The sequence below is a fragment of the Camelina sativa genome, chromosome 10 (genome assembly GCF_030686135.1).
Source record: "Camelina sativa cultivar CO46 ecotype springtype chromosome 10, ASM3068613v1".
NCBI lineage: Eukaryota > Viridiplantae > Streptophyta > Magnoliopsida > Brassicales > Brassicaceae > Camelina > Camelina sativa.
Genome location: NC_141889.1, coordinates 10,847,984 through 10,982,883, shown reverse-complemented (window position 1 = coordinate 10,982,883; position 134,900 = coordinate 10,847,984). Strand labels below are relative to the sequence as shown.

The following is a 134,900-nucleotide window of genomic DNA, read 5'->3' as shown; positions in this document are numbered from 1 at the left end:
GCCGGCGAGCCGTTCTCTTGGGTGGTGAGTGTTTCTTTTTTTTTTTTTTTTTTTAATTCGAATTTTGTGGTTTAATTTGATTTCTGGATTCGGAATTCTCGATGTTCCTACATTGATCTTCTTGTTTCGATTTTTATTTTCTTTCAATTATATGTATTTCTGTGTTATGGATCCTAAGAAGTTTTTATTTTCTTTCATATTGATACAACTTTTCTAGGGTTTACACTTTTATTCTTGTATGTTTTCTTTACCCAGAAAATTTAAGCAATTTGTTGATTTTTTTTTTTTTCAATTCTTTTTGTTACTGGTCTCAATTTTACGTATCACAAGGCATTGTTCGTCTCTCTCTCTCTCTGTTTTTTTTAATATCAGAATCTTTCGTGTTCTGTTTCAATGGAATATGTGTAGATTCTAATAAGATGCTTGTGATGATATGCAGTAACAGTAGCAAATCAAGCTATATAGCATCTCAGAAGAAAAAGCTGAATTAGCTGTTGGATTCAATCCGTCTTCTTCGTATTAATCTGCGGTTTTCCATAGCCTTATTTCATCTGTAAATGGGCTGCTTCCATTCCAAGGCAGCAAGAGAATTCCGAGGACACGAAGACCCTGTTAAGCTTGCCTCTGAGACAGCTTGTAAGCATTACACTCATGTTCAATTAGTTTAAACCTCCTCCTGCATACACATCATGATAATAGACTATATCATTATTATCCATCCGTTTTCTCTTTTCACTTACATATGGGTTTGAAGTTTATTAGCTTTCTGTTCTGAGGTCTTTACCTATCTGAATAAAGTGGATTCGTTTCGTTGTTTGTTTTCTGGTACTTCTTTGTTTTTGATCTAGCAGTGTCTTTTTCTATTTTCCAGTTAGTGTGAGTGAGGTTGAAGCATTGTTTGAGCTGTTCAAGAGCATAAGCAGTTCCGTTGTTGATGATGATTTGATAAACAAGGTACAAAGATTTGTTAAAGTTTGTTTCTTTTGACCCAAAATCTGGATCCTTCATGACCCCATCGTAGTATCTTTTTGTTCTTTACGCTATTCATCTACAGTATTTTTCAACTTTGTTGACTTTATTTCAGCTATTATTACTATTATTCTTCCATGCTGATCTGTCTGTTCCATATTGCATCAATTCAATGTATCGTAGCCCTTAATGTTTGACTTGAATTAAGTAATTTATTGATTGCTTTGATTTTGAAAATTTGAAGCTTTCATGGCCCACTTTATCTCTCTTGGTTTTTAAATTATAGCTTCATGTGTATGCAGGAGGAGTTTCAACTTGCCTTGTTCAAGAGCAGGAAGAGGGAGAACATATTTGCTAATAGGGTAAAAATCTGAGTTCCTTATACTTTTACAAACTTTGGTCTTCTTGAAGAGTGATTTGAACCAAGACCTTCTTGGTTAATAGATAATGAGATCATGTCAACTAAACTAAACAATTATGGCTTCCTTGCAGATATTTGATATGTTTGATGTTAAACGGAAAGGAGTCATCGATTTTGGGGACTTTGTAAGATCACTCAATGTTTTCCACCCCAATGCTTCTCTAGAGGACAAAATAGATTGTAAGTTGTTGACATGAGAGAGAGTTTCATCATATCTATTGTTTCTAGAAGCCTTTTGTGAATAGTTTATACTGATTCTGGTCTATGATGTCTTCTCAGTTACGTTTAGGCTTTACGACATGGACTGCACGGGTTACATTGAACGCCAAGAGGTAATAATAACATGCTGAATACTAGTCATGAAAGATCTTTGCCATGTTCTTGACTATGCAATGTTTTACTTAATAACTTTGCATGAAGTCAGGTTATTGAATGTGATGTTCTTTTGCAGGTCAAGCAAATGTTGATCGCCCTTCTCTACGAATCCGAAATGAAATTGGCTGATGAAACCATAGAGATTATACTCGATAAGGTTTGTTGTTGTCATTGATTTTGGTGTTTTTCTAGAATTTAAACATTCAGACTTCAGAGGTTATAATATTCTAAATGTCTTTCTTTATTTCTTCTCTCATTCATGAACAGACATTTGAAGATGCAGACGTGAACCAAGATGGAAAGATTGATAAACTGGAGTGGAGTGATTTCGTAATTAAAAACCCATCATTGCTTAAGATCATGACACTTCCATATCTCAGGTATGGAAACCAAAAAGACAAACAAATAATTGAAAAAATAACAAATGAGAAATGTCAAATTCTTAACGTGTATACATAAAAAACACTGTGCAGGGATATAACGACAACGTTTCCGAGTTTTGTCTTCAATTCAGAAGTCGATGAGATTGCCACTTGAAAGGAACAATCTTGGTTTAAACCGAAGCGTTACAATTGTTGGAAGCACAAATTCTTGAGCTGATGGGTCTGTGTCATCAACATGTGTTTGTAGACAGTAGTAGTAATAGAGCATATTTTCTTGAATTTGTTACTTGTACCTGGAATTTTATTATTCTGGGTTCCTTTTTTATTCTTCTCAGATACAGTTTTGAAATCCTTGGTTTTTAGCTTTTAAAGAAAAGAAAATGAGCGTTAGTTACCATTCCTTTTTACTTCATACAGTTAGGAAAATGTTGATGAGTCTGTACATAACACATTTATACATTTGTTGTTTCTTACTCTATTGATTTTTGTAAAGTAAAAGATTAAAGAGATTTGTGTTACATTGGTACTTTTGGGGGACTGATTGTTCAAATCGAATCTTCAAAGTATAAAAATTGTGAATATAAACTTTTTGTTTGGCCCTTTACCGCAAAGCTAAAAGTACAAAATTTACGGTCTTGCCACTCTCGTCTTGCTGCCTCTTCTTCGTCTCCCTCGACTTCGAGTTTACAGCAATTTAGATTTTAGGGCTCTTTCTTGATTCATTCTCGAACTAGAGAATTCGTGTGTAGTTATTATGTTATCTTCACTGTTACATTTCAATTTGGATTCAGCTTCTCTCCATCCCTTCTTGTGGTTGTGTTACTAAATTTTGTAGACTGATGTTTAGGAAACGGAACTTAGTTCTAGAATCGTTGCGTCGACTCGATGTAAGCAACGTAGAAACCCTAATTTCAAGGGTCTTGTGTAGCCGCACCTCAAATTCGGTTCTGTTCTGCACTAGTGGTGTTGAACCTGGTAGATTAAGCTGGGAAGTTTCTTCTCAAGTGATACTCAAGAAGAAGCTCGAAACAGCTCTTAAGGATCACCGTGTAGATGAAGCTTGGGACGTGTTTAAAGATTTCAAACGGCTTTATGGGTTTCCCGATAGTGTAATTATGAATAGGTTTGTTACTGTGTTGTCTTACTCGTCTGATTCTGGTTGGCTTTGTAAGGCTAGTGATCTGACTCGTTTGGCTTTGAAGCAAAATCCAGGTATGTTAAGTGGAGATGTTTTAACTAAGTTGTCGTTGTCTCTAGCGAGAGCTCAGATGGTTGAATCTGCTTGTAGTATTCTTAGAATAATGCTTGAGAAGGGTTATGTGCTAACCTTAGATGTGTTGAGGCTTGTTGTGATGCATATGGTGAAAACTGAGGTGGGGACTTGCTTAGCTTCGAATTATTTGGTTCAGGTTTGTGATCGTTTTGTGGGATTAAATGTGTCGAAACGAAATAGCAGTCCCGGGAATGTTGTGAAGCCTGATACGGTCTTGTTTAATCTTGTACTTGGTTCTTGTGTGAGATTTGGTTTATCTCTCAAAGGTCAAGAACTTATTGAGCTGATGGCTAAAGTTGATGTCGTTGCGGATGCGTACTCGATTGTGATCATGTCTTGCGTGTATGAAATGAATGGTATGCGGGATGAGTTGAGGAAGTTCAAGGAGCATATTGTTCAGTTACCGCCTCAGGTTCTTTGTCACTATCAGCATTTTTTTGATAATTTGTTAAGCCTTGAGTTCAAATTTGATGATATCGGTTCTGCGGGTCGGCTTGTCTTAGATATATGCAAGAGTAAAGACTTGGTTTCAGTTCATGATCTTGGATTTGATTCTGAAAAGCCTCGGGTTTTGTCTGTTGGGTCTCACCATATCAGATCCGGGTTAAAGATCCAAATTTCACCCAAGGTTTTGCAGAGAGATTCATCACTAGGAGTTGACACTGAAGCAACATTTGTCAATTATGCCAATTCCAAGCTTGTTGTCACAAACAAGACTCTTGCCAAGTTAGTTTATGGGTACAAGAGACATGATGATCTCCCTGAGTTATCAAAGCTTTTGTTTTCGCTGGGTGGATCCGGTTTATGTGCTGATGTGGTTGATGCTTGTGTTACTATTGGTTGGTTAGAAGCTGCTCATGATATTCTTGACGACATGGTTTCTGCTGGTCATCCCATGGAATTGGCCACTTATAAAAAAGTCCTGTCCGGTTATTACAAGAGCAAGATGTTGAGAAATGCAGAAGTTCTTCTGAAACAAATGACCAAAGCCGGTCTAATTACAGATCCATCAAATGAGATTGTGGGTTTACCAGAAGCAGAAGAGGAAGACAGTAAGACCACAGAGCTCACGGACCTCTTGGTTCAGGAAATCAATGCAGGAAAACAAGTGAAAGTTCCAAGTATGCTCTACGAGCTAAACTCGTCCCTCTACTATTTCTGCAAAGCCAAAATGCAAGGAGATGCCTTAATAACCTACAGGAAAATCCCCAAGATGAAAATCCCACCAACTGTCCAAAGTTTTTGGATCTTGATCGACATGTACTCATCTCTAGGCATGTACAGGGAGATCACGATCGTCTGGGGAGATATTAAAAGGAACATTGCGAGCAGAAGCTTAACGGTAACACAAGATCTGTTAGAGAAGCTTGTGGTGAACTTTCTCAGAGGAGGGTATTTCGAGAGAGTAATGGAGGTTATCAGTTATATGAAGGAGAACGATATGTATAACGATCTAACCATGTATAAGAATGAGTATCTTAAGCTTCATAAGAATCTATACAGAGCCTTGAAAGCAGTAGACGCTGTAACAGAAGCTCAAGCCCAGAGATTTGAGCATGTCAAAACCTTCAGGAAACTAGTTGGCATAGTATGATTGTATGATTTTAATTCTTATCCCCTGTAGTGTATAACTTCAACCAATTTTGGTTTAAATGTGAAATCAAAAGGTTTAATTCTTATAAATCTTGGGCCTTACATATATAAAAAGCTAAATGGGCCTGATTTATATCGAAAGCCGCTGGGTGAACTCGTAAACTCGCTCGGGTCGGACATTAAACTATCGGATCCGAGCCATTTTGGGGTTTGGTAGTTATTCCTATTTCCGTATAATTCGATCGGAAGCGGAAGCTCTCTGCAACGGAAGGAGGAAATAAATAGTTAAATACCTAAAATTTGGTGATGGATTCACCGCCGAAGAAGAACCCTATGGATGATTTGTTCGGCGAAGATTCCGACAACGACTCACCATCTTCGCGTTCGAAATCGTCATCTTCCGGTAATGCTTCTTCGTCTTCGTCTTCATCCTCATCTTCTTCATCTTCGTCTTCTGCGGCTGGAGGAGATGGAGATGGGGATGGGGATGGTGGTGGTGCGGATTCTGGTAGCGCAAGCGATAGCGGAAGTGGAAGTAGCGGCGGGAAAGAGGAGCATGGAGATGATAGAGTAGAGAGTTATAGGAGCAATGATAATGGAGAAAGTGGTGGGATTTACCCTTATGAAGAAGAGGAAGAAGAGGAAGATGAGAAGGATCTTTTTGGGTCTGATAATGAAGAGTATACTAAGACACCTGCAATTAGCACTTACTCAATCCCTGGTGAGTTCGTCTTTGTTTGTGATTTCATACTTCTACGAAACAAATATGTACATAAGAAGTCTTTAAGAACTCATATGTTGGAAACAAGATCCTACTAAAAATTAGCATGATGCTGCATTTTGGAAAACTCTCTATGTAACTGTGTTCTTGCTCTGCATATATAAGATCGTTTTCCTGAAGCTTTTGTTCTCTCTTGATTGTGATTGATGTGGTGTTTCATGATCACTATCATGTTGGAACCTTTTTTTGTCTCACTATTGTCTCGTGTAAATAGTTCTGACTTTCGAGACTGAATTGTTTTTTTGGCTTTTGGGTTTTCTATGGCTACTAAGTTTTTGCTGATATGAAATATGATAGTTTTGCCTGCGGGATGGAGCAATGATAACCATGGTGGGAGAGGAGCGATGGGGCGTGGTCGTTGGCCAAATGGGAGAGGAGGACCTGGGCTTCTTCCTCGGCCTGGACCTTACCCTGGACGTGGTAATCGTGGTGGTTTTGGCGGGAGATACCAGAATTATCAGCGTGATGAACGTTTTGTTTCTGAGCTTAAGCTTTCCAAGAGCAAAGAAACCTTGGCTAGAAAACAAACCAACTTTCAGGAGGTAATAGTTATCGTTGAACACTGTTTTAACTTCCAACTTATTTTAAGCAGAGTTTGACGTTGCGCCCTGTTTAATCTATGTCTATATTTATGGATATGGTAACACGTTTCAAAATGCTTGTAATTAACAGCCATGTGAGCTTACTAGCTACAGTCGAGTAGAAGGTGGAGAAGTATTCTATGATGAGCGAGGATTGGTGAGCGCTTTTGGTATTATTGTTCCTTTAGATTGTCTCTTTTCTTTCTTTGAGTAGGTATATATATAGATATTTATTTAGACATATATATGCAGACATGTAAATATACCAAATATCCCAGAGCTTATATGTATCCACTTTGTTGACTCCCAGAGGCTTTTCAAACGTCATGTTGCTGAAGAGATTGGAGCGGATTTAAATCAAGGTTATGATACTTTTATCGAGAAAAAAGGTAGGAGTGGCCCCAGTGTATCGTATGTGAACTATTAGCATGTGTAAAATGAAGAAGTGTGGTATATTCAGCTGATTAATTTTTCTTTTGAGGCAGACCTGGGCTCTGAGGGCTTTGGTGACCTTCTTGGCAGTATTAGAGCAAAGAACATTTCGCTGGAGAACATTCATTTTGTGGTATGAAGTGCTGGTGTAAATCAGTTCATTTCACTGTCAATTCATTACTTTGAAGAGGTTATCTTAACGGTGTCTTTTATTTTTGGTTTTTTTGGACAGACATTTCGTAATAATCTAAACAAGGTAAGTGAGATCGTCCAACAATTATTTGACCTTTATGATTCCAAATGAATCACTCGGTGCACTTTGATTTATTCTTTAAGATATTGGGGGCTGCTTACAATCGGCATGAACCGTGGGAAATGGGCGTGCATAAGAGAAATGGTACCATATATCTAGATGTGCATAAACTGCCTGAAAGACCGCAGAGTGACTTAGATCGCCGCAGGTAGTGTTCATTTTAAATGTATAGGAGAAAGAAAGTGATTCCACTAGTTTTATTATAAATTGGGCGAAAGAATGTTTGTGTAGAACAGAAAAAAGGTAGCAATGTTTTTTAAACACTGGGTCATAAGAGTTTATATATATATATTGATTGCTATTACAACTTGTTGTTATATTTCCATCAGATGTTATTGGGGTTATTGTTTCGAAAGCCTTGCGACTGAAGATCCTGGAAGAGCTTATGGAGAAGAAGTCCATCATGTGGATGCAAATGTTGAATTTTGTTCTGTTGTGAAGACTAAACTTGGAGCTCACCGGGTTCTGATGGGTGCTGAAATGGACTGCTGTGATGAAACTGACGAGGGAAGAAGGATTTACATAGAGTTGAAAACATCTCGTGAGGTATGCCTCTTCCTGCTATAGTTTTCCTAAAAGCTCGTTTGATATTCCAGCTTCTCTTTTTCATTTCACACATGTACACATTAGTCAGTAATGTGTCCCTACTATTTGCTCTGCAGTTGGATGATCGTACCGTAGACAGATATGAAAGAGAGAAACTGCTTAAATTCTGGGTAAGTATGATGTATCACGGGTTGCATGTAAAATCTTTGTTTCTCCATTCTTGTCCAGTGTTAAATGGTTTAATATGCTGCAGATACAATCATTCGTAGCAGGAGTTCCATACATTCTCGTTGGGTATAGGTATGAATTTGCCAACCATTCTAAGGATAAACTCAAAAGGTTTAAACCTTTCGTAATCAAGCAATAAAATTCAAGTAAACGTTTCCATTTCCGTTTTTAAATTGGTTGTAGGGATGATGGAGGAAGACTAGTACGCACAGAGAGACTAAGAACAAAGGATATTGCGCACAGAGCCAGATTGAAAAACTTTTGGCAGGTAAGTGTTATCAGTTCTCATTACAGACATGAATGATAATTGTGTATAATTAAAAGTTTCGGTAAGATTGAACACAATGAGTTTTGGGAAATAGGGAGGAGTGTGCTTGGCTTTTGCTGATGAAGTTCTTTGCTGGCTATACGGCACTGTTAAAGAGAGTAAGTTTATTTTTTGTTGCGTCTCTGCATAGGACATGGGAGATGGTCTTTTTAAAAATTTATATTTTCTAACAATGTGTTTTTTTGCAGATGAAGATTACATGCTTCAGTTCCAGCATCCTTTCATGAGGCTAGAGCTTCTTCAAGCTCAGTCTTGCCCTGACGCCATCACTAACCATGTTCACCTTCTACAACATCCTGCATCACCAGAAGGTCGCGAACCACCTCAGTAACTTTGTGCTTCTTCAATGGAGTCTTTTAGTACTTAGGGTCCAAAGTCAAAGTTTTAAATGAAAGGTTATGATTTTGGATCTTCTTTTGTAACATTTCATTAACCAAAAAAACCAAAACATTGAAAAAAATTGCGCTTCCAATATTTTTACTTTTTTACTTTGACGCTGTTATTATCTGCGTGAAACCAAAAGCGAATCAAACAACCTGGGCCGGGCCAGTTTAACTCAGTCCAAACCTTATATAGTCGAACCACGTGAGCGTCACGTGTCCCTCTCTCTCTCTATTTTGTTGGTTGACGAATCACCGGAGAAGCTAATTTGTTTCATTCCGTTCCCGTTTTGCCCTTCCCTGTTCTTTTATTCTTTTCTTATCTTCAAAAAAAAAAAAAAATCTCCGAGCAAGAACAAAAAAAAAAAAACTGTCTATGTACCAACAAGAGACTAGTTGTCAGATAAAATATACGCGAGACGAGAAGCTCCATTTCAAAACCCTAGAGCTCATCATCATCATCTCTCTCTCTCCAGGTACACCTTTTTTTTCCTTGTTTTGGTTTCACCGGCGTGGATCTCCGGTGACGGGAGATTCCGAAATTTTTTGAAGAGATTTAGATCATGTATAGAGAGAGGGGTATGGTTGGATCGAAGTCTGAGGTGGTGGTCGATCGAAAACGTATAAACGAGAATCACGATAACCGACCCTCGCATTCGATGCCTCAGCCCGTCAATGGAAAAGGCAAGGTAACAGCCTCCTCCCTCTTGATTGGGAAGCAGCAATTGCATGAGAGAGATTCACGTTCTGCTCATGGTAAGATTCGATTTTTGCCCCCTTTCAATTATTCGATTCGATTTTGGGATTCAACTTTCTTAAAAAATTGATTAGAAATTTCTTATTTTGAACCTCTCATCTTGACCTAATTGTTGAAAAAGTTTACGAACCTTTTTAACTTTCTCTAGCAATGATGTTATTCATTTTTTTTTTGCCGTATAGCAGTTACAAACGCATCAAAAGCTAGAAACTTTAATCTTAGACACAATCCAGCTTTTGTTTCTATGTGTTTTTATATGTTTGAGATAAAGATGCTGATGAAATGATTTCTTGTGGTTACTGCAGCTGTGGTTATATCAGACACAGACAGCGAAGAATCAGAGGTTAGTGGTTCTGAGGGAGAAGACACCTCATGGATATCCTGGTTCTGCAACCTACGAGGGAACGAGTTCTTCTGTGAAGTTGATGATGATTACATCCAGGATGACTTTAACTTGTGTGGACTCAGCCATCAAGTTCCTTACTTCGACTATGCCCTTGATTTGATTTTGGATGTAGAGTCTTCCCATGGTAAGTCTTATTATCCCCGTGAAAATTAGTATGTGATTGCGTAAGGGATATTAGTATAGCGGAAAACTTGTTTGGCTTTCGGTTTTTGTGTCGTTCAATGTTTTGATTTGGATTGACGGGTTAACAGGTGAGATGTTTACAGAGGAACAGAATGAATTGATCGAGTCAGCAGCAGAGATGCTTTATGGGATGATTCATGCTCGTTACATATTGACAAGCAAAGGGCTGGCTTCTATGGTAAGGAAGTTTTTACTCAAGTTGCATACTTAACAAATCCTATATAGAACATACACCAATTATTGTTTTCTTTACCATGGTTTTGCAGTTAGACAAATACAAAAACTATGACTTTGGAAGATGCCCAAGAGTTTATTGTTGTGGGCAACCTTGTTTACCAGTTGGTCAATCCGATATTCCTCGAGCGAGCACCGTAAAGATATATTGCCCCAAATGTGAAGACGTGTATTACCCACGATCAAAGTACCAAGGAAGTATCCTTTTTTTTTAATTCTCAGTCTTCACTTATATATATTTGCATATGCATAAAGCAGTTCTATACGGCTATGCACACTTAGTTTTGCTTTGATTAGCATTTGATATTCCTATATATTATGTTGCGTTGCTGCTATGTGTGGTTTGTTTGTTCTTTAACACGGGGAAAAAAAACAGACATAGATGGAGCATACTTTGGGACAACGTTTCCACATCTGTTCTTGATGACGTACGGACATCTGAAGCCACAAAAGGCATCACAAAGCTACACTCCAAGAGTGTTTGGGTTCAAGTTACACAAGCCGTGAAGGAAACAAGGAAGAAGGATATACTCTTGGGTGTGGAGATACAACAAGGAAGAAGATGATATGTACCCCCTTGGGTGTTGGAAAACAAGAAATGTGTGTAAACCAAAACAAAACTTCAAAAAAAAAAAAAAAAAAAAGCGCTGTTTGTATCACACAAGGTGAAACTAGTTCTCTCTTTTTCTATCTCTCTCTGTTTTGTATTGTGTCCTTAGGTTTTAGATAAACATTAGCAGCATGGACTGGTGAAAGTAAGATCCCATATTTATATCCCATTGTAATACTTAACCTTATTGTTCTTTTTTTGATTTCTTCTTTCCAACTACATTCCATTAAGTTAACACAATTCTCAAAAATTGCTTGTACCAGTGTCAGATTTGTGTCTCTTTGATGTGTCAGCTCAGCTCCAATCAATCACCAACACTGGTTCAATAAAGCCCATTGGGCCAACTCTACGAAACACAACGATCCACCTAATAAATTTCGAATATTTTTAAAAAGGAAAAAAATAGAGGCCTGTCGCTTTCTATCTCTGACCAAGAAAATAAAACTTTCTAATATATTTTTTAATCATGTATAGGTGTCTCTCTGTGTAATGTGTGTGTTCCTGCGAGACTTTAGCTCTCTGTTAGATTACGTAAACACCTCTCTCTCTCTCTCTCTCTCTCTCTCTTGCTTGCCTTGGTGAAGAAGAGGGCCTTGTGATTGTTTTTTCTACTTGTTCTAATTCGAATTTGTATCGAATCCGAAAGTGGTCGTCTTTCGTCGTTCCTCTGTTTCCTGCTGGCAACCCTAAATCGCCGGAGTTGATTTCTCTGTTTCGTTTCGGATCTCTACTACCAAATCGGGCTTTGTTTTGTTTGTAATAATGCCACCGTTTATGTCTGGCTCCAGAGCCATAGTTTCTTTAATTTCATGTCGAAACGCCATCAGGAACTCGATCAGCCGCCCCGGGATCCCTCGGCGGATTTGTGTATCTAATCAAATTAGGAGATTTGGTTCTCTTTCAGGAGTTGAGAGATGCTCTCCTTATGGGTCAATAATGTCCAATTATAATGAGGATGGTAGAGTCTCTTTTGGCACGGGAAGTTTATTAATTCAGAGACGGCATTTTCTGGGTTGTGGAGATGGGGAAGAAGGTGGTGGTGAGTTATCTAAGATCTACGAAGAGCGTCGTGTCTTGGGGTAACCTCATTAAAACCTTTGATCCTTTTTTGAGATTTTTCTACTAAGATTCTATCATACTTGTTTCGATCTTACAAGCGCTTCTTAGATATATGAAATGGGACATCTTTGAGAAATGTTTCAATGCTTTGTGGCCCCTTATGTTGGGCTTTATTTCCTGTTTTGTGGATCAAACAGTGAAAGAAGGGTTTCAATGATCTAATAAGCATCTTTTGAGGCTTTTAAGTGTTGTAGGATTGGGATTTTTGCCTTTGTGTTTGTCTTGTTTTGGTCTGATATACTATGAACTAAGTTTCCAAAAATATGATAATCGGTTGGTTTAGATACAACTTCTGTGATTCCTGTGAATTTGCTGATGATTATGCTTGTGGCAACAAGGTCTTCTGAATCTGAGGAGTCCTTAGTACATTGAGAATCTCGCGTTGGCAATACGTTCATGATTTGAAGTTCATATTCTCAGCAAATGAAGATTGAATTACTCATTTGTGTTTGTTTTTATTACAGGTATTCTCCCGAGCAAATGTTTAACGTAGTTGCAGCTGTAGACTTGTACCACGGGTTTGTTCCTTGGTGTCAACGCTCTGAGGTTCTTAAAGAATATCCAGATGGATCATTCGATGCAGAACTGGAGATTGGTTTTAAGTTTCTTGTTGAGAGTTATATTTCCCATGTCGAATCCGAAAGGCCGAAATTAATAAAGGTAAGGAAGGACTTGTTTTTTTTTGCTTTTGTTTTCAGTTTTTTTTTTGTTTGTTGGTTTTTGAGTGACTGATGGATTTTACAACATGATATGAATCTGTGCTTTTCAGACAACTGCGAGGGACACGGGACTATTTGACCATTTGATAAACGTCTGGCAATTTAAGCCAGGACCTATTCCAGGAACCTGCGACCTTCATTTCCATGTGGATTTCAAATTCAACTCGCCTCTCTATCGCCAGGTAAAAAAAAATACTTCACAAAACCTCTTAACTTGTTAGTGTCCAATTGTAATTGTTAGTAATGGTGCTTGGGAGTTGTTATCGAAGAAATCTGCTAGGAAAGTATGAGTTCTCTGTTCCTTGGAAAAAGTTAAGAAATCCACAAAAGATTGAAAGTTGGAAGCTTGTTGATAAGAAATGTTCAAGAAAATAATGATGTCCTCTTTGTTACTCAAGGTGAATCTTGGTTAATATTAAAACCTTGCAAGTAGTTTGAAATTGTTTTTTCGCTTATTTCAGGTAGCTTCAATGTTCTTAAAGGAGGTAGCAACAAGACTTGTAGGAGCATTTAGTGACCGATGCCGACTAGTGTATGGTCCAGGAGTTCCAGTAGATGAAAACGCATATGAACAAAGAGCTTGAGACATATCTATTATATACATATAATGGAAGTAACACATCAGTTTAGATTTCATTTTGATTGCTGGAGAGCGATTACGGCATAGCATGTTTTGTCTTTCTTTTCATATATATGAATGCTTTTGCATATGAAGATCAACACATGACATGAGATATTTGTTTAATGTAAAAGCAGGAAAATAAAACACATCCATTGGAGTCTTTTCTTTGTTCAACTATTTCTTTCTTAATCTAATAATATTGATTATGATGACATATGTGGTGACGCAACAGTCATATTAAGTTGTTTTATAAGGTTAGAGAATGATTCAATAAAATGGAAAAGTCTATAAAGGTTTGGAAGATGAACATTAGTGGGGAACAGGCCCGGCCCATAGGGCAATCAGCTCAATTATGGGCCGGGCTCAAGCAATTGATTAGGACATCAAAAAATTTAAGGGCATATTTTTGTAAGTTTTTTATAAAACTTTTATATATATCTAAAGGTTTTTACAACTATGTAGGCTTCAATTAAGTGAAAAAAACATAGATTTTGAGGTTAATTGTTAGTTTTGGTTTTGATTTTAATTTTTTTTCCCCTTTTGAGGTTAATTGATTACTTTGTTAAACTATAAGATAAACTCTTTCATCAAATCTAATGCTTTGGTTTTGGTTTAAGTTAATAAAATTTCAAAACATTAAACATAAAGTCTTATATACAATTGTATAAGACTTTACTGGTGGGGAACCAAGAGTCTTGGGCACCTGTCATAAACTAGTCATATTACTGGTCATAACCATTGAACTCAAAAGGAAAAATATGTTTTCTTAGTGACCGTGTGTGTATCTTGACTCTAGTCTTAGAGATGTTTTGGCATTAAACCAATGTTTGATTCGGTTCTCTGAAAATACGTGGTTTAACTTCTCGTTTTAATCAGGTGGAGTTTACAAAAAACATTTGATATGACAGTACATTATTCGATAAAATAACATAAATATGAGTCAATATGAAATGTACATTTATCAAGCCATGCAAACATATGGTCCTGCCATTCACTTAGAGAAAAAATTAGCTAACAAAAATAAAATAAACATATGAAATGAGAAATAAATTTTAGTTTAACCTATACAAGGTATCATATAATGCTTTTTGATTTGTAATGGGATTAGTTTTTTAAGTTGATGGGAGTTGAGAGTTAGGTTGAGGTATTTTGTCGGAAGGTGAGGAGGAAAACTTATGAACGGAAGCGGAGACGCGGTTTTGCCTTTTTCTGCTTCATCATTTTCCTACCAAATGGACCAAAATAAGAGCATCTTTTTTTTTTCGTCAAACTTTAGTGGAATTTGTCCCACTTTATTTTTATTTTATTTTTAACTAATCCTATAAATAACTTTTTAAAAAAAATAGTGAAAAGAAAAGAGAAACGAGTCGGTGAAAGAATCAAATATAAACATTATATTATGTACCTACTAAATTCTGAATTTACAAGGTCCAAATTTCAAGATGATATACAATTGAGTCATTGACTTGCGTTGCAACAACTATGCAATAACTATTGAGTATTATCAATACTAGTATGACCCAAAGCCAATCCAATAAATACATAAGCCTAGAGTATTGACTTAGACTAAATCTCACGCTTCTATTTTAGTTTCATGAACGCCCTATTACCACATCTACTTTTCCGGTATTTTAATTGGAATTATAGTTTCAATTTCCATTCCCTAAAAATCCATTGTACAACTCCCACACACACACACACACAAAAAGAACCATTTAAAATATGTAAATGCAAAATGACTTACTTTTTTTTTGGTAAGGATGCAAAATGACTTACTTATTGTACCGTTTGTTTCAATAATGCAATGAATAAATAGAGTATATAGACAGAAAAAAATGGGTTTGGTCTTTGTCTCTGTTAAGTCAAAATATGAAATAACTTTGGTCTTCTCTTTACTTTTTTCTACGTCAGTTTCCCATTGTTAGCCGTTCCCTTTCATTTTTCCTCTTCTCGATCAAAACTCTTCATAAGCAAGATATATACTTGTGTATTCGTAGATAGAAAAGTTTCTGTCTTTTACGTATACGGTATACCTATCTCTTTCATCTCTTTTGTGTTCATACGACTCATCTAATCTTCCACTGATTTTGATATCTCATCTGCTCCAAAACCCAATTTAGGGTTTCTTCACACAATCTACTCTCTTGCCTTTTTCTGCAAACAAAAGAAAAAGTCTTCACTCTTTTCATTCATAGCATCTAACTTTTCTTAATTTTACCTTTAGAATTTTCTTGTGCCTGTTTTGTGTATAAGAGTGGTTACACAGTTAAGATACACCCAAAATCCTCAAACTAACCAAAGAGAAAAGCAAAACAGAGGAGACATGAATTGTATGTTTTTGTTCAAGTCCAAGAAACCTAAATCTAGAAGTAATCTTGAGAAGGATAACAAAAACGCAAGATTCCAAAAGTCAGCTCCAGAATTAACTACGAGAAGATCATCGTCGTCGTCGTTCAATCTCCCAACACCAAGATCTCTGCCAACTCCAGCGAGTGTTAAAGACTTATACAAAGAAAGAGAACAAAATCAAAATCTGAGGGTTTTCTCTTACAAGGAACTAACTGACGCCACGTGTGGGTTTAGCAGGACTCTAAAGATCGGACAAGGTGGCTTTGGTAGTGTTTATCAAGCCACCATTGACAATCCCACCGGAGCAGATTCTCATCCTTCTCCACTTGTCGTCGCCGTTAAGAAACTCAATCGACAAAGTCTACAGGTATGCAAAAACTCATGAGATAGAATTGCAAAAAGATTAGAAATTTGACCAAGAACAAGTATCACACATTTTTATCTCCATCAATCAAGATTATGACAAATCATGTGATGTTTTGGAATTAGTGAATATATTCGAACTTTTAAACAAGAAAAAAAGTTTCACTGATGGTATATATATAATGCAAAAAGGTTTTTTTTGGGATTGCAAAAAGATTAGAGAACTTTTAACCAATAACAAGTTTGATTCATTTCTTATTAATGTGAGGTTCGATCTTATATAGTATTATAGTTGAGTCTCTGTTTTGTAATGAAAGGGTCATAAGCAATGGCTAGCAGAGGTTCAGTTGTTGGGCGTAGTGAATCACCCAAACGTAGTGAGGCTCTTAGGGTATTGCGCGGAGGACAGAGAGAGGCTTTTGGTTTACGAGTTGATGTCTAATCGCAGCTTAGAGGAGCATCTCTTCACTCGAAAAACCTTAACGTTGTCATGGAAACAAAGACTTGAAATCATGCTTGGTGCAGCTCAAGGATTGGCTTATTTGCACGAAATCCAGGTTATTTTTGAATCCTAAACACATCATAACGACAACAACAAAAAATGATAAAAACCCTTTTGATTGTTTATGCGTAGTTAGGCCCGAACCAAAAGTTATATACATGTCTAGTACTTTAACTAGATGCATTGTCTAGTTTAACTAGAAACTTGTCTCTATTTTTTTATTTGGGCAGGTAATATATAGAGACTTCAAATCATCAAATGTGCTTTTAAGCGATGACTTTCATCCGAAGTTATCGGACTTTGGTCTCGCTAGAGAAGGTCCAGAAGGAGACAACACTCACGTTACAACCGCGGTAAGTAACATTTTCCGTTTCTCCCTTACAAATTCTATATTGCATGACAGTTTTTTCTTTGTCCACAAGTAACAACTTCATCTCTTCTTCTTTCATGATTCTCTTGAAAGAGAGTTGGAACAGACGGCTATGCAGCCCCCGAGTATGTAGTAACCGGTCATCTCAAGACACATTGTGATGTTTATAGCTTTGGAGTTGTCCTTTATGAGATCATCACTGGTCGTCGAACAATGGAACGAATGAAGCCTTTGCCTGAGCAAAAGCTTCTAGAATGGGTCAAAAAGTATCCTGCTGATAGCAAAAGTTTCAAAATGATCATTGACTCGAAGCTATGCAACAAGTATCCAATTAAGATGGTGAGGAGGGTGGCTAAATTGGCTGATCACTGTCTGAAAAAGAACGATAAAGAGAGACCCACCATGGCCTTTGTAGTTGAGAGTCTTAGGAAGATCATTGAGGACTCAGTTTCTGTAGGTACGAGAAGTTCAGTTGGAAAATCGACGAGAGAGGGAGGGGTTAGTGTTAGAGCCTAGAGGTTTAACTTTTTAGAAAAGGGTAGAGATTTACTTATGTTCCCAAACAATGCCGTTTAACGTGCAAAATACATATGAGATCTGTGAGAAAAGGCCAGGTATAATAGTATATATTAAGCCCATTAACGATTCTGAAAATAAAATTGTGATCACAACTAAGGAAGAGATGGATGAATCTAAAAATTTGTAATACAACCAAAGTTCAAACACCTTTAAATCTTTGAAGTTTATAGAGGTTATGGAAAAAGAAAATTGTACTACTCCTTAAAGTTGAAATGATTAAAGAAAAAGAGTTGTACTACACCAAATGATCTCACAGAACATGCGCAGAAAAAGATTTGTCTGTTAATTTCTCCCATTATATAATGTTTATGAATCATGACATATCAGACCTACTCCAATAAGAATTGATATTATTACTTACACAAAATTTATTTCGCTATCATAAATGTTATATAACCAACACAAATATATTTGAATATCATTATATTATATATATTGAACTTTTTACATTACAAACCCATCATTCCAAAACAAGAGAACAGCCAGTCTGATGCTTACAAATATTTTTTTCTTCCCATTAAAAAACAAAAGATTTACCTTTTTTTTTTTTTTTGACATCAAGATTTACCAAATTCACACATAGGCGTTTTGGCCATAGTTTTTTTGTACTCCCAAAATTGCATGTTGATTTCTTCTTAAAAGAAAAAGAAAAAAAACTAATAAAAAGAAAAAAGAAACAAATAAAGAAAAAATAACAAAGAAAAGGACAAAACCCTTGAAAAAGAGAGGTTTCTTTACTTTTTTATTTTATTTTTTTCCCTAACCATTTTCTTCTTTTTTTTCTTCTGAGCTTTTCAAATTCAAACTAAGATTTTTCTTTAGATGAAGAAAGAAACCCAAAAAAACCCATTACCAAGCTGTTAAAGCAATGAGCGTTAATGGGATTCTCTATCACTTTTTTACTTTATAACTTTGAAATTAGGCAGCAGCAACGGTTCCAGTGTGGAAAGCATAGTCACGAGATCTAGTAGGAGAAGAAGAAGAGCTTCGCTTTTCATTTCTTCTCATAGCTTTCACGGAAGAAGACAGACTCTGTTTCTTCTCTTTAGCTTCGTCTCTTTCTATCTGTTCTTCTCTACACTCTTCGCTACAGAACGGTGTGTCTCCTCTGTTAAAATGAAACAAAATTTAATATCAGACACAAATCATAATACATCTTTTTTTTCCAGGATGCCTTAATTCACAAGGCAAATCAGAATTAGGGTATAAGGCTTAAACTTTATCAAGCAAATCAAAACGTAACCTCAAAGTAATCGATTTTTTTCTCTAATTAATCTAGAAAAGTAGAATCTAAGTTTCGTTTCATTTTCTTGTACTCTTAACGAGATGATGAATCAAAGATCTAAGATGTATGTAAAAGTACCTGTACATGAAGATGTCTCTGTTATCACCAAGACGTTTCTTGCAGAGGAAACAAGAGTCCAAGAAATGAGGAAGTGGCTGCTGTCCGTAGCAGCTATTGTCGAATCTAAAATCATGGAATTTTCCAGATCTGGGAGATGAAACAGAGTAGTGATGATGATGGTAATAATAATAACTCTGAGGATTCATCTTGAGACTGTTGTCGTAACAAGAAGGACTCGAAACTCCAGCTTCTAGAGAAGCCAAACCATCGTCTTCTTCTTCTATGAAATAAGGCTTTCTCGTTGAAACCTCCATTTTTTTTTAATGGCTATTCTTTGTCTTGTGTTCTTCTTTAAGTTCTTATGAGGAGAAGGGAGAGAGATAGAAGGTTTGGTGTGGAGAGGGGAGAGTTGAGGGGAAGATGGAGTTTGGTTTTTATAGGAATAGAAAGACAGGTTTGATTCTGGTTAAGAGAGAAGAAACCCAAAGGAAGAAGCAACAAGTTTGAGGAACAAAACTCAAAACTCAAAACTCAAGAGAGAGAGAATCTAATGGCCTCTTTGTTTATGCAATACCGCTTATTTCTATATTTATTTACTACTTTTTTGTGTTTCTTTAATATTTTTAACTACCTAACCATTAACCATTATATGATGAATAATTGAGGCACTAGTATGATTATTGTTTTTTAGTCTTCTTCAAACTTACAACCATTTTCTTATGAAATTAATCAAATAGTTAAGTTGTGGAATAGTGGAATTGCTACTGTTTTAAATTAGAAAGATTGTTTAAAATAATTTCGATTGACCTATGTAAATTTACATTAACCAGCTAACCGATTTAACTAATTTGACAAAATAATTATTAGTTTTGCGAAGAATGATCAAAATTAGAAGGAAAACAATCTAAAACCCTTCCATACGTTTTTTATTTTTAAAATTATAAATATATGTAAGAGAATTTCTCAATTCTTGATTTTTTTTTTGTCCAATTACCTTTGATTGAGTCTAACAGATAAATGGCGATAAAAAAACTAAAATACCACTACTAGACTAGTGTTTTAAAAAATATCATTAACCTAGACGCTATTATTTATTATATAAATCCTGATTAATCTCCCATGTTATTAAAAAAATTGCAACTAATAAATTCTAAGGAAAATGGCAACATCCCTTGTTAATGACGCTAAAGGAGACTGAAGGACATATACGTAAATTACACATTTAAAATAAAACAAATAAAAAAACCAGTTCTTTTGCTGTCCTGTAATAAGAAAATCTTCGGAAAACGGTTCCACTAAACATGGGTCCCACCTTGCACTTGGACGTTAAGAAAGTCATTGGATGGTAGGGACCACATCGCGCGTGAGATTTGCGCGTTACGTAAATACTCTCTTTCTCTACTCACACGCACCAGCACCACTTGTGTCTTCTCTTTATTGGTAAGGACACTTTTAATTGTATTTTTTATAGAACATACACGATGTCGTTTTCTTCCTTTTTTTAGTTTCCTCTTTTTTTTTTTTAGTTTCCTCTTTTTTTTTTTTTTTCTCGTGATCAATGACGTTAATATATACATCCACCATTTCAAAATATAACATATTTTAGTTATCCATCGTTTCAAAATATAACATGTTTTAGTTATAGCATGTAGATTAATAAGTTTTTACTTTTAACAAGTTCAACCAATCAGAAATAATACTGCATAATATAAAATACTAAATTAATATAAAGGTTGCATAGAAACTTGAAACATCATATATTAATAAAACAAAAAACTTCTCTAAAACATTTTATATTTTGAAACGAGAGAGTATATTTTTTTTTGGGAACCTTTGGAAAAGCCTATGACGACTCCACCACACTCGACAAAATTATTACCTATTATATATTTATAAAAAATTTAATTATTTTCAGCTTGTTTAATTGTTTTAGTCAAAAACTTAACTTTGGTTTTAAATATAACAAATTTTATCCTATTGTACACTCATATTAAGAATCATATGTTCTGGAAAAAGAAGATTTTTTTGTTACAAGACAATTTTTTACATGACATTTTTTCTCTATTAGTTAAGATTCATGTTTTAAAAATTGCTAGGCGCTAATCGGATGGTTAAAGATGGCCTAACGATTAATTAATTGATCGGAAACTAGTTTTAAGATATTTTTAATATTTTTATAATTAATATTAAATATTAAAACTTTTGGTGGTTATATACTTTATTTGTGTGAATTAGTAGAATTCAGCATATCAGAATTCAGCATCACAAGTTCCACGCTTAGGGGGAGATATTGGTTTAGGATTTAGAAAGAATTTTAATGACTTTAAAAGTTAGGTAAAATATGTTGTTATTCAATCAAGACTTTTAAAAACTCTTTAAAAATTTGGTGTTATTGGTTGTGGATTTGTAAAAAGTTGTCTAAAATCTTGATAAATCTAGTGTTATTGGATTAAGAGTTTTATAAAGTCATTAAAAGTTTTATGTTATTCAAGTAAAACAAAAGAATCTTGGATTGTTAATAAATTCAAATTTTATGTTATTGGTTTAGAATTTTATATCATTTTCTTCATAACAAAAGTCATAAAAACTCTTTCATTAAATAGAAAGATTTTACAAGATTAGAAAAAACAAATCATCAAGATTTTAAAAAACTTCCTAAACAATCTCTTAGAATCCTTCATTTTTAACTTTCAATTTTCTATGATTCTAACAATCAGCAAGAACATAAAGTCATTAAAATTCTTTCTAAATCCTAAACCAATACCTCCTCCTTAATAACTATATTTTGTGTATTTTTCGTCATTTTGTTAATAAATGACAAAATAGTCTTTTCTAAGTCATCTTCTCTATCCTATTTTTTTTGAACCTGTAAACCTAGTTATGGCGGCCAATCATTTAAATACTTGTTTTTCATTGATTTCTTCTTCAGTTCAACTATTTTTAATAACTAAATATTAGATTAGATCTAACATCTATCATTTTATTTTGAGCAAAAAAAAAATCAAATTTTTCGTTTTTTCGATTTTAAAATCGATTTGGGTAAAATCTCGGCAGTGGTGCTCTGCCGAGCGATTTACTGGCGTCTCGGCGACGGCATTTTTAAATAGAGGGTTATGATAAATAACAACTATAATAAGTATAATATTATTAGCTCAGCTATTTTATTTTTAAGTTTTTTTAAAAAAATGTGAGAAATATATAAAAAAAAGAAACGTAAGAGTCTTGTTTGTCGGGTTATAAAGTTCTTGGTTCTTGTTTTGAGAGATTGGCTCTCATATTGATAGAAGGTGGTAGTTATTATTATTGGATTGGTCTTGGGTATCCTTAGTAAAACTCTTCTACAATAGCTTCAGAAGAAGAAACCATGCATTTGGAGACTAGTTTATTTCATAAAGATTCAACCTAGTTTGCTTTTGTTTTTAGCTCTTGGGTTCATCCTCTTTCCAAAGTTAAAATGTTTTGTTTTGTTGTTTGTTTTCTTTGTTGGTTTCTCTTATGCGTCTGGGGATTGATACTCGTCCACCGGCTTTGTTTCTCTTTTTTGGGTTTTAGATTTCGGGGAAATTTTGTTTTCCGCCGGCTTAAGTTGTATTTCACAATGTATTCTACCTAGTTTATCAATAATACCAGATGACAAAAAAAATATAAAAAAAGAAACATGTAACATAATGAAATTGATGGAGAGGGATTAAATGTGAAAACATGGATTGCTTTTGAAAACACATTTATTGTGTTGTTGGACTTCCATGGAAACAATAACCAACTACTCCTTCAAGTGTGAAACACGCGCCAAAAGGAAGCGTGTAAGCAATTTTACTGAGTACTAATAAAAAAAACGTCGTACACTTGCGAAAGGCTCGGAAGTTCGCAAACACTCCATTAAACCCCACCTGTCCCTTTAAAGTCTTCTTTTTTTCATTTTTTTTTTCTTGTATCAAATGCGAAAACTTTCAACTCCATACCTCTTTAATTATGAACTCGTAAATAGCAATTGTATATTTTTCTCATAAGATTTGTGGTGGCAATGCTATATGTGAGAGAGTATGTATAAATTATTAGGCGCCTGCAAAATGCAAATATACTTTTAATACTGTGTTGATGTGTCTAGTGAATTATTTTTAGGGATCCGTACAATAACAATTCTGGTGCCGAATATAATATTTTTCTGGTCAGAATATTTTGTTTCATTTTTAAAAAATAATAACGTCAAAATATCTGTGGAACCACGTCACTCTCCGTCATTTTAAAATTATTAGAATTTTTTTTTGTATTTCTCTGCGATTCTCCTCTCTTCTCTCTCTCTCTCATGTCTTATTGTATTTTTTTAAAGTAAAAAATGTCATAATTTTCTCAACTGCATAAATCCTGTGGGTCCATCTTTTCCTAGCCCATAGGATTGGAAAAGGTCCCAATTCATACTTTTCTTTAAGCTATGCTTTTTTTTTTTACGTGACTTTGCCAAATGCCAATGTTGCCATTGCCTCTATTGGACCGTTGTTTACGTTCGTTCTTTATCTCTAAACACCTATGTCTATGTCTATATGTGTACGATTAATCGTCGATAGTTTTGCTTTTGCATAAGGTTCACAGCCATGATTCTAATTACATAAATGATAATAAAGGAGTACGTGAACAGAAGGCGGTGATGTCACAACCCATTCTCAAACCCTTTGAGTCTACACTAGTTTCTTTAGCGAAAGTTTATTTTAAAACATTTCTATATAATAAAAATACTAAATTACTCATATTTCCGGAAAAAAACATTCTTTAAATAAAAACCTTAATGTATCATCTCAATAATCTTGTCAAAAGAAAATAGAAAAATTTCTTAGATAAAAACAAATCCGAACATAAAAGAAAGTTAGGAATTAACCGGTAAACTTATTAAACCCAATGTTCCCAAAATCACACCACAAAGCGAGACGAACTTGTGCAACTACTCGAGGTTCTCACCAAAACCTGAGGAGAAAAGAATAGGGAGTGAGTAATTAATTACTAAGTGAGGTGGTCAACACTGCCCACCGAAACATAACCTCACAAATACACATTCACACAACTTCCAAACACTAGCATAAAATCAGACAACAAGTATATAGCTTTCACTTGCGTGAAAGACTAAGACATTCCACAATAATTATCTTTCAATATATATTTAAGTATTTTACTTTGATTATAGGTTTGGCCATCAACAATTTTTCCGGCTCCCAAATCCCCTTTCTTAGAAGACCACAACCAATAACTCGATTCTTCCCCTGCTCGTCAGCAGTTTATGACCTATAATGAACCCGTCGGTTCATTACAGTCCAACAATCTCAATTCCGTTATAATTATTTCCTTTATAATTTTCTCACCATCAAAACTAAAGTACGACGTAAAACCTTAACAAGCATCATGCATCTCACATCATCATATTACCATGCAATAAGCATTACGACTTAAGGCATTAACAATCGACATGCATATCACGTATCAAATAACCATGCAGCAAGCATTATTAACGCATGTAAATATTATTACTCTAACACCTAGAAACCAACAATAAATAATGTCTAACTCTATACTAATGCTTATCTGATGCACAAAAGCGTAAATGAGGTGTATGAATCCGCAAATCCCTCCCCCACCTGACTCTTGATTGAAAACGACACTAGGAACAGAGAGGTTGAAAGCGGTTAACCTGAAACTTGCACAAGAAGAAGACTATTCAGAACCCTAATATGGAACTTGCGGATCAAGAGGACTAGAGCAGTGGAACCAGAGACTTACTGCCCAAGGAACCAGACGACCTAGCTTGCGGAGCAACCAGAAACAACAGCAACGAACTAACTTGCAGATGAAGAAGCCAACGACCTGACTTACAACAGAAGCAACATATTAAAGAGACTAAATACTGATGTGTCTCCCCCCCCCCCCTCAATAGAAATTGTCGCCAAATATGCTTCAGGCCCATTCCTCTGTAACTCCTCTGTGTGAATCATCAAAATAATAGGTATCCCGTTATTTGTTACAACTCCCTGGAATACCAAATTCCCTTCACTTCGGTTAATGGTAACCTGTGCTCCCCGACAGTCCAAGTTGGCATCATGTCGCTTTAACCAATCTATGCCAACAATTACTTCATAGCGTCTCAACTCCATCTCAATAAAATTACCAAGTAGCTCTACTCCTTCTATTACCACAGGAACATCCCGATAAGTCCTTGATGATCCTACCACTTGAGTTCCCGCAGTTTCAATTCTCCTCTGCTTTTCTGTAAAATCAATTCTGGAATCCCAATTCCTCGCCAAATTGGGGCTCATAAAATAATACGTAGCTCCAGTGTCAAACATAGTATAGGCTGCAACTCCTCCAATAAAAACCGATCCTACATAGCTTTTATTTTTCTTTTAATTTTAACTAAGCGACACACATACTCAAAAGACCACATGCAATTACTAATATCCAAAAAGAAATCACAAGAAGCTTTAGATGAGACTTACCGACGATCGGTTCCGCACCATCCTCGTCTGTTATAGCATATGCTCGAGGTCCAATTGCCTGCCTTTTAGGAGGTGGCGGCAGGATTCCTGGGTTTTGATTGCCTTGCTGCCATCCTAATATATTCCCTCTGCATTCCCGTGCAAAATGACCTGGTTTCCCGCACCTCCTGCAATTATTGTCTCTTTCTGAACAATTCGCTCGTGTATTCCAAAAATACTCCGGCACACTCCTCCATGCCTTTTTCCACATTTGTTACACTGCTGGTTATTCTGGCTCGATCCTGCACCACGGTTATCTCCTGCTCGCTTAAGTGATTCTGCTCCCTTGGTTGATTTCTGCTGAGAACTCCTAAGGTTATGAGCTTCCTCCTCAAGTCCCCTCTCGACCATAGCGGCCTGCTCAACTAGCTCAACCATGCTAGTACATCCACGAATAGAGCAACGATTACGGATATTAGCCCTCAGTCCTCTTATAAATTTGCGAATCAGTTCTTGTTCTCCATACTCCCTCCCAATAAATCTCCTCAGACGGGTGAACTCAACATCTTACTCTCTAACCGTCATTGTGCCCTGTCGAAGCTCCAAAAACTCACATTCTAGCTGATCCATAGCTTCCTGAGGAAAATACTTCTTATTGAACTCCTCTAGAAAATCCTCCCATGTGGGCTCATAATCAACTGGAAAGCTCCTCTCAACATTTCTCCACCAATTATCTGCATCCCCGCGCAGGTAGTGCACAGCGAGATCCCTTCTAAACTCTATAGGGCATCTTGTTGACCTAAAGTTTTTCTCCAACATCCGCCTCCAATCATCAGCTCCTGCTTGATCATTTCCACCACTAAAGTACTCTGTCCCCATGGTGCCCATGAGCTTCATCGTCTCAAAATAAGAAAACTCTACCGGTGCAGCAACTGTAGGTGCTGGCGGTGATGGCTAACGCTGTCGAGGTGCGGCAACCGGGGGTGCTGGCAGTGGCTGACGGGGTGCCGCTTCTCTAGGTGGTGGTGGGGGTGCATACACAGGTCGGTTCAAAATCTCCCGCATCATGTTACAGAGCTCCTGCATTTCAGCACGATTTGCAGCAATCTCAGCCGCGTTGGCTGCAACCGGAATCTCTTCTCCTTGTGGCTGAACTCGCTCATTAGCTGGAGCGGCATCAACTGGGTTTACTCTAGGGTTTGCAGCACGCCTTCCTCTTGGTGCCAATCTCTGTTCACGCAAGGCCAAACATAAGAAGCACTGCTAAAACAAAACTTTACAAACACACTAACACAAGTCTCACTTTGAGTGTTTTTTTTTTTTTGTTTAAATCGAGTTTTCCCTTTTTAATAAAATGCTGAAAACTTTCCTCCAAAAAAATACCTTTCAAGAAATTCATTTTTTTTAACCTTTTAAAAAATATATGTATATAAATATGTAACTTAGTCTTCCGGGTCAACACCGGCTTGACTTTAACCTCCGCTCTGATACCAAAATTGTCACAACCCATTCCCAAACGCTTTGAGTCTACACTAGTTTCCTTAGTGAAAGTTTATTTTAAAATATTTCTATATAATAAAAATACTAAGTTACTCATATTTCTAGAAAAAAACATTCTTTAAATAAAAACCTTAATGTATCATCTCAATAATCTTGTCAAAAGAAAATAGAAGAATTTCTTAGATAAAAACAAATCCGAACATAAAAGAAAGTTAGGAATTAACCGGTAAACTTATTAAACCCAATGTTCCCAAAATCACACCACAAAGCGAGATGAACTTGTGCAACTACTCGAGGTTCTCACCAAGACCTGAGGAGAAAAGAATAGGGAGTGAGTAATTAATTACTCAGTGAGGTGGTCAACACTGCCCACCGAAACATAACCTCACAAATACACATTCACACAACTTCCAAACACTAGCATAAAATCAGACAACAAGCATATAGCTTTCACTTGCGTGAAAGACTAAGACATTCCACAATAATTATCTTTCAATATATATTTAAGTATTTTACTTTGATTATAGGTTTGGCCATCAACACTTTTTCCGGCTCCCAAACCCCCTTTCTTAGAAAACCACGGCCAATAGCTCGATTATTCCCCTGCTCGTCAGCGGTTTATGACCATAATGAACCCGTCGGTTCATTACAGTCCAACAATCTCAATTCCGTTATAATTATTTCCTTCATAATTTTCTCACCATCAAAACTAAAGTACGACGTAAAACCTTGACAAGCAGCATGCATCTCACGTCATCATATTACCATGCAGTAAGCATTACGACTTAAGGCATTAACAATCGACATGCATATCACGTATCAAATAACCATGCAGCAAGCATTATTAACGCATGTAAATATTATTACTCTAACACCTAGCAACCAATAATAAATAATGTCTAACTCTATACTAATGCTTATCTGATGCACAAAAGCGTAAATGAGGTGTATGAATCCGCAAATCCCTCCCCCACCTGACTCTTGATTGAAAACGACACTAGGAACGGAGAGGTTGAAAGCGGTTAACCTGAAACTTGCACAAGAAGAAGACTATTCAGCACCCTAATATGGAACTTGCGGATCAAGAGGACCAGAGCAGTGGAACCAGAGACTTACTGCCCAAGGAACCAGACGACCTAGCTTGCGGAGCAACCAGAAACAACAACAACGAACTAACTTGCAGATGAAGAAGCCAACAACCTGACTTACGACAGAAGCAACAGATTAAAGAGACTAAAACAGTGACGTGAAGGAGATGGAAAACAGGTTAATGTTTGGATTTCCTTACCCAAACGAACCACCGGTGATGGATCTTGACTCCGGCGAGAGAAGTGAACGATGGAGACAAACGGTGACTCAAGCGGTGGTGACTATGGCTCGACGTAATGTGGCGAACAACTCGTTCCCACTTTCTCACAAACAAGGACACAACTTGATCTCAATGAGGATGGTGATGGTGACTTGAAATCCGGATTTACGAAAATAAGGGAGTGATCGAAGTTGGAACGAAAACTTTGAAAGCAGCTATGACGAAGAAGACAATACGTACACCCATATATACACACTCGCTTAGGGTTTTTGTTTAACAAAGAAGCTGGGCTTTTAATGGGCCTAAACGGGTCTCACAGGTGATGTATTTATTCATGGTACCATTAGTTGAGAGTTGAGAGAGTATTGTGTATGAATGTATGTGTATATGCTTAGCAAGAAAAACAAATGTTGAATTTTCTTACGATTATTAAAGGGAATCAGACTGTATTACATATATATTTGAACTGTATATTCGTACAAAACAAGTGGTTGAACGGCTAAATATTAAGAAAATAATAAATTGTAGATGACTTGACTAATTCGTTGTTTATGTATCCAAGCTTTGTAGTCTTTTTTTTTTTTTTTTTGAACAACCCAAGCTTTGTAGTCAAGTTCAAGAAAACTTGGGATTTTCGGTGTAATATTACAAATGTTTATTTCGACGGATGCGTGATTTATTCTAGAGTCAGACGAAAGGACACGGGTGCCCCCAGTACGTGGCATAAGCCTTCAATAGAGCAGTACTTGACTACTAATAACCAGGTCAAATCTAATGCCGTCCTTCGTTTCTAAGATGGACGGTTCACAATGTTTTTTATTTATTTATTATTTACAGAATCCTTAGTTTTTCTCCATGGTACGTTATTCATTATTGATTGTTCTTGGGTCCATTTACCGAATATGCTCAGTCAAGTCTCCCCCTGATTACAGTGTACTTTTTTTCAGAGAAAGTTCTTGTCAAGATGAAGGGAAAACGCTTATTATATGTGTACATCAACTTTAAAATATGTATTTTCAGTCCGGCGGTCTAATAACAATACTACACCAGGTTTAATTGAATAGTATAATCTATGAAACGAAGTCTAATAGTTATATTATCTAACAGAATACATCACGTCAAGTGATTTATGTATCAGCAGAATACATCACGTCAAGTTATTAATGAATCAAAGCCTCAATCAACTATATGAATTAATTATCAAAACCATTTTATGAAAATTCTATAAAATTATTAAATTCCAACTTAATTATTCCATATCAAGAGGGAAATTGTGAATATCTTCAATAAATCAAATGATATGATTGGTTATCATTTTTGTTATTGAAAGCTGTATCATCATCGCCTTATTTGGCTTTAAATTCAGTAGCCAGCAAGCAATATACTACGATCTTGTAGGGAGAGGAAAAAAAACAATACTACTCCAATCGAGTAATTTACATGTGTCCGTACGGTAATTTGCAGACAGTTCTTACAACAATAATTATAATTGGATAATTTTTTGGGTTTACGGAGTAAATCTCTCTTATTAGCCATCTTTAAATTAAGAAAATAAATCTTAATTAAGGAAACAAATTCAGTAGATTAATCAATTTTAAAATTGTTAATTCTAATATTATATTATAATTTTTAATTATTACATCTAAACCTTAACCATTTTTTATAAATTCAAACCGACATATAATTTTGTTTAATTGTAAAATCTAAACCCTAACCACTATTTTATAAATCCAAACCGACATATAATTTTGTTTAATTGTAAACTCTAAACCTTAAACACTCTTTTATAAATCCAAAACGACATATAATTTTGTTTAATTGTAAAATCTAAACTCTAACCACTATTTTGTAAATCCAAACCGATATATAATTTCGTTTCATTCTAAAATCTAAACTCTAACCACTCTTTTGTAAACCCTAACCATTCTTTTGTAAACTCAAACAAACATATAATTTTGTTTAATTATAAAATCTAGATCCTAACAATTTTTTTATAAACCTAAACCAATATATAATTTTTCAAGTTATAAATTTAAAGCTTAATTCTCTTTTATAATTTCGTTAAGAGGGGTGGATGAAATTTGTTTATCCCTACCCAAAAATTTTCCATCATAATTTTAATACTCTATTAATCGTCGAGTTTGTCACATGGGATGAGTTCTAAAAGGGAACAACATTTGTGGCGCACCAGGCCATTCATTACTTATTTGTATAATTAAAACATTGGAAACCAAAATAAAATAAAAAGTCCATAGAATTAGCAACTTGATTATAATATTAATTATTTTAAGTTTGATTAAATAACCCTGAGAACAGGCTTGCTCTTCAAGTTTGATGGAGTTTCTCAGATCATTAGGTTCATTGTTTACAATAAGAGATCTAGAACCTGCCACAAGGCAGCAATATGTCTCCTATGTCGAAACACATCGGTTCTCGTATTAGATTCTCCCCCACTTACTTTGATAAAACTAATAGAATAACTAACATAAAGCAAATTCCACTAATTACTCATTACTTTATACTTTTCTTTTCTTAATCCCACACCTAATATTCAATTCCTAATTGTTTATTTACTAAATAATTGTGTATCGGTAGGAGCCAGGAGTGCAGCCTAAAATACTTATTTTGTCGTTTATGAATCATATTCTTATAGTATAAATTAGCTTATATTAATTCTGTTGTCTACTTCTTTTTGTTCATCCTGAATGATAACACTTGAACCAAAAAATAAAGTATTCATTAGTAGTTTATACACTCCAGTTGTTGAGTATGAATATTTCATCGAAGGGCCTGGGCTTGAAAAACATACGGCCTATCATCAATCCCAAGCAATCCAATCATAGTACTGGTTGAGCCATTTGACAGTAATCATTTTGGGTCACCAAACTTGTCACTTGTCTCGGTCAACTTTGTTGTTACCTTTCCCACCATCTACACCCACATTAAAACAAAACAAAAAAACGATTTGCAAGATTTTTTATATCACGTCGGAGTTTGGATAATTCAACTAAACCGGGGATGAGCAACTCTCTTTTGCTATACAAACCTAGAACGTCAGATCACTCATGTCGAAGCCGCACCACACGCAGCTGTTTGCAAGAGAAATCGAACTCGAGCGTTTGTAATTTTATGTAGAAATCGTTTTGGACAAAAATATTTGAATTAGAATATTAAAATTTTCAAGGGATGTTTTTTTTGGTAACACCACATTATCTCTTTTTTTTTAACAGCAAATTATCATAGATATCAGAACGAGTTTACAAAGCATAGAAGCAAATCAAATACAACCAATTATCATAAATACAGGAAATTGAACACAATTTCAATGAAAAAGTGGATTAACCCTGCTTTCCAATCGGAAGCCTACGGACTAACAGATAATATCTATTAAGTTCCCCTATATTAATATTTTTGAAATACATTTTGTGTTATGTCCTTTTAGTTTTGTTTATTTAAAAAGTTATTTTCAGATTAACCCCTAAAAAGTTTTCAAAACTAACATTAGTTCAGATTTTGTTTCCTAAATATTTTAAATTTCATTCCAACTAAAAAATAATAGCAATCAATATGAATATAAAAACTATCAAATATTTAACCACACATTTGTGTTTTGAATCTGAATCCTTCGCAAACAAAGAAAACAACAATTTGATTCCCATTTCGTTTTCCAAAACCTGTGAGCTTTGATTCTTAATGTAAGAAAAACTTCGATTGATATTTATTTTAATATTATAATTAACATATATATAAACTTAATAAATAATTAATTATTACGAATATGTAAAATTAAAAAAAAACTATATAATGTGGTTATATAGTAGATGAGTTATAAAGAGGACATATTGAAATTAATAAAATATTATTAAATTTGTGTTAACACAGATTAAATCCTCATTTAATTATTTATCAACACTTAGGATATTAGAATATTTGACATAAAATCAAGTTGATTTAACTAAGATTGTGTTAAATAATTAAATCATTAGGAAAAATATGACTTAATCACAGCGTATAAATTACTTGTTATGTATTTAGATCACTTATTTTTCTGTTATAATAATTAAAAATCAAAATAGAATCTTAAACACTAAAATATATATATATATATATATACATATATATAACAAACAAATGGTCATGAAGTGTATTGCGGATTAAAAAAATAATATAAACATTTAGCCGCACAACAACCGGAAAATTTAATTATTATTCTATTTACAAAACTTCTAATATTTAACAAAATAAATACTACATAATATATAAATTATAATAAAAATTATATGTCCGCCGTGTACCGCGAATTAAAATCTAGTTGTAATTAAAAGCATAACCGTTGAAGGATTCACCAAATTAATTTGGAGAAAGAGTTGGAGTCTTACGATGACAACATCATTCATACATAAACCATTGTAAACGTTTTGAATCATAGGAATACACAGTTTTTTACATACCTCGAAGAATAGATTAGTCTGGGTTTTGCCGTTTTGGTAAGAGCTTTTCTAATTAAAAATAATGACATCGCATAGCACAACAGTTATATGATTTCCGATTATATATATGATTGATACATTATGCATAATTGATGATTCCTAACACGGACTGCCAACCAAAGTGAACGTGTTCATACAAGTGATTGTGTTCGCTTGGCTATTTGTCTACACATATAATTGAAAAAGTGGATGAATGATTAAGGATGTGGATCCAAACGCCTTGATTATATCGTTTATTGAGGGACAAAGGAGTCACATGAATAGTTGGATCGCATTATTGTCACGTGGAACTATCAACTATGGAATGACAAGTCCATTGATTCAACTCATTAGGAAATGTGTCTCACCAAATTTATTTTTCAATGGGAGGATCAATCCCTTTAGAATATAGTACTACGTTATTATATCTATTTTTAAAAATATGGTAACGGTAATGGTAATGGCAGTCTGTATAATTACGAACGCCAAAAGCAAAAGTGTACATACTACTTATGAAAAAGATTGGACAATTTCTGCGTGTCTTTCCATCACTTTCTGCCGCAACGCATCATCATATATATATATATAGTCACGGACTCATACTCACAAAATTATAAGCTAAACTGAAGCAACATTTTCAAAACTCCATTTCTTAATTAGTGCATCTTCTTCATGTTTTCAAGCTATTAGTTCAATACTAAGGATCTGTGCTAGTAAATGGATAGTTGGAAATAGCATGCATGAGCTATCAGGATTAGTATTGAACCATTGGTAAAACTAACACTACGTGAAGTCGCGGACCACGAGTTTTCTTACTGTTCTAACGTTTTAATTTCTTTCCTTACAATGTATTTTTCCAATATCGAAATTATTCATTTTTCTAAAGTAACGAATTCAAAATTTAGACGTTGTTAATAATTCTTAACATTTTTGATTTTCCAAACAAAAAAAAAAAAAAAACAATTTCCAAAAGAAAGAAGGTAAACGAAAATGTCAAAACGAAAAAAAATGCCACTACATGTGGCTAATGTCCTATGCTATGTACATAAAACTAATGTATATATATTTCAAATTTATTTTCCCCATTAGAAAAAGTCCTTTGTCTGTACTGTTGTCTTTGTTTTGTTGCTAGATCTAGATGGACCCATGGGCCTTAACGGGCCTATCAATAAATCCCTCTATTCAAGAAAATAAAACCTCGACACCGGCTATTTTCACGGCGAGGCAAATCGGACAGACTCGCACTGCCCCGCCGTCGCAACCGTTACAAAGAACTAAATGTCGACACGGCAATGCCATCACCGTCGCATATTCCCGCCGGCAAATCCTACAACTAGGTCCGATCATTTCTGTCCGCTCCGGATCCACGTACACCGATTCGGCGTCTTCGGCGGCTTCCTCCGCGTCGCCGTCGCCGCCTCCGTTCGTACTCTGTTTCGCCGTAATATCTCTGCGGCTCGCTATGGCTTGTTGGAGATGAGCCTGTAACGTGGACACCTCGGCTTCCCGCGTCGCGACTCTTAACTGCCAGTTTCGCGCCACTTCTGCGAGATGAGCTGCACGCGCCTGTAGCTCAGCGTGACGGCGCGTGGCTCTCTCCAACACCGCTTCTTTTTCTCTCACCTTACGTCCCACTAACTCCTCCGTCACGCACAACAGCTCTACGTAGCGCCTCTCTCTGTTATCCGCTAACGTACGCCGCAGCTCCTCACCCTGCAAAAACAACCAAACAAACACAAACAAAAACTTAGAAACATACGACACAAAACTGAACTATGCTTTAGATCGAGTTAAAGATACCTGTGTCTGGATGAATCTGTCTAGTTCATATCTTTGTCGTTTCATTTCTCCGGCGAGTTCTCCGGGAAGCATAGAAAAAGAAGAAAGAAACTGATCTTGATGACTCTGTGACTGCTCATGAGATAATCGAAGACCAGTGGAAACCACATTAGGTGCTGTCTGGAACAACTCACTCAAATCAATAACTTGCGGCGGTTTTGACGGTGGAAGGTTCATCGGAGCCGCCACCGCCGACGAATAAACTTCTCTCGATCGCTTTCTCGAATCAACCGCTTCTTGTCCGTTACTGCACATAAGAAATCGAAACATCACATAAACATATACAATACACCCATACGTTACATGAAGATTATATAGTTTACCTATTGAGGAAGAAAGAGTGTGAAGGATGATGATGAGCTTGAAGCGCCATTGATTAAAGATATAGATCAATCTATGGAAGCATATACCATCATATAATAAGGGCATGCATGTGTTTGATGAGTATGGGGAGATGATGATGAAAATGAAAATATGCTTCGGGATTTTAAGTAAATAGAAAAAGGAGAAAGAATGGGAGAAATAAATGGGAGGAAGATGAGGTTTTAGAGGGGAAGCGACGAAAGAGTACAGACTTTGTGTGGGTCTTTTAAAGCTTTCCACATTGTATGCATGATTCTCATTAATGGCACCCAACTTTTTTATTTTTTATTTTTTTTTGTTTATTTGCATCTTCTTCTATGTTTTTTCTTCACCCCAAATACTTACTGTGTGTTTTTTGTTTGCTGTCACAAATTGAAAGGTGTAGATTCATGTAGTTTGATATTCTTATTTAAAGAATAAATGACGTCCAATGCTTAAAAAAACAAAAGAAGATTATCCCCTTCTATATATGTCCACTTCACGTTTCCTCGATCCTTTAATATATGCTTCACACACTTTGCAGTTGCATATTATTTGATGTTTGAGTCCTCTTCAAAATGCTATAGGTAGAGATAGCTAGGTTGTGGTCATCATTACAACTTGTGTCATATTTTATATGGGTTAGAAAAAATTGAAATCATATATACGTACAAAGAAAATCAAGTTTATATCAAATGTTAGGAGGAATATATATGTATGTTGTGGCGGATCCAGGAGAGTTTTGAACCTGGGCACATATTATTAATATATCTAAAATTTAATACACAAGTATACTATATGCAGGAAGAAGGTAAAAAAAACGGTAAATGATGGCATCGAACATGACACCTGCGATTTAAACAAACAATATTTACTACCAACTGATCCAACAAATAATCATTGTACATGTTTACTAAATAATATATAATAATCAGTGTGGGGCACGTGCCCCACCTACTTACACTGTAGATCCGCCACTCAGTATGTACCATTATATACGCACGGTTATACTACTTTATAAGCAAATAACACGTAAGCTAAAATTAATATCTAACTAATTTGGTTATTTAATTTTGTGGCATGTGTTGTTGGTTAGAAAGAATGGTAGGAATTTACTAATAAATAGAGGTGTCAACAAGATGACATAAAAATGGAGACATGTGGTGGCAAGGTAAGCAACAAATTGATGTAAGGGGGATGGCATGCCAAGCAATTTCATGATTTTATTAGCCATAACTCAGAAGTCAACAATGGTCTTAATTATTTTTTGTTTTATTTATTAATTTTCAAATCAAGAGCAGCAACATTAGACGAGTTGTCAAAAAAAAAGAAAAAAAAAAAAAAAGAGCAACATTAGACGAGATCAAAGTTAACTATCCTAACATAAACTTTCATTATCTCTGACCAGCAATAATGTTTTCTTGTAAATGCTTTAGTTAATTAATCACCATCCCAATTTTCTTTCAAAAAGATGAGTACTAATTAAGTCTTTGTTTATTCTTTCCACAATGTAATTAAGGCGTCTGCTTTGGGTCATATTCCTCATGGGTTATATTACCAAACCAGATCAGTAATCACTCGATCATCCCTTATACCCATCAGCTTGTTGCTAAAGAATATGTGATTTAATTTGTAGATGGTGTTTTAATCATGGAAAAATATTCGTTTAATCAGCGGAGGAAAATGGTGATATATCAATGATACAGTATATATCATCCATGCGGAGTTTGTAGCTTATAACGTACGGAAGTATATCACACGACCCTATGACCCAAATATATAATCCCAACGTGGTTTACATATTCCAACGTAACGCTTTCACTCTTCACAAGTTCACATTTTCACACTTCCCCAATTAGCATTCCATGTTTGTGGTTTAATTAACCTAGAAACCAATCGATTTCATAATTAATTTGTGTTAGAAAACGTTTCTAGTGGAAAATGAAGCTAAAGCAAAAACTAAATATAGACAATCACAGAAATTGAAAGAATATACAAAAAGCCAAACTCTAACCACACGTACATGCTTCTATTTTTCACCGACAATAATCCAATAAAAAGAAGTCTACCTCTTAGACATCTACATTTCAATTCCATTTCCATATTTTACAAACAATATTTCTTTTGTAAAACTCGATATAATTGTCACGTAAAATCCAAGATGTCTTTGTATATTCGTGTTCTCTTCCTCGTCCTAGTCTTCGTCCCGTTTATAAGTTCGGCACCACCTCCAAATTTAACGAAAGATTATTACCAAAAAACATGTCCCGATTTTAGTAAAATCGTACGTGAAACCGTGACACCAAAGCAAGGTCAGCAGCCGACGACAGCTGGTGGAACGCTCCGTCTCTTTTTCCATGATTGTTTCTTGGAAGGATGCGATGCTTCTGTCCTAATCGCTACAAATTCTTTCAACAAAGCCGAACGCGACGATGACCTCAACGAGTCACTCCCGGGAGATGCGTTCGACATTGTCACACGCATCAAAACCGCTCTTGAATTGTCTTGTCCCGGTGTGGTGTCTTGCGCAGACATCCTGGCTCAGGCCACACGTGACCTTGTCACAATGGTTGGTGGGCCTTTCTATGAAGTCAAATTGGGCCGTAAAGATGGTCGTGAGTCGAAAGCCCATAAAGTCAAAGGAAATCTACCTCTAGCGAGCCAGTCCGTCCCCGACATGTTATCGATATTCAAGAAGAATGGTTTCACTCTAAAGGAGCTGGTTGCGTTAAGCGGAGGGCATACGATCGGAGTCTCACACTGCAAAGAATTCAGCAACCGGATATTCCCCAATACTGATCCAGGACTCGACGCGCGATTCGCAGGCGTTCTTAAAAATCTATGCAAGAACTACACGACCAACAAGACGATGGCAGCGTTTCTCGATCCGGTGACGCCGGGAAATTCGATAACATGTATTTCAAAAACTTGAAACGAGGGCTTGGATTGCTAGCTTCCGACCAAATCTTGTTTAAAGACACTAGCACGAGACCGTTTGTGGAACTATATGCGAATAATCAGACGGCTTTCTTCGAAGATTTTGCACGTGCCATGGAGAAACTAGGCACGGTTGGTGTTAAAGGCGAAGGAGATGGAGAGGTGAGACGCAGATGCGATCACTTCAACAATCTTAACGTATAAGTAACATAAACAGAAGAACTTAAATGAGTTCAGTTTTCTTTGTATTAACTTCTGGAATAAGATGTAGGTATAGTGGTTGCACAAAAAAAATTAAAAAATGTAGGTATAGTCAGTTAATATAACAATTTACATAGCATGAAATTTACACTAATGTATGTCGTCATATAAATTGTATTAGGTGTTATTTTGCAGTAGAGAATAAAACTTAAAATTCTTGATTTTCCTCTCCATCATCTTCTTCTTTATGTTTCCTCTTATTGCGGCACCTTCCGAGAACACGAGTGTCTCCTTTAAGGCTTTTAACTTTAACTCTGGGCCAAGCTTCGACGAATAAAATCGGAATTAATTCTACCCCTTTGAAGGAGAAAAAAAACCGCAACTTGTGACTTTACAAGGCCTTTTCACTGGTAATTACATATATTGCTCCCTCCATTTGGCATAAGATTATGATATCTTCTGTTATAGAAATAGTCTCTGACTTTGCATATGTTTTTTATTCGACTAATCTAAAATATTAGTAAAATTATATTTAACTAAGAGTATGTATTATTACGCTTTATTATCATATGCTTCATGTAGCAAAAGATCTTTAAGTTAGCTAATAAAAACAAGGTTTTTATGAGATAAGTTTCTTAGCATTTAGATTTTGGATGGACTATACTAATTTTACTTCGTTTTATTCTCTTTTTTTGTCTATAGAATAATATTTGACATATTTGTAAAGAAAAATTAAGTCTTTGGCGGGTCAACGTCGTAAGGGTCCAACACGTGTCAGACAACCATGTGTTCAGTAATAAAGCATTCCGATTTGGACACACGTGGATCAGTCGAAGCAATTCATCGCTGTAATGATGACCAAATAATTTTATTCCATTCGTACCCAAAAGAAAAAAAAGATATTATTATTCCATTCGCGACAAGAAGTCTGTATATATAAAGCATCTCAAATTAAAGACCCAAAAAGAAAAAGAAAAAGAAAAAGGGTTTTAACAGACAAAACTACAAATAAATATTTGAAGAAATAAACGCTATTTTCATATACTTTTTTTTTCATACCGTAAGCATATATATTGTAAAAACAAAAAAGCATATATATTGTCTTTTTTTTTTTCATAGACAATTTTTAGTATAAATATATAGAAATTTAAGGAGCTGAAAGATTCGGTGTAGCTAAAGTGAAATCCAGATTGGGAGTTTCAGTATCTGGTCTTGTCCCTGTGAGGCTTGACGAATCCGACGACAGTCGTTCGTTGCTTGAACATCTTCCATCCATATTCTTCCATTTATTCTACATATATTTAAAGAGTATATAAATTAGAATGATATTCTCATATAACATTTTCTATAGACTGAATATTTTCGTTTAGTTCTAAACTGAAATGTCGAAGTAAATTATTTTGAATTTTTTGGACGAAATTTTATTTTGAAAATGTTAAGACTAAAAAACTATTGGAATGGGTTATGTAAAGAAAGTATGATAGACAAAAAAAGTCATTATTTTCTCTGCTTTTGAGACAAACATAAAAGAAGAAAAACACTTTTTTTTTTTTTTTACCCAAATGGAAGAGGAAAAGTAAATTATACAAACTTTATAAAAACTTTTTCTTTTGTCACCCTCGAATTTTGCAGTTTTTCGTTTTATTCTAGTGCCTTTTGGTTTGAAATCTGATACCTCATTGGATGAAATGTCCACACCTGATGATGCCTTTGCCTTTAAATGGAACCGAGCTTCACTGTTTACACATAGACATCCAATTTATACCACAGTAAACTCTTGAAGAGAAGCGAAAAAAAATAAAATAATGTAAATGATTCTAGACTCAACTAACAAAAGAATACAAATGTGTTAAGTTTATCATACTGTATGATGCAAATATAGAAAGTTGCCTTATAAGTATATAGCTATATGTCCGACAAACTAAACACCAAAAAATTAATAAAACAAATACTAAATTAATACTTGTAATATTAAAAACATAACATACCTTGAGGAGTTATTCCATAGACCTTGGAGATCCGTTGCTTCTCTCTCACTGTTTACTTGTGTTCCATTCTCACAAGTATCTGACTGCCCTATATACACACATACACATTTATCAGGTATACTGTATTTGATAGATATCATAACTGAATTAAATCAACAGATTAATCAGTCATATAACCTGATGACGTTGTAGGTTTTTCAGTAGATTTGATGGTCCGATACATCTGAAACATTATAAAATTAGATTACAAAAAATATATTAACCATAAGTTAATATATCTATCAGTTAATACTTAATACATATACATATATATTGTGTGTGAGAGACTTGTTCTACTCACGTGTGTGAGCACCTATATATATATACTATTAGATATGCACGCACATAGAGACAGAGATGGATAAAGTAAGAAAAAAAGAGAGGGCAGAGTAAAACAGAAAGCATTTACGATTCATGAAAATGTTCAGCCATACACAGAGAGATGGGGTGTGTGCATGGGTCTACATGTCTTATTCTAAGTTTCTAACCATAGTCAAATTATATAAAAAGTAACTTATAGTGTATGTTATCATTGAAGAATCATGCATATACATATATGTGTGCACATATCAATCTACATATATCATCATTGAGGAATGATGCCTCCTTTGTACTTTACTTTTCTACTGCATCTCTCTCTAGTTATGAAAGGACTTTTTTTCTTACCCTTTGGCTATATCTAGCTTTTGATTCCTTCGCTTCTGATTTTTTCTTTTCTTTTCTTTTCTTCACATGGTATATATATGTCTTTCGATATATGGTGGCGACCAAAAGTATACTCAATTAACTATGCCAAATTAATCACAGAAAATATTCGGTCATCTCATAAACGAAAGTGCAGTGGGTTCGGTTCATAAACTTATTCATATATTTAAGACAATAAGTTTAAAGGGTCTAAATTGATTTTATATTCACGTATACATTATATAAGCAACTTAATGAGATTACCTGTAGATGGGATTTAACATGAGCCAATGTGAGATCTTGCACATCCATCAGTTCAAGTACTGATTTTGGGGTTGCTCCTGAATATTATGCATACTCGCAATATCAATCAATAAGATAGAATAATCTATCAAAGTATTCATTTTTTTAAAAAGGAAAAAACAAAAAGAGAGAGATAAAATAATTATAAAAAGGGGTAATAGTGAAAAAGGACAATACTTTCATGACCACCCAATAATTGAACAGCGTGTACAAAATGGGCATGAAGGGTCGCCGTCCACCGCATCCTTGGAGCCCTTACCCCTCGTTTGGCCGTGAATCTAGGCGACTGCGGCTGAGTTTGACGCCGATTACGGTGGTGAAGATTATAACTACAATTAGGGTTTGTGATTATGCGACGACTAGCGTGTTGGCCATTGACTTCACTGAAGAAGAAAGGAGAGGGAGAGGTAGATGAGTAGTAGTAGTGGTCACGAACTTGATTCTTGTATAGAGGAATTCCTCTTATTGGTCTCATCATCAACATAGATCTCAAGTCTTGATCGAGAGATTCATTGTTTTCTTGATTATTATCAGTCTTGATGGGTTCACTCTTTGAAGATGTGAACTGGAGGGCGTGGATGAGGTTGCCAGAAGACTCTCTGTCTGAATCTGAGGCTTTACTCCGAAACCCTAATAATCTCCTTTCAACTTCTTGTTCTTGTTCTTGATTTTCTTTTTCTCCTTCTTCTTCTTCTCTTCTTCTGCTGATTTTCAAGTACAAGTCAGGTTGTGAAGGAAACAGCTCCATAACAAACAGATAATTGTGAGTGATTTTGGGATAATCTTGATGAACTTTGGGGGTATAATGTTATTTATTTCAAAAAGGGTGTTTTTTTCTTCTTCTTAACTAAATGAATTTTGGTTCTTGGTGGGAGGAGAAAAGCAGTTGTAAAGAATTAGAGAGGGAGAGAGAGAGAGAGAAAAAAAGAAATAGGGATGGCAAAAGGTATGAGGGAAATGAGAAGTCTCTTTCTTCTCTGTTCCCTTTGAGAAAATGACACTTTAAGAGTCTAATAAAGGGGTTGGGTGAAACATGAATTTCCATTTAATTTTTTTTTCCCTTTTCTTCATTTGTGATGGAAAAATCAATTTCTATGGCATATTTTGTTACAATGTAGATATCATCTATCACATATCAGTATTTAATGATGGTATAATAAAACAATAATGTATGGAATTATTCGATTTTTTGTGTTCAGATTTACATGTGAAAATGACACTTGGGTTGAAACTGAAAGATGCGTGTGTGTGTGTGTATTTTTATAATAATCATTCATGAAAATTTATAATTAAATCAAATGATTTTTTTTTTTTTTGCTATAGCTACTTGTTTAGTTGATAAACTGATACGATATATCGAAATATAAACATGCATGAAATTTAAGAGATGGGGGAGACATTAATTAAAAAAAAAAAAAAAACTTAAGTCTCGTCGTCACTTGTTGTTTGTCTTGTTTATTGGTTTAATTCTTTGTCTTCTTTGAAGTTGGAGTTTGGAATTATACCGAACATTTCTTTGCTTTACGATCTTGGGTGGCTGGTTGCCTAAGAATAAATTGAATATGCTATTGCGTTTTATTAATACCTGAAAATGTTTTGTTTTGGTTCTTTTCTTTCTTGTGGAGCAGATGATTTTGTTTACGTGATAAGATGAAATTTAAAGAAAATGGTCCAAAATATACATGATTTCGATTATTATGTGTATTGTTTATTAGATTATTTTCAAAACAAGTTTTTTTATTTATTTATCCAGCCAAGCATTAACTCCATTTCATCAAATACTATACGACATTAATTTAATTTTGGCCCTATTGCCACCGATGGCCAGTCCAAGATATGATTCCCAAAATGCCCTTTGATAATTCATGTCCCCTAAGCCCATACATCGACAGATAATGTTGGGGACGATTCTTAGATTCATTTGATTTTTTAATTTTTATTTTACACATATTTGATTAAACTAACAAAATCTGAATCCAAAAATAGGTTTCCGTAAAAGTTGATCATTCCAGTTTAGTTCCAGCATGCACGAGGAACGACATAAGACAAAAGGAAACGAATTTTAATAGAGGAAAAAACTAAAAAGAAAAAAAGATTAAATTACTTCATTGGAGGCACTACCAACCGACGATGCATAAGACTAAGTTAGAAGAGTATAATGAGTTTTAAAACGTATTACTAGGTATATATATATTATGTAAATTTTGATTCGTTTTTAACAGGATCATTACGACAATAATATTGATTGAATCTTTTTTTGTTATTCAGCAATTTGCGACTGAACTATCATCACTAGTACTTGAGTTTTGTAGTAAGCAAGCCTTCTCGTCATATACGAACAAGACACTATATAATCATGATAAGTTCTGAGTGGTCGGATTAAGTGATAGATAAATATTGGAGATAAATCAGAGAAACTATATATTGAAAATATATGCTAGGGGATCAAATAGAGAAGAAAGGTTCCCATCAATTTGAGTAAGTTACTCCGACACGGGGACGTAAGAGCTAGTGAAAAAGCATGCTGTCCACTTCAACTTAGTGTCTAAATTTCACATCAATAAGAGTATTCCCACTCCTATCATATCTAAATCACAGCACCCACACTTAAACACAAAACGAAAATCCTTCAAAATGTGAAAAGAAGAAGTACAAATAGGAAAAAGATTGATTGAATTGAAAAAAAAGTAGGAAGCACACTGAATCTTTTATAAAGTAGTAGGAAAAAGATTTGGAGCTTGTTAGAATAATTGCCCCCACGAATCTTTTTGGGAGATTTTTAAGCAAATCTAAACTTTGTTGATTTTGATAAGAACCCACATTTAAATTCGGACAAAAGAGTTGCTTACAAACTTTAACTCCAAAAATTAATTATCTTTTTCAAAGAGGGAGGGGGGGGAACGTTATTAAAAACAATCGTACCTGGTTATACGTGTGTCGTTTAATAAAGGGAAACTACATTTGACTAAATTTACTTATTGTATTGTAGGTTTGTAAGACCATCATTAACGGGTTGCTTTAAAAAAAAAATTATTATTTTAATTAAACATATATATTTATGATTTTGTATTAATATTAACCAGTAATTAAATGACACTTGTGAGAAAATTCTGAAAATTGTTTTTTCCGGAAGCAATCTGAGCATCGATCCCTTCCTTTCTTATTCTCTCTCCTTTCTATATTAATTTTTTATTGATGAGTATTTTGATGAGAATTCATGTTATTGCTACATGAATTCTTATATTTTTGTAATAGACTCATGCATGTGTTATTTCGTTTGATAGTTTTATCATCATTAATTTTGTAATTCTATCAAAATATATTGTTGTTAGGATTGCAAACCTTCGAACCTTCGAACCTTCGGAGAATTACTCTCTCTCTCTCACTCGTTCGTTTGATCTTGCATTGCATGCAAAAGAATATAAAAACAACAATAACGATTTTTACGAATATGGATCTCGAGGTGGAATCTTATATCTCGCTAGAGATATTTCTAGAAATCTACTAGAAACACCAAGTTCGATATTGAGTTTTCATTCTCTTCAAACGTTTTTATTTTTCTCTCCTTAAAACAAAAAAAAAAAAAAAATTCTTTTGAAACTCTTCAAAATTCAAATTAACCAATTCTAGTTAAATGCAATTACCGCTCTTGTATACCGATTTGGTAGCTTTAATATAGACGCAAGATACAAAGCCCTTTTAAGTTTTTATTTTTTTTTCATATTTTATTTGTGTCATTGCCATTTGAATCCTTGAATTTCTTTAGTTGTAAGAATATGACAAAAATACGCATTTTAATGCTGTGGAGAGGTATATGATTTTTTTTTTTAATACTTATTTCACAGTAATAGTATTCACTTACTGTTCCATCAAGTACTATAAAATGACCTACCCACTTTCATTGTTGCCAGTATTAAATTTGTGTTATCTTTAATAGTAAAGTAATTGAAAATCAGTACAGAGACAAAGTTTAAGGAAATGCATTAAGAGTTTTTTGGATAATTTTGGGAATTGAGCAACCCATTAAGCAATGCTACGTGGCGTGTTTTGGTACGTTGATACATAAATATAAAACATTTTTGTTTTCTATTTTCTTCCTTTTTCTTTCCCGATCTTCTCTCTATTTGCTCTCTCGATCTAAAAAGGCGAATCGATGGTCTAGAAAAATCAATCGATTCGACTGGAGGATTGATGGTCACCGGAGAATAAGATTCTCATCAAAACCGAACCAAAGCCCTCGTCTTCGTCTTCACCGCATCAACCCACGACGGAGACGAAACAAGTCGACGAAGATGATTCTTACGGATTCGAGACTGCCAGCGAACGTGAAATCAGCTATGAAGAAGGAGATGAAAATGGTACTAAAAACGACGCCGTCACTAGTCAGGAGGAGAAACCACAACACTAGGAGAACAAAAAAGAACAGGTTGAATCGATTAATTTTTATCTATCCCTCTCTCTTTTATCTCTTCGCGACATCTCTCTCTTTTATCTCTTGACGGAATCCATAGAAATCAATCGATCACCTTGAGTCGATTAATTTTTCCAGTTTAAGATTAGAGGGTTTGTTCCTACTTGTGAAATATTCTCTAGGATTTGTTGCTCTCTTTCAATTGCATCTCTAGTTGTTGTAGTTCTCCCTCGGTTATTCTTATTCTTTAGTCTCTGATTATTGTAGTTTGCTTTGTTCGTCGTGCTGGTTTTTTTTTGAAGCGAATCCTATGATGCTATGATCGATCTATATATTTGCTGAGGCACTTCGTTCTTGCTTCTTAATTTTCAACTTTGGGTTTTCTAAATTGCATCAAATTAACTTGTCGTTTGTTTTGTTTTGTTGATTTAGATTTTGTGGAGGAGGATGCACTACGATTGATCTGTGATGGCTTTGATTGATCCTTGTCAAGCGGGTCTGAAGATGCAGGTCTAGTTCTTTGGATATTTTTCCCTTTTCCCCTGTCAAGAAACATTCGTTGAGTTGGTTTTCTAGACAGCTAATAGGTTGTTATTGATTGATCATTCATTAATTTCTTGATTTTGCAGGAGCAGGGAGATTCAGATCACCAGGATCAGGAGTAGGATTAGTTGCTCCTTCTCCTCAGTAGCAATCAAGCACAAGCTCAAGCTTAAGCTCAACATCTCAAGACATCGAACAGAGTGTTAAGCTCAACATCTCGTTTTTGACTAGGCTCCTCATACAACTACTGACCAAGGTAATTTTACAGTTTCTTCTACAAATCGTTTCTAACTTTGATAAATATAGTAGACATAGACTGAGATAGTTGATTTTTTGCTGAATATCTTTTATGTAACGTGTCTGAAGCATTTGCACTGCCGATCTCTTTTTATAATTGAATATGGTTTTGGAGTAGATGTTTTTTTCTCCTTCATTGTTGATGACTCTGTTACGTTTGTATTGTATAGGACTCTCTTGCTCTTTCTGATATCTTTAGTTTATAGTACTTGTTTTGTGGTCTGTAATTGGTTGCATCTCCTGTTTTATGCTGATGGTTTTTATTCTGCCAGAGCTTCAACACTTAAGGAACATTCTACCAGGTTCCTTTTTTCATGGTTCTTATTAATATGTTGGTGTGATACAGAACATACAACAAGCTATTTTGGATTCAGTGGAATCCCATGAAGAAAAAAAACATCAACGGTCTTGTATAAGAGTTGTAGATTCTGTGTTATGGCATGCTGCTTCAAGTACTCTTTGTAAATTCAAAATTCAATGTTACAACAATGTTTAAGTGAATCATTGTTAATCTTTTCATATCCACAATTGTGAATCATTTTGAATCATTGAAACATTGTTTAAGGATGAGTGTGGACAACTTCTTGAAACATTGTTTAAGTGAGCTTTTGTTGTTCTGCAATATAGGTTCCTTGTAGATATTTCACCATTTTGAGTTTTCTTCTATATCAATTGAATTTTTATTGTAGATGTTCCTTGTAAATGTTTTATCATTTTAGATTAGAAAATTACACAAATTAAAAAATTATTATTTTAAAAAAATTGAGCAACCTTCTTTGGGTTCTCTAGTAAAATAATGATTTTGCAAAAATACTCTTAGGGTTGTTTTACTTAAATTAATATTAATTATATAATTAATTAATTTGTGAGTAACTTAGGAGAGGTACTCCACTAGTGATGCTCTGAGAATTAGACTGTTTACTTTTGCAAATTTTTAAGCGAATAAGACATAATCAATCATTTTTTGGGGATCCAAAAAACAATTCTTTTTTTTTTGTGCCATGTAAAGAGAAAAAAGAACAACCTTTTTAAGTATATGTGTAAATCAAATTCTTCTTTTTTTTTTAAATTACATTTAATCAACCCTAAGAAAAGAGATCTGGGAATGGTTGTTCCACGACGGCGACGGCCAAATAGTGAGAAAGACAAAGCAAAAATACAATGAAATTATGAAATGGACATATAAATAATAATTATTGTTAAGAAATCATTACAATTTTGTGTGCGAACGAACATATGTATAACTCAAAACATGGAAAAATATATATTATTTGTTGCAGCCGAAATCTATCGCAATTGATGATTCTTAAGGTAGCGGTAGAAACCAAGGAAAACATGGAGCCACCAAGTGAAAGACTCAAGACAAGAAATGCATTTTTCTACATTAAGTACAAGTACCAACCGAGTAAAGGACGGAATCGTAAGGCTCGTGATCGCATGGATATAGTAAGAACTAAGAAGAACCAGGAGGAACTAAGATCATCATTAGAGCATGATTACTCCGGTAACTTGGTGTGTTACTCTCTCTTTTGGGGCCCAAAAGTATATTAAAAAACCAATATTTGAGTCCAATACGCCGAATATCGGTTCTGTGGGAAGGTGTGGGAGAAACCCCTTGAGCAACAATATGTATCATAGGTTGATTGGTAACATGATAAATATAAAACGTAAATTTTTTTTTCATTCTTTCTCGATGTATCTCTTCTTTCTCTTCTCTCTCGTTCGTGGGAGATAAATCGATTCTTCTCCATCGGAACAATCCACCGATTAACATCAAATCAGTTGATTAATCCGGTTAAATCTTGATGGTTTTTGGGATAAACGGAGGGTGATTGGAGACTGTATTGGCGTAACCCATTCATTAGGGTTTGTCACTTCGGTTCTCACGATTTGGCGACGGCGAAGGTTCCACAGTGGTGGGACAACGACGGCGGAGGAGTGGTGGGACAACTGCGGATCTCCGGCGAGGTCCACCGTCTAACGATTTGGAGAGATACGGTTCGTCTTCTGATTTATGTTTTTATGTGTTTCAAATTCATCTCCGGTGGTCTTTAATTGTTAGGGTTTCGTATTAATTCGATTGCTGGTTAGAATTGTTAATCTTTGCAGTACTTGATTTGACTTATTAGGCATCGATTGTGAAATTAATTTGATGTTAATCTTGGTTTTGCAATTTCTGATTGATTGCATGTTTTTGTTAGGGTTTCGAATTAATCTGATTGATTGTTAGAGAGAGAGAGAGAGAGAGAGAGAGAGAGAGAGAGAGAGAGAGAGAGAGAGAGAGAGAGAGAGAGAGAGAGAGAGAGAGAGAGAGAGAGAGAGAGAGAGAGAGATCCAAACCATTACAGAGGTATCGATTTACAAGTACTCTTGTGTTTGTCTATTAAATCAATTGGTTTGTTGTTTCTTTTGATGTGTTGAAACAAAACAGGTTGTGTTAATGTGTTCCAATCCTGACAACCCTGATCTAACTTACTTTTATATCAATTGGTTTGTTGTTTTGTTTACAATTACAGTTTAGTGTTCAATTGTTTGTTTAACAATGTTGCTTCTTGTTTGTTATATTGTGCAGCAGGTGTAGCTCCGAGATGGTTTCAACGAATGAACCACTGGAGAAGGTGATCTTGTTTGTGCATTGCCAAACAGATATAGGTGCCTTATCTGATTTGATATCCATTACTCATCCTCCTACAGAATCAACCAAGAGGTTAAGAATTACAGTTTTGTTGTGTTTATTATAATTACAGTCACAATTTTTTTTTACTTTCATATGATGTGATATGTTGGTGGCTAACTGAGGGTGGAATTTGTTTTGCAGGTTTTTCAAGGACACGTTTTGGGAGACCTCGATTTACAAGCACACCAAACAGCCTCCGTATCTTTCTAATCCTGCCTTTTAGCTCAGGTTCTTTCTTAATTTTTACTTGTTCAGATTTATTTGCAACAATTACTAGTTTCAAACGATTAGGATGCGGGGATGATATATATTGTTTGCGGTTGATAGATATTGTTTGTGGTTGGTCTTAAAGCTTGCATTGATGATTGCTTTTTGTTTGTTGGTTGTTTTAAATACGATTAGTATTTGATTAGGGAGATACTTGTCAAGTCAATCATTGATGAATGCTTCAACATGAAACTTATTGTTTGATGTTGTAGGGTTGGTAGGTTGTTTTAATTTGATAAATGTGTGGTTGTTGTAGTGTAGGTAAAAAATTAAATTTGAAAACCTAAATCCACTTGGTTTAAAAGTAAACTTCACCTTACCAACTAACCTTCTCAACAAACCCTTTTCATTTTACATCAGCTTTCACTAACACAATCTATGGATCCTAGAAACCTTAATCGTTTTCCACAAACATGTTTTGTTGATCTAATGAATTCTCAAAAAGACAACAACGGTTCAGATTATCCGATTCTACCAAATACATCTTCTTCTCAATCTATACACTTTAACTCTACATCCTCTTTTCAACCCATACACTTTAACTCTACCTTCTCTTCTCAGCCTATACACTTTAGTCCTGAATTCCCTTCTCAGCCACTAAACCTTCACCCAGAGAATGAATCTGAAGACTGTGTAGAGTTAACTGCTGATGAGAATGAAGAAGACGGAGAAAGAGGAATTAGAAAGCGGTGGAGTGCAGAGGAGGATATCAACCTCATAAGCGCTTGGTTAAACACAAGAAAGGATCCGATTGTAAGTAATGAGCAGCGGCTTCAAAGTTTCTGGAAGAGGGTTGCTGGCTACTACAAAGCAAACGATGGCTCATCTGGTTCAATAGCAAGAGGGCCTTCACAATGTAAGGCTAAGTGGAACAAGATAAACCACCAAGTCAATAAGTTTGTGGGGTGTTACGCACAAGTTAGTTCAAGGAGAAAGAGTGGAGAATCAGAAGATGATGTATTGAGCATGGCGCATGAGCTTTTCAAGAATGACATAGACAAGCCATTTTTACTAGGACATTGCTGGAGGGAATTGAAGCATGATCAGAAATGGATCACAGAGGAGTGTAGCCATAAGCGGACTAAACTCGCTGAAGAAGGGTTGCCAGAAGCGAGCAATGATGGAGCTGATATGAGGCCTCCGGGGGTTAAAGCTGCCAAGAAAAGAGGCAAGAAACCGGCTGTTAGTCCAACTGTGGAAGATGGTTCTGTAGGTAATGATACACAGAGTTTTAAACCCTATTTTCCTACTGCAAGTGCACAGCAAAGAAGTAGTACTTAGGGGTCGAATCCCACGAAGACCAAGTTTTACTCTATGGTTCTATTGGTTCAATTTCAAGCTAAGAAAATTCAAAGTTGGGTTTGTTTGGTAACAATAACGCGATTAAAACGGTATAAAAAGGCAATAAGCAAAACACTAGATCAGGGATAATTCTCGGGAATTTCAGAGATAGCAACTAAACAACTATTCAGGGCATAGATTAAGTACCAGTCTAGAACTCAAACATAAATATAAACTGATCCACTGTCGTGGTATCAATAACTCTATCTGATCGATTCTGTGCGGAAACGCGGAGCACATGCTCAGACATCCGGAGCACATGCTCGGCGGTCCATAAACTCTAAACTGTCGTTTGAGCCCAGAATCGCAGACAAGCATTAAAGAACAGGAATGATAAGTTCACAAATCACCTACACATCAACTTTCGCAGGTCTAGGATAATTTGCCCACTAATGTCTTTTCTAGCAACCTATTACACTTTTGATGAATAGATAAACCTAGAATCATAGATTGGGTGATCAAATCAACCTAAGCATTAAGTCTAACAATAGTGAAGACAATCGATTATATAAAGCCCTATTTGTGTTCTGTTGCTAACCCATGAAACCCCTTTTGAAACCCCTAATCTAGCAAAGAAAACTACTCAGACATAGAGAAATGAATCATAGCAAAAGATGAGAAACTCAATGACATAAAAATAAAAAGGGTTCAGAGAATGCTTCCCAAGGTAGCCGCTCTTCTCCCTCTCACAAAAACGTCGCCCCAAAACCCCAAAAGAAAAAAGTATATTCTGTCCCCTCAAAACCCTAGGTTAAATAGCATACAAGTAGAGAAAAATAAGGAAAGAATCCAAATACAAATCTTCCTATTAAAAAGCGATCTCAACCCTCTTTCTCTCACAAAGGATCGCCTAAACTAAGGGGAATTAGGCAGGGAATCGCGCCTAGATGCTTGCCACGTGTCGTCATGAAACCGTAGAGTTGGGAGCATGTGCTCGGAAATCAGGAGCATGTGCTCCTGGGTCTAAAATCAGCTTTTCTGCTCCAATTCAACTCCTTTCTGCTCTGATTGCTCCTGCTGTTCCAATCCTTACTTTTAGCTTCCTAGCCTCGTATTATAACCTAAAAAGGACTCAAACAACTATAAAACTATCAAATAAACGGGGTCAAAGTGAGTCAAAACCGTAACATATCAACTTCCCCGGAATTAGATCTTTGTTTGTCCTCAAACAAACTCAAACCAAGCGCCAAGAGAGCCAAGGTGGGAACTCGCAAAAATCTCAGAAACCGTGAGTAGACCATGACCTGCAGACCACATGTGTTAGAACAAGCTATACCAAAAACTTCTCCAGCAAACATCTCCAAAACCAATACCATAATTGGCAATCAAACCCAGAAAAAGATCACTTTCCAGACAAAGACTCTTTACATTCAATTAAAATTGGCGTGAGCTTCTCATTAAGGGCATTAAGCTAGTGAAATCGAGGCTTGGTAGATAAAAGACTGTTTTAATGGTGGAGCTATAGAGTGTTTAGGGGTTACCATTACTTCGAAAGAGATGCAGGATATCGCACAAAATGGTAAGGGAGAGTGGACTCATTGATGTCCACAACCTCTAATCACTCTCCTCTTCTTATCTTCTCAAACTCAGCCTCTATTTTCTCCTCAGGGTACAACGCATGCTCGGGGGTGTGTAACACTAGCTCTGGTCCCTTTCCATCATCCTTAAACGTTTTTTTTTTTTTTTTTTTGAGACATATGAAGGATGATGGGGGATCTTCTTCTGATATTGCCCCTAGAGCATGCGGACCGTATCCTAGGCTCTCTCTCTGCTCAAAACAATTCGCGGACTCGGATGTATATAATTTCGGAGCAGGTGCTCGCTGGGTTGGAGCACGTGCTCTGTCCGTCCGGCTCTTTCCTCTTTGGTTCTCCAGCAAGAGCGAGTTAGAGATTATGTCAGTCCTGCTCTCCCCGACCGTTTTGCACATAGCTGCACAGAATGAGAAAACAAAAATACAAGTGCAAGTGGTTTGAAAGGAGGTTAGGCTCGGGGTGGGTACTAACTTAAAATGAGCTAGCTATTCAGGATCAGCAAGATTGGCAAAATGAATAAGAAGTCTTGAATATGTGACACGTTCCCTATCCTAATGCCCAAAACGAGAAGAATTTAAATCCGGTTAGGTTCCAATAAAGTAGAGTCTAAGTCTTTCCGGTGAAACCTTCATGGGATGAACCTTTTCTGGCCAGGAGAAGGGTCCGAATGTGAAGAGGTATTAGCTCGTCTCTGTACTCTTAGTTCTGCAACAATGGTCACTAGGAAAAACGGTCAAACTCACAAATGGTTAAAAACATCACAGATTTCGGTCCTAATTCCCACAAGTTTTGGTTCGACTCACATGACAAACTGACTCAATAAAAAGAAAAATAAAGAAAACAAATGTCATAGGTGACCCTCTCCCGGACTTACTTCACACCGTCTCCGGTGTGAAAATAAGCCAAAGAAAGACCTAGACAAGAAGAAAAATAAAGATAACAACAAAAATGAAAAGAAAATAAGGCGGATAGGACAATGATGGTATGTGTAACCGCGATCACGCGTCGGAATCGTCTGGGCTTGGGTCGGCGGCGGTGGTGGTGTGGTGGAGAGCGACGACGAGGAGAAGAAGAGAAGAAAGAAGGAAGAAGAAAAGAGAGAAGGGTTTGCGATTTGGTGGGTTACCTGGGCTTGGGCCTGAAATTCATTAAACTTACCTTGCCCAATCGCTCTTCTCTTTTTCTTCTTTTGTTCTCAGTTCGCCGAGCATGTGCATCGGGTTGCTCGCGTCCTGCGAGCATGTGCTCCACATCTTTTTTCTTTTTTTCTCAGTTCGCCGAGCATGTGCATCGGGTTGCTCGCGTCCCCCGAGCATGTGCTCCACATCTTTTTTCTTTTTTTCTCAGTTCGCCGAGCATGTGCATCGGGTTGCTCGCGTTCTGCGAGCATGTGCTCCGCATCTTCTTCCAACATTCCTGAAACCGAAAAGAGAAGAAACAAATCCTAAAAAGAAAAAGAAAAACTCAGCAATATATATACCTAGTGGGTTGCCTCCCACCCAGCGCTTGTTTTAAGTCGTTAGCTTGACTCGAAAGCTCCTTAGGCAGTAGGAGGGTCGCCTAGGGCGAAGGTTTCACCCCTTGCGTGCTCAGAGGAGGCAAGATATAGTTTCAGCCTCTGTCCATTCACCACAAATTCTCCTCCGTTTGTGTCCAGCAACACAACAGCCCCATATGGTCTAATCTCCTTGATGGTGAAGGGTCCGGACCATCGTGATCTTAGCTTTCCGGGAAACAGTTTCAGCCTAGAGTTGAACAACAAGACTTGATCATTAGGTGCAAAGGTCCTAGTGAGGATCCGCTTGTCATGGTAGGCTTTGGTACGCTCCTTGTAGAGTTTTGAGTTTTCATAGGCGCTCCTTGTCATGGTAGGCTTTGGTACGCTCCACGTGCTCTGTCCGTCCGGCTCTTTCCTCTAGCTCATGCAGTTGCATCTTCCTCCTTTCATGGGCGCTCTTAGTGTCAAAGTTCAGCATTTTCACTGCCCAAGCAGCCTTGTACTCTAGCTCAACAGGAAGGTGACACGCCTTACCATACACCAAGTGAAACGGTGTAGTCCCCAGGGGTGTTTTGTAGGCGGTTCTATAAGCCCATAGAGCCTCATCTAGCTTCTGAGACCAATCCTTCCTTGTTGTGTTCACTGTTTTTTGCAAAATGCTCTTAATCTCCCGGTTAGAGATCTCAACTTGGCCGCTTGTTTGTGGGTGGTAGGGGTTGGCGACCTTGTGGCTCACTCCATTCTTCTTGAGAAGGCTCTCAAAGACCTTATTAATGAAATGCGATCCACCATCGCTAATGACTACCCGTGGGACACCAAACCGTGGGAAAATAACCGACTTGAACATCTTGAGCACGGTCTTTGCATCATTTTTTTGGCTGGCTAAAGCTTCTACCCACTTGGACATGTAATCTACAGCCACCAATATGTACTCATTGCCGAATGAGTTCGGGAAAGGTCCCATGAAGTCAATTCCCAAAACATCAAATACCTCAACCTCCAAGATGAAATTCTGAGGCATCTCATTCCTCCTGCTGATGTTCCCTTGTCTCTGACATGTGTCGCAAATAGACACGAACCGCTGCGCATCTCTGAACATGGTAGGCCACCAATAACCCGCTTGAAGAGCTTTGGACACGGTTTTGAAAGTAGCAAAGTGTCCAGCATAGGGTGAGCTATGGCAATGAAACAAGACTCCAGAAACCTCTTCCTCAGTCACACACCTCCTGAAAACACCATCCGAGCAATGCCTATAGAGGTAAGGTTCATCCCAAAAATACCGCCTTATGTCTTTTAGGAACTTCTTCTTCTTGTTTCCCACAAACTCAGTAGGTTCTTTCTCTGCTGCTAGGTAGTTTGCATACTCTCCAAACCAGGGAAAACTCGGCTGTTTGTTGGTATCGATTGCCTTGCACGGGGTTTTTGGAGCATGTGCTCCCAGGCGGAGCATGTGCTCGGCGGGATCAAAGATGCCAATCGAGTAAACATGTTCTTCAGGAAGGCTATCATCCAAGGGTAGCTCTTCTTCTATCCTCATTCTTGATAAGTGATCTGCAACTCCGTTCTCAATACCCTTCTTGTCTTTAATCTCCAAGTCAAACTCTTGAAGCAACAAAATCCAACGGAGTAGCCTTGGTTTTGCATCGTTCTTGGTTAGTAGATACCTCAATGCTGCATGATCAGTGTGAACAACCACTTTGGAACCAACAAGGTATGATCGGAACTTCTCAAAAGCAAACACAACCGCTAAAAGTTCTTTCTCGGTTGTAGCGTACTTGCACTGAGCCTCATCCAAGGTGCGGCTGGCATAGTATATCACGTGCAGCTTCTTGTCTTTTCTCTGTCCCAGAACTGCTCCCACGGCATAATCACTCGCATCAGTCATGACCTCAAAGGGAAGGTCCCAATCTGGCGGTTGTACAATCGGAGCGCTAACCAAAGCTCCTTTGATCGTGTGAAAGGCCTCCAAGCAAGCAGAATCGAAATCAAACTTCACTTCCTTACACAATAGTTGGGTAAGTGGTCTTGCTATCTTGGAGAAATCCTTAATGAACCGTCTATAGAAACCGGCATGGCCAAGGAAACTGCGGATCCCTTTTACCGAATTAGGCGGTTGTAAACTCATCATCACCTCAACCTTGGCTTTGTCAACCTCAATCCCCTTTTCAGAAATCTTGTGTCCCAACATTATCCCATCTCTGACCATGAAGTGGCATTTCTCCCAATTCAGCACCAGATGTTTGTCTTCACACTGCTGCAACACCCTGCACAAATTAGACAAACAAACGGAAAAGGAGCTCCCATAGACGGAGAAATCGTCCATGAAAACTTCCATTATATCCTCAATCAGGTCAGTGAAAATGGACATCATGCATCGTTGGAAGGTCGCTGGTGCATTGCACAAGCCAAACGGCATTCTGCGGTAAGCAAAGGTGCCGTAAGGACATGTGAATGTGGTCTTCTCTTGATCGTCGGGATGGATTGGGATCTGAAAGAAACCTGAATAGCCATCTAAGAAACAATAGTAAGGATGGTTAGCCAATCTCTCAAGCATTTGATCAATAAACGGCAAAAGAAAATGATCCTTACGGGTCGCAGCATTAAGTTTTCTATAGTCTATGCACATGCGATGTCCCGTAACTGTCCTAGTAGGAATCAACTCATCCTTATCATTCTTAACCACTGTAATTCCACCTTTCTTAGGGACTACATGAACTGGACTAATCCAGGAACTATCAGAAATAGCATAAATTACACCCGCATCTAGAAGTTTCATTATCTCTTTCTTAACAACATCTTTTAGGTTCGGGTTCAACCTCCTATGATGTTCTACCGAAGTCATTGATTCATCTTCTAGATGTATCCTATGCATGCAAAGTTCTGGTGAGATTCGTGGGATGTCATCTAGTGAATACCCTAGAGCATTTCTATACTTCCTAAGTTCACAAAGGAGCAAAGCGGTCTCTACATTGTTTAGTTCAGAGTTCACTATCACGGGGTATGTAGAGTTAGGACCTAGGAACCCGTACCTTAGCCCGGCTGGAAGTGGTTTTAGCTCTATCTTTGGAGCTCTTAACTCGCTCCAAGGACCGTCCGCTGACTTTACCGGAGAATGTGCTCTGGAATCCGGAGCAGGTGCTCCCTCGGCGGATTCCTCCCCTGATTGGTCCTCATCGTCTAGGCTGGCGTAAGCTACCAGTTGCTGGAACCGTGTACCTGCATCCAAAATGCGTGTAAAACCATCAGCTTCCTCATTCAAGAATCCATACTTACCCTCTGCCTTTGTCAAGGCAACCTCCAACGGGTCGAGAGTGAGAACTTCATCGGTAACCTCATGTGCAACCTCTGAACCATCATCAACCACAAAAGTCTGACCATCTATCATAGGTTTATTGAGCAGCTTATTCATCTCAAACCTTGCGATCATATCCCCCAGCTGGAGATCGATCGCTCCCCCTTGCACATCTATAATCGCACCAGCTGTGCATAAGAATGATCTACCTAAGATCAGGGGGTCACGTAGTTCTTCTTCAAGTTCCAGAACCACAAAGTCTGCTGGGATAAGCGTGTCCCCTATCTGGACATGTAAATCTTCCAACACTCCTATGGGGCGCTTGGTGGATCTATCCGCGAATACTAACGAAATCCGTGTAGACTTGAACTTCGTGTATCCCAGCCTTTTAGCCACTGAATATGGCATAAGGTTCACACTGGAACCTAGATCACAGAGGGAGTTTGCAAAAATCGTTTTACCGATTCTCACGGATAAGACAAATCGCCCTGGGTCATCTCTCTTCTTTAGCACTTTGTTTTGCAGCACAGCACTGCACTCTCTTGAAACCATCATCACGTTCTCTTCCTCTGACACTCTCCCAGAAACTAACCCTTTCACATATCTCTTCAAAGCAGGTATCATCTGAACAGCATCAGCTAGGGGTAGTTTTACCGTCAATTCTCTCAACATCTCATTGCACTTTGCATCCTCCAAATCCTTGCGAGATTTCTTAGAAGGAACAGGGTAAGGAACCCTAGGGGTGTACACGCGTGCAGGAGGTACCTCAGTAGGAACGGTCTGATCGGTAGTCGGGAGCACGTGCTCGCTGGATGGGAGCACATGCTCGCCGGATGCTTCGGCTTCTTTTTGACTCAACGGTGGAGTCTCAGCAGCATGTTGAGGAAGGTATTCTTCAGCAATACCCTTGCCCTTGTCAATCCTAGCGGATGGTGCTTCTCTAGGGGGTAACTTCTTTCCTCCCCTTAGCTCAATCGCATTGACATACTCGTCCCACGGGTTTGCTTCCCCTTTTCCGGGCAGAGTCCCAGGAGTTCTTTTCACGGCTTCAGCAGTCTGTGCAACCTGAACATCAAGCTTCTTCACATGTGACATTCCTGCCTCATACTTCCCATTAAGGTTATTGTACATGGTATCAACCTTAGCGTTGATTTCCACTGAAGTTTTTTGTTGATTCACCAAGAGTTGTTGCATCATGTTTTTCAGCTCATCCTGAGAGCTGCTAGCAGATGAAGGTCCCAACTGCTGGTTGGTGAAAGGCAGTGTTTGTTGAGCGCTTGTATATGCCTGCTGGTTCCCCCCTTGGAAGCGGTTTTGAGTGGGTACAAACTGTTTGCCTTGGAAGTTCTTTGAGAAGGTTTTATGATAACCCATCTGATTCTGAGCTCCTTGCTGTGGATACACCTGATCCTGAGGGTTCTCCACGTTGGTGCTTCTATAGGACAAATTCGGATGGCTTTTGTAGTTCGGGTTGAAACCCCTGTTCTGCACAAAACCTTGCCCACTCATATAATTAACCTCCATCGTTTCATCCTCTCCATCACAAAGATCCTGAGCTAGCGGCATGTCTCCGATATCATCGACAAAATGGACAGTTTTCTGGCTCCCCTTCAGAAGAAGGTTCACCTTGGCTGTCAACTCGTCAATCTTTTGTGTATCGACACTGTTGACCTCAGGAGCCTTGTTGCTGGAGCTTGCAGCTAGGTTCTCAATCAACTGATATGCTCCTTCCTTAGACTTTGTCATAAAATCCCCATTGCTGGCCGAGTTGAGAACGTTTCTGTAGTCTCAGTTAACTCCATCATAGAAAATGCCCAGAATCTGTTCATCACTGAATCCATGGTGCGGACACTCTCTACGGTACTCTTTGTACCTCTCCCAAGCCTCGTAGAAGGCTTCTCCAGTGTGCTGTTGGAACGATGAAATCTTGTTCCTCAGGGCAGCGGTCTTAGCCTTGGTGTAGAAATGGTCCAGAAACGTAGACTTACACTGTTCCCATGATGTCAGAGACCCAGGTGGTAATGACTTCAGCCAACGTGAAGCTCTATCCGCAAGAGAGAAGGGAAAGAGCTTGCACTTCAGAAAGTCTGGCGGTATCCCATTTGAACCAGTGGTGCTACATATCTCCTCAAAATTCTCGATGTGGTCCATCGGAATCTCAGCTGGGAGACCGTGAAATAGGTGCTGCTTCACTAGAGAGATCATCTGTGGCTTGATCTCAAAATCTTGTCTCGGGATGGTGGGAGGAACAATCGCCGCTCGGTTGGTGTAGAACACATACGGGTTGTCCTTGTCCCCAATGGACGGTTGTGGCAGCGCGGCTCTTTCGTGTTGAGCACGGAGCAACTGCCCCAACTGTTGTCGAAGTTGCTGCAACTCGGCAGCCATATCCTCATTGTTTCTGTTGTCACCCATGTTGACGGATTGAAACTTTCTGTTCTTGCGGTTTGTTCTTTCTGCCAAAGAGAGCTCGGCGGCTGACAAAGCGACTAGTTATTCGGTGTTGTTTCTTCTTGTAGATCCTCTTGACATGCACCTGAAACACACGCAAAGAAGAAGCAGAAAGACAAATCAGTAAGGTCTTAGTCTAGTAATTTCTCCGAAAACCAAAGGTAAAAATTTGGTCCCCGGCAACGGTGCCAAAAACTTGATACACAGAGTTTTAAACCCTATTTTCCTACTGCAAGTGCACAGCAAAGAAGTAGTACTTAGGGGTCGAATCCCACGAAGACCAAGTTTTACTCTATGGTTCTATTGGTTCAATTTCAAGCTAAGACAATTCAAAGTTGGGTTTGTTTGGTAACAGTAACGCGATTAAAACGGTATAAAAAGGCAATAAGCAAAACACTAGATCAGGGATAATTCTCGGGAATTTCAGAGATAGCAACTAAACAACTATTCATTGCATAGATTAAGTACCAGTCTAGAACTCAAACATAAATATAAACTGATCCACTGTCGTGGTATTAATAACTCTATCTGATCGATTCTGTGCGGAAACGCGGAGCACATGCTCAGACATCCGGAGCACATGCTCGGCGGTCCATAAACCCTAAACTATCGTTTGAGCCCAGAATCGCAGACAAGCATTAAAGAACATGAATGATAAGTTCACAAATCACCTACACATCAACTTTCGCAAGTCTAGGATAATTTGCCCACTAATGTCTTTTCTAGCAACCTATTACACTTTTGATGTATAGATAAACCTAGAATCATAGATTGGGTGATCAAATCAACCTAAGCATTAAGTCTAACAATAGTGAAGACAATCGATTATATAAAGCCCTATTTGTGTTCTGTTGCTAACCCATGAAACCCCTTTTGAAACCCCTAATCTAGCAAAGAAAACTACTCAGACATAGAGAAATGAATCATAGCAAAAGATGAGAAATTCAATGACATAAAAATAAAAAAGGTTCAGAGAATGCTTCCCAAGGTAGCCGCTCTTCTCCCTCTCACAAAAACGTCGCCCCAAAACCCCAAAAGAAAAAAGTATATTCTGTCCCCTCAAAACCCTAGGTTAAATAGCATACAAGTAGAGAAAAATAAGGAAAGAATCCAAATTCAAATCTTCCTATTAAAAAGCGATCTCAGCCCTCTTTCTCTCACAAAGGATCGCCTAAAATAAGGGGAATTAGGCAGGGAATCGCGCCTAGATGCTTACCACGTGTCGTCATGAAACCGTAGAGTTGGGAGCATGTGCTCGGAAATCGGGAGCATGTGCTCCTGGGTCTAAAATCAGCTTTTCTGCTCCAATTCAACTCCTTTCTGCTCTGATTGCTCCTGCTGTTCCAATCCTTGCTTTTAGCTTCCTAGCCTCGTATTATAACCTGAAAAGGACTCAAACAACTACAAAACTATCAAATAAACGGGGTCCAAGTGAGTCAAAACCGTAACATATCAGGTAAGTTAGAGAAGATAATAACAATGAAGGATCAAGAACAAGCGGCTAACAAGAGGCACGGCAAAATGAGATTGCTAGACAGCCTGCTTAACAAGACTGAACTAACACCCGCTGAAGTCCTACTTAGAGACAAACTCGTTGATCAAATGTTGACAAACATTTAGGTTTTAATATTCTATCTCTTGTTTGGTTAACTCTTGCTTATCTCTTGTTTGGTTAACTCTTGCTTATCTCTGGTTTGTTTAACTCTTGTTTATCTCTTGTTTGTTTAACTCTTGTTTATCTCTTGTTGTGATTAACTCTACTTGTCTTCTTCTTTTGTTTTAGGTTTTGGGACAACATATAAAGGTGTCTCGTGAAGGGCAACATGTTGGCGTGTTGTTTTTTAGTGCTGTGTTTAAACCCGTGAATGGTTTATGATGTCTTTCACGGGCTAGTATTTGTTGTCATAGATGTGTTGTTTTCTTGTTGTAAGGAGTAAGGACTATCACGGCTTGTCCAACCCGTGAATGGGTTATGAGTTGTTGTCGTTAATGTATTGTAACCCGTGAATGGGTTTTGTTTTATTGTGTCTGTTGTAAGGTCTATATATTTATGAATGTTGTGTCTTAGTATCATCGGACTCTTCATTTTCTTTATATTCTTCTCATTTCTTCTTATCATCATTTCATCTTGTTAAATATTCAAACCCATTTCCATTAATACGTACCCATTTCTATTACAAAAAAAAATTTCCATAAACCTTGCAACAAGAAACCATCTCCAATACTATAAGCCTTCCAACAAACTCAAATTGTCAAAAATGTCTGATTGGAATTCGGATCAAGAAGTTGATGAAATTGTAGAGGAGGAAGTTGATATTATAGTGGAGGAGATCCAAAACAACTACATTCACCCGGAAATACCACCTGCTCCAATAATCCGAAGAGTTCACATTAATAGAGACCGCGAAGAAGGTCACGCTCGGTTATAAAATGATATTTTAGTGATAATCCGACTTACACTCAAGCTATGTTTCCGCCGTCGCTTTAGAATGAACAAACCATTGTTTATTCGTATTGTTAATGCTATGGAGAATGAAGTTCATACTTCAGACAAAGGCGAGATGCTACTGGAAGGCTCGGCCTTTCTGCACTTCAAAAATGTACGTCAGCTATTCGTATCATGGCGTACGGATTTTCGACAGATGCGGTGGATGAATATTTACGACTCGCTGAGACAACCACCCACAAATGCCTTTTACATTTTGTTGAGGGAGTTATAAATCTTTTTGGAGACGAGTATCTCAGAAGACCTACAACGGAAGACCTCCAACGATTGATGAATATTGGAGAACATCGTGGTTTCCCCGGAATGGTGGGGAGCATAGATTGTATGCATTGGGAGTGGAAGAATTGTCTCACTTCATGGAAAAGACAATATTCACGTGGATCTGGTAAACCGAGTATCGTACTAGAGGCTGTGGCATCACAAGATTTATGGATTTGGCATGTATTTTTTAGACCACCAGGTTCGTTAAATGATATCAATGTCTTGGACCGCTCCCCGGTGTTTGATGATATCCTAGAGGGTCGTGCTCCGAGAGTTACATACGTTGTCAATGGACGGCAATACAAAATAGCATACTACCTCACTGACGGTATCTATCCCAAATGGGCAACTTTCATCCAATCCATTACACTTCCACGTGGTCGAAAAGCAAGACTCTTTGCTCAATGGCAAGAAGGATGTCGTAAAGATGTAGAGCGTGCATTTGGAGTCTTGCAAGCTCGATTTGCAATCGTGAAAAATCCCGCACTTTTTTGGGATGAAGGAAAAATAGGGAAAATAATGAGAGCATCTATCATCCTCCATATCATGATAGTGGAAGACAAACGGCATGACTACAATTTCTACTATCCAACGGAATTCCATCACGGAGAAGGAAGCGGATCTTCTCATGTCGATTTATCATATTCTACAGATATGCCAACAAATCTACATAATATGATGGACATTCGAAATGAGGTTCATGATACAAAAATGCATGATCTTTTGGAAAAAGACTTGATTGAGCATATCTGGCAAAAATTTGGTGCAACCACACAATAATAGCAATGTTTCAAATTCTGTTTAATATGTTTAATATTCTGAATTTTATAAATTATGTTTACTATTTCGAATTTTGTAAAATATGTTTAATATTAATGTTGTAATATTTAATTGTTTTTTATTTTATATAATATAAAAAAAAAAATAATTGTTTTGTCATTTTATATAATTAAAGTTTGATAATTAATAAACACAAATTAAAAAATTATTATTTAAATGTTTGAACAACTTTCTTTTGGGTTCTTTAGTAATAGGGTGATTTTGTTTAAGTTTTTCTTAAAGTTATTTTATTTAATTTAGTATTAATTATATAATTAATTAATATGAGAGTAACTATAGTGGGTTATTTCATTATACAATTAATTAATATGAGAGTAATTATAGTGGGTTACTCCCATGGTCTTATAAGTAGTTGCTCACAAAATATTAATATATTAAAAAATTGAAAAGTAATAAAAAAAATAGGAAAGAGAGTTAGAATCGGTTCTGCTTGGAGCAAGCAATTTGAGAACCTAGCTGAACAACTCACACGACACTTAACTTTATATTATTGGTCAAATTTTTATTTTATAATTTATCAATTTGTTCAATATATTATTTTTACAAAAACATTAAAATAATATTTATGAAGTACTCATGTGAATGATGGTCTAAGGATACCTCACTCTCGAGTTTCAAGATCTCTTTCTGGAGGGTTTAGGCCGTGTATAGGTCTTAAAACAAAGTCTATGCCTTCAGCACCAATAGACTTGGATCATTTTTACAAGGATTCAAAATAAAATGCCACAAGTAGATTAAGACATAATAATATTAGCATAAAATTAAACTTGCAACAAAAAGAACAAAACCATAATACCAAACCAAACCGTTATGGTTTCTCCAAGTTGGAAGTCAATACCCGAACAAGTCAAGCATTTTTAAAACCGGGTAAAACCCGATTCACCAAAAAATGTCATCATGCCTTGGTTCGTTCTTGACTCCCCCAAAAAATTAAGGTAGTAAACTACTGTTTTTACCCTTTATACCGGATCGAATTTACCCTCGTCGACCAAAATTAAATTACCTACTCAAGTTTTTTAGCTGCGCAATATTTACCAAAATACTCTCCGAATCTTCCCTTAATTACCGACGTCGTTCACCAGCGCGGATGTGATACGGTTGACAGTGGCGCAAATACGGTTGTTGATGGCGGAGACAGTGGAAAGATCTAGTATTGCATCGGCGCTGGAGGCGTTTTACCCCAAGACCTGTATCGCAACGGTGAGAAAGCACGAAGGCAAATTCACAGAAGTGCCCTCGACGCCATCGGATGGATTCACTGGAACAACAGAGAACCCAACGGGCAAAAGAGGAATGTTTGAAGGATCCTTGCCGTTCATAGCGAGCTGAACTGCGTCGGCGTCGACGGTGGAGAACACGAGGAGACTGCCGGAGTTATCGGTGCAAGTTTCTTGAAGCATCAACTCTACATTATGCCATGTGTTGCTCTCCATCTGTGTAATTCAAGAACCAAAAAATTTTGCATTAAAAATTCGAATTATGATTTTGAAAAAGTATTAAAGATTTTGAAATCTCACTAACATTGATCCGAAGAAGAGAGGTGTTGTTTCCAGGATGTGATCCATTAGCGATATGGGCAACTTCTTGAAATGAACTCCCATTGAACAAGATCTCCAGCTTCAGCAGAGAAGAAAAAATCTCAAATTTGGATTTCACAACCTTTATGGATCAGTAGAACAGAGGAAGAAGATTCTAGTTTTTTTACTTTCTTACCTGTGAGAGACGTTGATTGTCACGGAGAAGATCAAAGACTTTGTGATGAGAATAAGGAAGATACGTGACTGACACGGCACAAGGAACAAAACCATCACTAACTGTCCTGGTTACGATTCTCACTGTGTCCTTTGTTGATGCTTGTCCGTACGAATTGCTTATGTTCAGGCAAAAAGTTTTCACCATTCTCTGAGACAGCTTCATCAAGTTCTTCCTCGCTGCTACAGAAGGTATCACTGAAAAAAAAAACACAAAAGAACGGATAAGAAAACCACATTGGTTGTGGAAGTTTGATGTTTTACTTGTGAAACAAGTCATATACCTCCAAGGTCAGTGATGTTTGTAGCCATGAGACTAGCCGTCCTTTCACACTGTCTCTTCAACACAGCTAGCCATCGTTCAGCGCCAAAGGCTACACCGCTCTTCACATACTCTTTAACAATCTCGCCCTGTTCTTGCTTCTCTTCTACTTCCACGTGCTCTACCCATGTGACCTCAGAGTATCCGTTAGCCATTTCTTGAATGATGCAACCAGAAGGTTTTCTCCGGTATAGTCCAATAGTAGTAGTAGCAGCAGTTGAAGCTTGTTTGACAAAACCGCGGAAGCTTTCGATCGGGAAATCTACAATTATCCATTTTCCTTTTTTCGCCTTACGCTCCACATATCGAAGAACGTAACCTTCTCTTGTTGGTAGTAATGGAGATACTACTTGAAACCCTGCATACATCTGTTTTCAAAAGAGAGACAAAGACTTCACTACCTTAAAAGATGAACTTATTTGATCACTCTATGTACTAACACAGAATACTCACCAGAAGAAGAGAACCATTTGTTCCAGACACTTTAGAAGATATGATCTGAATCAATTTGGCGCTTGACACTATCGGGCAGAACAGTTCTGACCATTGACCCTTGGAAGCAAAATTGTAACATATCTATGTTAAAATGTGAGTTTTTAGAAAATATTTTTAAAGAAATGCGTTTTGACTTGTTCTTACAGCATCAAGGAATGCTTTGACGAGGGTCATGCTGTTCATCATGACAACTGCTTTAGCTCTTGAAGCTTCTCTGCGAAAACGATCATCATCATCCATTGGAGGCCATAAGAACATCTTCTTATACTCTTCCTCGTTCAGACACACACTCTCATTGCATAATTGCTTCTTAGTCCACAAGGGCTCATTGATGTCACACATGGTAACTAATTCTTGACAGCAAGAAACTGCAAGTTCCATCGCAATAGCCTTTTCTTCTTCTGCAATCAACACGTCGTTATTGTTGTTGCTATCGGTCTCCGGGAAGAAACAGGCAATCTCTTGTGAAGGAGGAGGAGGGTCGACCCTCATTGAAACAATGCGGCGTAACCGATCAAGCTGCAACGTATAATAACACTATAAGTCTATAACAGTTTGATACAGTAGATAAAACATCAAATGTTTTAAGATTAATTCATTGGAATACCTCTTGGCGGAGGCGAGTGTTTTCGAGGCGGAGGTTGTTGCCACAAGAAGAGCAAGAGAGGCACTGTGAACTTGACTGAAGTTCTTGACTCTCAATTTTAAGAGTATCGTTCTCTGCTTTTAGCATTACATTAGCTCTACTGTCTTCTTGTGCCTGTTAATTAATCTCAGTATTAGCATTTAACATATATGGTCCAGAGCTAGATTATCTAAACTCCGATACTTATAAACCGGTTTATATGGTTAAAATCAAGCCAAAGAACATTAAAGAGTGAACTTTTTACCCTGATTTGGGTACGTTTGTTTTGAAACCAAAACTTGACTTGTAGAGGCGTGAGACCAAGTCCTTCACTTAATCTCAATCTTTTGCTTTCACTCGGATGAGAAGTTTCTTCAAACACTCTATACACCAAATTAATTAAAATAGTAAACATATTATCTCATCATATAACATCGTTTTGAAATAGTAACTACATATGTGGAATAAAGGAAACGGCAAGAAGACGTACGCTTCCATTTCTTGAATCTGTTGAACAGTGTGTCTATGGTAACGACTCCTCTTAACAGGGAAAGACTCTTGTTCGATTGCAGTACAATTCTCCACCAGGTAATGATGACCCGACCCGGTTGACACACCCGACCCGCTTCCGATCATGCTCATCACCCCGTACTCTTCTTCTTTCTAAAAACCACCGAAACAACAAAAAAGTCATCAACTTTCTATTAAAAACCAAGTAGAAAAAAGTTAGGGTTTTGGTTGGAAGCAAGGGACGAACCGGTGTCATGTCAGGGAAATTAAGGTTATCGAAAGCAGTAAACTTTAGATTAGGATTTTGGATTGTTGCTGTCGGAGACGAAGAAGAGGTTGAACCGAAAATCTTGTCGGAATATGAAACATCTTCGCTAGGCTTCATCACTTGATAATCTCCGTGCATCACGGTTTTGTCTTTCGTTTCCATTTTTATTACAAAATTACAAGAAGAAGAAAACAAAAAGAATGAAAGAAGAGTGAGAGAGAGAGAGAGTTCAAGGGTTTTGTTTTCTCACTTCATCTTTTTGCTTCTTCACTCTCAATTCTTTATCTTGTTTTGGCTTCAGAGAGAAACTGAAGAGAGAAAAAAAAATCACTAAAATACTTACTTACCAACTAAGAAGAGTAAGTAAACGGCGTCCGTTTATGTTTAACGGCGATATTTAACGGAATGCTGATAGACAAAACAGCTTGTCAAACACTCTTTACCTTTGTTCTTTTTTGCCCTCGAAGGAAGCAGAGTGTCAAATCAAATCTTCGCCAGACGATTCCATAAAGTCAACAAACTTTGGTTCTCGGTCAAACTTTATTCCTTACGCGCTTTCCAACCACGTTACTTATCTTACGGACCCCTCACGAACCAAGTCCGACGAGTTAATACATATGGTACTACATAAGTATGCATGTTATTTTGTAGGATTTACATTATTTTACTCTACCGAATATAAAATAAAAGAGTACATGTTGAAACTTGCCGCAGTTGAAGAACTTTAAGATACTACAATTGTTGCTAAGCTTGTGTTATTATTACAATATTGGAGGTTTGCGACAATAACAACGGTATGTGATACAAACATATATAACTTCGCCTTTTGATTTGCACAAGTCAATGCAAGATTGGACATTACACCTTGGCTTAAGGGATATCACGCGGAGGTATCCTTCCTTAACGCATTGACACTTGTTCTGCTCACACTTGATGTGGTTCTTTGTTGCACAGTTTAGATTAGTGCAATCAGAGTCGTTGTTGCAAGATTGTGCAAGAATTTGCGTCCCTGTCAAGATTTAAATATGTTATTGCTCATGATGATATGTAACATTGATGATGAAGATGATTATAGTGACGGTGATGAATGTAACTAATAAACATATGATCCAAAAATCTTACATGTTGAGAAAAGCATAGAAACCTATAAATATTAAAGTCGCTGTCAGCATTTTTTATTGAACACGTTTGTATTTATTTTTTCTTGAGTTTTGATTTGGTGGGTAAAGTGGATGATTTGGAACCAAGTCGCCTTGATCTAGTGGTAAAAGGAGAAAAGTCCTGTCACCTGGGTTCGAGTAGCATTGCTCACGGGGATTCGAAATTTAACATGGTTTCCCCCGGCTCTATGAGATTAGTCTTTGGGCCTAGGAAGCCTTATGATCACTTCTGAGTTATAAAAAAAAAGTGGATGATTTGGAGACTATTTATAAGTGTAAGAAAACCAACCATAAGCAATATGTTTTGCAAACTGTTTTACTGGTCAATGTTTGCATTTTCTTTTTTGGTAAATACCGTTTCTTTAATGTAACAAGATTTTATACCTAAGTTACTTTAGAAAGAGTGGAAAATTTACTATTGTATCTTGTCTTGTGATGCATATGATAAATTAAAAATCACATACTTTTATGCATAGATCACAATATTCACAATTAACTTGGGCATAGGCCGGATCTCAATTTCTCTTTAAGGTCAATTTGATATTCATTTTTCCCAATGTGATCATCTTTAAGGCCAATTTGATACATAACGTAGACAAATGAAGAATGAATCTGAATATTAAGTGAGAGAAAATAATACGAACTAAGGCTTAGGTTTTTAGTCAAATTGGCCAACTTAAATATTATTGTAACAGTATGATATAAATCGATATTAAAAATATAATATTCCATATTTGAAAGAGTATCCGTTACATAAATTACATGGGAGGTTTGTGACAGTAACAACGGTTCATGATACAAGCATAAGCTTGTTCACCTTTTGCCTTACAATAGTCAATGCAAGTAGCCACACCACAATTGGTATTGGTATCATCTGGTAAAGCCACAAATCTTTCAAGCGGGCATTCACAGCCAGCATTCACACACGTGGGCTTACCAAATGGTGTTGGACATTTGAGTCTAATGCAATCAGCGTTGTTCTTGCAAGGTAGATATCCAGTTCGTGCTAGAATCGGTGTACCTGTTAGAATCATATAATTGATATTATATTATCCATATTGGTGAAGTAGAGGATCAATACAATTGAAAAATAAAATCTGTTGTGTAAACTCACATGTTGAAAAAAGTATAATACCAATGAATATCAAAGCTGATTTCTCCATTTTTATTGTGTATATACTTTTCTTTTGTTAGTAATGATTTTGATATTGTTTGCACATCTAAGATGATGTGTTTACAAACTAAACGATATATATGCATTTTCTCTTATACCGTGGCAAATTACTTTTTTACTTTTTTTCACTTTAAACAATTTAGTTTGGTGATGTGTTTAATTTGTGGAGATTTTCTTCTATTTAAGTTTATTTTTGCAATCAATACGTCAATCTTATTAAATTTAAAATGCTGATCCTTATATCTTTTTGGTTTTTTTTTCCTACAAAGATGTTTCTAATTAAGAATTTAAGATGACTGAAAGAATATTATTTGTTGAGAAAGGAACAAATTGATTGGTATTTTGGTTCAGTAAAATATTAGAGTGGTTAAAATACTCAACCTTGCTTCTTCATCAATTTTGCAGAATGGAGATATTTCAAGAAAACAAAAAAAGACAAAATTGTTTTTTTTCAGGTCTAATTACCAAACCGACCATAAATCCAATGTTACAGGAACACAAGTCTTTGTCCTAAATAAAAAAGTGCAATCTTCATCTTCAACAATTCAAGAGAGATCAGTTCCAAGTTTTACTGGTTACAACAAGAAAGAATCATATAAGTTTTTACTTGTCTGCATATATCAAGGTTGAGCCGGAGTAGGAGCCGGAGCCGGAGCCGTAACCGGAGCTGTAGATGGAGGAGATTGTTGCTGCGGCGGCTGCGGTTGTGGCTCGAGATGTTCAGACTCTTTCTTTGCTTCAGAAATTTCAGAGGGTTTCGATTCATGTTCGGCTTCCTGTGTTGATGATGCAGCCTTCGGTGATTCAGACAAGTGAACTCTAGCAAACTCATCAACCACTTTCCTCTTGTCCTCTTCTTCAGCCATACCAGCTTTCTCTTTAGCCTTTTGTCCAACTTCTTCTGCAACTTTTGCCACTCTGTTGTAGGCTCCCGTGACCCATGTAGCACCTGTGAGCACATACCGGTTCTTCATTATAGCTGAACCTGCATTGCTCACTGTCTGCTCCGCAGCAGCGATTGCTGATTTGGTTTTCTCCGAGACTTGGTACTTCTGATCAACTTCCCTGACTTTTTCTCCCACAACGACTGTGCCGGTGTTGATCTTATCCGTGAAACCGATCTTCTTGTCAAAAGATGCGACTTTGGCAGATGCAGTAGATGTTAGCTGGTGTTTCTCATCAACACTCTTGGCTTTGGCTATGGCGTCTTTTCCAAGTATAAAGCCCTTTGCAAGCATGCTGCTCACAACATCTTCAGCTTTTCTCAACACAGAGTCACCTGCCCTGGGAGATTTGCTGCTGTCCTTGGGTTCCTGGGGAAAGAGGGAATAGCGTTAGAGTTTTAATTGTGAAAAAATGTCAGAAGAGATGATGAATAAAGAGCTTACTAAGGAAGCTAAAGCCTCCGGGGATAGATGGTAATCTGGGGCCATAGTGACAATAACTGAAGAATCAACAATAGTAGCTCCCTGAAAGAATTGCACAAATACTCAAAAGTCACTCAAAGGAAGCTAAGTTGATAAAAGAAGAACTGATACAAAAAAGCGGAGAAGTGGAAATTACCGAGAGAAGAACCGCAGTTTCAGCTCCTTGTAAATCCTTGAAAGTAACATACGCCATTTTAGTCCGTTCAGTTTCGCTGTACAGACGACGTGTTAAAAAAAAAAAAAAAAAAGAGTTACGAAACCCTGAAGAAGTAATAGCTTGTAATCTCCAAAAAAAGGAAGAACTAGAGAGGAAAGCAAAAGCAAACCTCTGCATCTCGAGGTACAGAATATCACCAGAAAAGGAAAAGAACTCCTTGAGGTCTCGGTCGGTTGCTCCTAGAGAAACGTTGCTCACTTTGACAGAAGTCATCTGCACAAGAGAGAGACACGCAAACTCGTGAGAGAGACTTAAAAATACACTAGCTTTCCTTTACCATACTCTTTAACATCTAAGACATTGGGTTCCTTATCATACACAGACACATCCCTGAAGCAACCCAAACTGACTTTTCAATCACCAAATACAATGATCAGAAACACAAACAAACAACAATGTATATCATCAATACAAGAAGATAAAAAAAGAAGCTCATAATCTTAAAAGATATAATCAAAATATTGAAAAAAGCTAATCTTTGTCTCAAAACTAAATTTAACAATATGCGGCACAACAGATCAGACATTACAAAAAATGCTCAAACTAGGTCTCCTAAACAGTGATTTTCACCCAAAAAAAATCAAAAACTGAAAAACTTCGAATCGTCTAAAAAATAAAAAAAAACATTTAAAAACCAAAATCCAAAACTAGGCGGATGGATTCCTTCCTTCACCCAAAAATTAAACGCCATTTTTTTCACACATCTTAACAACAATAACACAATGAACAGATCTATATATATTCACATATTCCTCAAACAAAAAAACACCAACTGGTTTCAAGAAAGTGCAGAGAACAAAAATGGATCAGATAAACTCACCGACATGATGAAGATCGCTTTGACGCGGATTGAAACTGAAGATTGTTCCTTTTTTATTTTGGTCTTCTTCTCAGGAACAAATTTGAAACGCAATAAAAAAAAAAAAAAATCAAAAGAGAGAAAAATCTTTGGGGGTCGCGGATTTGATGTGAAGAAGAGGAGAAAAGAAGAAAAGTGGACCCTGTTAAAACGCCTTGGAAAAACGAGTCTTATTCGGGTTTGGCACGTGATATAGTCGGATCCTTCTCACGTGCCATGATTGTTGTAATTTTATAAACACTTTCCTGATTTCCCCAAATCTTTTTTTTTTTTTTTTTAATATAATTCTTAATGAAAATAATTAGATTCGCCCAACGACGTGGATAAATCATTTAAAAAAACAATATCAGTTTTTTAAAAAGTAAAATAAATAGTTTACTCTCCTATAATTAAACTTCTAGTACTTTTTTTTGACTCTTTTTATTCACGTAAAGTGTCGTCTATTGTGTGCATCTTACCATAGTCTCAAATCTATCATAACGATTGACCCGTGATGACAAAATCACGCTGTCCACCAATATCTACCATCTACGTGTGTCCGGACCTCAGAGAAATGTTGACCTCGCTTACACCATCTCCAATGCATATATCTCTATTTTTTCTTTTAGAACCGAGTAACTCTATAACAAAGCAATAATTAATGTAAAAAAATAGAAATGAAAATAGAGTTGCTCTAGAGCAATCTGGAGCAAATATTGCTCTATAATAGTGTTTTGACTCTAAAAATAGAGTAGAGTTGGAGATGTCCTTATAGCTTTGCCCCCTAACTTATGAATTTTGACATTTTTATTGAAAGGAAGAGACCAGAAGTGGATATACCGTTAAGATTCTAAACTATGTAGCCACTTTTAGAATATTATAGAAAAGTTATGGGTATGAAATGAAAAGAGAAAAATACCACTTAATACATCAACTTTCAAATATTGACAAAAATATTCATAAACTTTAAGGGAAGCCATTAATACATTAAGCTTTGTTGACTAGTCATTTAAAAAATAAAATATCGTTGATCAAGTCAAAATACACATGTCGTTAAATGAGATAACTGAGCAACTTCCGTTTACCGGCATGTTGTTATTGACTTCATCAACGATATTTGGTGTTTTAAACGTCAAGCCAACAAAACTTTATGTATTAAATGGACTCCCACAAAGTTCATGGTTTTTTTGGCTTAAATTTATATGTTGATGTATTTAATTGTATTTTATCTAACTTAAGTAGTCTAATTTTTTATTATTCACCTAATAATGACTAAGGATGTATTGAACTTGATATTTTAGAAGATTGTGAAGTATTCTGAAATCGCGTGTTATTTAATTGATGATTTTTAAAAAATCATATGAAATCCTATGTTATTAAATATGAAATTTATAAAACTCATTTAGAATCTCTTTATAAAAATCATCAATAAAAATCATTTAGAATCTCTTGATATTCAATCAATAATTTATAAATCTCACCTCAAATCTATTTCTATTCAAAAAATCACAATTTTTTTTAAAAAAGCTACTGATTGAAATTGAAGTTTCGTTTGAGGTGATGAGAATTCATATTGCTTTTGTATGGATGTAGATTACATTGGAACAACTCATCATGGACCAATAACTAACAAGCCAACGATGTTATGAGATTGGTGAAAGCTCTCTACTTTCTTCCTTTTGTCTGAATTGGAAAGCTCTATGTTTTCTTGAAAAACTTTGATTAGTCATTGCTTATTGTGTATATGTAGGTAGTACAGAGGAATATTGGAAGAGAGAAGAGGCAGCTCAAGTTATGGCTCTTGTAAGTGTAAAATTTTTGGTACAATAAGGTCGTTGTTCTTGTTTCTTTTTGGTTCATGTGGATTATAATACCTCTTTGGGGTTTTAAACCTTATAGTCATCATTATGTTTAACAAGAGTGAGTAGCAACAATTTTGAGGCTCATGAACTTGCCAGTAGCATACGTAATTTGTTTTGCCGATATCTATAAGCTTGGTTCCATTTAGTAAATAGCAATTGTGTTTCGTGATTCAGTTAATGGGGAAAGGACTTGGGCTAGGAGGTGGTGATGTTGTGGGGAACCATAGTAATCGATCAAAACTAATGTGGAGTGTTTTTGATAAAATTGGTGTTAACTACAGGTAATGGTAATAGTCACAATATTTTGGAAGATGAAATTGTTTCTTAACATTAACCAGGGACCTTTTTAATCTTGTGATGTTTTTTTTTTGATGTGAAATAATTATTTTTGGAGGGCTTTTAGTAAGCTTGGAAAACATTATAGCTGATTCTAAAGAGACAAAAGCTATGATATTTATGAAAGTACTGGTTTGTTCAAGTTGCTAGGCTATTGTAGTAAGGTGGCAAGCAAAAAGATCCAATATGTATCAAAACTAGATGTCTCAGCCACCTCTGCAGCGCAGCTTCCGACAACGGCGACGGTCAAAACATTCAGTTTACCGGTAACAATTGCTGGTAACAACTTCATACATTCTTTTGATAATTTTAAGTACTTTTTTAGTGGGCTGCTCTTTTTGAATCAAAGAATTCTAATATATGGGATTTCCCCATTCTTTTCATATGAGCTAAGGTTACTTTATTTGTGTATGTATACACTCACGATCGGTAGCTTTCATCTCCCCTACAAAATTATTTTCATACTTGAAAGTTCAGTTTTTTCTCTATAAAAGTGAGTATTTTCTATTACTTTTTACTTCTCTTTATTTCTACGTTTTGTATCATGAACATCTTATAAGAGATACATGTGGCTAGTTAGTTAATATATACCAAAAAATGCAATTTCTTAAGTTGGAAATGAATTGACGGCCAATGTTTGAGATCTGTGGGATGTATCATAACTCATGAATTGTTTTTTTTTTATACTACCGTTAATCGAGAAGGACAACTATCACAAAATTTTTTAGCTGCTTGTAATTTTGATTTAGAATTTACATACTTTCTTAGCAGTTAGGGAATGTTCAGCTCATGACGCGAAGATACTAAACGATGCTTTAACTAGAAACACCAATAAATTAATAGTTCGAGAAGGTACGTCATTACATTATGATAAAACTAATATTATTTCATATTCATTTTTTATTTATCTCACTTATATTTGTATAATTTTAAAATTGTAGGAAAATATTATTTAGTTGATTGTGGATTCGCCAATCGTCGTCAACTTTTATCTTCATTTCAAAGTACTCGCTATCATCTCCAATATTTTAGAGGACAAGGAAAAGATCATGCAAATGCAAATGAGTTGTTTAACCATAGACACTCTAGCTTGCGAAACGTAATAGAGAGGATTTTTGGCATCTTCAAGTCAAGGTCTCTCATCTTCAAATATGCACCACCCTTTCCATATAAGACGCAAGTAGAGTTAGTACTTGCTTTTGTTGTTTTACATAATTATCTTCGTAGATAATGTCGTTTAGACTTGTTTGAAGATGTGAATAATGAGGAGGAAACTGACATTGATGAAAGAGTTGATGATGAAAATTATGAAGAAGAACAACTTCATGGTACTCAAGATCAACAAAAAGTCCTTGCTAATAACTAGAAAACAATTATAACGTAAAACATGTCCACATATGCTATGAATATGAGATCATGATGTAGTACTAGTGTTCTTTATATTAGATTGTTTTCATTCTCACTGTTTTTGTTTTTTTTTATTATCAATACTGAGACGTTGAAATTTCCAGCGATTATCAGAGCTCTGCTTCATTTGATTTTTTTCTGTCGCTGCTACAGTGACAATTCTTTATTTTTTCGAAATGCATATCACCTTGGGCTTTTTATTTGTTTCGCAGTTGCTCCACCTGCGATTGGAAAAAGAACATGGTCAATGTCTATTTTTCGTCTTAAATTAATCAAAGTATGAAAGAAACTTAGGTAAATTAATCAACGACATTCCAAGTTGCTTTTTTTCTTTTTCTTTTTAAATATCAAAATCACCTAAAATTCAATAATCAAATCTCAACAAATCTCAAAACCCAAATCTCACCAAATCCTAAAATCCCAAATTTAATAACCACATCTCCTAAAAATTAAACTCAAATCTCTCAAAATTCTAAAATATTTAAATCCCAGTAAATTTCCTAAAATATCAAGTTCAATACACCCCTACTTGTTGAATGAGTTATTTGAACATCCAAAATTGAAGTCATCCTTTACTCTTCAAAAAGTTTAATTAAAAATATAGCAAATACTATGATATAAAGATAAAATCACATAAACACATTATTGAATTAGGGTTTATGTCCATAAAATGTAATTATGGAATTTCTATCACATGTATATTATTTTTGTTTGTTAATAGACAAATAAAATTTAGCACAGCGGTTCTCATAGTATTTTACAAAAGTAAATATTTTTTTAAAACATTTGTTGTTTTTAGAAAACGTAAAAGAGTATTACATCAACAAATTTAACAAATCACCTCTTACATAATAGAGAAGATATAGGAATGTGTTTTAATTACATAAATAGTAGATTATACAGTTTATGTAAAAATAATATCCACGTCATAAATATAATTCATGAAAATTTATTAAGTTTAAAATATCTTCAACTTAATTGATGTAAACAAATAATATATTTATTTTCAATTCTAACCGAAAATATAATTGCAAAGGATATTTGTTGCACATGAACAAATAACATTAAAATGTATAACAGTCTAAATAAGCTTGATTTTACAGTTAAGATGTAAAAAGCAAAGAATGTTGAGTAATATGAACCAAAAGAAATAATCAAAATGCATTTTTTTTTTTTATGTACAAATAATTCGATTAAAAGTCTTTTCGTTTTGGTGAGCACAAAAATTATTAAATTATCTAATTTTTGTTTAATGCATAAACTTTCAAATTTAGACCAAAAAATTATAAGTTTTATGGGAGGTTATATATAATACATTATTTTTTGTTGACTAATCATTTATATCACTAATCAGTTATCTCATATAAGTTTAACAATGTATATGTATTATGACTTGGTCAATAATATTTAATGCTTTAAATGGCTAGTCAACAAAACTTATATTATCTGATCTTCCACGAAATATATCATTTTTTTGTTCAATAATATTGAATACAGTCAATGATATGTTTCCCGTTTAGACAAAAGGAAAAAAAAATGATATGTTTCCCGAAACGAAAAGGTGCGACAGGCTTTTTAATTCTCAAGAATGAATGTAATGTGACATTTCACGTTTCTCCCGCCGTTCACGTTTTCTCTCAATTCTTTCCCAGAGAGATTCTGAGTCACGTCCCCAATCTCCGTTACTGTGAAAACAAAACAAAAAAAAAATTAGAATTTTTCATTTTCTTGAGAGTTAGAAAGTAGGATCATTTTAGTGGTGGGGTTATCGAGGCAAGAGAGAGAGAGAGAGATACAAAAAGGATGAGTTTCAAGGATTTAGAGGCGGGAAGAGGAAAAAAATCATTAGCTTCTTTAATGAGCATCAATGGTGGTGTTGGTGGTGGTCGACAAGATAAGACTCAAGCTGTTGCTTCAGGTGTCTTTCAGATCAATACAGGTGTTTCTTCTTTCCATCGTCTTGTCAACACTCTTGGTACTTCTAAAGACACCCCTGAGCTTCGTGACAAGCTGTAAGTTCTTACTTCTCAAAGTTTTCTCCATTTTTTTGGTGGGTTTATTAGGTTCTTGAAATGAAAAATTGTTTCTTAATTTCAGTGGTTGTAAATGGTTCAGTTTGCTTGGTTGTGATTTGTGTTTGTGTTTAGGCACTTGACGAGATTACATATTGGACGGCTTGTGAAGGATACGTCGGCTAAACTCAAAGAAGCTAATGAAACTTATCATCTGAGAGGTGTTGTTGATGTGAGTGTTTTTTATTAAGGAATGATTCTTTGTTCTTCTCTTCATTTAATAGGGAATTTGATGGTTTTGTTTAATATATATTGGTGGGTTAGCAAAGGAAGAAGATTGTGGATCTTGCAAAAGACTTTCAAGCTGTATTGAATGAGTTTCTAAAGGCTCAGGGTGTAGCTGCTGAAAGAGAAACTGTGTATTCTCCTCATGTCCACAAGCCATCTCTTCCCTCAAGGTTTGATAATGCTCATTCAAGAGTTTGAAAATGTTTTTATGTTTATTTTGTGGTTTTGGTGTATTGATTACTTGGCCTTGGTAAGATTAGCTATACAGCCAGTAAAGCAGATGTGAAAGCAGAGAAGGATCCGGAGCAGCAGGCTCTTCTTTTGGAATCAAAGAGGTAAGTTTTGTACCGACAAAAGTCTCCATCTTTGTTCGGATTCCTCACGCTTCTACTAAATTGGTTTCTTGTTCCTCTTGTTGCAGACAAGAACTTGCACTTTTGAACAAGATGATTGCGTTTAATGTGCCTAGAATTGAGGAAAGAGAGCAACTGATACAAGAAATACAGCAGAGTATTGGCGAGATGGGCGAAACCTTAAAAAACATGGCAGTGGTGGTACACGATGAAGAAGCCATGATTGGTAAAACTGATTCTAAATCCTGTTATCCCAAAACGCTTACTTATGTCCTCGTATCCTCGTTCTAACACTTTCTCTTCATAGATGAGATTAAACCTCGCATCGATAACTACCATGCTGCAATTGCACAAGGAAACTCCCATCGATCATATTCTTCACTGGTATAATATTCAAACTTTTAATACATATCATGAATGGGTTTTTGGAGAATCAGATCAACCTATATAAACTTCTTCTTTCCATTTTTTCTTTCATGCAGGCTTGCTTGCTCTTGGTTACTTTTGGTATCGTGCTCCTGATTGTCATTGTAGTGCTCGCGGTTTGATTCTTCACAACTCATGAAAGCGTGGACAAGTGCTCCATCATCTATCAGGAAGTATACTGAGCTTATGTTTGTCACTTAATAGTGCCCATGCAAGGATTGAACTATTTTTCTTTTGTCTCTTAATATATAGCATTTTGGTTTGGTTTCGGTATCAGTTTGGTTTTGAACGTGTCTGAATGTTGGTTCTGTGAGAGAGTGCTGTTGCTTTCTCTCTGTGATATTATATATTGACTTGTTGCAGATCAGATTGAATGATGAAGGGAAAATCCTCTGTTTGTGCTTAAATGTGAAATTCCTGATTTCGAATTAGTTTAACATGAAGATATGTGAATCTTTCAATGAATGCAACAGTTGAATCAAAAAAATTCACTCATATGATATTCAGAACGAAGTTTGAACCAATCAAAATCAATCATCTAGAAAATAGCAGGCCTTGATTGAGATAACAAGCAGCTGTAGGATCCTTAAGGCATCCACAGAACGCCTCTTCATCTTTTGGAAACGACTTTGGCAATGGATGATCAGGCGTAACACCGACCTATTCAAAAACCAGCAACGAGTAGAAAAAGAACAGACTGTAAGAACATGTTTGCATGTAGTGTAGTGATGACCATACACTAAATCATAATATGTGGAAGTAAGTAGTTTCAGACCTTGTCTATATCTGTGTGAGCTGGTGTTTCGTATCGAGCAACTGTTACTGCCAAGCCCGAACCATCAGAAAGCTCAAACACTGACTGTATCTTCCTGCAAAATGTGTTTCAAAGTCTCAAGAATATTACAAAAGGGTCAGTAACTGAGAAGAAGAAGAAGAAGAATAAAAATCACGCCTTTTGTTTACCCTTTTCCATAAGTTGCTTCTCCATAAACAAGAGCACGTTTGTTATCTTTCAATGCGCCTGCTAATATCTCACTGGCACTTGCGGTGCCCTTGTTAACCTGGATAAGAGAAAGAATGTGTGAGAACTAAATATTCCATGGCATTTACAAAGGAAGGATGGAAGCTCATACGAGAACGGCAAGAGGCTCAGAGGTTGCAATAGCATTGCTTCCATCAGTATCATATATATCTCTAACACCTCGACTATCACAAATATACACAATCACTCCTTTATCTAACCTGTAGACAGCAACAACAGTTGAAGTTTCTATTATGATAGCTGTGGATCTTGAAATTTTCTGATTTGTTGGATGTAACAGTTTATGAGGTTATACCAAAATTTAGCAATCTCAATTCCTTCTGGGAAAGAACCTCCACTGCAACAAGAAAGAAAAAGAATACCAACTGTTTAAGAAAGGCTATTGCAGAAACAACAAGGAGTTTTTCAATAGTCATCACCTATTGTCTCGAAGGTCCAAGACGAATGCATTTACATTGTTTCCTCTCAAGGTTTCAATTGCTTCCCTTACCGCACCTACAAAAAAAAGTGTTCTGCCTTTAAGAGATACGTAATAAACCAGAGAGAGTAGACAAATTTGTAAGAAGGAATCAGTAATGCCAAAGAATGAATACATACTAGAAGCATTTTGATTGAATGTTCTAAGCTTGATATACCCAATCTTAGGGGAGTTACTCCCAGAACCAGGAAGTTCACATAATCTTGACTTAACCGGATTCACAGAAACCCGCTCTCGCCTGTAATAAACAACAATCGTAGTTACTCAATGAACGTTGAAAAAACGAAGATAAATGTAGGAAAATGATAAAAAAAAAAAAGTACGTCAAAGTTAAGAGTCTCGTTTCAGGTCCACTGCGGATCGCTAGCTCCACTGTGCTTCCTTCAGGTCCCCTGCATTTCAACCAACGCATTATCTCGGTACGAAAAGTTTCCTCATTTCTTGCTTCAGAATGATTATTTATTTCGTCACACTCAGGTTTTTCAAAGTAAAGGAAGGAAGAAAACTGAAAATGTAACTCACTGCAACATCTGTGCAGCATCGTATATGGTCATAGGTTCTGTGGTTATCTTATCAATTCCTAGAATAACATCACCGGGTGAGATTCCCGCCCTGCTCGCAGGACCTCCTGGAGCAGCTGATATAACAACAAGTCCAGCCGGTGATCCATCTGATGCAGCAGGGTAACCTATCGACAGTCCAACACCCGTAACCGCACCTTGAGTCCCCGACTGCCTTCAACCAAACCATATAATTACTAAATCTTACATACAATCTAATGTATTTGCTAGATTCAGGACAAGCCTATTTTCAGATATTCTTACCCGCAAACTCTTAAACTTTCCGGGCTCCAAGAAACGAGTAAAAGGATCATCTAGTGTTGCAACCATTTTCTTGATAGCCATGTCTAAAACACAAACAAACACCAAAATCAGAAGCAACTTGTACTAACATTGTAAAGGGGGGGGGGGGGGGGGTTAATAAAGCATTTGTCAAAAAATTAACACATACATGTCTCTTCTCGAGTGTTCATAGGCTCATTTCGTAAAGCAGTCTCTCTGTAACGAAACCAGCTTTGCCCATTGAAGGTTTTATCTATATATGCACGATCAATCGTTCTCCAAGCCTCAAGGAAGAGAAGATTCTCTTCACTAAGACCCCCTAAAGAGATAGAGAAAACAAAAAAAAAAAAAGCCAAACAAATGAAATCAAATTGCATTCCTCAGTTTTTGGCATGGTTTCTCAATTATGTAGAAACAGAACTTACATGATGGTGAATCAGTGGTAACAACAGAAATGGAAGAGACGAGAAGCACAGAAACTAGCCGAACTAATGCAGCAGAGAGATTCTGTCTAAAATTGACTGAAGATTTCATCATAACCTTCCCAGATAATTTCCTATGATCATTTCTTTCGATAACACACAGAAATCTATTACAGACGAGCACAAGTCCCGGGTTTGTAGCATTGCTCCTTGGTTTGTTACTACGAGTTCGACCATACCTAAAGTTGCTAGCTTTCACAATCTTTGGAGGTTGAGTTACCCACAGTTTCACCTGCAAAGCTTCAAAAAATCTGTTACACAAATTGGAGGTTTCCATGGGAATTTCAGGAGAGAAAGATTCAAACTTTATGCAAAAAAAAAAGTACCTGGATTGAGAAATTAGGGTTTGTTTTGTTAGGCTTAGTAAAAATTGGGGATAATGAAGAGCTCGCAAGGACCTCCATTGAAATGAATGAGCTTCCCCCGGGAAATTCACAACTCTGTTTTTCTTATCGAAAATATGATTCGAGAAGTTGTCTATTTTCTATACTACAATTAATAATAAAATAAATTTCTCTCAATAATAAATAAATAATTAATAACTCTTCTATTATACAAAAGAGACTTTAAACTTTAAAATATCCTTTTCTTTTGTCCCCAATTCCTAACCATAAACGTTAGTAGAGAAGGACTTTACATTTGATACTAAATAAACATTAGCTAATCCTTTATAATTGTTCCGTCTTTGATGTGAGAAGACCCAACTCTTCTATAAACTTATCCATATGTCTATCATTTGTGTTGTTGCTGTTCTCTAGTGTAGCTGTTTCATCTCCAAGAACTGGGATTTCTGCCAGACATTCTTCAAGTAATTCACAGTTATCCACCAGTTCATCGATGTCGGGGTCTTCTATTCCGTCAAGGAACGGGCTTGGAGAGATGAATGGCTCTGAGACAATATTCTCTGTATCCATGTAGTTTTCTGCAGGGAAGTCGTTGATGCTCTCTCTTGTCAATTGTGGCATTACGGTATCAGGTAAAGGAGTTGAAGTAGAGGGTAAGTACGACAAATGTTGTCCCGATGCTGCGGGTGCATATGCCTGTGACTGTCCTGAAGTTGTTCTGGGCAGTACCTCTTGAAGAGTGACTCCTGATACCCGGTTTGGCGACGGGAAGCCATCAAGAAACTGGTACTCATCATCTGTTTTCATCATGTTCCACATCATTGAATCGCTTCTAACAGGCTGGTACTTAACTATCTGTCCATGTCCATCTGATGCAGCCGAGCTATGGATATGACTCTGATTCTCAGTAGTATCTTCTCTGAGCCTCCGCTTCTTATTAGCCTCAGTCACATGCATATTATTACTATCAGCCTGCTTCTGTATGAACTGAGAGAGGAAAGTAGGGTTCTGGACAGCTTTAGCAAGGAAAGACATGATCTGTTGTTGCCTCAGCTCCATAACCTGAAGACGTTTAACCATAACCTGAAGTTTACTGTCTGTCGTTTGTTGCTGCTGGCGTAACTTGACAAGTTCCTGCATCAACACGTTTTTGTCTCTTTTAAGCTGTTCAACCTCTTCCTCTAGCCCAAACCTCCCAACCTCTACACATGAAGATAACGCAGCCAGTGAACCTTGACCCTGAGACAACTGATGCGATTGAGTATTACTAGTACTACTACCACCATGACCCTGAGCAGATCTTTTCCTGCTTATCTTCTTCAATAGATGTTTTTGACCTCTTAGGAAATCTTCATTCGCAAATTCATACCGTTCTGACACTTTTTTAAAACCCTGTTCATCAGAAATTCGCCAGAATCAAAAAACATAATCGAGTCAATCTAATCCAACGCATCAAGCGGTGACATAATTATTCCGAGAGTTCATTACTTACATATGTATTTAACTGGCGAATAAAGCTGGAGAGATTGTTGTGTTTGAAGTGTTTAGGTAGAAGATAACGAGCAAACTCCGATTGATCCCAAATGATGAAGCTATTGTTCGTCGGACTCCACGAAACAATCGCGTCCGTCGCCGGATCTTCCACCATGTCATACGTCTTGCTAAGGAAAGGAGGCGGTAAAGCGTTAGCACTAAGCAACGTCGCTGGATGAGGATTCCGCGGCGGCACAGACTCGCCGCCGGCAACAACACCATCCATCTTCGTACGGATCAGAGAGATAGAGAGAGAAACAAAAAAAAAAAAAAAAAAAAAGAGGGAGCGAGAAGAAAGGGAGAAAGTGACTAGTAATTTACAATAATACCCTTTTATGTTCCCTTCCGTGATAACGAGAAGACACGTGTCGGGACACTGTGAGGTGGGTTTTTATTAATAAATGGGCCTTCTTTATAAGATAGCCCATTAAATCATTACTTTTTTGACGGGAAAGCGAAGCGAGAGAGAGAGGGAGAGTCAGAGAGAGAGATGAGCTTGTCCTCGTCGCCGGCGATTGAACCAGACACGCCGGACCTTATTTGCCAGCTCGATAATGTTCAAGGAATGGTCGATGCACTCACTTGCGTCCGATGGAAACGCCACCAGGTCTTTGATCTCAATCCTTTGAAAAAAAATCCATCTAGGGTATTTTTAATTTCATCGATCGTCACTGATCTCTCTGTGAAAAATTGTGCGAATCCAGGATGCGTTAGTGGAGTTATCTGAACACGGAATAGTATTAATCGTGGAGGAATCAGGTTGTCTTCAAGCCAAGGTTTATCTTCAACGCGAGGTATCGATTTCTCAGTTCCTCTAAAAAAAAAAAAAATTCGATTTCACCATCTTTGTTTATGTGGAATCTGAAATGTTTTGAGGTTTAATCTGAGAAAGCTATTCACGAAATACGAGTATGGAGCTCAAGGGAGACCGAGATTTGGAATTAGTTTAGGTCTTCTTGTGGATTGCTTGAACACATTTTCATCACCTGGACATTCGAATACTATTGAGATTAAGTATCCAGGTCCTGATATGGAGCTTCTTCTCAAGTATAAACTTATGATCCTCTGCTTTTGTTATTTCAGAAATATCACTTCCAGTTTTGTGAATATTACTGATTGAGTTAGCTGATGTGTGTCTGTGTGTTTACTAGATCTGTTGATACACTAAACGCTTGCATCTACTCTGAGATAAGAACGAGAATCCCGGAAACCGTGACATGGGACTATAACTTTGAGCAGGCAGGAAGTGTTCCACTTACTTTTACCGTAAAGGTAGTAGTAGCATAGTTAAGTATTGCTGTTCATTCAAGATGTTTAGTCCGACCTTTTTCTCAAATGGTTTTGTTAATGTATCAGTCAGCGGCGCTGAAAGAAGCAATAGATGATCTTGAGTGGCCTGGATCAAGTGTACAGATCAGCCTTCGAAAGGAACCTCCTTGTGTTACCTTCAGAGGAGAAGGACATGGAGACCTACAGGTTTGTGTGTTTCTCACTTGTTTCTTGGTAAAGTATTCTTTCTGTGAAAGAATCAAGTCATTACATTTGATATATCCACTTTTGCAGATAGACTTCATGTATTATGCCAACACAGATCTTCTCCTTGCCTTTCATTGTGATACCGAAGTCTCCTATGGGTAACAATGAACTCAATTCATTCTAGTTGATCAAAAGAAGCTTTACTAATCAAGAATTGTAGGTACAAATATCAACAATCGCTAATGATCTTTGGTTGATTATAGGTACAAATACAAGTTTTTGAAGGCAACAACAGCAAATATACCAGGAAACGTAGTGAGAGAAAACAGGGGAAGCAAACTGACAATTGGAAGAGGAGGAATGCTGAAAGTTCAACACTTGGTTTCGGTTGCTAAAGCTTTAGCTCCACAAGTGGAATCTGCAGGGTATCAACCACCAAGTCGGATTGCTTATATAGAGTTCTTTGTGAAGCCTGAAGAACCAGCTGATTGATTAATTTTCTCAACTCCGTAAATTTGCTGCTGTTTGTAATGCTTGTTGTTCTTAGTAGTACCTCAATAGTATATTTTGCCTGAACCAGTTTGCTAAGAAGGGGCAAAAAAGTGCCGGATTGCGTGTCGTTTCACTATATTAGAGCTCAGATGTTTTCTGCCGTTCCGTTGTTCCCCACTAGCATATCGTGCCGGTTACAGAAATTTAAAAAGAAAATTAAAATTCCGGATTAAATGTTCGGGGGATTGAACCCGACGTGAATCGAACACGCAGCCTTCTGATATGGAGTCAGACGCGCTACCATTGCGCCACGGATCCGGATGTCTTATTCTCTTATTTTATTTTAATAACCTTATAAATATTACTTAATTTGTACATTAATCTGTGTAATAAAGAAAGGTTCTCCAGTGATCTCCACTATAATTTGATATCTGATTATGATTTACGAGAAAATATCTGAGATGGGTAGGTGTTGGTTGGATAAAATTTTAAAAAACAAAAACTGTAAGCAAAGCTTTTAAAACGTTCTAAGCTTGACACGTGGTGCTAATACAAACGTCCAAGTAGCTTTCTCCCTAGAGAGAAAAAAATGTAAATGACCCGAGGCAACAAAACAAAAGAAGTCTTCAAAAAACATTTTTAGAAAATCATATGAGTATGTTGACAAGAAGAGAAAGAAAAGTAAATCGTATGATTAGTGATTTTAATCTTCTTGGGAAAATGATTACAGTTGTTAAAGAAGAGTTTGGCTGATGATGTTTATAGTAAAGTTGGCTTGTGTGTGTGTGTTTTCATTCTTTAATCATTTTTTTGTAAAGGAAATTACTAATAATGTTGACATGATATCATATATCACCACCATTATTGGAAATAGTTTATAGAATGCATTATAGAAGAATTATTAATGTATTGACAAAAGAACTCACACATACATACTGTATACGCAAATGTCATGTGTGCTATTATAGGCGTTGTATATATGTGGTGGTGACGTGTTACCATTTACATTGACATTAATGATGGTCTTGACTCTTTTGTGGACCTAATCATGTTACAAACAGACATCAATCCTTCTTATATATGTATATAATAATAATACATATATGTCTATGTCGCACACGCCCACCTACACATATAAACGGTGGAAATTTATCGAATGATATGCTCATCATTTGAGACTTTGAGTATATTATACGTATATTATACGTATATTATATAGTTTATGTATATATACGCGTATATATCGACCAGAAAAGGATTAAACACATGAAAACAATCACTTAGTACTAGTTTTTAGAAATTAACCTAGAGAGTCGTTGATACATGCGAGGAATCTCTCCTTTTTGAATGAACTATATAAATCAATAGCATATTTATTAAAATATTAGCAATTTGCACCAATTTGATAATCTAATCATATATTCTTTGTCGGGTTGATAATCTGAAAGGACAGTATTATAAAATATAAAATCCTATTCTATACGAAACTATAAACAAATCATTCCTTTAGAATCTTGACAACCAATAAATCCTTCCCTAAAAGAATTAATTATGTAGCGATTACAGAAATATATTTGTATTCTTCGAAACATATGCTCAAATCTATAAAAGGTTTAAACCATACGCGCCTGAATAACACGATATAATGGGTTTAAATATTTTAACTTACTTTATAAGGTGAACAAACTCTATTCGAATTGACAACGTAAGTCAAATTTATTAATTCTTTAAATCCACTTGACGTGAAAAGTATATAAATAGTTAAATACATACTATCGTAGTTGAAATATATATACCTATACTATAATGAATGATGAAGTAACCCCAGTAGTTAAGATTTGATTTAACCATAGTCAACGAAACTGAGATTGATTAATCTTGACTTACGAGCCTCTTCACATAAGTTTTTTTTTTTTTTTTTAACCAAACTATAAATATTAAAATAAAACTCCAAAATTGGTTGCCCAAACAGAAGCAAACGAGTTTACAAAAGTAGATTTTGAAGGTAGAGATCGTGAAAATCGAACTAGGCAATCGGCTCTGACATTAGCGTCTCGTGGAATCCTGGTGAGGGTAAAGGAGGTATAGGAACTTCGAAGCAGTGAGAAATCCTCCAGCAGATTAGAAAAAGCCGGCCAGTCTTCCGGCGTCTGCACCATCGCCGTTAGCTCTACGCTATCCGTCTCAAAAGCCTGACAATCGACTCCAGCCACCAGTAAAGACTCCATAGCCCAGATCAGCGCTTGTAATTCTGCATGTAGAGGTGATATACTTCGACGGTGACTCCGTGCTCCCAACAGGATCGTTGTAAGCTCTCCATTGCAGCACCACCAGCCCAAACCCTGGTAGGGATCTGTACCTTTCCAAGAACCATCAAATTGGCATCGGGGAGAGGAACCCCTGTCCTCCGAAAAAGACGGAGGATCCAGATAATTCACTGAGTAAGACTTGGCCTCCTCCCACAATAATTTATCCGTAGCCGCTTGATTCAAAATCTCAAGAGATTCTACCTCAATACCCTGGAAAACCTTTTTATTCCTATCTTTCCAAACTGACCAAATAATCCAAGGTAGTTGAATGCCGATATCCGAGACCCCGGATTGCGAAGACGCCCGCCAAAAAATAAAGTCTAAATTCGCATAAATCGATGTGTATGGAAAACCCCCTGGTCCATCCGTATAGGCGACAACTCCCAAATACATCGAGACCTAGGGCACTCAAAGAACGCATGGTTTATAGTTTCAACTGCAGAATCGCATCTCTTACACACGGTGTCACAACGAACACCCCGATGTGCAAGACGCTCCAACACAGGTAGAGTACCCGAACCAATCTGCCAAAAAAAGTGTTGGATCTTGGATGGTACATCAAGTTTCCACGATTGGGCCCGCAAAGCCGTACACATCGGCCCATACTCTACATCTATAATTAATTCCCGAGCTAACCGGTAACATGATTTGACCGAATATTTCCCAGATTTAGTATAATGCCATATTAATCTATCCGGTTGATGAGTTCTACTAACCGACATACTCTGGATTAGTTGTATATCCCCCAGATCAAAAAACTCCTTCAAAGTAGGTAGATGCCAATTCTTAGTCTCCGGGTTAATTAAATGATTAACCATTAAACTCGGAAGCCACAACCTCCCTCGACCATTCGCCGGTCTAGGGCGAATATCCGGTATCCATGGATCACGCCAAACCGAAATGGAATTGACAGAGCCTACCGCCCATCGCGCCCCCTGCTCCACCAATCCCTTGATGGAATAAATACTTCTCCAAGCAAAGGACGGATTATATGTTTTTTTGCCATAAGAAGATGTTTGTTCCTGAAATATCAACTTTTCATCACCTTAGCCATTAAAGACGTTGGGTAATGAATTAGACGCCAAAACTGTTTGGCCAACATAGCCTCATTAAATTGTTCCAGAGCTCGGAAGCCAAGTCCCCCTTCAGCTTTATCTTTACATAGTTTGTCCCACGCAACCCAATGCATACCACAAGCTTTATCATTGGACTTCCACCAGAAAGTGGAAATTGCACTTGTTAATTTAGATGTTAGTTCCTGAGGTAGCTTATAACACGACATAACATGGGTAGGTAATGCCAAAGCCACTGATTTAATCATAATTTCCTTGCCACCCTTCGACAAACACTTTGCAGACCAGCCATTAACACGATCATCTAGCCGATCCTTAACGTAGCTAAACACCTTAGTTTTCGATCCTTGAAGATTCTCAGGAATACCCAAGTAAGAACCCATGCCACCCTCCTTAGAAATCCCAATAACTAACTTTAACTGGGATCGAATATCCGGAGTAACCTTTTTGCCAAACATAATAGATGATTTAGCCAGATTGACCTCTTGACCTGAAGCTCTGCCATAGGTACCAATTATATCCATAACCGTCCTACATTCCTGGGCAGTTGCTTTGCAAAAGAACAGGCTATCATCCGCAAACAGCAAATGCGAGACAGTAGGACTACCACGGACGATGGTAATACCCGTCAATTTTTTCTCCCTTTCAGCCTTCTTAATATTAGCTATCAAGACCTCTGTGCAAAGAGTAAATAAATATGGAGATAGAGGGTCCCCTTGTCGTAACCCCCTCTGAGGTCTAATAAACCCTCTGGAATGACCATTCAGAAGAACTTGGTACGACACTGACGATACACACCACATAATCCACGAAATCCATCTCCTATCAAATCCTAACTTGACCAAAACCGCCTCCAGAAAATCCCACTCTACCCGATCATATGCCTTACTCATATCCGTTTTAAATGCCAAAAATTCCGAATTACACCTACTATTAGTATTTAATCCGTGAAATATCTCTTGAGCCACCAGGATGTTATCAGTAATTAACCGTCCAGAAACAAAAGCTGATTGAGTTTCTGAAACCAAACGAGGCAATAGACGTTTCAGACGGAAACACAACACTTTTGAAATAATCTTATAGCTCACATTACATAAGCTTATAGGTCTAAACTCCGCCATCCGCGGAAGCTGATCCACTTTAGGAATAAGACAAATATTGGTCTCATTTAGAAGCGGATCAAAACTGCCAGTGCGAAAAAACTCTTTAATTAGAGCCACTAAATCCCCTTTGAGAGAAGACCAAAATCTTTGGAAAAACAAAGCTGTCATCCCATCAGGACCTGGAGTTTTCTCCGGATGCATAGCAAACAGAGCTTGTCTGACTTCCCTTTCCGAGATATCCCTGATAAGATCTCTGTTCATACCTGCCGTAACAATCGGATCAATTGCTTGTAGCATCTCAGAAATACCTCCACCGTCGGATTTCTTGAACAGATCCTCAAAATATGTTGTAGCTATATGTTCCATACCCGACGCTGATTCATCCCAAACGTTATTTGCACCAAATAAACCAATTATCCTATTCCGAATCCACCGTTGTTTAGTGGATGCGTGAAAATATGAAGTGTTTTTATCCCCAACCCTTAGCCAAAATTTTCTGCTCTTTTGTTGCCAATAAATCTCCTCATCCCGGTATGCCTCTTTCAATTTCCTCTCAATTCCCCTAATATCTTCCAGCGAAACCGAGTCATCCATCTTCGCATCATGTAGAGCAGTCTTCAAAGAAGAAATAATTGATGGGCCAGTACTGACATTATTTTTCCTCCACCAGAAAATCGAATTCCTACAATTCCTTAATTTATCAACAAAACCCGGAATCCTAAAATTCCGTGTCCGATTCCAACCAGACTCAACCGCTCCAGCCAATCCCTCCTTACCCAACCACCGCTTATCAAACCGAAATTGTCTCTGTCTCCTCCAGACCGCCGTCAAACAAGTTGCTAAAATTGGACTATGATCAGAACCAATCATCTCCAAATACTCTACTTTCGAATTGGGATAGAGGGCGTGCCAGTCTTCATTACCTAAAGCCCGATCAAGTCGGCAACGAATCACTTGATTATTACACCGATTCCCACGCAAGGATAATTGATCCCCATAACATGGAAATTCAAGCATCCCAATATCCTCAATCATTGAGATAAAAGGTTTGAAGGAATTAGCTGACCGCAGGGCACCACCCTGCTTCTCATGGTTACCAATTAATTCATTAAAGTCTCCAATAATAAACCAAGGATCAATACGAAAAGATCCAATGTCCGTTAATTTATCCCACACTTTTCCGCAATGTTGGGGAACCGGGTCACCATAAACAAAAGAAAAATATACCAATTGATGATCAAGAACAGCTTTTGTATCAATTATATGGTCATTATGAAATAGAACAGAAAGATTTATTTCATCCTTATAAAATAAAATCAAACCACCACTAGCCCCTCGGGGTTCAACAGTAAACATTTTATTATAGCCAAATTTTGATTGAAATTTTTGTAAATAAGAAAAACATTTCTTTGTCTCTGATAAAAACAAAATATCTGGTTGATGCTTCCTCCACAAATCACCCAAATAATTCTCTGTCATATCAACCCCAATGCCCTGACAGTTCCAACTTAGGACCTTCACGGTTTAGCCGACGGTTTTGGGAGAGCCCCCATCCCTATCTTTGTTGGTCTTATACCAATGCCAGCCGGTTTTCCATCCACAGCCTTGTTCCCTTGTTTTCCATCCCATTCTGTTTGTTACCTTCACCTGCAGGTTTAGATAAAGCTTTAACTAGCAAACGTTTACCAGGGGAAGCTAAAATCAAACCAGGCTTCCTAACTAGTTTCTTAGGCAGAGAAGTAGGCCTCCTCGACCCCTCAATTCTCGTACGACTGATATTAACTTCTTGCAAAGCAGCATGTACTACATTCACATCCAAATCAAACATTAAGGATGGTGAGGAAGTACCTTTCGGATCCTATACATTGGGGATAACATCACCCGAACCCAAGTCTCCCAAACCCGCATTCACCTGGTCGAGCGCAATCTCACCCTCTTCTGGAAGGTTACCATGTGAGGTAACACCCTCCTCGAGAAGATCATCAGTCGCTTCATCAATCTCAGAATCAACCAAAACCGCAGTAGTCCCATGAGGAGGAGAACTCTCCCTAGCTATTCCTTGTTGAGCAATTCCTTGATCAACCACGTCAGGATCAACACCAAGAACCCCTTGTGACTGTTTCTCTAAAAAACCGCTTTTTGCCTTGTACAACGGTTTCGGCCAAGCTTTCCCTTTCCCCTTACGGTTAAGGGGGAAGGAATTAGCCTGTCCCATGTATCCTCCATGACCCCTCTGAATCTCCCGCTTATCTCCTGACCCGCTTGCAACTGCACTGTACGTCCGTTTCTGTTCTCTCCCTGAGCCATAGTGACGAACCTGATGAAACAAACCGGAACTACCCGCCCCAGCAGAAAACTCATAAGCTTGGAAGTCCAAAGCTCTCTTGACTACCGTTCTAGGCTTCTCCCAGCCCCCAGCATTGTGGAAAACCCCTTGATTCCCCATCCCTTGTTGTCGCTGAACACCTCTCTTCTCAGGATGATGCTCAAACACGTGACTCCCACCAGCTTTAATCAACTCTGGACAACTCTTCTCATCGTGGGTAAGACGAGAGCAATTTTCACAATAGCCGGATAGTTTCTCATACTCAAGAGTCACCACCACTTCATCTCCAGATTCGAACGGCACCAACAGCTTGAAAACAATAGGATTGAAGCCATTTACCGTAACACAAACGCTCCCAATTGCTTCATCAATATCTCGGATTATACCAATCTTCTTGCCAATGGCCTCCAAAGTAGCAACCTCCCACAGATGCATCGGAATGCCAGAAACTCTCACCCAAAAGTTGATGGCAGAAGGATAAGTAGGAGATACAATGGGCTCCCACTTAACCAAGGAAAGCATCCAACTATCAAAATGGTAAGGACCATTCTGAAGAACCCCTTGAAGATCATCCGCATCCGCAAAATTGAACTGGAAAGTTCCTTGACCCAAATCAGCTCCCACCACTTTGTCTTCAAGCTTCCATATCTTGGGCATGGTGGATAGCAAAGACTCAATCCGTTGCACCCCTGGATTCATCAGTCTCCCTATGAGTGTGAGATCAAACTGTTGAATCCTCTGAGCCAAGACCGAGTTTGATATTTTACAACTTCCGTACGCATCAGCGAGCCCTTACCCTTCATAATCGCTGATTGAGACATTGAAGAAATCACTAGCCTCAAAAACCAAGCTCTATCCGCTACTAACCACCGCAAATCACCACTGAAAGAAAGTAGACGGAAGTGAGAAAATGAAAGACGGTGTTGTCGAGTAAAACCCAGTCCCCAGATAAATACCCCTATATCAGTCCTGATACGCTGATATAATTCCGGAGATACTCCAATCAACCAAAGACGAAATCTAAAATCCACAATCATAGCCCAAACAAATCCCAATCCGCGTATCAGCTGAGAATAACATCCTGACAACCAGAGAACCAACCCCAAAACTCCCATAAACGATATCTCCGTTTTTAAGAACAACACACCACAAACAGAATCCAAAAACGAAAACGAACCTTGAAACCTGATTCTACCAATATCCTCGAATCGAATCGAGATATCCAGCCATGCCAAATCTCCAAATCCCAATCGCATCGAATCTCCATTAAAAGAAATAAGATCCCAAACCGGAGGGAGATTCGTTTCGAAAATCAGGATCAGATTTCCGGTCTGACCCCAACAATCCTCCCTCACCGGAGAACGAGAAAGACCCTCTTTCCGTTTCCCAAGCTCGTCGAAGCCACTCATTCAAAAAGCGAATCGAATCGCCGAGATCGCCATCCGTTACTTTCCCAACGATTAACCTCTTCACATAAGTTTAGCCCTTTAGGTTTTGAATTTAGAGTTAGGACCATTGCAGTAATTGTAGCGTTCTAAACTAGTTTATTAACTCATCATTCGAATTTTTCATATCATTTCTAGTTAATTTGTACTGTCCAATTTCTTTTACTAATATATATATGATTGATAGTTCTGTTATTAATAGTATGCAGTTTATCGAATCTGAATTTGAATTGTGACACAATTATGAAACTAATACAAAATTCAGAAGTTTCATATTGATTTAGATTAAAAAAAAAATCTTTAGCATAGATAAATGAGGCATTTTTTAAAATACCTCTTTTTCTATGTTATTTTTGTAGATATTCCTTAGTTTTATGGTTCTATAATTCAGAAGCAAATTTAAACTAAACAATCCTACTATATTAGCTTAGACTTTACTCACTATAATGACTATTCCAACCAGGGTAACAACATTAGCTCAATTGCCTTAACCCATTTAGAACAGGGGAGAAAGACATATTAAAGAGATTCGACCTGTGTTCCCCAATCTACAAAGACATCAAGAGGTTTGTTGTCTTTTCACTCACAAATTATTAAAGTTAAACATCAAAATTATTTCAAAGAAAACGACCACTAATCAACCTTAGTGTATCTTCTATTATTGTGATGCTTAGCTTATTAAACACACCCAACTAAAAAATCTATCATTTTCTAAATCCCAACCTTAAATTAGATATACTAGGATAAACGTGCGCTACGCCGCAAGATTACTTTTATATTTTTCTTTTATAAAATATTTTTATTTCGTATTTTACTATATTTTTAAAATCATAATTTAATATAAATTGTTTGATATCAAATAGTCTAATTAATAAAGTTTTTGAAAAATATCAATGAAAATTATTATCTACTTGACTATTTTTGTGTTTTTATTATTTTAATTATTATATTTTCTTATACATTTAATTAAACAATAGACAAACAATTTTTTTTTACTAAACAAACGAAAATACCAAAAAAAATACCAAACCGAAAATATAATTTGAAAGAAAAATATATTATAAAATCGGATGGTTTTTCTAGCTGAGAAGTTTTTCACTCTCTTAGATTTTAGAGTGAGAGAGAGCTTTTTTCTTCTTTTTCCGATTAACTTTGACGAGTTATGACTTACAACTTATAAGTTAGACGAGCAACAAAAGTTCCATGGCTACGGTGTGCCACACACGCTAACATTTAACTCAAGCAACGTTGTTGTGTAATTAACTGAATGAGCTTCGTTGCTAAAGCCCACAATCAAAATTCTGGCTCATTTAAAGGTTTTTTTTACGGTCATTCATTTACAGAGTTATGCTGTAATAGTGTAATATATACAAACCCACTCAAAAACAGAGATTTGCTCAAATTCTCATTTCCAAAACAGGATAAGCGATATATTCTCCAAAAAAGATTTGAAATTGTTGAATAATTCACATGTCCAATCTCATATTCTTTACAATTGTTCATTAAAAAGCAGTAGTAGCTCAAGACAATTAGCTTTTGGAATTGATGATACTGAATTAGCTTTTAAGTTTGATTGAATTATCGTGAAGAACTGTCAAAACTTCTAATTACGAATGTTTGTGGAGAAGTACAAATTGTTTGCGTGTGAATGAGGATGTCCATCTTTATTTAGAATCCAAGTTATTGCTTCTTAATGAACCTCACGACATAAAAGGGTTTATTCAAGATCGATTGCATGTAAACACGATGCAAGAAACCCCACGAGTACACTCTCCCCTTTCAAAAGCTCTGCATACTCTTCATCCGCTTCTTCCCACTTAACATATTTGCCACAATGGTTATCCATACTAATAACCTGCGCCAACACTTCAGCTCCATTCAAATCAATAAATTACAACACCGAAATGCACATAAAAACAATGTGCAAGAGTCATCAAAAGAAGAGCTTCAATAACCAACAACAAGAGTGGTATTTCTTTGATCTTCATACGCAGCAGACGCAAAACCCTGATTTACCAGTCCTCTTGTCTCGAGTAAGATTGGCATCAACAACTTCATGATATCTACAATTTGTACAAACAAAAAGGCATAAGAAACACCCATTTAGAGATACTGAAACTTCAGAAACGCAAACTACACTTACTGTGTGAGAAGACAACGTGAACATCACTCTCGTAGGGATCATAAGGGTAAGCCTTTGCCGTAGCCATAGACAAATTTTCTGAAGTTAGAGTGCCACAAAGCTTCTTCATCCCTAAATATGATTCCTTAATATTTATGCTTTGTATTAGCTTCAACCTACATGCTCGATCAAGTTCTTCAAGGTGGGTTTAGGTTCGAGTTTAGAGTCCCTAAGCCAGTAATGTCTAATCATCGTCCATTCCTCCAACTGGATTCACTATATATTTCCAAAACTATCCATATCCTTAAACGCTTGAAATCGGGGATCTATATCACGATACAACTCGAGATGAGATATCGCTGGAAGAAGTTGAAAGCTTTCGATTTCTAATTTTTGTCGACATCTCTGTACAACTAACAAAGGAAGAGTGGCTAGGTTTTCTCAATTGAGAGAAAGTGACATAGAATAGAAAATGATTATTACTGGTTAAAAATGTTGATGTGTATTATTTGTTATAATTCTATTGGCTTTTGATTTTAAATGATGTGTCAACACCAGCTTGAATTTTAAAGCTGATATGTCATGCTCTGGTGAAAAACATACAAGTTTTATTGTATTGATATGTATAAAACAAATGAAAGTAATTAATTACATATGTTTTAAATACACTTTTGTCTCCTTTGTTTGTTTATGATCACTTGCTTTGCTTGTAAATATCTTCCTTCTTCCAAAAACATTTGTCACAAGTTTTATGCTCTTGTATGCGTTACAAACCATTAACGGACACAAAATTTCCGCATAAAACATGATTTTAGAAAGAAAAAAAAATAACGTGTACAAAAAAGGTTACATGTAGCAATCCATATGTATTATATGCGTTTAATTCGGATCATCCTATACTTTTAACTTCTATGTAATGATCATGTATTAAGTATAAACTACTTAATTCTACTTAATATGTTAGATTAATTTCAATTAAACAAATATAATTAATCTCGTCAACTACAATTTAAAAACTTTAAATCATATGCATATTCATTTTCTTATACAAAAATCGACATTTTTCTTTTGATATGTGATCATGTCTACTCATTGTCATTTGGACAATCAAATACGTCCATTACATGATTGGTCATAAAAAACCACAACGCTATATTGCCTTATGAAGAGAAAGAAGAAGAAAAGAATCTTTCATTTAATGTTAAATCTTGAGAACAAATAAAGCCATATAGCAAAAGCAAAATCCCAAAGTCCAAAGCTCAAAAACAAAAACAAAAAGGTTTCTTTTTCTTTCTTTCTTTTTTTTAAATAAGAGGAAAAAAATAGACTTTTTTTTAGAGAACAGTGAAGAAGTAACAGCAGAGAGCAAAGAGAAAGATCGGAGAAAATAAGAATCTTTTTCGTCTCTCTCTCTCTCTCGCAGTCTTCGCACTCACACTCACTGCTTCCATTACTTCAAAAAAGTGAGCTTTTTTTTTTTACCGATCATCATCTAATGGGATTCTTCTTCTGTAACTATAGAATCTGACTAACTTTTAGTAACCCAAAGTTTCGTTTTTTTTTCTTCTCTCCTCGAGCTCTGTGTTCTGATCTTATATTACTGTAAGCTGTGGCTTAAGCTTTTTTTTTCTTTTTCTTTTCTGACTATAAGACATGATGAGAACTAGTTGTAATAACATTTATGTCGCATTTTGATTATTTTCTGTGGTATTTTCCACCTTTTTGTTCTTGTTCCGGCATGGGTTTTTGTCTTTTTGATATATATAAGCTGTTCAAGGTTTTGATAAATTTGTTCTTCTGATTCCAGATTTAGAGTCTCCACCACTTTTTTATATTCTTCATTATGCATCTTCTATGTCAAAAAAATGTTCTTTAGATTTGGGGTCTAGAGTATGAGATCTGCTGGTTCTGTTCTCAGTTTTTGGCTATAACAAAAATGAAACCTTTACTTGAGATTTTTTTTTTGGTTTCTCGTAATGTTTGAAATTAATGAACTTTGATTAAAAGATTTGGTCTTGTGTGAATCAGATGAATTTAATGATTGATCAAAGTTCTGATCTTTGATGTGTTCTTTGTGTTTCAGACATTGCACCTCCTTGTAGAGAGTTTATATAAACCCAAGAGATATGGTATCAAGATCTTATTCCAACCTCTTGGATCTTGCTTCTGGCAATTTCCATTCGTTTTCCCGGGAGAAGAAGAGGTTTCCAAGAGTAGCAACTGTCACAGGTGTCTTATCTGAGCTAGATGATGATAACAACAGCAACAGTGTCTGCTCTGATGCTCCTTCTTCCGTCACGCAAGATCGAATCATCGTAGTTGGGAACCAGCTTCCTATTAAATCACATCGAAACTCTGCGGGTAAATTGAGCTTTAGTTGGGACAATGACTCGCTTCTCTTGCAGCTTAAAGACGGTATGCGTGAAGACATGGAAGTTGTCTACATTGGTTGTCTTAAAGAACAAATCGATACAGTTGAGCAAGATGATGTTTCTCAAAGGTTGCTTGAGAATTTCAAATGTGTTCCTGCTTATATCCCACCTGAGCTATTCACCAAGTACTATCATGGATTCTGTAAGCAACATCTATGGCCTTTGTTTCACTACATGCTTCCTTTGACGCCTGATCTTGGAGGTAGATTTGATCGTTCTTTATGGCAAGCTTACCTTTCGGTTAACAAGATCTTTGCTGATAAAGTGATGGAAGTGATTAGTCCTGATGATGATTTTGTTTGGGTTCATGACTATCACTTAATGGTTTTGCCTACTTTCTTGAGGAAGAGGTTTAATAGAGTAAAGCTTGGTTTTTTCCTTCATAGCCCGTTCCCTTCTTCTGAGATATACCGTACTCTTCCTGTGAGAAACGAGCTCTTACGCGCACTCCTCAACGCAGATTTGATTGGGTTTCATACCTTTGACTATGCTAGACACTTCCTTTCTTGCTGCAGCAGGATGCTTGGTTTATCCTATCAGTCCAAACGTGGAACCATAGGGCTAGAGTACTATGGTCGAACGGTAAGCATCAAGATTCTTCCTGTTGGGATCCATATTAGCCAGCTTCAGTCAATTTTAAACCTCCCTGAGACTCAAACCAAAGTTGCTGAGCTGAGAGATCAGTTCTTGAATCAAAAAGTTCTTCTTGGTGTAGATGATATGGACATCTTCAAAGGGATCAGCCTCAAACTCTTGGCAATGGAACAACTTCTCATACAGCATCCGGAGAAGCGAGGTCAAGTGGTGCTTGTCCAGATTGCAAACCCTGCAAGAGGTCGTGGTAAAGACGTTCAGGAGGTTCAGTCTGAAACTGAGGCCACGGTTAAAAGGATTAATGAAATGTTTGGAAGGCCTGGTTACCAACCTGTCGTTCTGATTGATACAACGCTTCAGTTCTTTGAGAGGATTGCTTACTATGTGATTGCAGAGTGTTGTCTTGTTACAGCGGTAAGAGATGGTATGAATCTTATACCTTATGAGTACATTATCTGCAGACAAGGTAATCCGAAACTCAATGATATTATAGGCCTTGAACCTTCTGCATCAAAGAAGAGTATGCTCGTTGTCTCTGAATTTATCGGATGTTCTCCTTCTTTAAGCGGCGCCATTAGAGTGAATCCATGGAACATAGATGCTGTGACTGAAGCCATGGATTATGCATTGATAGTTTCAGAAGCAGAGAAGCAGATGCGTCACGAGAAGCACTACAAATATGTGAGCACACATGATGTTGCGTATTGGGCGCGCAGCTTTATACAAGATCTTGAAAGGGCTTGCGGTGATCATGTGAGGAAGAGGTGTTGGGGGATAGGTTTCGGGTTAGGCTTTCGAGTTGTGGCGCTTGATCCAAGTTTTAAAAAGCTCTCGATTGAGCACATTGTCTCAGCTTATAAGAGAACCAAGAATCGAGCCATTTTGTTGGATTATGATGGCACAATGGTACAGCCAGGGTCCATCAGGACGACACCAACACGCGAAACAATCGAAATCTTGAACAATCTGTCTAGTGATCCCATGAATATCGTGTACCTCGTCAGCGGGAAAGACAGAAATACGCTAACTGAATGGTTTTCTTCATGTGATGATCTTGGTTTGGGTGCAGAGCACGGATACTTTATAAGGTAACACTTGGTTTCACATGTTCCTTATATCACTAAGAGCACTCAGAAAGATCGTTAAGTTTATATTTTCCTTATCTTCTTGAATTTCATTATGATCACTTGAAAAGATCAATCTTTTGGATATAAAGTTACCTCAACTGACCTAGTCTAGTCTAGCTTACATATTGGAGTTGCTTTCTTATCTTCTTGAATCGCTAAGAGCACTTGAATAAATCAATCTTTTGGATAATAAAGTTATTTTGATTATTGCACATGGGACTGCTGCTTTCATATCTTTTTCTCAATCTCATTGTTGAAAAGGTGGATGTTTTGGATATAAAGTTTTGGTCTTTTTGTTCACAATGGGGACAGGCCAAATGATGGAACAGACTGGGAAACGTCGAGTTTGGTATCGGGCTTTGAATGGAAACAAATAGCAGAGCCAGTGATGAGACTGTACACAGAGACAACAGATGGATCAACAATAGAGACAAAAGAGACTGCACTCGTTTGGAATTACCAATTTGCAGATCCTGATTTTGGATCTTGTCAAGCCAAAGAGCTTATGGAACACCTCGAAAGCGTGCTTACCAATGACCCAGTCTCTGTCAAGACTGGACAACAACTCGTTGAAGTTAAACCACAGGTCGGATGTTCAAAGAGTTGGTCTATTATATTATTGTCTGTTTTCTGATTTTCTCATTTCAAATCTCTCAAGTCTATTGTATTTTGTTGTTCTGATATCAGGGTGTGAACAAAGGTCTTGTGGCCGAGAGGCTTATAACAACGATGCAAGAAAAAGGGAAACTTTTGGATTTCATTCTCTGCGTTGGTGATGATCGATCCGATGAAGATATGTTTGAGGTGATAATGAGTGCAAAAGATGGCCCGGCTTTGTCTCCTGTGGCTGAGATCTTTGCTTGCACCGTTGGTCAAAAGCCAAGCAAAGCAAAATACTATTTAGACGATACGGCAGAGATAATCAGAATGCTTGAAGGTCTAGCCACCTCTAACGCACCTATATCTGATCAAATCGGTTCAATAGCTGCTGTTCCGACGAAAGATCTGTTTTAAGGATTTGTGAACAAAAAAAGTTTTAATGGTTTGTTGTTGTGATTTGTGAATGGTTTTCAAATATAATGGATTAAGGTAAGCAAATCTTTTTGTGTCTCAGGACAAGCATAGATAAGAATCCACTTTATATCATTATCTGAGAGAGGAAGAGAAAGGAGTTAGCAAAATGTTTCTTAGATAATAAGATGTAGAACCAAATTACAGTTTAACACTAGATATAATTAGGACTATTAGAGAGAGAACCATAGTAGAGTGGTGGTTAAGACAAAATATAGGATCCCGCATTCATTCGATCTCGAAGACAGGAGGGGGCATCTGGATCTCCTGCGCGGATGAGGATACGGAATGATTGATTTCAAAGGAAGTGGTGCCAAATTTTCAAAGAATGGAGATATAACACAAGTGTCTGAGGAGAGACACATAATGGCATTTTTCCTTGGATAATATTTGAAAAGTCTGTTATGGTTATCATAGAAGACAAGATTCTCTTGCTTAGAAACCGACACCGGGGTGAACCACCTGTTCTGTCTTTCCTGGGAAACAACTCTGTTCTCTAAATGTATGGAGTAAGTCTTGGTCCATCTTTTGACTTCTGTATCCATGCACCAAATCTCTAGTTTCCATTCAGCCTTAGTATAGGTATTGGCTATGGCCAGGCCGTCATCAAGGTTCACTATATTGGTTTCTTGCATGACACTCATAGTCGGAACTGAGACGTTATGGAACTCTTCTTTGTGAAGATCCAAGGCTAGTATTTTCCAAACCGTCCCAATAGTGTTGTGTAACCAGTAAATCGATCTATTCACACACACGGATCCTTTTACGGCAAAGACCTTACAAGGAGGTGAACTCAACATCCGCCATTCACCAGTTTCAGCATCACTACAAAAAAAACTATTGTGTTAAATCATTTATTTTATATTTTTGCATCAGATTTAAATGATGTAAAAATAACTTATATCATTTTTAAAAATGATTTACTATTTATTGATGCAAATAATTTGTATCAGTTTATTTCAAATTCATGCTCTATTAAATCAGTTATAACAAATGATTTTAATTATTTGTGTCAGTTTTTTGTAAATGATTTTTAATTTTGGTATCATTTATGAATAACCGATACTAATAATTTTTTTTTGTTTTAATAATACAAAAATTAATAACAGATTTTTTTACATTAAATATTTTCGAAATTATTTTTAATATGCAGAAAATTGTTTTCGATATCTATTAAAATCTTTTCAAATCTTTACTAATATATTTTATTAAAATCGTTATTTACAAAAATAGTAAAAACAAATAACAAATAACAACCCAATTATTATAGATTCATCATCAATTTACAAAAGAAAAAAAAAGTAAGATGAACTTAGATCATAAATTCATAACCTAGCTATGGTTTTTTCTTGCTTAAGTGTTATATGTATTTCTCCATGCTTAAGTGTTATATGAAACACATTTGCTTGTCTTCCATGCCTTTCTTTTCCAGATTCTTGATAACATTGTTGTTTCATCTTGAGATTTTCTGACTATTTAACCAAAAATAACAGAGAAAAAGTTAGAATTCTACATGAGATAATAAAAATTGATAAAAAAAAATATGGAGAAGAAAATTACACTTACCTTCAAATGTTCTTAGATGTGATGATAATATGCTCAAGATGTGTTGCAGATGCATAATTTGATTCACCAGTAGTCTTACGCAAAGAAGAACTTATGCAAAAGTTGTTGTTTTGATCACTCCCAATTTTTTTTTGTTTGTTTTTGCTAATAGATAACCACTTTCACCTTTAAATAATCACAAAGATTATATTTTTTGGGAAGTTACAAAGATCGTGAGTAGTATGGAAATGAATTTCAGATTTTAAAAAAAAAAATAATATATCTGGAACAAATAAAAAGTGAGGAATTAAAAAAAGAAAAGAAACAGGTTTCGGTATTTTAAATATTAAAACCACATCTGGAATCCAAACAAAAAATACATGTTTATAATTATTAATTTATGGAAATGATTTGTGGTATATTGATTTATTGTTTTAATAATATTTTATTATAAGATCAATTTTGTATCATTTATTAATTGATATTTAATTTGCATCATTATATTAAGTGATGTAAATTTATATTTTTGATAAATATTTTTGAAATGATGCAAGTTAAAATAAATTTGTGTCACTTTTATTGAACTGATGTCAAATTATTCGATTACCACATCAATAATTACAATTGATACTAAACCACATGTTATGCATTATTTATCAGTAAGTCATTTAAATTAATATCATTTACATTTGTGATACTATTTAAATGATGCAATCAATTTTTTTTTTTTTTGTAGTGCATCAAGAACACTATACTCCACCTCAGGATCGCGTACACTAGTTTTACCGAAAGATAATAAACACATCTTCACTACTTTATAGTTGCCCGTAACTCTGTGCTTACCAAATCCCATTGCCCAATATCTCGGAGAGAAAGCCGACAATTCTCCGATTATGGTTCCAAATCCAAAGCCGTGTCGCCGGAGTTGTCTTGTCCAAGGGTTCAATACGTCGATCCAATATGGTTCGAGGATGCAGACCAAACCGTAGCAAGTCAACGAGGGTCGTGTGGTGTTGTAATGCAGATATACTATCTGTTCGCCACCTTTGAACCGCGACCCCTGGAGTAGCCTAGGCTCCCTGCTGCAGTCGCAGTTGTAAGCAGCCAGGAATTTGCGGTTCTTTTGAAGACTCATTCGTCTCTCCACGAACGTCTTCGATTCAAGAATTGATTTCCATCGTCTTGAGACGCTTTTTGATATGAGAATCGATTTCAAAGGAAGTTGAAGGAATATATCTTCCAGTAGATCGGTCACTATGTAGATCGAACTAGGGTTTTTCTCTTCTTCCTCCATTTTTGGTGCTTGCTTTCTTTTTCTTTGTTAGTCTTTTTAAGATACACATTTCCTTATTGGTAAATAGGTTTAGTTTTATATAACTTGTGAATCAAGTTAGGATTTTGTATCGGTCAATCTCAATTAATACATAGAGTTGTTTGATTGTATAGTTATTATATGGGGAGATAGATATTGATTACAATGTGTTTCTTTACACAACAACCAAACCAAATAAGAATAAAAACAATCATTCCTTGACAAAAACAGAACTTTAAAATCAATAATAATTAAGAACAAAAAAAAATCAATACTATTAATCGAATATTTTTGTATGTTTTAAAACTATGAGTATACGACCCGCACAAAATCCAGCTTTTTACCATGGGAGGGGTGACGATGTGGGTGACGTTAAGCTGCAGATTTAATAGTTAAACTCTGTTAATAAACATTTTAATTTGAGAACGTTTATTGTATTATCATAAAGAAATATCATATACTATAAATTAATGTGGTAAAAAAAAGCTTACTCTAAGAAACTTTTCCAGCAAGAATCACTTGATTCATCATCAAAGAACTTCTCCCAGTCTTCTAGGACATCTAAACCGGGTGAGTGCTGAACCGTACCAGGATGGTTCAAACCGGATTCTACAGGAGAAACCGATACTGAACCAGAAGATGGGATTTCACGTGATTGATCACCATAGTAACCCATCATCATACCGGTTCCGGTATGATCATTTGCCTCGGTGGTAGTACTATTACCCGGTTTTGCTGCCTTCAAACTCTCTTCAGAAACCGTAATCAAACCAGGAAGCTGGATATCTTCAAAACCATCCCAAACCTCAGGAGTGATTCCACTTTGGTTTATGAAAACCTGTTGTCCAGCCGTAGTATACGGTTTAGGATTCACTGAATTGGTATTGAAGCTACTGACTACCGGTTCCGGTTTGGGGGTGTTGAAGCTATTGATGTTTGGTACGGCTTTGGGGGTTATGATTTCAAGCATTTTGTGAATCAATTGGAGTTTGAGAAGATCCTCCAAAGCAGTACTATTGTTAAAGAGGTTATTATTGTTACCAAATTGGCCATTGTTGATCGCCGCGGCGAGCATTTGAGAAACATCGAGGATAGGGCCAAGCTCGTTGGTTCTTGGCTCGTGTGTTATTGGATCAATCCCCATTTGCAACAACTTCTTCCTCATATGAGTGTTCCAATAGTTTTTTATTTCATTATCGGTTCTTCCTGGAAGATGACCCGCAATTTTAGACCATCTGTAGAGTAAAATTTAATTTCAAACGTTAATAAAATGAACCAATCAAAAATTAACCTTTTTGTGTATGGTTAGAAAATCTCGCAAAATAGCATTAAAATTTTGATAGAAAAAAAATGTCTTACTTGTTGCCAAGAAGGGCATGGAGTCTAACGATGGTACTCTCTTCTTCATCGGAGAACTTGCCTCGCCGGATATCAGGCCGGAGATAATTCATCCACCGGAGTCGACAGCTCTTGCCGCAGCGGTTGAGTCCAGCATGCTTAGGAAGCGACCGCCAGTTCCCATAACCGTTCTTGTTTATATAAGCGGTGAGCTTATCATCTTCTTCTTGCATCCACGGTCCTTTCTTCACGCCTTTGTCTTGATCGCAACACGGTGATCTTCCCATTTTTGTTGATAGATGGTTATCTTCTGATCAAGAACCCTAACTTATATCAAGAGGTTTTTGAAGATATGATCTTTCTTTGTTTCGTCGCTCCCTACGATTATGTTTGTATGTATATATAGATATGCGCAAGGGAGCCATGACAAAACAAAAGTAAAGTTGTGTATGCATTCGTCAGAATTTTATGTAAATATTTTTCTTTTCATAATGTATCATAATTAAGTCTGCAATAGATGAGTCATTCAATGAATAAGTTAATTAATTAACTAAAATAATTATAACAAACTCAAGATTAGGTAACGGTAGTATTATATGTGTCATTGCGTTCGAACTTCGAAGAGTAATTCGTGGGGGGGGGGGGGGGGTGATGATTTTCAAAGTAAGAATGTTTATATTAAAAAGAAAAAGGTATAATTGTTAATGGATGTTGTTATCTGTGGGTTAGATGTATAAAACATTTGCCCTAGCTAGGTAGAATAGATAAACAAAATGCAGAATATGTTACGAACTGTTACTTGTATACTAATTACATAACAAACTTAGTATAATTTCGTTAATCCGAAACTCAAACTAATCTTGTTGTAAATAGGTTAAACCCCCGCATTTCAAATTTGAAAACGTAACAAGTTTGAATACTGTTCCCATATATTAAAGCCTACTGCCTACAAATATTTTTTTTTGCTTATATGCATGATGATAATTAACTACTTTTCTTGAATGGTATACACAATGAAGTAATATTTTATTGAAAAGCAAAATTATGTTCTCATTGCAAAGTTCATCAAAATTGGAATCTTGTATTTATCATTATGTGATTGCTTCCACCGCATTCAAAGAATTATCTCTACCTGCTTCAATATATTTCTCATGGTTGATCAAAGCCTAATTACTCTTTCGCTTCTTCTTCCGCTCTGTTTGAATTCAAACAAAGATTATTAATCCTTCTCCTTGTCGTAACCAAACCCTCTGTGCCTACCGTTCTGAATTTCTAAGTCACAAAACAATTACCTATGTTATTATCATTTTTTAAGTTGTTTTATTAGTTTTTTACGTGAAAATGTAAAAACGGAATGAAACTATCTTTATTGCATAGGTTACATATCTTAATTGGTAATATAGATTTGGAATACATCTGTTTAAGACGAGGTTTACGAAGTGATTTGCATTAATAATATAACTCGATATAAAAAATTCGATTGATTAATTTATTTATTTTAAAGAACTTTTCTCGAGGATTCCAAACATTTACTCGATAGCGTGAGGAACACATAAACTACAAAGTGTATTATACTAGAAGGTGTAACTACAAAGTTGGTATCATATTATACTATTGGATCTTTTAAAAAATCTTACATATATATACATACAGTAATAGGATCTTTGTTGTCGTCAAAGTTTATGAGAAGGATCACGAGTCACGACAAATTAGAGAAAAACATGAAACGAAGTTTCCTATCGTTGGAGAAAACGCTCACATAATTTTTAATAACGAGGTCTCACTCTCACAGAAGATCTTGATTATATACTTAATTACTACTTTAACCGTTAAATTACTGTCATGGATTAAAGGGTCAATGTGCTGCCTTGTTTCACATTGTCAAATTAAAACCAAACACTTACCAACTCTCTATTTATCTCGTTGACTATACGAACAGTCGTATAGATTAAGGGTTCCATGTAAGTAGTAGCACCATATAGTATAAAATTCAATTGCTATATTTATTTGACATTGTCAACGAGTAGAGAGATAAGCAAAGGCTTAAAATTCTATGTAATGTTATTGTTACGCGGCTTACGCCACAGGCGTGTAGATAATACATGAATTAAATGACATTACAATGGCCATTGAATTACATTATAATTCAGTGACTTCATTTTGCGGTCAGTATTGGAAATATTAATTCGAGCCCAAATTAACACATAAACTAATAAGGCATTCTTGAATTCAGAATAAATACTCAAATTAAAACCCCACCTCCTTTATCGCATCAGAACTCATATATAGTTATTGTACGTTTAAAGTCTAAACCTTCTACAAACTCTTTACATTGCCATAACAAGACAATATCCTTTTATTTTGAATTATAAAGATTGTCTTTTGAGTTTTGAAAAGATTTTAATACACATTGGGAACTTTTAGAAGGTGTTTTGAGGATAAAATATCTCTTAATTAGAAGCTATCTATATAATGGGTTAGATATTGGGTTATCATGGTGGATCGACAGATTACTTATCAGTCTTTCGCATATATCACGAGTTAGTTTCCGCGCATGTAATTCTCTAATAGTCTAAAATATGTTATCAGAGCATATGCATGTTGAGTTAGATACTTAGATGGCATAATAATGTCTTTCGTACGGTGTTAGAAATACTCCATGACTTGGTCCAGCACAAATTGTATTTGTGGATAATGACTAGAATCACGCTATTTTGGCCTAGATCTTTGACAGAACTTCGTGATCCCAATCCATACCATATGGCGTGTCATTATTGGTTGAAAAATCCATATGTCATATGATTATTGGTTAATAAAGAATCCTTTGTAGTATATCATATTCAAATTCCGACTTGGGATCGTCCAAAACGCTTGCGAAACTCCGTAATCCGTATGGAAAAAAGAATTTTCCGTTCACTTAATAATATAATTTGTATGAGTCAAAATGACGAAGTTTAAGGGGACAAATAAAAAACAATAACAGGATATAGTCAAATAGTAAAGTAGGAGGAGCTTGGGATAATATTTTCTCCTGGCCTTATCTCACTTTCTTGACGAGGAAGTATATAATTTGGTAGATGGGAAAATCTTGGAAAAACAGTTAACTTGTAAAATTATATCAACGACCAAGGGTTAGTCTATACGTAATTAAATAAAGGATAAAAAGAAATAAACATATTTGCATAAAATATCCATTTGCAAAAAAGTTTCTAAAGAGTTGTCCTAGCTAAATTAAAGCGAAACATCCGTGATCGTGTCTCTTGGGGACGTATATGTTTGGTTATTTCCAGCAAAACAAACAGTAAATGTCATATTATTAGTTATCGTTACATAACGAATCCGTATATTAATTATAGTAGTATTATACAACAACAACGTTATTTTGGCTGATAAATAGTTAATTTTAAGAAATAAAAGGTAAAACCATAAAAAGATTTCCAGATGTGAATGCGCGTTTTTGCATACAAACGTACAGTACGTAGTAATAATAAATATTTTCAAACAAAAAAAAAATATTCATCAGCAAGAGTTAGGGTAGAGAATCTCACCAAAAAGAAAGAGTTAGGGTAGAGAAAGATTAATTTTCTTTCAAATCTCACCTTACTTTATCAGAGATTCTAGAGAAAACAAAAAGAAACCCCCTATCTTATTATATGCGACATTTGTTAAAATTATCTGAGATTCAGGAAACTGCTCATTTATTTAAATTACAAGTGTTTAAAGATTTTACTATTTGAAAATAGAAAATTCTTTATAAATGTATATTTGTTGGGCTTTGTTTGATGATTTTAATATTTACCTGTTTGTGTACATATAGGCTGTCTAGCTAACGATTAAAATCGTATCATAAAATAATAATAATAATAATACAAGTAAGATATGCTTAAATTGTATCATAATCGTAACATGCTCTTCTCCTTTATGAAAAAGTGATACTTCGTCTACAAAAAATATGAAAACTGTAAATGATTCCGTTTAATAGATATTGTGTTGTGATAAACGAAATAAAACTATGTGTTCCATCGAGGTTAAAGAGAAAATAGAAATAAAATAACAACACGCTGTTTGATCTAATTAGAAGAAAAAAAACACGAGTTTGACATTTGTTTGAAACCCAAACCTTTCCTTTTTGTTGATTTTATGGAAAATTATGGTCATACTATTTCAACGTTATTAGACCACATTTACTATTTTAGTTAGAAAAAATAATTCAACTAAACTAAATCTGGGTTTAGATGCAAAAAATCTAAAAATAACTAAATATTCTCTTCTGTTAATTTCCTTATATCATCAACTCGTCATGAGGTACGAAAGGGCCAATTGTTTCTTCGTCAAAATGTTGTCGTCTTAAATGTTGTTAAACTATCTAAAACAAATTGTTGTGCTATTTCCAAACGGTCAATACAAATTCCATGCACAAAAAGAATAAAAATATGTTTCAATACTTACCAAGAAGAATAAAAATGAATTTCAAGAAATTTTGGTTCGGCTAAAACTAGTTTAGTCCAGTCGGTTTGTACATAAATGAAACTGAACTGGTTTCAAGAACACTATTTTCCATTTTGATTCCGTTCGGTTCAGTTATCTCGTTGGGAGTAAAAGAAAGAAAAAAAGCAATGCTGGTTTTGTCGAAAATTGAACCAGAACTTGTTTTGGTTAGAGAAAAAGCCTCTTTAATTCTAGAAAGCTAAAGGGAAAGTCGAAAGAGCCCACGACCCAAGGAAAAGATAAAGCTGTGTGACTGTGAATCACATATGCACCAGCACTACTGAAACCTTTTGTATGAACCAAGCAAACATCAAACGGTGATAAACAGAAAAAAAACATCGACCATCATGTAGTACGTGACTATATATATCTATTTGGCTACTTCTTTCAAAAACGGTTCTGGATCTTAATAAAATGGCATATGAACTTGAATAATCGAACGTTTGGAACTTTGATTTTCATGATACTCTTTAACGTTGAGATCCATATGTAGACTTTTCAATGTACAGATAGATAGAGGACAGTTTTGAATTATTCTGAGCCAATATACTTAATAGAGGTGAAGGCATGAACTCCCTTCAGCTATAATAATAGGAATATCTTAAACTTATTATCGAAAGTGAGAAAGTTTATCAGAACCAACTTGAAAACTATTAAACTAAACTAAAGTAACCCTGAAGTGTTGCACGCTGTGTCTGTCTTTTTATTGCCTTTAACAAAAGAGAATCCATTTTGATCTCCATCTTACATTATCCTCTATATATAATAATGGTGTAGATAAATAATAAGTTTAGCCCACTAAAATTAAAGCAAACTTTTTGTTTTGTGTGTGCAGTATTTCAAGTACAATTCAAATACTATAAAAGCTTTTTATGATAAGCATAGATATATTTTTCCAAGTTATTAATTTATTTTATCTTGCCTTCAAAGTCTATTAGTATTTTTCTCCTCTATATATATTTGTACAACAACCATTCCTCTTACACCAATCTCCACAATTTCTTGACCAAAAATAATCGCCACTTTCTCTCTGCTGGTTTCATTCTCTTTTCCTCCAAATGATACACATTTTGAATTTATTTAAGCCAAGAACAACGTATACGCTCACCACCATTCATATTAGAAGGTTTGTATGTATACATATATTATATATATAAGGATTTATAGTCGTGCCTGGCTCCCTGTATGCCACAAGAAAACATCGATTTAGTTACAAAATCGATCACTAGTGGCGTACAGAGTAGTCAAGCATGACCAAAACTTTTCTTGCTATATAAGTACTGTGTCTCCATAAAACAGCTACGTACTATGCATGGATGTACGTCTAATTGTTTATAAGCTTTCTGTTATATATATATGCATGAATATTGTATTGTGTTTGGGTCTCGAGTGTTCTTTTTTTGTGGTACTCATATCTTCATCATTTTTCAAACATTCTTTATTTTAGCAATGTTCCATTCGTTTTAGTAATCAAGAAAAAAACGCTAACGGTTTTTGATATTCATGTTGTTTGCAATTATTTATGGCGGTCAAAGTACGTTGAACAATCGTTGAGTTTATCGGCAAAATTTTATTTTAGCACGTGTAAGAAATAAGCATCAATCCCTCCTCTTGTTTTGTTTTCCATAATCATATACTGTATGCATAACTAAGCCCATAATTTTTATTTTTTTAACCAATTATAATCGATTCAGATCTTCTAAGTTCCAACCATGGCATCAATCACTCAACAATATAATCGGTTGGCTCTATCTAACAATAACAACTCCAATCCGCTCTATCTAACAATACCATATCTGTTTAATCACTCCGAAATAAATTTTCATAAAAGCTGTGAATTACCGTATTTATGTTGTATCATTACCGGTTCAATTTTCATTCATTTTGTTAGATCCCCTTACAATAATAGCCTTAGCAGGTGGATACAATACATCGTTCAGGACCTTCCAGCTCATCAGTCATCAAGAGGGTCTAAGCCTGCTCAAAGCTTTAGAGTGAGTTAGAGACGTTCTTGACAAAGTGAATGCTTCTTTTCCTCCGAGCGGGTTTTAGAAGACATTGCATGCGATGTGTTGTATGTTGTCTCACTTGTGTGACAGAAGAAACAGAGAACACAACACATCTGTCTCGCCTTTTCATACATTTGTGTCCTTCCCAAATTTTTACTCTTTTTTGTTTTTTAATGTTTCTTTCCTCAAAATCATCGACACTGATTAGAGACGATACTTCTAGAGGTTTGTATGTAATTAAGAAAAGTAATCAATATTTACAAACTGTATTATTATAATACTGGAACATCGAATTTACATTGGAAGTGGATCAATGAGATTTAATAGATTTATGTCTGAGATAATAGAGTTAGTGGTAACTTAACTAACTTTTTTTATTGCCGGCGATTCACTAAAAAACAAAATATGACAATTTTCGTTGTCCTCTTTATATATATATATATATCAATTTTTTAATTTTAATCTGGCAAATGACATTCTTTTTGTTGTTGTTAGAAACCCTAAATTTAGGGTTTTCTTAAAAAAAAGAATAATCCATAATTCCATATCCAAATGACGTTTTTAAAGTTTTGCATGCAATAAAAACATAAATCCCCTTAACTCAAACGCCATAAGACGAAAGGCTTTGCATTTTATTTAGGTTTAATTCTATGTTATATTTAGCAGGGAATCAAAATATCATTTGAGCCAAAGTTTTATTTTTATATTTACTCCTACAGAATTGATGAAGTAGTAAGTTTTTTTAAAATAAAATGTAAAATTTATTGAAAAAATCGTTTTACATCAGCGTTTTGTTTAACTAGATTAGAAATATTCATCTAAGCATTAAAAATACAAAATAGAGAGTTATCTTGATGCTAGCCACGTCGCCATTGCAGCTGTATATTTTCCGTTGCTTTGAGTGTAGATGAAGTACTAAGTTTTTTTTTTCTTTTGGGCAAAAAAGTACTAAGGTTAAGTATAGTATTCTCTTCTTATATAAACTTTTGTCGTTAAGCAACATAGGCAATTATAAGCTCACATGTCAATGTATCGTTTGAACGTGTCATCTGCCATATTCGGTGGGCGAAGCACCACACGATCACTATCAATTATCAGATGAAGAACTGAGTTTATAGATTTATTGTTAATACTCACAATAAGAGAATGTTGATTTTGTTTTGCATAAGTGTATACAATGTTGATTATACTGGTAAGACTCTACATTACATGTAAGAGATTTACTAATATATATAAGAAACGATTTTCGTCCATACTTTTGAACTCAACAAATCATGGATATCCTCCTATATATAAAGAGAAGTAATTAATGAAACTACAAAAAGAATATTAGAGTACTATATTAATACTACCAAATGTAATAATATAAATATCCGTATATCAATCATAAAAAGTTTCCAATAATACGGACAAAAAATTTACACTCATCATGTGTCTTTGAAGCTATTGGAGGTAACATGCATTATGAATATCATAGCTTAAAAGTGATTTCAAGCAAAATATATATAACAATATTTTGATTACATGCGGTGCGATTTCATCACTATTCGGAACAAAAGTCCACAAAAAAAAAAGAGTTTTATTGCTTAACGGGACGTCTCAATTTCCTAATTCCCAAATTATTAATTTGTGTGCCTATTCTCTACGTTTTATAAACTAAGCACTTTGTGTTTTTTTTTTTTTTTTTTTTTTTTTTGTCAATACACTTTGTGTTTTATTATAAACCATCCTTATTTCATTGTCCAAGGCTACAAGAAACAGCTTCCTTTTTATTTTACTTAACACATATATCTATCAACATATAAATGATTTAACTTATATCAAATTAAATTTCCTAATAATTATTGGATTTATAAATCCCGGGGCTAAATTTATAAACCTCGAAAAAAATAAGGGCCACTAATAGTTTTTAAAGGTGCACAAATTAGTTTTATCAATTAATTTGGTTTAAGTTAGATTTTACAAATACAAAAAAAAAAAAAAAAAAAAAAATCCTTCAAAATCAAAATTCGAATATTCCTTTTATACTTTCTTCCTTCTCCTTCGTCTCCTTCTTCTTCAATTCAATCTTTCAGATTTCGAGGAGGAAAAGGATTCGTGTAAGCAAAAAAAAAAAGCTTTTAGCTTCTCGTTATATATATCCTCCTTTCTTCTATCTCTCTCTCTCTCTCTCTCTCTCTCTCTCTCTCTCGGTCGATACAGGATAGAGAAGAGATGCAGAGAGAAGAAGGAGAAGAAACATCAACCATCGGCGTTGTCCCGGCGATGAAATCGCCGACGCCAACATCTCTTCTGAGCTTTTGGGATGTCACGGCAGCTTCCGGCGTCGTTTTAGGGTTTCTGATGGGCCTTGTTTGCGTTTATCTCACAATGCCTCAATCTGATTACAGTTTCCTCAAGCTCCCTCGTAATCTCGAAGATCTTCAGATTCTTAAGTGATTTTTTTTTTTGTTAATTGATTTTTAAGATTTGATTATTTCTGGGTTTTAATTAAAAATGCAAGCTTTGATTCAAAGACCGTAGATTTCGATAGTTAGGATTCTGGAATTTGTGATGCTTGATGAAGCCTTGAAGCTTAAGCTAATCTCGTATTAGGGGTTATTGCTAATTTTGGCAATGTTTGAATCTTTAATTAGGAGATGATTAAAGTTTTGATTTTTTTGATTGAATTACTAAAAAAGTTAGTGTTGTTTCTTATTTTGCAGAGATAATTTGGAGATTTACACAAGTGATTACACAGTTCAAGTTCTTGTTGGATATTGTCTGGTCTACGTTTTTATGCAGACGTTTATGATTCCTGGAACTGTGTTTATGTCTTTGCTTGCTGGTGCTCTCTTTGGAGTTATCAAAGGAATGGCTCTTGTTGTCTCTACTGCAACAGCTGGTGCTTCTTCTTGCTATTTCCTCTCTAAGCTCATTGGTAGACCGTTACTCTTCTCGCTTTGGCCTGACAAGCTCGTATTCTTCCAAGAACAGGTTGTGGACAAAACGAAACCAAATCAATCTTTTTGCCCTGTTTTTTTTTTGATGTAAGGAAATGCTGAAGAGTTTTTGTTTGTTTTTAGGTTGCGAAGAGAAAAGATCGGTTGCTGAATTATATGCTCTTCTTGAGACTAACACCAACATTGCCTAACACTTTCATTAATGTTGCTTCTCCAATTGTTGATGTTCCTTACCATATCTTCTTCTTAGCTACATTCATTGGTCTGATTCCTGCTGCATATGTCACTGTCCGGGTATGAGAATTTTCAGGCATCTTCCCTGGTTATTGTTTTACAGAGTATGGACATATTCCAATCATAATGTGTTTTGTTTTTTTTGTCACAGGCCGGGCTTGCTCTTGGAGAGCTAAAATCATTGGGAGATCTCTATGACTTCAGCTCCGTGGCGACTCTGTGTCTCATTGGTGTGCTCTCTGTGACTCCAACCTTAATTAGCAAGAAGAAAGCGTAGAAGAAGATGATCATTGGAGACATATAAGACAACGCCTTCTCATGCGTGCGAGTTACGATGATGATGATGATGATGATGATGACGATGATGATGAGAGCATTCATAAGCCTCTTTGTGTATATATTTAGAATGTTAGGATCAATTTCAAAACCCACCTGTTCTCTTCATGTTTTAACTAAAAATGTACTACTAGACTACATCTCAAACGGGTTTCATGGGCCTTGGCATTAAGTTTATGGGCCTAGTTATCGCAAAATACACTCACAATAGTTCCCCGGATCGGAAATTATCGTTGCTTAGGTTTGGAACCGATACGAATGATCATGCACGACCTATATGGCTATATCACCTATGAATAAATCAAATCTAAATTGTTTAGCGGTTCAAGTTTTTTTTAACCGGCATAAGACATCGTAAGCGATAACAAAATAGTGAAAACGATAACAGAATAGTGGTAGGAGCGTCTAGGAGAAAATGGTACCAAAAAGAAAATGAATATAACTTTTTTTGATGTTACTTTTGTAATTGATAATTATAAAAGTGAATATATACTAGTTTGACACAAATTTGACAATTAATTGCTAGATTAACATTCCATCCTATCCAATAACTAGAATGACACAATTTTTATGTAAAAAGACTAAAAGCCCAGAAACTTTTTCTAAATTTTTTTTTTTTGAAAAACTAAAAACCAAAAAAATATAGGATTTAATATTTTGATTTATAATTAATAAAAAATATAAAATGCTTAAAACATATGATGTTTAATTTCAATGTAGAAAGACTAAAAACCCATAAACTTTTTCTTTTCTTAATTTTTTTTTTGAAAAAACGAAAAACCAAAAAAATATAGGATTTACAATTTTGATTTTAAAATATAATTAATAAAAATATAAAATGATTAAAAATATGATGATTATTTTTAATGTAATTTATAAAAATAAAATATGATTTAAAATATAATGTGTAAAAATAATATTCAAAAATTGTTAATGAAAATATTATCTAAAAAGATATGATTTAAAAATATGAAGTTTAAGATTATATAGTTTAAATAAGTTTTTAAAAAAATATAATGTATGAAATTATAACTTAAAATAATGTATATAAAAATATTAAAATAAGATTAGAAAATATAATCTAATATATAAACATATAATGTTAAAATTTTTAATAAGATTTAAGAAAATTAAAATGTATAAAATATGCTGTAAATATATGAGTTTAAAAATATGATTCATAATATGATTTATAAAATATAATTAATAAAAATATGACTGAAAAAAATATAACTTAAAACAAATCTGTTGTCACTATATTTACATTTTACATCTAATAAATCTGTTATCAAACACCAGATTTTTGGAAGCAAACAAAAAAAACTGTCATAACATTAAAAAATCTGCCATCACATATGGTATTCGCATAGGTCATTTTAGCAATTTTTTAAAAACGTTATAAATCTGTTATCAAACGACAGATTTTTGGTTAAATTAAAAAATCTGTTGTAACGTTTAAAAAATCTGTTATCACTAGAGGTCAACCTAGTAATTATTTCTCCGTAAAAAAATCTGTCATGTTACGATAGATCTTTTATCAAGAAAATAAATCTGAAATAATTGTGGAAAAGAAATCTGCTAAACATTATATCAAATCTGTCATATATTGTGAAAGTCTGTGGTGTCTTTATAAATAAATCTGTCGTAAAAAATAAATCTGTCATCAATTATAAATCTGTCATAACTGTAGTTAAAAAATCTGTCGTCCAAAATAAGTCTGTCATACAAAATCTGTCATACAAAAATAAATCAGTTGTGCAAAAACAAATCTGTCATACACAAATAAATCTGTCACAACTAGTCCGGCAGACTTTTGAAAATATTTTGATTTTCTTAAAAAAAATTCTGAAAGGGTAAATTTGACTTTATTTTTTTTCCTAACAAAGCAAAAAGGGTATTTTTGACCAAAAAATAACTCATCTAACCCTCATATTTTATGAGTTATCTTAGTAATTAGCTTTTTAATTTGGGTCAATCTAGTTTTTCTCCCATTATAAAAAACGGTAAGTGCCGTACCGTTACGAGGTTACCAATCAGAAGCATAACAATAATAAACTGATATCATATTTTACTCTCAAAATATTAAATATATACATGAATGTGTTCAGAAGAGGTTTTCCATTGTGATTTCACTAATGATTTATCACTGATTCAGTATATATGATGTTTTCACAGATTAGCTAGGATTAGTCAAAATTTTGGTGTGGGATTTTTTCGTTATAAAAATCATATACACGAATATATTTTGTGCATGTGTTAGTGTGTTACTTTAATTTATGTACATGTATTGTTGGTTTTGTGTATATATAACCCAAATTATTATTGATAAGGGCCCAATTATCGTGTTATGCCTTGTGTTTTGCTCACCCGATTTATATAAAAAGTCAAGAATCTTCACAATGTTAAGATGGATAGATCACTATTTTGAATCATCTTAGGCTAATATTCTCGGGCGGGTACGGTGAGGGGAAAATGTTGATATATATGTGCAGGTGCTGATTCCTTATAGCGTTGGCAATAAGTTTATGGGCCTCGTTATAAGAAAAAGAAGGACCCATATATGTTGCTCGAAGAGAATCGACATTGTTGTGTCACAAGCCAATCCCATGCTTCCTTTGCTTGCTTCGTCGTTTATGATTAATGACCAATGAAAAGCTAAGCATATCATATCTAATAATTAAATAACTTTATTTCCGAAGTTTTACAGCTAGTACGGTCTCTTTCCAGCTAAACTTGTTCATTTGACAAAAAATGAAGACGCATTAGAAAGAATAAGGAAGACATAATGCTCGTATATGCGTTTCAAAATTCATTGCTAGCTAGCTCAGACAAATAAAACCAAAAAATAGTAAACATAATGCGCGAGCAAGTAGCAACATGACTAACGTTTGAGTTATGATCTGCGGAAATTTTTTAGTTTTGTTTTGTAAACTCTACCTCCCTTGCTTGGATTAATAACAAAAATAAGTCTCTTTTCCATTAATTTTAATTCTAGGGTTGGCGAAAAAAAGGGGGTTCTTTTAGATGTTGTTGGACTTGGAGTCGACTTGACGGTGCATTTCGACAGCTTAATTCATCATTCTCAAAGTAGCAATCAATATTGTTATCAAATAATTGATATATCATTCTTTCGATTGTGACAATTGTATTTTACAAAAGTATAACTATAGTATGCATATATTGTATGTACAAATAACTTTTGTTTGACCAGTATAAATGTATAATGCTTCAACTTTTTAAAGAAATTATCAGTCAAATGACTCTCTTTTTATATATAACAAGATAAAAACCTTAGAAATATTTTTTTACATGAACTAATGGTTTATAAGTTAGAAAAAACGTTGCCTTTGTACTATTTAATCATAATTCACAATTGCACACCATTCTTTCAAAATTAATACATCAGTGAATTATATATAATTTCATTATTTTTTTAGTTAGTTCAATATAATGATTTATATTTAGCATGCTTTCATTATTAAAACTCATGCTAAATATAGTGCAACCAAAATTTAGATGCACTATTTTTTTAGTTAGTTCAAATTATATAACAAAATTAAATGTAATTATACCAAATGCTTGGAAGAAAATAGGGAAACTATGTTCCAGTAGATGTTAAAACTTGTATGCATATATATATGTCTTTTTATTTAAATGTGATTTACGTTTAAAGAGTTATTTCATGTGTTTAACAAAGATATATTATAAACTTAAAAAAATATTTCTATTATTTAGGTACGAATATTAATAGATATCTTATTTATTTATGATTTTTTATATAATTCTATTTCAATATAGTTGAATAACTAATATACTGAAATGCATATGGACATATAGTTACATAAAACTTGCTAACATTATAACAATAAATTTTAACTATAATAAACAGTTGAAATATATATCTAGTCTCTATAATATGATCAACAATATAATGGGTTTGAAACTAAAATAACAAGTATACAGTATTCTCACGCATTACATGTTCAATGTGATATACTAATGCTTGTAAACAAATCATTTAAAACAGAAATATAAAAATAGGAAGGTCGCATAACTAAGGAACTTTATTCAGAGAATATAATTTCTAAATAAAAAGCTCAATTGATTAATCAAAAGAAAATTCTCTTACAGATAAGCACCCCACCACACCAGTATAATAACTTAATAAGTCTGCTTCCAATACGAGATTCCCATAAAATAATTAACAATTTAGTTAAATTATCATAAACATTGGAATATTATATATGAAGATTTTAACTTAACGAGAAGTGAAAACACAATCATTACCCGTACAAATTCAAAACTTAACTTCATCCACACTAGTTGGAAACACACATTAATGGTATATATTATTACGAAAATATATAGTGAAAGATATCTAAATCATATAATAGTAACTTTTCATACTGCATCCAATAACTAAAATATACACAACACATCGGAGAAACATAAGTATAACAAAACCTAAAACATGCATGTCAGGACACAAACAAAATCGGAGAAATATAAATTAAAACTCAATGACAAACGAATAGGTTTCATTGTTTTGTTCGTCGAGATCAAAACCAAAACAGAACTGGTCATATAGATATGTTAGGGCTTCAAGAATTTGAAAACCAATGTTGAGTTGACACCCAAACATAGACACACACACACACACATAATATGTATATATATGTTTATTACCATGCCACACACATACAACACTTATACTTATATCTATGTATATATAAGTCAAGTATATATATAGCAGCAGAAATGAAGAACATCCATTAAGCAATATTATTTGTTCTAATAGTTGATCGCATTGCTCTAATTGATAAAAATATTAGAAAACATATATTTAAGTCATAAATTCTATCACCAAATCCCCCCAAAAAATATGTTTTGCACTTAATCATTGCACTGACCAAAACACCAAAGACCTGGATTAAACCCATTTATATGTTTATACATATCAACATAGCAACAATATTATAGAAATTTTTGATTCATGAGGGGTAAAACCTCTAATCAAACTCTAATTGGCTAGCTCTTAAAAGTCGATATCAAATTTGTGATACACGAAGTGACTAGATAGGAAGAAAGACTTGAGGATTATTTTTTTATCGCAGACGAACACAAATAGAGTTTCACAGAAAATAAAAAGGCTTAAAACATAAAATTCTACAAAACGCAGAAAAAGAAAAGAAAAGAAAAATAAAAAACCTAAGCTTAACAGGATGAACAAGAACAATGTCCGAAATCACGATGATAATTTGAAATTCATTAGTCCATTAAAAGCTTTCTAACCTTTTCTTCACTCTCGCAAATTCTTCGCCGGGAAAGCTCCTCCGCCGGTATATATTTTTAAAGATTATCAATATATACACATCAGAAAGGACCTCTTCCACCGGAATTCCCTGGCCAACCTTCCACCGGAAGTTGAACATTTGGTTGCATATTCATCGGTAAATTAAAGAACGGAAGTCCTCCTCCTCCTCCGGCAGCAACTTCCGGAAACAAATTACCTCCGCCGTTAGATCCTCCTCCAAGTTGTTGTTGTTGTTGCTGCTGCTGCTCCTCTTCTTCTAAAGGAAGTCTCTCATAAGCAACATTAGTAAACGAAGCTGCGATTACAATCACCGGTCCAGCTGCCGTAAGCTCACCCACAACGCTTCCTCCAACCACCTGACCTTGTCCTCCGGCCAAGAATATTGTCAAACTCGTTGCTCCGGGAGGAGCTGGAGGAGGGAGAAACGACCCGGAGAGGGAAAGAATCTCGAACGTTCCTTGTAGCGTCACAACCGCTCCAGCCGCAGATGGCTGACGTATGCTGACGTTCGTTACGGTTCCGCTACCACTCAGAACGCAGATCCCTCGCTGCCTCCGACGAGCGTAAGTGGCAACGCAGTCGAAAACGTCGCAGCCGTTTGTTACTTCAAGAATGTGAGCTCTAAGAGTGTTTGCGCTCTCGCGCGTGATTATCACCGGAGGCTTCGGTTTGTTCTTCGATCCCGGTGGTCTGCCACGTGGACGACGGCCAACGACGTCTCCTCCTCCCCCGTGACCACCTCCTCCAGAGCTTCCTGATCCTCCACCGGAGGCTAAGTCAAGACCTTGATGGTTGTTGTTGTCTTCGTCGTCGACGGTGAAATGACCGAGTCCGGCTCCGGGAGTGACGTCATCTGAGGAGGAATTGTGGTGAAGGTGGAGATCGGGACGATGGAGCTGGTGATTAACGTAACGAAAAGCTGTGCCTAGATCAAGACCAGCCATGGCCACATCAAAAGCAAAGAAAAGAGATTTTGATTTGAAAAAAAAAAAAAAATTATATAAAAAACACACACACACAAATCCACAACAAGATTAAAATAAAGCTTCTCTTCTTCTCTGTAGATTTTGTATATGTTTTTTTTATTTTTATAATGTTGAGATTTAAACTAAGAAAAAAAAGAAAAGATATGAGAGAGGATTGAGAAGAAGTTATTAGGAAGACGAGAATGGGAAGAGAAAGGGAAATGATAAAAAGTAGAAGGAGAAGGTGAGACTAAAATAAAAGCATTAAAGAAGAAGAAAAAATGTTTGTGTATATATAGATATATGTATGTAATTGCAGTCACTTGTCTAACCTAAACTCTTACAAATAAGATATTGATAAAATATTTCGTTTTGGTATCGACTTCAATTCAAATTTTTTGTTCTCGTTGAGTTGTATGTCGTTTTGTGTGTTTTGGACTCGACAATAAACTCCATTCTTCTTCTTCTTCTCCAATAGCAAGGGCGTGACATATACGCGACTACCACAAGCAAAATATATTAGGTTTCACTGTTTGCATTTGTGGCTTTTTGGCTATATATTGTTTATAAACTATTACTACGTTCCATACAAGTATTTTCTTAGGAAAAGTAAGATATGAAAGTTTTTACATATAAACCTTATTTGAAGATAGCTAAGCTTAAAAACTCATAGTTTAGTATTGGTTTAGATAGATACAAAGAGTTTCAAAATTAGCTATGCATTGTTATTGATATTATCAAGTAGTTTAACGGAAGTAGTATTCACGCGCATACCATGGGAGTGAGAAGTTGGGAAGGATATGTATGTATGTGAGTGGGTGTGATCTAATTGGTATAATAAGTTAAAATATTTGGAGAAAATGAAAGTTTAAAGTTTGATTAAGATGAATGAAGCCATCATGATAATATGTGGTTGGGGTTATCTTGTGGGTTTCATTAAGATGCTTCCTCTTTTCTGTCCTTCAAAACATTCTCCACCATCATTGCCTCGCCTCTGTTTATTGATAAGTTATTTAAATTTACTTAATATTATGTATACTCAGGACTTATGGACATAAGCAGTAATATCAGTTTCCTAAATCAAGATATAAGCCTTGCAAATAAAAAATAAGATGTATATTTAGAAGAAAACAACTGAGGCTAACACACATGTAAACAGACATATTCATAAATCAATAATGGATATAAAATAAATATTTTATTAGTTAACCATGGTTAACAATAAAGTTGACTAAACCTAATCAAAGTTAAAAATTAATTAGAGAGAGAGAATACCAAGTGGGAGAGGAGAGAAGCGGCGCGTGGGGTCCACGATTGTCTGAACGAACCATTTGGATGGGTTTTTTCTCTTTGGGTCTCATGGAGAGCTGCTAATACATTTTTATTTGGCTTTGACCGTATTTGGTTGGAAATTAGTTGGATCTAATCATTTCAAACCAATAATTTCGAGCCTTTATTAATGTTGTTACATTCAATACATTATTTCAATTTACGTTTTACCATTACGATTTTTTTTATCCCTTGTTAAGGCATGAATTAAATAAAGCTCAAAAGAATGAAAAATTATGTAAAGTTCAGTTTAGTGAAGGCGTTTACATCAGAAAACACTTAAATTTCGAGCCATGTGAATCATTTGGTCTAGATTTTCTTTTTCTTTTAAAATCTTTCGATTGAATCAACCTTTTGGTACGTTGACTACGATATTTTTTGAAACCCACTATATATGTTTTAACAAAGTTTCATAATTGTCGGTTTAAAGTGTTAGATTAATTGTTGTTATAAATCATTTGTAATTAGTGTTGTCTAATACTACTAGTTTGGGATTCTCACAATGAATAATATTGCAACTTACTCGAACTTTTTTTCTTACGAGTTTTAGTATTTTGGAATCCAGCTGATTTGATTTATTTGTCAATACAACCAAAAGGTCCACGACAAATTTTTGGTATTACATATGTAAGGGATCGGCTAGGGATAGCTACAACATATACCGTGTTACAAACCGAAAGATTGACTTGAAACAATCAATTTTAAATGGTGAAGATAGCTAGCATAGCAACATGTGGACTTGCTTCATTTTGAAATAGTATATGTATCTCTTACTCTACATTACATTATCTCATTATCTGACTTCTATAAGCATAGAATAGTACGAATTTTATAGAACAGTTTCTATGACATAATGATTACAATCAAATCACAGAACTAGTGTCTTTATCATTTCTTTAGTTCGCGTCGATATTTTTAGGGTAGATTGCACATTACACGTGCAAAAGTTTTTAGATCTTTAATAGAATTTATCATTTTTCCATGTTATGACCTAGACTAATATATAATCAAAAGAGGTTACCTTTTTAGTGAAAGTTGTTAATTTAGTTTTACGTATACAGTAATATTATAAAATACTATATATCTATCTGTGTGAGTCGCTTCCATTATATAAATTATAGTATCTTAAAATTACTTGATAGGTTGATGTATTTGTAACCACTAAAATCAAAAGGCAAAACCTATTGGCAATGACGACTTTTGGAACGAAGGTAGTGATGTCTGACAAAGCCATATATATAATATACACTATTAATAAATTTATTTTATGTATATATATTCAATATTTTCTATATTATATTTTAAGGATGTTTGTGGCATATGGTTCCTTATCCAATTGTATTGTGTAGGCACATAAAACTTTTTTTTTACAAAGATATTTGAAGTAAGTGGGTCTTTTAAGTTATTAAATTCGCCACAATGCCGTCCTAAATATGTTTAACAAGGTAGGTAACCCTGTTTTACACACGTATATATTAAATATGTAGTATATGCATAAACCTAAAAGATGTATATTTTGTCGGTAGATATATTATAAAGTAATTTCTATATTTGTTTTATTGACCATATAATATTGAAGTTGTTAAATACTAACCGAAACAACACCATCGTTTCATTTCATATTATAAAGATTATTCACCATGCATGAAGTAATTAAAATAACAATACAAAGATAATTTTCTATAGTTTCATGGAATCTACAGAATCACGAATAAATAAATTCAATGGGTCCTTAAGGACAACCAAAATTCATTTCATTAATATTGATGGACTGGAAATCTCCCGGAATTTATACTCTAAAGTAATATATACGGGTCTGGTCCACATATTTTAGCGCATAGTACTATTACAGTAATACTAATAAACTTGGTGTATGTGATAAATTAAAAATATTGATGTGATATTCGCAACATCGTTACTGGTTATTGGTTTTTTCAGGTGGTGGGAAACCAAATTAAAGTTGCAAGTTTAGTACCAGTCTACCTTCTAATAGAATAACCCGTAATAAAAATTTGACAATATATTTAATAAAATCTAAATATATCAAAGTCTTTCTGTTTTCTTCTTTGCCGTTGGTAATATATATCAAAGCCAAAGTTTGTAGTTTCCAAATTTTACTATTCGATTGGAACTCGTATTTAAAAATATGTAAAAGCCAAAAGTGTCCAAGTTGAACTTGAACACTCCGTAATGGTTAGAAAACATGGGTATCCATAATTTTAAGCACAGTGCTGATGATGTAACTAAACTACGTAGCTATGGATACGCGTTTAAACGCGCGAAGGTGCGAACTTTCTCGGTTAATTTACTTTTGTAACTTAGATTAAAAGAAACACGAATCAGAAATGTCAAATCCAAGTTCTTGGATCGAAGCACGTAACCTCTAGGGTTTTCTATCTAACCAAGGAAAAACAAATTTACAAGCTAAATTATTTATCTTTATGTAGACAGAGAAAAATGAATTAATTTAGCTGAATATATATACGTGTTATGTGTAGGTTTCTACAAAAGTACATGATGAATATTGAAATACCTAATTATGTTTACGTAAACACAGACATTGAACAGTGTTGGTACGAGGTTGAAAACTAAACTACTGTTCGCAAGCAGAAATTGGTTTTATTTCCAAAAACCAATAAAATGCCTGCAGACATGCGCAGATAATAACAACTTTAGAATAACATTTTATCCCATAAAGTTAGTATATATATACTATATATGTGTATCCCAATTCAATAAAATGCCTGCAGACATGCGTATATATATATATATACTATATAAATTTATAATAATATTAACAACTCTGTAGTATCAATGTATCCCAAAAATTAGGATATTAATAATAACTATATATATATATATACTATTAAAATATGTGAGAAGAATACAAATGAATTGGTAATATCTTTCAAATAAACCTCCTTGATGATTTCCTTTCTGAACATACGGGTCCTTGCGTTACATAAATGTAGTTGTAGAATTATGAACAAGGCAAGTGCGAGGGAGAAGAGAGACACGTGGGAAATCAAAGAGTGAGAGTGAGGAACGTATAGCTGTCGGCCACGAAGCAGCTCAGCTGTCACCTCTCTCTCATGAAAGCATTGGGAATAGCTCTTTATTTCTCTCTCTAAAGTCCTTAAATTTCGGGGGAGTAATGTAAAGAACATCTATCTACTAGGCTTCTGCATTTTCACCTGCCCTAATTCACCAAAACTTTAACTTACATCAATTCACCAATTTTGTATTGTCTTCAATATATATGACAAAGACCAAATGCTTATATGTGATGTGTACTATACATGTTTATTAAATTTTACCAAAAGAGAAGTCACGAGGTCGTGTTTATAGTTTTTGCCTTTTGCTTATATATATATACCTTCACTTAATAGTTACATCTTTGGTTATTTTGTATATTTGATTAGGTCATGAAATAATCACTAGAATTCACTTTTTTTTTTCTTCACAAAAATCTACTTTAAAAAGAGTATCTATTCTAGTATGCACCTCACTCTCAGCATAATCGTACCAATTTATTTGACACTCCCGATCCGATAAGTTTGTCCTAGTAAACTATAATATAAATTTCCACGAAAGGTCCTAGTAAATCTGTTGGGTTCATTGAAAAGGACGAAATTAGTTATTACGTCTATGTACTGACAAATGATTCAAATATACACATGCGTATATCTATATGTGTATGAATATGGTGTGAGGATAAAGAAGAGCAGGTAAAGGATGCAGAGGTATGGGGTTTGCTTGAAGTTGGAGATAACCTTTTAAATCAATTTATTAAGCTCTCTCTGCTTCCCTAAAAAGCCTCCACATATTTTAGGTGTACTTCCCAAATAAATCCTCTTTTTGTGCCTTTCTCTCTACCAATATTGTTAAAGCTTTTATATGAATATTAGATGAGGATTCGTCCGATACGCAGGTTTAAAGTTTTATAAATGAAATTAAATTTATTAAAATTTATTGTATGTTATATATAAATTTTATTTTTGTTATAATACACTGATTTATATCCATTTACAAATTTTTTATGTATGTTACTATTAAAAGTATATTTTTTTATACCTAAATGTACTCTTGTATGTTACAAAAATATTCTTTATCACCATCTAGAAACTGTCTATATAAACACATTAAGCCAAGTATATTACTTTCACTTCTGCATAGTTTTTTAATTACTAAAATTGTTGGCTCAAAAATTTTTTTGAATAAAAAATATATTACATAATATACTAATTAATGATGTATATTCAAAACTCAACTTTATATAATAAGATATATAAAGGATTATTATTTTGATATATGTATATAAATATAGATATATATCAACCGTTATTTTGTTGCATTTTAGTAATGGTTTGTTTTTTTTGTTGGTTATCTCAGAATAAATCAATATTACCAAAATATATATCTCATTTTCTTCATATATAAGAAGCACAACCCCATAAGACGATAGATAAATGTTAGGAAGAAGGAAATGTTATCAGAAAAAAAAAAAAAGAAAGGAAAAGACTTGTGATTGCTGATCGGGAATTACGGTCTGGGATTGTTTTTTTATTAGAGATTGTTTTTCAATTATTCTCCTTACAAGAAAATCGATTCACATCTAAACGTACATACATATGTATGTACGTAAATTATTCAGTTATTAGTTACAACCACCAAATTAAACAAAATTGAGAGTAAGTTTTCATAAATCATTCGTTTGAGTTTTGTATGCGCTACGAAATTCAAGAAGAAATGATTAATTTATTTATATAAGTATAAAAGATGGTTTGAAATTATTATCCAAGAATAAAAAGAGCTAGCTAAGCACTAATCTTGGTTACAATTGACCAACTCGAATAATTGAGGCCACTAAGAGCATTTTGTGATTCTTCCAAGTGCATTAAGTCTTAATGCATGAGCTAATTTGTCCATTTCCCACCATACACCTAATTAACGAAATATATAAGTTAATACAATCTTTGAGTAATAATATAATTGGACCAAGACCAATTGGATGATGACTTTCGGACGCGAAATTGGTGATTAGCTTGCCTCAATGCGTATTTAAGTCCGAAGTCCCCACAATTACAACTTTTATGCCTTGAAAACCAAACTCTCCACTTTAAATTAATCAAAAACATGTAATAAATGTCGTTAGCTTGTTATTTTGTTATTATATATGAAAATCTATAATTGTCGGCCTCTTATACGGAGCTTTGGGTGCTAGACGACAAAAACCTAAATGCTCCTTTTAACTTTCTTTTTTCGCTTTCAGTAATCAATTCAAAATTTTAGTTTTAGTACTTCGATTATAAGGAAATTACAAGGTGATGCAAAATGATATTATTGCAAAAAATTGATTAAAACTAATAATATTTCCGGCGGGAAAAACATATTTTGCAATAATTTTCAATAAATATGTGATACTTATAATACTACTTACAATAATGATATAAATAAAGTTTATTAAACTAATTGACAAACTTTGCGATTTAAGAAATATAGAAACAAACAGATGTGAAACATTCAAACAGTATTGTAAGTGGTAAAAAATTGTACCACTGTAATTATATATGTTTGTACCCACGCTAAATCTTGGGATAAATTTTTTTTTTTGGTAAAAATCTCGATATAATTTGTTAATAATTACTAAGAAAAATGTATGCTGTATTTTTTGTGTTTGTTATAATATATTTTGATTGATATTTAGATTATATAATTGTAGCTGTATTATATTTTTTGTGTTTGGTGCCGGTTAAAATTTGAGTAACTCCTCTCGTTAAATCGTTTAATATAATTTTAGCAAATTAATTGTATCTAAAATATTTAAATTATATATACTAATTTTTTAAAAATTATTTTAAGTATATTTTTTGGATACTAATTTAAAGTATTATTTTTATGGAAAACATTTCAAACTTTGTGATTATCGATTTTGGGCTGATTATATTATAAATAAAACTTCAAGTTTTTATATTTACTCAAATGGCAAGGATTTAGTTATGTAAATCTTACAAATAAATATTATTTTGTCAAATGTACTTCCGAATTAATAAGAGAATTTGGTGACATAAAAAAAAATACTAGTAGAAAAATGTAATACAAAAATTTATTTGGTGTACCGAGTATGTCGTACAAAACATAAAAATTGGTTATAAATTTGTGTACTGAAGCAATAAGTAGTCAGTATATATATTTTTATTTATTTATTTTTAAATAGTGCATTAAAATGCAATTGATATATATATATATATATATATATTAAAGTACTGGAAAACAAAATAAAAAAAAATTCTTTTACATACAAAACATATTATATTACTAAAAAATTATTCAACCAAGTCTATATCATAGGATTAGGAAAATAAATCTGAATTTTTGCTTTAGAAATTTGAAGGAACGATACTATAACAAAACGAAAAGAATCTATAATATTATAGAGAAAAGAAAAAAAGAAAATAAGGGTGGAAATGGTTGCATTAGGGATGAATGAGTTGAAAAAAGATGAGTTGAATAAAATTGGTAGAAAATATGAGATGAAAGAGTTGAACAAATTTCCTTTATAATTTGTTTATTTCTCCAGCTTTTTTGGTTGAATGGGTTGAATAAGTTTTCCAACTTATTTATCTCAAATGGTAGAAAATTGGTTGAATGATCATTAAACCTATTAATTTAAATCATCCATTTGCACCCTAAGTTTTTGAGTTCAAAACTTTTTTTTTTTGTAATAGTTCACATATATCCTTTATATATTAAAAGAGAAGCATTCTCACAGAAAATGTTGATGTGTCGCATTCATATAGCTCTTGACATTATTTCTTTTATTTGTCATCAGCTTTTAATAATATTTACATTTATTTACCATTGTATTTTCCTAAAAATACAATTAACACCCAAAATTAAATCTTATATTCTCTTTCTAACTTAATTATATCCTTTAATTATATTTTCATAAAAAATTTAAAATGAATTTTAAGTACTCTTTGTTCATATGATATAATAATCTAAGATTGATATTATAATAATTCTCACAGGTTAAATTTTAATTATTATACAAATTTTTTTATAAATATATACTACACAATTGAATTTTAGATTTTTCAATTACCGATAAATATAATAGATTTCATAAATAAAAATTACAGTAAAAACATTTAATAATTATTTTATACCGCACTATGTGCGGGTTGTTATCTTTTTTTTTTTTTTTTTTCAAACAAGTTTCCATTAAACTTAAATCCTCAAAGAGGAGAGTTCATACAAAGAAGCATAGAAGGTTACAAAGCTTAATAAGGTTACAAAGCATATAAAGATATTAAATCCATGAGTTTTCCAAGAAGGTGCAAGACTTTAGGAGGCTAGCAAAGCTTGAAAGATCTACTGGGACTATGGTGGAAACGTATTTGAAGACATGCTCCGCGACTTCCTCGATCAACAAGTGATCAACAATAGCTCTTGCAAGATATACAGTGGAGCTTTAACAAAGGTGGTACATAGGTGGAGTGAGGGAGGGTGCTTTCGCCAATAAGAGAATGTTCAAAACATATTGATCAAAATTTAAAGCAGTTTCTGGCTCAATTCTCATAACATGGATGAAAGCTACAACTGGGAATCGAATGTGATAAATGCCATATCGTAACAAAGCAGGTGGGTCCTCCCTCTCATGAAGCCAAAGGTCATGGAGGTTAAGGAGTCCCACACAAAGCTTGTAGCCGATATTGCATTGTGAAAATAGTACATACCCGAGCTTACACCCTAGTCGCACTTGAAGGAGATTGCAAGATAGGATTGTTTTAAGGTTGAACCTAGGGAGAGGAAAACAAAGGCGTAACAGAGCAGGTGGGTCCTCCCTCACATGAAGTTCAAAGCCATGGAGGTTAAGGGTTCCCACACAAAGCTTGTTGTCGGTTTTGTTGTGATGTACTAAGATAGACACTAGGTTAGAACCAAGAGGCAAGTGGTGATGATAAAGACTGAGGGGTTCAGTGTGCTTTTGGTATACACTTTCTAGCTGATCTTGACAAAAGGATTTACCTAACCAATCTAGGGAGGCACTTATACAACTATATGATTGTTTGCGGCCAACCAAAATAGAGGCAATGACCTAACCAAGGTGGATTCGATAAACTTCTAGAGGGACTAATAGGCTTCAAGATCAGACATGTACCCAAGACTAACCGAAATACTCTATCTACCAGGGTTTGCAGATGAGAGTTGAGCTCAAACCTGGATCGAGGGGACAGAGGAAGAATTGGTAGGGAGTTGCATTGATGACATAAGTCGGCTAACCTCAGTCTAAAAAGAGAGTCGACAGGAGAGAGAGTGGTCTGGTTTGTGAGGCAAAACTTTGTTGAATAAAGCGGCAGATCGGAGGAGAGCATAGCCAACACATAATCTAACGAAACCAAGGATGCAGGAGGGGGATACAAGGTCACCATAGTTGAAGCTTTTAACGACCAGATCTCGCGCAGTTCCGGCGTCAAGACATAGCTTACTTCTAGCATCAACCAAGTAGAACACTTAGTGATGGGGTAAGGACCCAAGGAGGAAAGAGGTGATGGGATTGACAGCAAGGGGAACCGGTAAGAGAGGCGAAGAGCATTAAACACATGGAGCCCAGAGAACTCAGATCTGTCATCAGCTAGCTGGATTCTCGAGAGAATCACCTCGTCAAGACGAGCAGCCGGTTGATCAGAGAAGGCGATTCAGAGTTGAAGCTGGAGCATGGCCGAAGTAGCATGGCAAACCGAAGAACCTCAGGTGGATTTACAATCCTTACATGTATTGATTTACATATTTAGTCATTTGGTATAAGAAAAATTATTAGTGTGGGTTTATTGATTTTATGACAAGTAATTTTATTCACAAGTAGTTAATTCATAGATGATATCATGATACTACTAATTTATCTTCAAATATATTAGCATTTTATCATTCATCAAACGAGAGATCTAAATAGCTAGGGTCTATAATATACACGAGCAAGACCATGACTGAAAATATATTTAACCATAATAGAATGACCGAATAGTGATTTCTCTATTCATTTAAATAGTGTGAAACTGTGTAATTAAATAACATAACATATACTGAATTCTGAAATTACTAATGTTAAACCCCTTAAAAGTGGGACATAATTAAAATAACATGAAGAATACTTATAACAGCATGAATTTAGATACACTAATACATATATATATATATGCATTTTATTATTGATACTTTCCTTGTGTAGTATTATTATAAAACCTACTTTTTAAACCATTTTTTTGATTGACAAATGTTGGTGTAATAAAAATTTCCACGAGACTAGGATATGGTTTTAGTTTTTACTATGCAATCATTATGTAATGGACACTTTCCTCATATTTCTTAGACATATACATAATTTTCTATGGCTTTTATGCACACATCCATATATTAATAGTAGAATATATATATTAATTTATAAATATCCACCCTTATATTTATGCCTTGAATGGTGACGAAATAAAGCGGGTGTTTTTCCAAAAAATGAAAATTCCGCAATAAATACACTGATCACATAATTATACATGATTTGGGGTTTTTGAAAAACTATAAAAGGATAACCGCTTTAATTTTTTGTTATGTCTTGTGAAACAAAAAACACACTGCTTAATGAATACTCTCCATATATGGTGCATGACTAAAATTCGCTTTCCATATATGTATGATTCTGTAATAAATGATAATACATTATTTGTAAATAACAAAATAAATTATAATAAATTCATCTATCTTATATATAGCAAAAAAGTTAGTAATCAATAAATAAATAAGTTAAACTTTTAGTTTAAATAAATTTGGGTATTTAAGGGTCATAAACATATGAAATATTTTTTTCACAAATACAAAACAGATATTAATTTACAATTATATTAATTATTTATCAACTTACTCATTTATTCAGACAAATTTAATAATAAATATATACATATATATATATATATATAAGTGAGCACTATCACCATTTGAACCCAAGAAAAATATTCTCCTTCTCTCTCTCATAAACTATAAATAACAAAATGAATAACATTATACATATGCTATAAATAGAAAATATTAATAACTTATGAATAATATTTTTAGTTGGGCATAAAAATATGTACATAAGAAATTTAAACAAATTTGTTTATTTAAAGTTCTAAATATCTTTTAATTAACATAAATCATATAGAAGTTTATTCATACAATTATTATTTTTGCTAATTTAATCATACAATTATTATAGTAATTGTTACAGTAATAATATATATAACTTTATTATGAACCGTAATTATTTTTTCACCAATCAAAGATTACTCAATACCGCTAATTCTATATAAACCGCACTTGTCCCGCAAATATATTTCTCCCGTATGAACCGCAGTTGAACCGTACCGCACTATCAAATTTTTTGTCCCGCACAGCCAAATACGCTGTTACCATTCGGACCCTTAATCAAAGAATAACGTGTGTTTTTCTATACCAAAAATTCTACAATGAATGATCTACTGAAGTTTGACAAAAAAATTATCTATTAACAAAAGAAGATATATATATATATATACATATATATATATATATATATAGTTTAGTTGACAAATATTACTATTTATGTAAAGTAATCTTATTTAAAGCACTTTATTAATGGTCAATATTCACATGCTTGAAAACACTTTCCTAAACAGTACTTGTGAAAAAATAGTATGCAGATACTTAATTATTGGTATAACAAATGAACCATTTTTATATACTTGTTGTCAAAAACTAAACGAGAATGTCAAAATCCCAATTAAAACATGCACTACTACGTGTACAAGGTTCAAAGATACTTTATTAAAAATTTGAAGAAATAAGAATACTAAGATAGTCACACAGATAGCAACTCTGATCAATTGTGTTTTCTTCTTCCATTGTATTAATTGCTTTACGGTTATTTTTGGATGACATAAATATACATAAATATACATAAATATACATATGTTTGTTTTTTCTTCCAGTAAAATACATATTCAACTCCTAATGTTTTTACATCTAATCATACACTTGCATATCTGACTGTCAGAAAATACAGAACATGGAATTTAAATACGCTGGAACAAACTTCACTTTCCAAATTCAAATTGTAAAATTAACAAAGCAGAAAAAAAAGAAATAGAGTAATAAAACTTTTTCTTTATTTTCGAAAGGCACATGTTATGCCAAACTAGTGTTTTTATTTTTATATCTCATCACCTAAGATTCGCCGTAGTCTTTTCAGTTTGGTTTTTTTTTGTTTCTTTTTATATCCTAAAATGTCTTTATCCAAAAAAAATATGTCTTATATTTTTTTCGTTTTAACAATTTGTATAAACTAGAGTAGCTAACAAAAAGAAAATAAAGATTAGTGTCCGTGTGCTTATATAAACCTGCAAGTACGGGCACGAAGGCAAGAGGATTTGATAAGATAGCCAATACGAACACGCATCACGTGATTTTCAAAAGGCTTCGATCACTCCGAAGACGCCACGTATGAAAATCTAGCCAAATAGAGTCAGAACTTGCCATGTGGGCACGTGCAATTCCCGCAGCTCAAACATCTATGTATCCCATCCGGCCATCCCATGACTCCCTCCATGTGATCATCATTTGAGCTAATCCAAAAATATTGTGTACATATATATTGTAGTTATTCTTAGAGTTTATGATCCTAATTAAGACCGATATCAGCTACTCAACTTAGTATAAACTATAAACTAAATCCTAACCGATTGTATATAACTGACCTATACATATGATGGATATTTTTTCTATATATAATATTAATATTATGTCATCGACATGCACCAAGTCATTGTTTATGATAAGAACACTAATGGACAGATTAGGTCTTAATTAACCAATTTTTTTGTTTCACAGAAAGCAATATGATAAAAGCACACGTATTAATTAGTGAATAAACAATAGCCAATAGCTTGGAGAAATTAAATTTAATAACTAATCAATCATGACTAAGTCTACACATGTTATTTTTCTAAAACATGTAATCATCATGTTAATTTTTTTTACAGTCAAAAATTCAAAATAACAATGCGTCAAGAAATCTTGAACGATATGTATGTCAACAAAAAAATCTTTACATAACATCAGATTTTATCAAATAATATATATATATATGTTATACAAATTAAAATATATAGAAAGATGTATGAAGTATGTAGATGTGATGGGCGGCCAAAGGTCGTCGTCGTCCGGGAGAAGCGGTCGTTTGATAGCTGCAAAAGGATTCTCTTTGCTCCCAAAAGCTTCGCTGGCAAAACGTCATTGTTTGCTTCTCCCTTAATTTATCTTTCCTTTATTCTCATCCTTCAACACAATATAAACACACAAACATACAATATTATCTTGATGATACATACACTTAAGTATTAAATTTGTTTAAATCGGTGATGAAAAAATTATGGAAGCTTTATTTCGACTTGTAGATCGTTGGTTTGATGTTTTGGGTGTGGGTGTTACTCGGAAAATTAGATATACTTATGACTGGTAATTAAATGGTATTACAATGAGTGGAGTGATATATATATTGTGAATGTTA

General features: G+C 35.3%; 22 protein-coding genes, 3 long non-coding RNA genes, 3 other non-coding genes and 4 pseudogenes across 44 annotated transcripts in view; 17 read left to right on the top strand and 15 right to left on the bottom strand.

Annotated features, from left to right (window-relative positions):
- The window catches only part of LOC104718574 (calcineurin B-like protein 1), a 3,069-nt gene extending 403 nt beyond the window's left edge, over positions 1 to 2,666 (top strand). The window contains exons 1-9 of the mRNA XM_010436336.2: positions 1 to 24; positions 440 to 636; positions 872 to 954; positions 1,272 to 1,331; positions 1,462 to 1,570; positions 1,670 to 1,722; positions 1,842 to 1,922; positions 2,033 to 2,145; positions 2,239 to 2,666. The exon at positions 1 to 24 is cut by the window's left edge and continues 403 nt beyond it. Of these exons, the coding sequence (XP_010434638.2) occupies positions 558 to 636; positions 872 to 954; positions 1,272 to 1,331; positions 1,462 to 1,570; positions 1,670 to 1,722; positions 1,842 to 1,922; positions 2,033 to 2,145; positions 2,239 to 2,302 (642 nt within the window). The 5' untranslated portion in view covers positions 1 to 24; positions 440 to 557 and the 3' untranslated portion in view covers positions 2,303 to 2,666. The remainder of the gene's footprint in view (positions 25 to 439; positions 637 to 871; positions 955 to 1,271; positions 1,332 to 1,461; positions 1,571 to 1,669; positions 1,723 to 1,841; positions 1,923 to 2,032; positions 2,146 to 2,238) is intronic.
- A 9-nt stretch (positions 2,667 to 2,675) lies between these two features.
- LOC104718573 (pentatricopeptide repeat-containing protein At4g17616) lies at positions 2,676 to 5,104 on the top strand. Its single transcript, XM_010436335.3, has one exon. It carries the CDS (start codon positions 2,988 to 2,990, stop codon positions 5,013 to 5,015), a length of 2,028 nt encoding a protein of 675 aa, XP_010434637.1. The 5' UTR covers positions 2,676 to 2,987; the 3' UTR covers positions 5,016 to 5,104.
- Positions 5,105 to 5,151: 47 nt separating this feature from the next.
- On the top strand, positions 5,152 to 8,711 carry LOC104718572 (NAD-capped RNA hydrolase DXO1). Its single transcript, XM_010436334.3, has 13 exons — positions 5,152 to 5,735; positions 6,093 to 6,337; positions 6,468 to 6,533; positions 6,687 to 6,765; positions 6,862 to 6,941; positions 7,041 to 7,064; positions 7,145 to 7,269; positions 7,451 to 7,667; positions 7,784 to 7,837; positions 7,921 to 7,967; positions 8,079 to 8,163; positions 8,258 to 8,321; positions 8,412 to 8,711. The coding sequence occupies exons 1-13, from the start codon at positions 5,321 to 5,323 to the stop codon at positions 8,552 to 8,554; spliced, it is 1,644 nt and encodes a 547-aa protein (XP_010434636.1). The 5' UTR covers positions 5,152 to 5,320; the 3' UTR covers positions 8,555 to 8,711.
- Positions 8,712 to 8,821: 110 nt separating this feature from the next.
- Positions 8,822 to 11,009, top strand: LOC104718570 (casein kinase II subunit beta-2). Of its 5 annotated transcripts, none has more exons than XM_087468964.1 (6): positions 8,870 to 9,079; positions 9,164 to 9,359; positions 9,666 to 9,890; positions 10,018 to 10,127; positions 10,216 to 10,381; positions 10,560 to 11,009. In XM_087468964.1, the coding sequence occupies exons 2-6, from the start codon at positions 9,167 to 9,169 to the stop codon at positions 10,688 to 10,690; spliced, it is 825 nt and encodes a 274-aa protein (XP_087325090.1). In that variant the 5' UTR covers positions 8,870 to 9,079; positions 9,164 to 9,166; the 3' UTR covers positions 10,691 to 11,009. The 5 variants fall into 5 exon arrangements, with proteins under 5 accessions (XP_087325091.1, XP_087325089.1, XP_087325090.1 ...); XM_087468966.1 differs by having other exon boundaries at positions 8,871 to 9,079; positions 10,033 to 10,127; XM_087468967.1 differs by having other exon boundaries at positions 8,897 to 9,079; positions 9,175 to 9,359; positions 10,033 to 10,127.
- Positions 11,010 to 11,048: 39 nt separating this feature from the next.
- Positions 11,049 to 13,414, top strand: LOC104718569 (uncharacterized). The gene is made up of 4 exons (XM_010436332.3): positions 11,049 to 11,872; positions 12,377 to 12,572; positions 12,682 to 12,813; positions 13,093 to 13,414. The coding sequence occupies exons 1-4, from the start codon at positions 11,556 to 11,558 to the stop codon at positions 13,213 to 13,215; spliced, it is 768 nt and encodes a 255-aa protein (XP_010434634.1). The 5' UTR covers positions 11,049 to 11,555; the 3' UTR covers positions 13,216 to 13,414.
- Positions 13,415 to 14,816: 1,402 nt separating this feature from the next.
- Positions 14,817 to 17,445, top strand: LOC104718568 (putative serine/threonine-protein kinase PBL20). Its single transcript, XM_010436331.3, has 4 exons — positions 14,817 to 15,969; positions 16,283 to 16,522; positions 16,698 to 16,820; positions 16,931 to 17,445. Exons 1-4 carry the CDS (start codon positions 15,577 to 15,579, stop codon positions 17,351 to 17,353), a joined length of 1,179 nt encoding a protein of 392 aa, XP_010434633.1. The 5' UTR covers positions 14,817 to 15,576; the 3' UTR covers positions 17,354 to 17,445.
- A 379-nt stretch (positions 17,446 to 17,824) lies between these two features.
- Positions 17,825 to 19,380, bottom strand: LOC104718567 (FCS-Like Zinc finger 2). The gene is made up of 2 exons (XM_010436330.3): positions 18,780 to 19,380; positions 17,825 to 18,524 (listed from the first exon to the last, which is right to left on the bottom strand). Exons 1-2 carry the CDS (start codon positions 19,073 to 19,075, stop codon positions 18,335 to 18,337), a joined length of 486 nt encoding a protein of 161 aa, XP_010434632.1. The 5' UTR covers positions 19,076 to 19,380; the 3' UTR covers positions 17,825 to 18,334.
- Positions 19,381 to 24,501: 5,121 nt separating this feature from the next.
- LOC147935987 (uncharacterized) lies at positions 24,502 to 27,526 on the bottom strand (annotated as a pseudogene).
- A 5,864-nt stretch (positions 27,527 to 33,390) lies between these two features.
- On the bottom strand, positions 33,391 to 35,060 carry LOC104718566 (BOI-related E3 ubiquitin-protein ligase 1-like). Its single transcript, XM_010436328.3, has 3 exons — positions 34,660 to 35,060; positions 34,298 to 34,583; positions 33,391 to 34,210 (listed from the first exon to the last, which is right to left on the bottom strand). Exons 1-3 carry the CDS (start codon positions 34,707 to 34,709, stop codon positions 33,680 to 33,682), a joined length of 867 nt encoding a protein of 288 aa, XP_010434630.2. The 5' UTR covers positions 34,710 to 35,060; the 3' UTR covers positions 33,391 to 33,679.
- A 1,704-nt stretch (positions 35,061 to 36,764) lies between these two features.
- On the top strand, positions 36,765 to 38,047 carry LOC104718565 (peroxidase 41-like; annotated as a pseudogene).
- A 649-nt stretch (positions 38,048 to 38,696) lies between these two features.
- LOC104718564 (putative transcription factor KAN3) lies at positions 38,697 to 41,817 on the bottom strand. Of its 2 annotated transcripts, XM_010436326.3 has the most exons (6): positions 41,008 to 41,817; positions 40,792 to 40,868; positions 39,982 to 40,027; positions 39,805 to 39,892; positions 39,492 to 39,552; positions 38,697 to 39,107 (listed from the first exon to the last, which is right to left on the bottom strand). In XM_010436326.3, exons 1-6 carry the CDS (start codon positions 41,576 to 41,578, stop codon positions 38,964 to 38,966), a joined length of 987 nt encoding a protein of 328 aa, XP_010434628.2. In that variant the 5' UTR covers positions 41,579 to 41,817; the 3' UTR covers positions 38,697 to 38,963. The 2 variants fall into 2 exon arrangements, with proteins under 2 accessions (XP_010434628.2, XP_087325088.1); XM_087468962.1 differs by lacking the exons at positions 38,697 to 39,107; positions 39,492 to 39,552; positions 39,805 to 39,892; positions 39,982 to 40,027 and adding an exon at positions 40,510 to 40,630 and having other exon boundaries at positions 41,008 to 41,815.
- Positions 41,818 to 44,911: 3,094 nt separating this feature from the next.
- Positions 44,912 to 46,671, top strand: LOC104718562 (uncharacterized). 3 transcript variants are annotated; one of them, XR_756401.3, is made up of 4 exons: positions 44,912 to 45,256; positions 45,674 to 45,751; positions 45,871 to 46,040; positions 46,428 to 46,671. It is a non-coding gene; the product is annotated as an uncharacterized LOC104718562 (long non-coding RNA). The 3 variants fall into 3 exon arrangements; XR_015569302.1 differs by having other exon boundaries at positions 46,354 to 46,671; XR_015569303.1 differs by having other exon boundaries at positions 44,928 to 45,256; positions 45,877 to 46,040.
- An 11,854-nt stretch (positions 46,672 to 58,525) lies between these two features.
- On the top strand, positions 58,526 to 58,632 carry LOC147935986 (small nucleolar RNA R71). Its single transcript, XR_015569782.1, has one exon. It is a non-coding gene; the product is annotated as a small nucleolar RNA R71 (small nucleolar RNA).
- Positions 58,633 to 61,400: 2,768 nt separating this feature from the next.
- On the top strand, positions 61,401 to 62,689 carry LOC104720280 (uncharacterized). The gene is made up of 2 exons (XM_087468546.1): positions 61,401 to 61,564; positions 61,681 to 62,689. Exons 1-2 carry the CDS (start codon positions 61,401 to 61,403, stop codon positions 62,687 to 62,689), a joined length of 1,173 nt encoding a protein of 390 aa, XP_087324672.1.
- Positions 62,690 to 63,397: 708 nt separating this feature from the next.
- Positions 63,398 to 67,019, bottom strand: LOC104718561 (homeobox-leucine zipper protein HDG4-like). The gene is made up of 10 exons (XM_087470229.1): positions 66,700 to 67,019; positions 66,433 to 66,605; positions 66,208 to 66,325; positions 65,925 to 66,077; positions 65,462 to 65,836; positions 65,276 to 65,374; positions 64,785 to 65,190; positions 64,463 to 64,698; positions 64,271 to 64,366; positions 63,398 to 64,182 (listed from the first exon to the last, which is right to left on the bottom strand). Exons 1-10 carry the CDS (start codon positions 66,880 to 66,882, stop codon positions 63,925 to 63,927), a joined length of 2,097 nt encoding a protein of 698 aa, XP_087326355.1. The 5' UTR covers positions 66,883 to 67,019; the 3' UTR covers positions 63,398 to 63,924.
- A 462-nt stretch (positions 67,020 to 67,481) lies between these two features.
- On the bottom strand, positions 67,482 to 67,892 carry LOC104720279 (defensin-like protein 306 pseudogene; annotated as a pseudogene).
- Positions 67,893 to 68,584: 692 nt separating this feature from the next.
- LOC104718560 (putative defensin-like protein 307) lies at positions 68,585 to 69,105 on the bottom strand. The gene is made up of 2 exons (XM_010436325.3): positions 68,995 to 69,105; positions 68,585 to 68,901 (listed from the first exon to the last, which is right to left on the bottom strand). The coding sequence occupies exons 1-2, from the start codon at positions 69,041 to 69,043 to the stop codon at positions 68,639 to 68,641; spliced, it is 312 nt and encodes a 103-aa protein (XP_010434627.1). The 5' UTR covers positions 69,044 to 69,105; the 3' UTR covers positions 68,585 to 68,638.
- LOC147935985 (small nucleolar RNA R20) lies at positions 68,947 to 69,037 on the top strand. The gene has a single exon (XR_015569826.1). It is a non-coding gene; the product is annotated as a small nucleolar RNA R20 (small nucleolar RNA).
- A 381-nt stretch (positions 69,106 to 69,486) lies between the features above and the next one.
- On the bottom strand, positions 69,487 to 71,755 carry LOC104718559 (binding partner of ACD11 1). The gene is made up of 5 exons (XM_010436324.3): positions 71,519 to 71,755; positions 70,808 to 70,911; positions 70,618 to 70,693; positions 70,443 to 70,523; positions 69,487 to 70,367 (listed from the first exon to the last, which is right to left on the bottom strand). Exons 1-5 carry the CDS (start codon positions 71,522 to 71,524, stop codon positions 69,675 to 69,677), a joined length of 960 nt encoding a protein of 319 aa, XP_010434626.2. The 5' UTR covers positions 71,525 to 71,755; the 3' UTR covers positions 69,487 to 69,674.
- A 1,196-nt stretch (positions 71,756 to 72,951) lies between these two features.
- On the top strand, positions 72,952 to 75,093 carry LOC147935984 (uncharacterized). Of its 3 annotated transcripts, XR_015567777.1 has the most exons (5): positions 73,019 to 73,190; positions 73,287 to 73,339; positions 73,573 to 73,679; positions 73,878 to 74,586; positions 74,676 to 75,093. It is a non-coding gene; the product is annotated as an uncharacterized LOC147935984 (long non-coding RNA). The 3 variants fall into 3 exon arrangements; XR_015567775.1 differs by having other exon boundaries at positions 72,952 to 73,339; positions 73,885 to 74,586; XR_015567776.1 differs by having other exon boundaries at positions 73,019 to 73,339.
- Positions 75,094 to 76,691: 1,598 nt separating this feature from the next.
- On the top strand, positions 76,692 to 78,627 carry LOC104718557 (syntaxin-23-like). The gene is made up of 7 exons (XM_010436322.3): positions 76,692 to 77,153; positions 77,289 to 77,385; positions 77,478 to 77,611; positions 77,702 to 77,776; positions 77,863 to 78,020; positions 78,102 to 78,178; positions 78,277 to 78,627. Exons 1-7 carry the CDS (start codon positions 76,945 to 76,947, stop codon positions 78,340 to 78,342), a joined length of 816 nt encoding a protein of 271 aa, XP_010434624.1. The 5' UTR covers positions 76,692 to 76,944; the 3' UTR covers positions 78,343 to 78,627.
- LOC104718558 (carboxyl-terminal-processing peptidase 2, chloroplastic) lies at positions 78,616 to 81,620 on the bottom strand. 4 transcript variants are annotated; one of them, XM_010436323.3, is made up of 13 exons: positions 81,391 to 81,620; positions 81,008 to 81,296; positions 80,752 to 80,901; positions 80,565 to 80,647; positions 80,263 to 80,471; positions 80,064 to 80,132; positions 79,860 to 79,978; positions 79,682 to 79,757; positions 79,558 to 79,599; positions 79,354 to 79,462; positions 79,184 to 79,281; positions 78,996 to 79,089; positions 78,616 to 78,880 (listed from the first exon to the last, which is right to left on the bottom strand). In XM_010436323.3, the coding sequence occupies exons 1-13, from the start codon at positions 81,466 to 81,468 to the stop codon at positions 78,755 to 78,757; spliced, it is 1,542 nt and encodes a 513-aa protein (XP_010434625.1). In that variant the 5' UTR covers positions 81,469 to 81,620; the 3' UTR covers positions 78,616 to 78,754. The 4 variants fall into 4 exon arrangements, with proteins under 4 accessions (XP_010434625.1, XP_087325086.1, XP_087325087.1 ...); XM_087468960.1 differs by having other exon boundaries at positions 80,263 to 80,475; positions 81,391 to 81,564; XM_087468961.1 differs by having other exon boundaries at positions 80,263 to 80,475; positions 81,008 to 81,315; positions 81,391 to 81,555.
- LOC104718556 (heat stress transcription factor A-1a) lies at positions 81,576 to 83,242 on the bottom strand. Its single transcript, XM_010436321.2, has 2 exons — positions 82,901 to 83,242; positions 81,576 to 82,800 (listed from the first exon to the last, which is right to left on the bottom strand). The coding sequence occupies exons 1-2, from the start codon at positions 83,165 to 83,167 to the stop codon at positions 81,733 to 81,735; spliced, it is 1,335 nt and encodes a 444-aa protein (XP_010434623.1). The 5' UTR covers positions 83,168 to 83,242; the 3' UTR covers positions 81,576 to 81,732.
- Positions 83,225 to 85,070, top strand: LOC104718555 (uncharacterized). Its single transcript, XM_010436319.3, has 7 exons — positions 83,225 to 83,548; positions 83,646 to 83,735; positions 83,834 to 83,988; positions 84,093 to 84,213; positions 84,298 to 84,417; positions 84,505 to 84,575; positions 84,681 to 85,070. The coding sequence occupies exons 1-7, from the start codon at positions 83,432 to 83,434 to the stop codon at positions 84,907 to 84,909; spliced, it is 903 nt and encodes a 300-aa protein (XP_010434621.1). The 5' UTR covers positions 83,225 to 83,431; the 3' UTR covers positions 84,910 to 85,070.
- Positions 85,071 to 85,155: 85 nt separating this feature from the next.
- On the bottom strand, positions 85,156 to 85,227 carry TRNAW-CCA (transfer RNA tryptophan (anticodon CCA)). The gene has a single exon. It is a non-coding gene; the product is annotated as a tRNA-Trp (tRNA).
- Positions 85,228 to 86,522: 1,295 nt separating this feature from the next.
- LOC147935983 (uncharacterized) lies at positions 86,523 to 93,129 on the bottom strand. Its single transcript, XM_087468545.1, has 9 exons — positions 92,898 to 93,129; positions 92,517 to 92,801; positions 91,297 to 92,427; positions 90,971 to 91,197; positions 88,264 to 90,474; positions 87,935 to 88,153; positions 87,610 to 87,742; positions 86,955 to 87,460; positions 86,523 to 86,537 (listed from the first exon to the last, which is right to left on the bottom strand). Exons 1-9 carry the CDS (start codon positions 93,127 to 93,129, stop codon positions 86,523 to 86,525), a joined length of 4,959 nt encoding a protein of 1,652 aa, XP_087324671.1.
- A 3,304-nt stretch (positions 93,130 to 96,433) lies between these two features.
- LOC104723305 (alpha,alpha-trehalose-phosphate synthase [UDP-forming] 5) lies at positions 96,434 to 100,538 on the top strand. 2 transcript variants are annotated; one of them, XM_010436317.3, is made up of 4 exons: positions 96,434 to 96,750; positions 97,371 to 99,401; positions 99,753 to 100,026; positions 100,128 to 100,538. In XM_010436317.3, exons 2-4 carry the CDS (start codon positions 97,414 to 97,416, stop codon positions 100,452 to 100,454), a joined length of 2,589 nt encoding a protein of 862 aa, XP_010434619.1. In that variant the 5' UTR covers positions 96,434 to 96,750; positions 97,371 to 97,413; the 3' UTR covers positions 100,455 to 100,538. The 2 variants fall into 2 exon arrangements, with proteins under 2 accessions (XP_010434619.1, XP_010434620.1); XM_010436318.3 differs by having other exon boundaries at positions 96,540 to 96,889.
- Positions 100,539 to 100,684: 146 nt separating this feature from the next.
- Positions 100,685 to 103,356, bottom strand: LOC109126836 (putative F-box protein At4g17780). Its single transcript, XM_087468957.1, has 2 exons — positions 102,812 to 103,356; positions 100,685 to 101,336 (listed from the first exon to the last, which is right to left on the bottom strand). The coding sequence occupies exons 1-2, from the start codon at positions 103,348 to 103,350 to the stop codon at positions 100,685 to 100,687; spliced, it is 1,191 nt and encodes a 396-aa protein (XP_087325083.1). The 5' UTR covers positions 103,351 to 103,356.
- A 130-nt stretch (positions 103,357 to 103,486) lies between these two features.
- On the bottom strand, positions 103,487 to 105,256 carry LOC104718552 (transcription factor MYB39-like). Its single transcript, XM_087468956.1, has 3 exons — positions 104,728 to 105,256; positions 103,860 to 104,603; positions 103,487 to 103,745 (listed from the first exon to the last, which is right to left on the bottom strand). Exons 1-3 carry the CDS (start codon positions 104,991 to 104,993, stop codon positions 103,709 to 103,711), a joined length of 1,047 nt encoding a protein of 348 aa, XP_087325082.1. The 5' UTR covers positions 104,994 to 105,256; the 3' UTR covers positions 103,487 to 103,708.
- Positions 105,257 to 110,066: 4,810 nt separating this feature from the next.
- LOC104718551 (uncharacterized) lies at positions 110,067 to 111,481 on the top strand. Of its 2 annotated transcripts, none has more exons than XR_756399.3 (2): positions 110,067 to 110,320; positions 111,113 to 111,481. It is a non-coding gene; the product is annotated as an uncharacterized LOC104718551 (long non-coding RNA). The 2 variants fall into 2 exon arrangements; XR_015568163.1 differs by having other exon boundaries at positions 110,111 to 110,778.
- A 1,355-nt stretch (positions 111,482 to 112,836) lies between these two features.
- LOC104718550 (putative membrane protein At4g09580) lies at positions 112,837 to 114,912 on the top strand. 2 transcript variants are annotated; one of them, XM_087468955.1, is made up of 4 exons: positions 112,837 to 113,610; positions 113,909 to 114,179; positions 114,269 to 114,439; positions 114,531 to 114,912. In XM_087468955.1, the coding sequence occupies exons 2-4, from the start codon at positions 113,982 to 113,984 to the stop codon at positions 114,654 to 114,656; spliced, it is 495 nt and encodes a 164-aa protein (XP_087325081.1). In that variant the 5' UTR covers positions 112,837 to 113,610; positions 113,909 to 113,981; the 3' UTR covers positions 114,657 to 114,912. The 2 variants fall into 2 exon arrangements, with proteins under 2 accessions (XP_087325081.1, XP_010434616.1); XM_010436314.3 differs by having other exon boundaries at positions 112,875 to 113,638.
- A 4,876-nt stretch (positions 114,913 to 119,788) lies between these two features.
- LOC104718549 (AT-hook motif nuclear-localized protein 23 pseudogene) lies at positions 119,789 to 121,255 on the bottom strand (annotated as a pseudogene). The gene has a single exon (XR_015568364.1). The product of XR_015568364.1 is annotated as an AT-hook motif nuclear-localized protein 23 pseudogene (transcript).
- Positions 121,256 to 134,900: the final 13,645 nt, after the last annotated feature.

Coding starts and splice junctions, on each gene's coding strand:
- LOC104718560 (XM_010436325.3), bottom strand. CDS start 69,043: ATGGAGAAATCAGCTTTGATATTCATTGGTATTATACTTTTTTCAACA. Junction 68,902..68,994: donor TATTATACTTTTTTCAACAT/GTGAGTTTACAC, acceptor TGATTCTAACAG/GTACACCGATTCTAGCACGA.
- LOC104718567 (XM_010436330.3), bottom strand. CDS start 19,075: ATGGAGGTTTCAACGAGAAAGCCTTATTTCATAGAAGAAGAAGACGAT. Junction 18,525..18,779: donor AGAGACATCTTCATGTACAG/GTACTTTTACAT, acceptor TCATTTTAACAG/AGGAGACACACCGTTCTGTA.
- LOC104720280 (XM_087468546.1), top strand. CDS start 61,401: ATGTCTGATTGGAATTCGGATCAAGAAGTTGATGAAATTGTAGAGGAG. Junction 61,565..61,680: donor CGCGAAGAAGGTCACGCTCG/GTTATAAAATGA, acceptor TGGAGAATGAAG/TTCATACTTCAGACAAAGGC.
- LOC104718561 (XM_087470229.1), bottom strand. CDS start 66,882: ATGGAAACGAAAGACAAAACCGTGATGCACGGAGATTATCAAGTGATG. Junction 65,837..65,924: donor ACACTCGCCTCCGCCAAGAG/GTATTCCAATGA, acceptor TATACGTTGCAG/CTTGATCGGTTACGCCGCAT. Junction 64,699..64,784: donor AAACATCACTGACCTTGGAG/GTATATGACTTG, acceptor TTTTTTTTTCAG/TGATACCTTCTGTAGCAGCG.
- LOC104718555 (XM_010436319.3), top strand. CDS start 83,432: ATGAGCTTGTCCTCGTCGCCGGCGATTGAACCAGACACGCCGGACCTT. Junction 83,989..84,092: donor GATATGGAGCTTCTTCTCAA/GTATAAACTTAT, acceptor TGTGTTTACTAG/ATCTGTTGATACACTAAACG. Junction 84,214..84,297: donor CACTTACTTTTACCGTAAAG/GTAGTAGTAGCA, acceptor TTAATGTATCAG/TCAGCGGCGCTGAAAGAAGC.
- LOC104718564 (XM_010436326.3), bottom strand. CDS start 41,578: ATGGAGCTGTTTCCTTCACAACCTGACTTGTACTTGAAAATCAGCAGA. Junction 40,869..41,007: donor ATTATTGGGTGGTCATGAAA/GTATTGTCCTTT, acceptor CATAATATTCAG/GAGCAACCCCAAAATCAGTA. Junction 40,028..40,791: donor ATGTTAAATCCCATCTACAG/GTAATCTCATTA, acceptor ATAATGTTTCAG/ATGTATCGGACCATCAAATC.
- LOC104718569 (XM_010436332.3), top strand. CDS start 11,556: ATGCCACCGTTTATGTCTGGCTCCAGAGCCATAGTTTCTTTAATTTCA. Junction 11,873..12,376: donor GAAGAGCGTCGTGTCTTGGG/GTAACCTCATTA, acceptor TTTTTATTACAG/GTATTCTCCCGAGCAAATGT. Junction 12,573..12,681: donor AAAGGCCGAAATTAATAAAG/GTAAGGAAGGAC, acceptor TGTGCTTTTCAG/ACAACTGCGAGGGACACGGG.
- LOC104718552 (XM_087468956.1), bottom strand. CDS start 104,993: ATGGGAAGATCACCGTGTTGCGATCAAGACAAAGGCGTGAAGAAAGGA. Junction 104,604..104,727: donor CATGCCCTTCTTGGCAACAA/GTAAGACATTTT, acceptor TTTACTCTACAG/ATGGTCTAAAATTGCGGGTC. Junction 103,746..103,859: donor TGCTGGAAAAGTTTCTTAGA/GTAAGCTTTTTT, acceptor TTAAATCTGCAG/CTTAACGTCACCCACATCGT.
- LOC147935983 (XM_087468545.1), bottom strand. CDS start 93,129: ATGAGTGGCTTCGACGAGCTTGGGAAACGGAAAGAGGGTCTTTCTCGT. Junction 92,802..92,897: donor TGGTAGAATCAGGTTTCAAG/GTTCGTTTTCGT, acceptor TCTGGTTGTCAG/GATGTTATTCTCAGCTGATA. Junction 92,428..92,516: donor TCAATCAGCGATTATGAAGG/GTAAGGGCTCGC, acceptor TCACACTCATAG/GGAGACTGATGAATCCAGGG.
- LOC104718573 (XM_010436335.3), top strand. CDS start 2,988: ATGTTTAGGAAACGGAACTTAGTTCTAGAATCGTTGCGTCGACTCGAT.
- LOC104718556 (XM_010436321.2), bottom strand. CDS start 83,167: ATGGATGGTGTTGTTGCCGGCGGCGAGTCTGTGCCGCCGCGGAATCCT. Junction 82,801..82,900: donor TTCGCCAGTTAAATACATAT/GTAAGTAATGAA, acceptor TCTGATGAACAG/GGTTTTAAAAAAGTGTCAGA.
- LOC104718572 (XM_010436334.3), top strand. CDS start 5,321: ATGGATTCACCGCCGAAGAAGAACCCTATGGATGATTTGTTCGGCGAA. Junction 7,270..7,450: donor AGTGACTTAGATCGCCGCAG/GTAGTGTTCATT, acceptor TATTTCCATCAG/ATGTTATTGGGGTTATTGTT. Junction 8,164..8,257: donor GATTGAAAAACTTTTGGCAG/GTAAGTGTTATC, acceptor TTTGGGAAATAG/GGAGGAGTGTGCTTGGCTTT.
- LOC104718570 (XM_087468963.1), top strand. CDS start 9,167: ATGTATAGAGAGAGGGGTATGGTTGGATCGAAGTCTGAGGTGGTGGTC. Junction 9,360..9,665: donor AGATTCACGTTCTGCTCATG/GTAAGATTCGAT, acceptor TGGTTACTGCAG/CTGTGGTTATATCAGACACA. Junction 10,128..10,215: donor GCAAAGGGCTGGCTTCTATG/GTAAGGAAGTTT, acceptor ATGGTTTTGCAG/TTAGACAAATACAAAAACTA.
- LOC104718559 (XM_010436324.3), bottom strand. Junction 70,694..70,807: donor CTGTACCTCGAGATGCAGAG/GTTTGCTTTTGC, acceptor TCGTCTGTACAG/CGAAACTGAACGGACTAAAA. Junction 70,368..70,442: donor CGGAGGCTTTAGCTTCCTTA/GTAAGCTCTTTA, acceptor CTCTTTCCCCAG/GAACCCAAGGACAGCAGCAA.
- LOC109126836 (XM_087468957.1), bottom strand. CDS start 103,350: ATGGAGGAAGAAGAGAAAAACCCTAGTTCGATCTACATAGTGACCGAT. Junction 101,337..102,811: donor GTACGCGATCCTGAGGTGGA/GTATAGTGTTCT, acceptor TTTTTTTTGTAG/TGATGCTGAAACTGGTGAAT.
- LOC104718558 (XM_010436323.3), bottom strand. CDS start 81,468: ATGGAGGTCCTTGCGAGCTCTTCATTATCCCCAATTTTTACTAAGCCT. Junction 80,648..80,751: donor GAACACTCGAGAAGAGACAT/GTATGTGTTAAT, acceptor TTTGTGTTTTAG/ACATGGCTATCAAGAAAATG. Junction 79,282..79,353: donor CTGAGCCTCTTGCCGTTCTC/GTATGAGCTTCC, acceptor TCTCTTATCCAG/GTTAACAAGGGCACCGCAAG.
- LOC104718568 (XM_010436331.3), top strand. CDS start 15,577: ATGAATTGTATGTTTTTGTTCAAGTCCAAGAAACCTAAATCTAGAAGT. Junction 15,970..16,282: donor TCAATCGACAAAGTCTACAG/GTATGCAAAAAC, acceptor TTGTAATGAAAG/GGTCATAAGCAATGGCTAGC. Junction 16,821..16,930: donor ACACTCACGTTACAACCGCG/GTAAGTAACATT, acceptor TTCTCTTGAAAG/AGAGTTGGAACAGACGGCTA.
- LOC104718557 (XM_010436322.3), top strand. CDS start 76,945: ATGAGTTTCAAGGATTTAGAGGCGGGAAGAGGAAAAAAATCATTAGCT. Junction 77,612..77,701: donor AAGCCATCTCTTCCCTCAAG/GTTTGATAATGC, acceptor TGGTAAGATTAG/CTATACAGCCAGTAAAGCAG. Junction 77,777..77,862: donor CTTCTTTTGGAATCAAAGAG/GTAAGTTTTGTA, acceptor CTCTTGTTGCAG/ACAAGAACTTGCACTTTTGA.
- LOC104718550 (XM_010436314.3), top strand. CDS start 113,418: ATGCAGAGAGAAGAAGGAGAAGAAACATCAACCATCGGCGTTGTCCCG. Junction 113,639..113,908: donor GAAGATCTTCAGATTCTTAA/GTGATTTTTTTT, acceptor CTTATTTTGCAG/AGATAATTTGGAGATTTACA. Junction 114,180..114,268: donor TCGTATTCTTCCAAGAACAG/GTTGTGGACAAA, acceptor GTTTGTTTTTAG/GTTGCGAAGAGAAAAGATCG.
- LOC104723305 (XM_010436317.3), top strand. CDS start 97,414: ATGGTATCAAGATCTTATTCCAACCTCTTGGATCTTGCTTCTGGCAAT. Junction 99,402..99,752: donor GAGCACGGATACTTTATAAG/GTAACACTTGGT, acceptor CAATGGGGACAG/GCCAAATGATGGAACAGACT. Junction 100,027..100,127: donor TCGTTGAAGTTAAACCACAG/GTCGGATGTTCA, acceptor TTCTGATATCAG/GGTGTGAACAAAGGTCTTGT.
- LOC104718566 (XM_010436328.3), bottom strand. CDS start 34,709: ATGGCGCTTCAAGCTCATCATCATCCTTCACACTCTTTCTTCCTCAAT. Junction 34,584..34,659: donor CACTCTTTCTTCCTCAATAG/GTAAACTATATA, acceptor TCTTATGTGCAG/TAACGGACAAGAAGCGGTTG. Junction 34,211..34,297: donor ACAGATTCATCCAGACACAG/GTATCTTTAACT, acceptor TTGTTTTTGCAG/GGTGAGGAGCTGCGGCGTAC.